Here is a 115,042-nt window from a genome sequence, read left to right as displayed (position 1 = left end):
CGCTCTCTCTTCCCGATCTCCGGTTCTTTCTCCCTTCTGCCGGACACCACTGCTGTCTTCTTCCAGCTCTTTTACCAGCGGGGGCCCGGTCTTCTGCGTCGCCTTCTTCCCTCTTTTCTCTTCTTCAATGTTGACTCGACGCTCCCTCCCGCTGTTATGCCGGGTGTGCGGTGCGCAATTATTTATATTGACCTCTTATGACGTCACCGTCCCAGCATGCTCCAGGTGGTGACGACATAAGGGGGCGTGGTAATTATGTCGTCACCACCCGGAGCATGCTGGGACTGTGACATCATAAGAGGCCAATATAAATCGTTCCGCTGTAATGCCGGGTGTGCGGTGCGCAACGATTTATATTGGCCTCTTATGATGTCACAGTCCCAGCATGCTCCGGGTGGTGACGACATAATTACCACGCCCCCTTATGTCGTCACCACCTGGAGCATGCTGGGACGGTGACGTCATAAGAGGTCAATATAAATAATTGCGCACTGCACACCCGGCATAACAGCGGGAGGGAGCGTCGAGTCAACATTGAAGAAGAGAAAAGAGGGAAGAAGGCGACGCAGAAGACCGGGCCCCCGCTGGTAAAAGAGCTGGAAGAAGACAGCAGTGGTGTCCGGCAGAAGGGAGAAAGAACCGGAGATCGGGAAGAGAGAGCGAAGAAGTCGGAAGACCCCCCCGAAGTCGGAAGAAGGGAGAAGACCGGGCCCCCACTGGTAAAAGAGCTGGAAGAAGACAGCGGTGGTGCTCGGCAGAAGGGAGAGGTCGGAAGAAGACCCCCGGATCTGCCTAATAAATTACTTTAAAAACCTGTGTAGTATGTTTTTATTGACATTTTTCTTCCACCAGGTGAATGGGTAGGGGTACGATGTATCCCATACTCATTCACATAGGGTGGGGGCCGGGATCTGGGGGCCCCCTTATTAAAGGGGGCTCCCACATTCCAATAAGCCCCCACAGACCCCAACAACCAACGGCCAGGGTTGTCGGGAAGAGGCTCTTGTCCCCATCAACATGGGGAAAAGGTCCTTTTTGGTGGGGGGCCGTGGTACGGTTCAGGAGGAGGGGGGGGGCGCTCGTCTGTCCCCACCCCCTTTCCTGACCGGGCCGGTCTGCGTGCTCGGATAAGGGTCTGGTATGGATTTGGGGGGGACCCCCACGCCTTTTTTTCGGCGTAGGGGGATTCCCCTTGAAATCCAGACCTAAGGGCCTGGTATGCTCTTGGAGGGGGAACCCATGCCGGTTTTTTATTTAAAATTTGGCGTGGAGTTCCCCTGTGGGAGGGAGGGGCTTGCCTTAGAACAGGTTCACACTGGGGCAACTTCCTGTAAAGTTGCCTCACTGTGAACAGGGATCCGACTTGGAGGCAACTTCCATTGAAATCAATGGGTACAAGTCGTCTACAAGTCAGATTGTAGTAGTACAGGGAACCTTTTTTCAAGTCGGAGCGTCTGCAGTAGTGTGCATTAAGACGGCTCTATTTACTTACATTGATTTCTTCATGCAGCGCGACTTGAGGCGACCTGAAGTCGGATCCCAAGTCAGACCTGTGTGAATGGGCTCTAAAGATGCTATTGACATGAAAATGTCATCACATGTCAGTAACCACCCATGCAATCCAAACATACAAAGAAACCAAATCAAATAACTTAATTTCTGAACTTATGTTTAATAAACTGGACTGACACAAGGAAAATGTATTGAACACATGAAAAAATGGAGGTGCAAAAAATGCATGGAAAGCCAAGAAACCAGCTGAAATTTATCGGTAATTAGATAGCAATCCTGCCACCTGTCAGTGCAAATTAATATCGGCTGGTTCTGTCTCAACTGATGGTCTATAAAAAGTCTTGTTACCAATGTGTTTTGTATGACGTATAAAATTTCAGTTATCGTGTTCAATTTTTTTTTCCCTGTGTTTATTACACATAACTTTTTTGGTTTCTTTGTATGTATGGATTGCATTACCGTCATGTGGTAAAAAAAATGAATGTCAATAGCACCTTTAGAAATATATTTACCTCGAAAAATGTTTATATTACTTATTTTACCCGCTGTATATATACACACTGCATATTTATTTATTTATTCAAATTTTTATGCCACTTGCCAATTGTAAACTAACTAACTTGTTATGTCACTTCACTCGCAATTTAATGACATTATGGAAGCGCTGGGTTTCCATTCTCTACTATTCATGTATGCTCCTGGGATTAGCGCTAGGTTCTAGCTGTCACTACCAGTTGGCAATTCCAGCACTCTTGTCAAGTGGGGAGCTGCTAGGTGCAGGTGCTGTTTTAAAATGACACTGGGACAAATCACCACTGCCCCCCTGGATTTGGTTAGAAATTTCTGTGTCTTTCAATGGACGAGAAAAAAAATTGCATGTTTGTAATCACCATAAAAACCTTCCATTGGAGTCCAGTGAGGGACACATGTCCTCTGTGTTCATAGTCATGCTCTTAGTACTGCTTTGCTACAAAACTGAGACACGCATGTAGTAGTTATCATGGGCTAGCCTACAGTTTGGCTTTTTTTATTCTTTTTTTGTTTGGGCAGTATAACCTGAAGGTTTAAGGACTGCAAAATACATATATACTAGCAAAAATAAACAGGCTTTCTAACCTTTGCTAAAACAAACAAAAAAAATACAGCTAGAATCTGACTTATGGCTATGTGTAAATATATTTAAGATATCTAAAGGTTGTATTCCACACCATGCATAGGGCATTCCAGACAAATGGCATTTTCTTCCCTAAGCTGTTTATAATGGCACAACTTTCTGTATTTATCTCCCACCTTCCCTTCAGTATAATGATAAAATTAGTTTTTCAGCCACCCCTCTTCTTGTCATGCTTCTTAGCTGCAGGCTCCGTGTTGCTCAGTCATACATGTGACTCCCTTGTTCTTTCATCCCAATTACACTGAATTAATTGTTCACCACCCAATATTAGACCGTCAACTCATCACTCTCATGTCTTGCACTACCATGGCAGGGCAGAGAACTTTCTATCGCCTCTTCTGCTGCTGCTGTTACAATGAGGAGTTGCCAGAGAAGAGTCCTTTAATCAGGTAAGAATCAAGATCCTAGAAAGGGAATATGTAGCAGAACAGCAAATTCATAGCTTATCAACAAATCTGTGTAGTCTGACCACTCGGGGGGCATTTGGTGCTTTTAAAACTGCTGACCAAGTCAACATATATGTTTATTCAAATATTAAAGGAAACCCTAGGGGAATACAGGGGCTGCCATTACTGTCCTCTTTCTAAACATACTAATTGCCTGGCTGTCTCCAGTCACTGACCCACAACAAGAATGAATACGTAATTGTGAAGTCAAAACTCCTGATCTCAATACTTGTTTCAGGTCAGGGTCTCAAAGTACCAAAGGCACTTGGAACAGCAAGGCAACTAGCAGAGAAGAGGTCTGCAGTGACAGCCTCCATATATTCCATTATTCCTTCAGGTTGCATTGCATAATGGTGGAGGGAAAAGTTGGTGTTGCCCTTGCCAGCTAGTTCTTCCTTGTAGTTTTACAAGAGCTCTAGAAAAACAGCTGCCTAAATCTAGTTGCTGCAAGTCTTCAACCTTTTCTTTTATCCACTTAATAATAAAACACAGCTATACATGTATATGGTGCTAGGGATTTTTATTTTGTCAGACATACTTTAATGGCAAGTATTTTTGATCTTTTTCAGACAAACTTGCTTACTTGGTCTGTCATAGTAAGAACTGTTTGCCTTTTAACCTTTCCTAAAATAAATATATGGGCTTAATTTACTGATTTATCATTTTGAAAATTCTATCTCTGTCATGCTGGTCCAGTCACTTTGGATCACTGACCTGAAACAAGTGCACAGGTCTGGTCCTCTTACTAAGTGATACAAAAATGTGAGGGTCAGCATAACAGCCAGACAAGTAGCATTCTCTTTAGGCTACTTTCACACTGAGGTGCTTTGCAGGCGCTATAGCTCAAAAAATAGCGCCTGAAAATGCCGCGCTTCGGGCTTTCACACTGGAGCAGTGCACTGTCAAGAGGCTCAAAAAAAGTCCTGCTAGCTGCATCTTTGAGGCGCTGTAGAAGCAGTGAATACACCACTCTGTCCATTGAAATGAATGGGCAGCGGCGGTTTGCGGACAGTTTTTTGGCCGCTAGCTGCGCTTAAAAGCGCCCCACTAGCAGCCGAATATCGCCGCAAAAACGGCGGTAAAGCGCCACTACAGTGTAAGTAGCCTTTAAAGTGAAATTCCAGCTTATTTAACTAGCCTTAAAACTGTCACCTCCCCCCTCCTAACACCTATACTAACCACACAAATGTCCAGGCACATAAACCACTGTCCAGCTTGGTGTAAAATAGAGTCTGCTTTGGAGGTTGCTGCTTTCCCAAACTCATAAACCAATGAGATCAGGGGAAGAACACAATTGAGGGAACGCGCTTTACCTTAATTGTGTTCTTACCTATGCTAACCAACATAGGTAGAATGGGGCAGAGCCACAAAAGAATTACGCCGGCGTATCTCTTGATATGCCACGTAATTTCAAACTTTGCGTGTCGTATCTTTGTTTTGTATCTACAAAACAAGATACGACTGCATCTCGGATCGATCCGACAGGCGTATGTCTTGGTGCATGAGCCGTTCAAAAAAAACGTTGTTTACGTCGGGTCACGACGTATTTACATAAAACACGCCCCATCACATCTATTTGAATTCCACGCCCTTAGGCCGCCAAAGATACACTACGCCGCCGTAACTTACGGCGCAAATTCTTTGAGGATTAGAAAAAAAAATAAGTTCCGGCGGCGTAGTGTATCTTAGATACGCTGCGCCCGGCGGAGATATGCGCTGAGGTACGTGAATCTGCCCCAATGTATTTTCTTGCCTAATTTCATGCTGCTCCAGTCTGGTCACATGACCCACTATCTACTTTAACCGGATGTTCTCTAGTAGGTGGATGTACCGATATATCCACCCAGAACTGCGGCAGGGGGAGGGCAGTTATACAATCTGTAACCAAACACAATCTATAAAAAAATTATGGTACTGGGCCACTGTGACCAATTACAGTTATGGCAGTAAGCAAGGCTGTCATTCATGGTACCAGGGCTAATCAAAGTAGCCTTGTACCATGTGATAGCTGTGTTCAATCACAGTAGTAGAAAAGGTTGCATGAAACTTTTGAACCGTGTTACAGTTTGTTCATTACAGTGATGATCAGAGTGTAAAAAAAAAATCCTTGATCACCCCCTCAGAGTAGTACAATGACATTATGGTGACATGACACTGCTTTGGTGACGCTATATTAAAAAATATATATACACAGTGGGAAAACATTTTTTTTTGATCCCCTGCAGATTTTGTAAGTTTGCCCACTTACAAAGAAAAGAAGGGCCTAGATTTTTTTTTATCATCAGTGTATTTTTAAATGATAGAGACAGAATATCAACCAAATCCAGAAAAAACACCTACCCCTACCAACCAACAATAATTCTGGCCCCCACAGACTGGCTATAGTATGTGCTCATGTGGTCCACATTTTAGTTCCGTCAATTTTGTATTCACACCTGTCCACAGAATCTTTCTTCTATTCAAACCTAACCATCATGGGCAAGACTAAAGAGCTGTCAAAGGCAAGATGTCAGACACAAGATTGTCGACCTTCACAAGACTGGAATAGGCTACAAGACAATCAGCAAGAAGCTTGGTGAAAAGGAGACAACTGTTGGAGCGATTATTCGCAAATGGAAGAAATACAAAATAACCAATCGCCCTTGGCCTGGAGCTCCATGCAAGATTTTGCCTCATGGGGTAAGGCTGATCATGAGAAAGTGAGGGGTCATCCCAGAACTACATAGGCGGCGCTTGTAAATGATCTAAAGGCAGTTGGGACCACAGTCACCAAACAAACCATTGGTAACGATACACCGCCATGGATTGAAATCCTGCAAAGTCCCCCTTCTCAAGATGGCACATGTACAGGCTCATCTTAAGTTATACTCTTTGGCATTAACTCGACTGGTTGTGTTTGGAGGGAAAAAATGCTGACTGACTATGACCCTAAGAACACCATCCCTGAAACAAGGAAAAACGCATATGTGGAGTCCGTGTGCCGCGCACCCCGAAAATGCAAAAACAAAAATGGGAAGGTCCCCCAGTTGGGTTTTTTAGCGGCATGATGTTCTCAATAAATAAGAGTGGTTGGATGATATTGAAGTTAAAATCTTTACTTGGTTTCAACATTAAATTACAATAAAATGTACAACATGGTTGGAGCATTTGTAAAATAATGTAGATAATATACATATAGTACACTCTGATTATACATGAAAATAAAAATAACAGTGGCAAAAATCAACAACAATACAATACACGTTACATCATGATTCAATTGTTTCCATATGAGTACCCCGACACGTTTCGACCTAAACTGTCATGGTCTTCTTCAGGGGAATTGTACTCTGATAGATATAATTAGAAAAATTATTAAAGTTACATCCCTCTAACAAAAATGTTTAACATCTGCTGAGAGAATATTGTTGAACTTATATTTACCACTCAAGGGTTAATGAATTAATATGTAATCAGAGATGGTTGCTGAGAAGTAAAAATTATCCGAAGACCCCCATAGCAAGAGAAACCCCCGTTCCGCTTGACGGGAACCCACCAAACCGGGCTTACAAGGAGTCACAAGTGTGGACCATAGGGGGGAGGAGACGACCGGAAGACACCTGTATTGATTGAATATTTAGTTTAATTTAATATAAGTAATAATGTGAGTACTAATAATATTGCATAATAATAATAATATTGCATAGGTCAATAGAAATGTGTGAAAGGGGCAAAAAAGGGGGATAAAAGAAAAAGTGAGTGTGTGCCAGAAAAAATGTGATTGCAAGTGAGGGGAGGGAATATAAATGGTGAATGAAAGTCTATGTGAGGAAGTGAATGGCAGTGCCGAGTACTAATAATGTTGCATAAGCATAGATAACATCCATTGGGCTATGACCCCGACCACATGTGACGATCTAATAGGATCATAAACATGGGCATATGTAGGAGGTAAGTATTAAAGTAGACTGTGTTACTAAGTCTTGATACACCAATGCTGGTATTGCAAAGGTGTGGATGGAAATGTTACCAAAACCAAAGGTTTTGTACTGGTAAAATGAACATCATACTGGTGTCAGTGTGATGTGAATGAGGGGGGGAAAAAGGGTTAAGAGAAATGTGTGAGAGTGTGGTGAACAAATAAATGTGAGTGTGTATGTCGATGAAATGTGTGAAAGGGGCAAAAGAGGATTAAAATAAAAAGTGAGAGTGTGTGCCAGAATAAATGTGATTGCAAGTAAAGGGATGAATATAAATGGTAAATAAAAATGTGTGTGAGGAAGTGAATGACAGTGCTGAGTGCATGTCCCAGTGTTGGTAGGTAGCATTGAATAATAATATAAAAAGATTAAAAATGTACCATGGGGGGTAATAGCAAAAAGGGGGGGATAAATGGAAATATGCTAAGTAGTAGTACTTACATAGGCTCCATCCTAATGTATATGTGGAGGGAGCTGTCCCAGGATCACAATAAGATCCAAGGAAGATAAGAAGCTTAAATAGAGTCTAAATCAATGGGTATCAGGTGTCATCATTTCTCTCCCCACCTTTGTTCCAATTGCCGTTGGGCAAGCACTCAGCAGCTCCCTCGGCGCTCCAGTGAGCAACGCCCCGGCAGCTACCATCACCCCCTCAATGAAGAAGTGACCTCATGACGTTAGGACGCATGCAGGGCCGAAGCCGCACATGCGTACCGCGCCATGCACTGTCTAGCGCTGATCAAGGGACGCCACTGGCACGTAATGTTTTCCCTGGTGGTTGGCAAGGGAATAGCACAACCCTGGGAAAACAAATTAAAGGGGAGAAAGTGAAAACTTTCCACATCTCCCCACCGTGTCAGGAAACCTGAGGAAAGGCGTTGGACCCACCAGCGGAAGGGGTGGAAAAAATTGTATTAGTGGGGGTGGAACCAAGTATGTCCATAGTAGATGAAACAAATAAGTACTAAAGGGATAGTCAATATTACTACGTTAGGTTAATTAAGGAACATCAATTGTTGGAGCTAAGGGCTATATGTGGGGTTTGGAGCAGCACATAAAGTTCTAGTACGTTTGCACCAAGAAGTGAATACTCTTGGATAAAAAACTTTGGGCAGACCTAGTGAGAGAGGAACATGAAAAGTAGTACACACTGGTACTTGGGGCTGTATATTTAGGATTACGGTGTAACGTGATGTTAGGGAACACCAACCCTAGTCAAGCACAGAGGGGCAAACATTATGCTTTGGGGCTGTTTCTCTGCTAAAGGCCGTCTTTGCTGCATTGAGGGGCCAAAGGACAAGGCCATATACTGTAAAATCTTGATTTAGAATCTTCTTCCCTCAGCCAGAACACTGAAGATGGGTTGTGGATGAGTCTTCCAGCATGACAATGACCCAAAACATTCCGCCAAGGCAACAAAGGAGTGGCTCAAGAAGAAGCACATTATGGTCATGGAGTGGCCTAGCCAGTCTCCAGACCTTATTTCCCTCTGTGCTTGACTAGAGCTTCAGGCCAAGGGCCATTGATGGTTATTTTGTATTTCTTCCATTTGCGATTTATGAAATGAGCTGAAACTTCAAGTTGCCAAACGACAGTCAAGAAACCTTGAGGATTTAGAGAACATCTGTAAAGAAGAGTGGACCAAAATCCCTTCTGAGATATGTGTAAACCTGGTAACCAACTACAAGAAACGTCTTATCTCTGTACTTACCAACAAGTCATATTTTGCTTGGGATCAAATTTATTTTGGTCACTGAACTGCAACTCAATTTATAAAATTTGTATCATGTGTTTTTTCTGGATTTTCTGTCTCTATCATTTAAAGTACACCTCAGATTAAAAAATAAAATAATTATAAACCCTTCATTTATTTGTAAGTGGGCACACTTACAAAATCTGCAGGGGATCAACATTTTTTTCCCCCACTGTATATTTTTTTTATTTTTATTTTTCTATTTTTCAAATGTTTTTATTAGAAATATGCCACATACAGAGGTAGACAATAACATAGCTATTAACTTCATTTTGCATAGAGTATTGGTCGTGGAAACTGTGATACATAGCAGTCCGACATGCCTCACCGCGTGTTGAGGATAATAAAAAATAAAATAAAAAAGTTGTGTGTCGGAGACCGCGCATCCTACTGCACAATGTGGAGCCACGGTCCCCTACATAGGAACATATCGGCAATAACATGTACATCATTAAGGACTGTGACGGTATTAGAATGATATCCCCGTCAAAGATTCCCTTCTTCCATAAGAACATCACCCCAATATTCCACTAGGAGGAATATTCCTGAGATCGCCCATTAAGCCACACATTAGTCCAGGCTTACTGCTAGAACAAGACAGACTTTAATGTTATATCACACAGCTTATATGTCATTTCCAAAACTGTTACAATGACAAATCTCCGCCCCCCTCACACTGGGGCTTCCAGATGATTAGGCAGACACGACGGAGCCGATGCTGAAAACACATTTTCTTTAGACAATGACATCAAGGACGCTGATTACTAGTTGTACTAAATACATTAACTAGACCGCTTGACCCCGCATATAGAGAGATAATTACCACACTGGAGCAATCAGAATAATTAACACAAGCCACTTAAACACAGATCTCCTTCACACAACACAATAGATCAATTAACCTTTAGAAATAGTGAGGGGACATTAGCACGTCAATAACCTGCTAGCCGAGGACAGAATTACACAGGGCAAGCAGGGAGAATTAGACTGAGACATATAGGCAAATGCATCACAATGGCCCCCCTTTTTCTCCCTGCTACGGCAAACCCGGTTGGACCTTCCCTGGTCCAGTAGGGTTGACGGGTTTAGAGCTTTTAGTCCGAGGTTAACTCCGTTTGGCGTGACTGACCTCCCTTGGCAACTGCTTCAGACTCAGGTATGCCACCGGGTCGTCAGATCACACGCCGGTCAGTCCCCAAGTCTTTGTGCGATCTGCAAAGTCACCAGAAGTCAGTGTGAAGACGGCGAATGGGTCTGTGCGCCGCCATCTAGGTGTCCCGCTATGGGAGGGGCAGGTAATGGCTCTGTAGTGACAGTCATAGGAGATTCATAAAAAGAAAAAGTTATATTTGTTGAAATGCTGTAGCACCGGTGCTCAGAGTTCGGGGGGGGGGGAATCAGGGCCCCATAGGGTCAGCCACCCTCTGCTCCCTCCGCAGCCGCCAGTTCTCCTCTTTGAGCTTCTCCAGCTCCATCTCCAGTTCATGGAGCCTGGGGGGGTCAGCCTGCTGTGACCTCAGGTGGTTGTTCTCCTCCTCCATGCGGCTTATGCACTCCTCCAGCTCCATGTACTCACAGATCAGCTCCTGCTTGCTCATGTCCTGCAGGCTCTCCATGTGGTCCTTCATCATCAGGAACTGGGTGGTGGTGTAAGGGGCCACCAGTGGGCCCTTGGCGAACATCTCAGCCCGCATCTGCGACGCCCGCTGCGACTCCCTCTCCTCCAGTCGCTTCTTCTCCTCCCAGGTCAGCTTGTTATACGGCTTCCAGGACCTCTTCTTCTTGGGGGGTAGCCGGCGGTGCCTCTTTCTGCCCCGCTCCCTCCAGGGCCCCTCCGGCTCAGGGCTGTCGCCCATGACCAGCTGACAATGGTGTTCCCTGTTGTCCGTAATACCAGATTGTACCGTGAGGACTTCGTAAATGGTGTCCGATGGTTCTTCCGGACCCAGCTCCTGGAGATCCCAAGCCGAGTCTACACAATGGGCTGCTGCTGGTGGGCGGTACCCAGGTTGAGACCAATTTGACCTGGTGTTGTCATTCATGGGGCAATTCTGCTTGAAGTGACCCAGCTGTTTGCACCGGAAGCAGCGTTGTTCGTTGTCCTCCTGGCGTGGATAGCGAGGGCTAGATGTCATCGGTCTGTTAGGTGGTTGGTATCTAGCGGCTGGTGGGTGTGAGGGCGCCGTTGGTCGTGGAGGTTGTACCCGTGGTGTGACCTGGTTTGTCTTGCGAGTATCCGCATATTCATCTGCCAACTTCGCGGCCTCTGGTAGAGTCATGGGCCTGCGATCTCTCACCCAATCTTTGACATCCGTCTGGATGTGATTGTAAAATTGCTCCAGGAGCATTAGTTGCAAAATGTCCTCTGCGGTGGTGGCCTGGCTGCTGTTAACCCAGTTAGAGGCCGACAGGGACAACTGGCATGCCCATTCCGCGTAAGAGTCTTTTGTGGTTTTGCGTGAGTCCCTGAACTTCTGTCGGTGGGACTCTGGGGTTACTGCATAACGAGCCAGGAGCGCTTATTTAACCCGGGCGTAGCTATGGATATCCTGATCTGGCACGGTCCGGAAAGCATCAGAAGCTTTGCCTGACAGTTTGCCTGACAATATTGCAACCCACTCTCCTCTAGCTATTCGGTGCAGGTTGCATTGTCGCTCAAAATCTGCCAGGTAGTTATCAATCTCACAGTCCTTTTCTTTAAAAGCGCTAAACGGGATCTTCCTTGCGTCTGCTGTGCTGTACTCACTGTTTGGAGGATGTGCGGCTGCTTGTTGGACTGCTGCCAGTTTTAACTGTAGCTCTGCGTCTCTTATTTGTTTAGCCTCCTGTAGTTCTGCGTCTCTTATTTGTTTAGCCTCCTTCGCTAACAGGTCCATCACTTTCAGCACCACATCCGGCGTTGGGTTCGGGCTGAACCATGCTAGCTTCTCTCTCATTAGCTTGTTGGCTGGCGATTCCTCCTCCTGAATCACTGGTGTCTCCATCTCTTGTACTGCTGGCGTTGCTGCAATCCCGTCCTCCTGGTCTAGCTCCATTAATTCTGCTATGATGACCCGCTTGGTTTTGTTGCTAGCAATCCTTCCACGAACTTCCAGTAGTTCTTCCAGTGTCTGCTTGGAATCCGGGTGTGAAGGGGAATAGAAGGGAAAATCCCACTGCTACCAACCAATTGTGACGGTATCGGTATGATATCCCCATCAAAGATTCCCTTCTTCCATAAGAACATCACCCAATATTCCACGAGGAGGAATATTCCTGAGATCGCCCATTAAGCCACACATTAGTCCAGGCTTACTGCTAGAACAAGACAGACTTTAATGTTATATCACACAGCTTATATGTCATTTCCAAAACTGTTACAATAACAAATCTCCGCCCCCTCACACTGGGGCTTCCATACAGATGATTAGGCAGACATGACGGAGCCGATGCTGAAAACACATTTTCTTTAGACAATGACATCAAGGACGCTGATTACTAGTTGTACTGAATACATTAACTAGACCGCTCGACCCCGCATATAGAGAGATAATTACCACACTGGAGCAATCAGAATAATTAACACAAGCCACTTAAACACAGATCTCCTTCACACAACACAATAGATCAATTAACCTTTAGAAATAGTGAGGGGACATTAGCACGTCAATAACCTGCTAGCCGAGGACAGAATTACACAGGACAAGCAGGGAGAATTAGACTGAGACATATAGGCAAATGCATCACAATAAGATAAATAAATATAAGTAAAAAAGTATATTGAAACATAATAAACTCAAAGCAATTCCTATTGTATCGTGAACCCAAATTACCAGTGCAGTAAAAAATCAAAACTGCTAACGGCAAATGAATAACTAAATAAAACCTAAATTTCATTAAGCCCTGGTTCACACAAACAGCAGGAATGAAATTGTGCGAGTTCAGCTGACGATTTTATTCCTGCATGTTAATCCCAACTTCGGGGGGGCGATTTTGAGACATCTGTGCGGGTTGCTGCACAGATATCAATGGAAATCGCACCCCTAAGTTGCCAAAAGAAGTACAAAAACGACTTTTGGGAATTGGTGCAGCATCGCACCAATTCGGACGGTGCCATTGTCGGAAATTGCTGCCAATTTGGAAATGCGATTTGACATGTCAAATCGCATGTCAAATTGCTCCAATGGGAACCAGGGCTTAAAGACAGAATAATGAACCCAGATCCCCAATGCCACAAAGGATCACAGAGATCCCTTTCCTGACCTGCCTTGCCATGTGCTCAGATATGGGTCTTGTATGGATTTTTGGGAGGACCCCACGCTGTATCCCCGTTCTCTGAAGTCGGATGGATGTTGGACTTCAAGTCGCAGGGGAATGTCGGATACACAGTCGTACGACTGTTGTGTCGTACCAGTGTGAATCCAGCTTTAATAACAAGTTTCTTGTGTAATGTGATCACACTCCCTTGTACCATCCAAGATCCACCCTATGTACTTTAGCAGCTCACCTCAAAAAAAGACCAAACAGTCTAGCAGCTCATGTCAGTTTGCTCTACACTCTCTTCACCTCGGATCTCGGATATAGACTACACAGATCTAGCAGCGTTTAGGAAACAATGATTCCTCCCAACGGAGTTCAGTGGGTTATTATTTACTACTTTTTTTTATGTTTACTTTCTTAGAGCTAGCACCACATCTTAGTATTCACTAGGTAGTCATTTTGCTTTCCAAAATGGGGTGATTTTGAGGGTGTTTTCACTGTTCTGGTATACCTCTAAGTGTGTGTGTGTGTGTGTGTGTGTGTGTAACAACTTAAAATGACAACTTTGTGGGTGAAAAAATGTTTTACTTTCTTCATTTTCCCAAAAATTCTGACAAAAAATTACAACCTCAAACTCACTATGCCTCTTACCAAATACTTTGGATTGGCTACTTTCCTAAAAGAGGTAACTTGGGGGTATTTATACTTGTCTGCCATTTTAGGGCCTCAAGAAATGAGCTAGGTAGGCAGTCAGGACTGATCAAGTTTCAAATATATATTTATATACCATAGTCTGTAGACTCTATAACTTTCGCACAGACTAAATAATGTACCGTATTTTCCGGCGTATAAGACGACTTTCTGGATGCAAAAAAATGCATCCAAAGTCGGGGGTCGTCTTATACGCCGGGTACAGTCTCAGTACTCAATTTTTTCCCAGCGCTGACAGTCTAACATGCTGCGATCGCGATCGTGAAGGATTTCAAAGCCGCGCCTTCACTGCAGAGTGTTCTGTGATAGGATGAACAAAAATCTTCCCAGCAGCGCCTCTGTTCTTTGTTCCTCCTATCACAGATGCCTTCTCATCCTCGGACGAGATGAGAAGACGTCCGTGATAGGCGGGAAACATAACAGAGGCGCTGCTGGGAAGATTTTTGTTCATCCTATCACAGAACACTCTGCAGTGAAGGCGCGGCTTTGAAATCCTTCACGATCGCGATCGCAGCATGGGGGACTGTCAGCGCTGGGGAAAAAAGTGAGTGTTAATGCACTGGGGGGGGCAACAAGTTCAGGCACAGTGGGGGCAAGTGATGGCAATGTGGGGGCATGTAATGGCACAATGGCAATGTGGGGGCATGTAATGGCACAATGGCAATGTGGGGGCATGTAATGTAATGGCACAGTCTGGGCATGTAATGTAATGGCAAAGTGAGTAATGTAATGGCACAGTCTGGGCATGTAATGTAATGGCACAGTGAGTAATGTAATGTAATGGCACAGTGAGATTTGAAAAAGCCTGTTTCTGTCAGCGGTTCTGGCTACCCCTCAGCTTCCAGAAAGACAGTAAGAAGGGGGTAGTCTTATACAGTGAGTATATCCCAAAATCAAAATTTTTCCTGGAAAATTAGGGGGTCGTCTTATACGCCGGGTCGTCTTATACGCCGGAAAATACGGTACTCTGATTTGGGTTATTTTTTTATTTTTACGGAAGCAATGTAGCAGAATATATTTTGACCTAAATTCATGAAGAAAGATTATTTATTTGCACAATTTTATAGCAGAAATATGTTTTTTCAAAAAATTCAGTGTTTTTTCGTTTATATAGCAAAAAAAAAAAAACTGTGCTGATTAACCACTTCCACAACACTCACTGTAGATGTACGGCTACAAGGCAGCTCGGCTGCGCTGGATCACACCCCTGCCACCCCAGCTGTGCTGTCAGTAGCTACAGCACAAGCCAATCAGTGGGTCCCGGACAATGATTTATGGCCAGAACCCGCTGAGCAAATGACAGAAGAGAGCTCTTTGCTAGTAAACAACACAGAGATTTCTACAGACAGCAGCGATGTGTAAAAACCAGCACGCTGCTTAGTAAAAACAGGACACAGTACACAGTAAACATTGTCACACACACAGGTAACCTTTTAATTGCCCCCTAAATATTAACCCCTTCCCAGCCAGTGTCAAAAGTACAGCAACAGTGTATATTAATAGCACTGATTACTGTATTAGTGTCACTAGAGATGTCAGTTATTGTCAGATTGTCCGCCATACTATCACAGCCCCACTATAAGCCGCTGTTCACCGCTATTACTAGTGTATATATTATATATATAAAAAATGTTTACACAAAAGTGAGTACATCACATTTTTGAAAACATTTTATTATATCTTTTCATGTAACAACACTGAAGAAATTACACTTTGCTACAATGTAAAGTAGTGAGTGTACAGCTTGTATAACAGTGAAAATTTACTGTCCTATCAAAATAACTGAACACAGCCATTAATGTCTAAACTACTGGCAACAAAAGTGAGTACATCTCTAAGTAATAATGTCCAAATTGGGCCCAATTAGCCATTTTCCCTCCCAGGGTCACGTGACTCATTAGTGTTACAAGGTCTCAGGTGTAAATAGGGAGCAGGTGTGTTAAATTTGGTGTTATCACACTCAATCTTTCATACTGGTCACTGGAAGTTCAACATGGCACCTCATGGCAAAGAACTTTTTGAGGATCTGAAAAAAATGAATTGTTGCTCTACATAAGGATGGACTAGGCTATAAGAAGATTGCCAAGACCTTGAAACTGAACTGCAGCACGGTGGCCAAGATGATAGAGCGGTTAAACAGAACAGGTTCCACTCAGAATAGGCCTAGCCATGGTCGACCAAAGAATTTGAGTGCACGTGCTCAGGGTCATATCCAGAGGTTGTCTTTAGGAAATAGATGTATGAGTCCTGTCAGCATTGCTGCAAAGGTTGAAGGGTGGGGGGGTCAGCCTGTCAGTGCTCAGACCATACGCCCCACACTGCATCAAATTGGTCTGCATGGCTGTTATCCCAGAAGGAAGCCTCTTTTAAAGATGAGGCACAAGAAAGCCCACAAACAGTTTGCTGAAGACAAGCAGACTAAGGAACTGGATTACTGGAACCATGTCCTGTGGTAAAGATAAACTTATTTGGTTCATATGGTGTCAAGTGTGTGTGGTGGCAACCAGGTGAGGAGTACAAAGACAAGTGTGTCTTGCCTACAGTGAAGCATGGTGGTGGGAGAGTCATGATCTGGGGCTGAATGAGTGCTTCGGGCATTGGGGAGCTACAGTTCTTTGAGGGAACCATGAATGCCAACATGTACTGTGACATACTGAAGCAGAGCATGATCCCCTCCCTTTCGGAGACTGGGCAACAGGGCAGTATTTCAACAGGTGATGGACTGGCCAAGCATGTCTCCAGACCTATTGAGCATCTGTGGGGCATCCTCAAATGGAAGGTGGAGGAGCGCAAGGTCTCTACCATCCACCAGCTCTGTGATGTCGTCATGGAGGAGAGGAAGAGGACTCTAGGTGGCAACCTGTGAAGCTCTGGTGAACTCCATGCCCAAGAGGTTTAAGGCAGTGCTGGAAAATAATGGTGGCCACACAAAATATTATCACTTTGAGCCCAATTTGGACATTTTAACTTAGGGGTGTACTCACATTTGTTTCCAGCAATTTAGACATTAATAGATGTGTGTTGAGTCAACTTTAGCCCCATTTTACCAAAAAATGCACAGCAACCGCATGCATTGAACACGGTTGGGGGGAATTTGCGGCGCATCCCCTTGACATGAATGAGCAGTGTTCGACAGGAGACATCGCTACAAGTTGGTTCAAGTTTGCTGTGAGCGCAAAGCATTGCGGCATCAGCACCCTGTCCACTGCCTATTACAGCTTAAAGCAGAGCTCTACCCGAAAGGGGAAGCTTCGCTTGTATGCACCCTACCCCACTTAACTGGCACATTTGGCACCTTTTGGGGGGGAGGGTGAGCAGGTAACTGGTTTTGACAGGTATCCATCTCCAGTTCCAGGTAAGATCGCCACAGCAATCTACAAAGCTGTTTGGCCCCTCCTCTTTACCCCTGCAGCCTTCTAAAGAAACAAACAGAAGAATGCAGGACCGCTCACAAAGCGCAACGCGACTCACTGATGCGCAGAAGGAAACTGGCTGTGAAGCCGAAAAGGCTTCACTGCGTGGTTTCCCTTAGTCAAGATGCCAGCACCTGCACCTGAAGCTGATTTAAGAATCAGCTCTGGTACTGACATCACTGGAGCAGGGGTGCCCAACCAGTGGCCCGGAGGCCACATGTGGCCCACGGAGCCCTCTGATGTGGCCATTGACCTCCTGATTTGGGATAGCAGGTTGGCAAGCCCAGATTGTGGGTTGTCAACCCACCATCCCAGAGCATCAGTGTTGTGAATGAAGCTGGTGGTAGAGGAAGCAGCTTCCTGAATACCGCTGGCTTCCGTCACAGGCGGAGTGATATTAAATGCACTCTGCCTGGGACAGCAACAACCGGCAATACCTGAATAGAAGACTATTATTAAAAGGTAATTAGTAAAATCACAGTGTATATATGGGCATATCTGTTCTGCAGTGGTTACTGGGCTGCTTTTAAACTGATCCACAGGTTTAGTACAGTGTACCTGCGTATTACCTGCACTGACCCATAACTTCTGTTATTACCGGCAGGTTTGGTGTGCTTTCAGATAGATATAATAAAGTCTATGGCAAAGTTCAGCTAACCTGCAGGAAAGCGACAGGTGCACTGCACTGCATCCGTGGTGCGGGTAAACCGCAGTGCATCAGTGTGAAAGCAGCCTTAGGCCCCTTTCACGCGATCGGTTCAACCCAATCCTACCTTCCATTCGACTCTATGGAGCGGCAGATGTAGACGGACTTTCGTCCATTTACACCTGAATACCTCCAAAAAACTGAAGGGGATTTATCCTCTTCCATCTGGGCGGATCAGAGGGCCCATTCAGTAGAGTGGGCTGTGTTCATGTCTGCTCTGCATATGCAGAGTGGGCACGAACCAAGCACCTGCCCGCTCCGGTCAATGTGGCCCGTGACCGGTTACTAAGTCGCTTAAGTGGCCCTAGCTTAACCCCTCCCATCCCAAGCACACTTAAACCCTTCAGCGCCAACTCGTGGTTAACCCATTCACTGCCAGTGTAATTTTCACAGTAATCAGTGCATTTTTATAGTGCTGATCGCTGTAAAAATTACAATGGTCCCAAAAATTTGTCAAAAGTGTCCGATGTGTCCGTCATAATGTCACAGTCACAATAAAAATCGCTGATCGCCGCCATTACTAGTAAAAAATAAATATTAATAAAAATGCCATAAAACTATCCCCTATTTTGTATATGAGTGAGTGAGTGAGAAACTTGTAAAGCGCAACACATGCGAACTGAATTGCCTCTGGGCGCTGTATCCATTTCATGGGTAAGGAACCCTTTGACCTCAGAAGAGATGGGTTTTAATCTTTCTCCTGAAGGCCAAGTGGTCTGACTCTAGTCGGATGTTAGTTGGTAGCGCATTCCACAGCCGAGGTCCCTGGACTGCAAATCTTCGATCTCCTTTGGACTTGTATCTGGTTTTGGGTATTTGGAGTAGGTTTTGATCGGTGGATCGCAGAATGCGATTGGGGTTATGGGCTTTTATTTTTTCGCATAGATATTGGGGGGCGTTTCCTTGAATACACTTATGCGTTAGGCAGAGTGCCTTGATGATTAGGGTATATGTGGAGATGAACTCCGTCAACGACGTGAGAAGGTGCGTTTTTGGACCTGGTGGTCTATAGCAAAGTAGCATATGGACCGTGTCTTGAGGATTTATTTGCAATTGCAGAGTGAGGGTTTCCATGAATGGAAGCGAGTTTTGAAGGACTGGTTTGGTGATCGCAAGGTGAGTCTTGTGGATCACCGCCAGGCCCCCCCCCTCTTTGCCCCACTCTGTTTTGCATTTGAATGCGGTAAGTTGCTGGCACCAGTTCTCCTAGAATGGTGTTGCAGTCGGCTGTGAGCCAGCTTTCGGTGATAAAGAGGCAGTCTAAGTCGTGTTGAAGGATGAAATCATGGATTTCTTGTTGGTGTTTTACTGCCGATCTTGTGTTGACCAAAGCGCATATTATGCGCTTAGGCTGGGGTGGATGGGAGTAGTTTTTGACTATTGATCGTCGATCGATTTTTAACAGTTGCTCATTCCTTAGAGCTTTTTTGGTGGCGGCTGGTAATATTGAGGCAGATGGTTTTAGTTCCCAAATGGTTTCTGCAGAGTATCTTAGATAACCCATCGTCGCAGAAAAACACTGGGGAAGGTGAAATTGTTCGGGGAGGGCTAAAACTGCTGGGGGTGGGGGGGGGATAAAAGATTCTGGCCGTCTCTTCACTATATTGGGCAGCAGCCGTGGCATATACTGAAAAAGGATGGCCGCACACTGTCCCCGGGGGGATGCATGGGGGCTAAAAGGGGGGGGTGGCCTGTTCCGAAGCGGGGGGGCGGGCGGGGGCCCTACCTGTCTGGCACTTAGGAGCCACACGTCCTACTCCTAGGAGCGTGCGCCGGTTACTACTAGCACCAGTTCTAGCCCTAGGGATGGGGGCGGACTCGGCTGATGCGGGGTGCAGTCAGATGGGTCGCCGTTTCCAGAGGTACAGGCCGAGGGGAAGTGAAGTAGATTTGGGGGTTTTGATGATGAATTGGGACGGAAGGTTTCCAAGTGGACAACAACTCGTTAAGTCCTCTCTTCCCGTTTTTGGTCCAGAGGAAGGCGGAAAAAACCCAGGCGTGCTGGCCAATTTGCAACGGCCGGGGAAAAAAAATTCCTTCCTGACCCCTCAAAGGCGATCGGCAAAGCCCTGGATCAAGTGCAGAATGGTTGAAATAAATAATTAATGCTGATGGGGGGGGGATTACAGGTGGTATCCCATTCTAGCAATTGGGCTGTGGGGGTGAGTGGTAGTGGTCTGACAGTTATTTGGGTGTAGTAAGATGGCCGCCGATCGGGACTAGGCCCGAGGCAGGGGCTGGGGTACTGGGGCAAACGGGGAGGGGGGCGGAGGAGATCCTGGGGCACTGCGGGGCGTACTGGGGGACAGGGGGTATGGAGGAATTTTTGAGAGGGAGGAATTATGAGGTTTATCGCGGCACACAACTAGGCCTCGGCTGAAGCCGCAGACTTTCCTGGATGCGGCCGCCGCGACCTAGATGCAAAATTATCCGGGCCCCGGTGGTTAAGGATGGCGGGAACGGTGGCGGGGCGAAGGCAGGGGGCAGCTTTAGGACGCAAAGGGGGCGGTGTAGGGGAGCATCGGTCGGCCGTTCCTCCGTTAACCTGGGCCGGAGCCGCGGCTTATCCTGACAAGGACGGCCGCACACCGTCCCAGGGTCGGGGGGATGGAGCGTAGGCAAGATCTAGCAGAGCCTTACCTGTGCGAAGCTGCCTGTGATCGTGGCAGATGAGGGAGGCCAAAAGGGTTGGGAGAATCCAGGCTGTCCTGGGTGCTGCTATTGCAGTGGGCTGGGAGAAACCTGTCTGCCCGCTCCAGCCCTGAGTGAGCCCCGAGGGGGAGCCTCGGCGATCCGACGGGCGGCAAGCGGACGGGCTGCGGAAGGGTGCTGGCGGGGTGCTCCGGGCAGATGGATGCTGGGTCACGGTCGATGATCGGGAGATCGGGAGATCAGGGGGGGGGGGGAGCCGGAAAGCCGGCGAGCGAGTGGGGAAACCTAGGGAGAGGGCCCAGAAGCAGCCCTGGATGTCTTGCTGTCAGGAGCTGCTACACACACACGTCTGTTTGCTATGTGTACGAGGCTTTTAGATATGCTATAACTTTTGTGCAAACCGATCAATAAACGCTTATTGGGATTTTTTTTTTTACCAAAAATATGTAGAAGAATACGTATCGGCCTAAACTGAGGGAAAAACATTTTTTTTATATATTTTGGGGGGATATTTATTATAGCAAAAAGTAAAAAATATTGATTTTTTTTTCAATTTTTTTTCTCTATTTTTGTTTATAGCGCAAAAAATAAAAACCGCAGCGGTGATCAAATACCACCAAAAGAAAGCTCTATTTGTGGGGAAAAAAAGACATCAATTTTCTTTGGGAGCCATGTCGCACGACCGCGGAATTGTCAGTTAAAGCGACGCAGTGCCAAATCGCAAAAAGTGGCCCGGTCATTGACCAGCAAAATGGTCCGGGGCTTAAGTGGTTAATGTACTTCCTTCTGAATGTAGACCAACGAAAAACACAAGAGAGCGCACACACTCCCCTTCATGTAAAACCATTTATTAAATACTGTAGATCATTAAAACTTAAAAAAAAGTTTTAAACTATCTATTTAATAAATGGTTTTACACAAGGGCGAGTGTGTTCTCCCTCTCTTTTGTTGTTGGTCTAGATCTGTTCCTGTCACCTAAATGAATTATTGAGAGCTGCAGCGGCCAAGTGTCTATGAACTGTATGGCCCACAAGTATTTATCAGACCAGCATTGATGGGATGTGAGGACCAGCGCATGGACTAGTCTTTTTTCTGGGTGTGTTTGATGTTCCTTCTGAATGTATATTTTCTGTTACCTTTATTGTTTTCCTATGACTACACTAGTGACACACTCTTGTACTTTGATCGGGAAGTGAAGAGGAGAAGAGCAGAAGAGGCAAATCTATGGAACGAGCCACAAGATGTGTCGCACACTGAAAGAGATGATGACAGAGAACTGTACAACTTGCTGCAAAAGAGATCTCGAATACGACGAGGCTCAGAGGTCTGTTAAGGACAATTGTTTTCTGATATTAATTTTTTTTTTTAAACTGTATGAAATGTTATACAGTATGTAATGCCTCATATTTAAGTGATTAGAAAAAAAGGAAAGAAACAAAAATTAGGACATTTTTATTTTACTCCTGATCTTAATACATAAATAAAATATTCAGTAAAATGCTTTACAGTTACACTAAAAAATCAGTAAGCCTTTATGGCTAAACCTGGCATTTGTTGGTCCATATATAGGGACACCTGATGCAAGTGTAGGTAGATAGGGCATGAAACACAACTATATTTTTCCAAGGGATCTAACATATGGGAGTCAAAGTAGTTCTAAAACCTTGTCTCCTAACCCTTGCAGTCTCACTCCCTTCAGCTGTAGGAGCCCCGTAAAATGCTGGAATCAAGGGGCGGGTCTCTTTGCTGGTGCTCTGGGGGTGGAGTCACACAACTCCCCATCCACCTCTACACTCCCCCTCGCCAGGCAGCGTCGCAAGGTCAAAGTTTGCGCATGGACAATGAAAAGTGCAGGTAGATCAACCCCTTACTATGTGCACAGCACATGCAGAGCATGCTCACGGCCCCCATTCAATGTGCGCATGTTACAACTACTCGTGCCGGTGGAGGAATACTGGCCAGTCGCTTTAATCTCACACCAATCCTGAGAGAGTTCTGCTCTCATGCTGGTGCATGAGAGAAAGAAATAAGATGTCAATCACAGAAGTAGGGGATGTGGCGACACAGATTTATCTGTGTGTCGGTTTTTAGCCTAGTAAAAAAAAAAGTCAAGAGGATTACTCAGAACTGGATCAAGTCTTTGTGCCAAGACTGGTCACAGATGAATTAACATCCTCTACTTTACCAGGTAGAAGTCTTCATTAAAAAAAAAAAAAACATCGGGTTTACATTTCAATTTAATGTTTTTTACCTTAATGCATTAAGGTAAAAAAATGTCTGCGCCACAGACTCATTATGCCTTTTATTGTTTACAGCCAATTCGAAAGTATTATACCATTGTTTTTTTTACAGACAGAAGAACAATTGAATTTTTTTTGTATGTTTTTTTTTTTTAAGAAATTGTGAAAAATTTGATTTTTCTTGTACTTTTTCCCAATACAACATTTATATCATTTACGCACCACTAGATATTTACTATTAATTAAAGTCTGCTGTATATGGTGCCTCAGATCTTGCCACAAGGCTATAGGTAAGCACTAGAGGTGTGAATTGCTTCAAGATTCCCTGCATAATGCTGCTTGAACACTTTGCTCTTAATCAAATAAACACCCACTGATACTGAAAGATTCACTTGAAGATACATTATGTTTGTGTTTACTGATAGTAGGACCTGACAAGGTATGAGGCACCGCTAAAGTTGACCACATATTGAGCAAGAATAATGATCAATTCTGTCTTGCGGCAGCAAAGACTGGTTTCCATGTGTACACAGAAATATACAGTATGTTGATCTGGCCAAAAATGCAGTGTTGTTATTTCATGTATGCCGAACAGATAAGAAATCTTTCTTGTAAACTACTAAACCACTCATTCCCAATGTAATAGAGATAACAAGGGCAGACATGTTTTTGAAGTCCAGCCTGCGTGGCAACTATGGCTGTCTCCATAGATGAAGAAGAGAGGATCATATCAAATTTACAGTATGTTTGGCTTTTGAAGAGGTCTTGATTGTGGCAGTTACCTATTCATTTTTAAAGCTGTACTTAAACATTAAACACTAACTCCACTTTTGTTGAGAAAAAAACATTTCCCCTTGGGCGTGCAATGTACATTGCAAGGATTTTAACAAACGTTGTTGCAGATTCCTACCTTTTGTTATTCTGAAGAAATCCCTGTGTGTGTGTGTCTGTATCCAGGCAAGTAAATCTAATGGGAGTGGGTTTCATAATTATCTACCAGCTGCTGCACCTGCGGGGCTCTAATGGGGAAAATTGCAGGGTCTGCATACCTTTAACCACTTCCCGCCCAGCCTATAGCAAAATGACGGCCGGGTGGTGGTTTCAGTTATTGCGGCGATCGGTGGTGCGTCTGACACACCGCTACACCGATCTCGGTAAAGAGCCTCTGACGGAGGCTCTTTACCATGTGATCAGCCGTGTCCAATCACGGCTGATCACGATGTAAACAGGAAGAGCCGTTGATCGGCTTTCCTCACTCGCGCCCAACACGAGTAGAGGAGATGCGATCGGCTGCTCTCCTGACAGGGGGTCTGTGCTGATTGTTTATCAGCGCAGCCCCCCCTCAGATGCCCGCCCAGGACCACCAGCATGCCGCCAGGACCACCAGGGATGGCCATCCACACTGGACCACCAGGTATGCCCCCTTAAACCACCAGGGAATTGCCAATCTGTGCCAAGGCAGTTGCCAATCAATGCACAGGCAGCTGACAATCAGTGCCCACCCACAATGCCTGCCAGTGCCACCAGGGATGCATACCAGTGCCGCATATAAATGCCCACCAGTGCCATGTATCAGTGCTCAGCAGTACCGCCTATCAGTGCCACCCATAAGTACCCATCATTGCAGCCTTTCAGTGCTCATCAGTGTTGCGTATCAGTGCCCATCAGTGCCACCTATCAATGGCCATCAGTGCTGCATATCAGTGCCCATCGTCAGTGCCACCTCATTGGTGCCCGCCTTATCAGTGCCCATCAGTGAAGGAGAAAACATACTTATTTCAAACATTTTATAACAGAAACAAATCAATTTTTATTTTTCCAAAATTTTCGGTCTTTTTTTTTTTTTTTTTTTTTTTAAATAAAAACCGCAGAGGTGATCAAATACCACCAAAAGAAAACTCTATTTGTGGTAACAAAATAATAAAAATTCTGTTTAGGTACAGTGTAGCATAATCGCACAATTGTCATTTAAACAGCGACAGGGCAGAAAGCTGAGAATTGGCTTGGGCAGGAAGGGGGTGTACTTGCCTGGTATTGAAGTGGCCTAAACATGATTTCCTATTGGGAGTATCTCATCAAAAATTACATTCTTGTTGCAGGAGATGCCTGAAATATGACTTGTATCTTAGTGCAGACTTCTGGGAAAATCAGTGAGCCAATCAAACAAGCAGGAAATTATGTTTCTGGGAGGCATTCTGTATATATTCTGTGTACAGAACACCTCCAGGTTGCCATATTGCATTGTATTTACAGAAAATTACAGTGCTGCAGATTGAAAAGGAAAGGTAATTTCTAATACCATTTAATTACAATATGTGTCGCAATTGTATATGCTATATTATCATTTTTTATTTTCTATTTTTTTCCCCACTAGAGTACGTGGGTGCAACAATAGCTAGGAATCAGAGATATGGAGTAAAAGATTTACAAGCTTCTGATGGTTTTGTTTTGTTCCTTTAGGGTTACCGGAGACTAAGTTTTGATATCAGCGCTCATAGGCAGGTCCGCAAAGAGGTGAAGGATCGCTGGAGGGTTCTTTTGGAAAACTTAGGTAAGCAAATATATGCTTCCAAAAGTATGTTTTCTTCTGTGCTGAAACGGTTTGTTATAATGAAGTGTGTCTGTCACCTACACATAGTGGGAATTCTCTGCTAAAGTGAACATAACAAGCTTCGCCGCAATGGGTTTCATTGCCCAGGAACTAGAAAGCACCAGATGTTAGTGCACTCCTTCTCTGGCTGAGGAGTTTGTACTAGGGTTAGGTGGAGCCTGATGGAGTACTAAGGGCCAGATTCACATCTCAGATACTCCATCGTATCTCTCAGAGTATCTATGCGACTGATTCATAGAATCAGTTACGCATAGATATCCCTAAGATCCGACAGGTGTAATTGTTTTACACTGTCGGATCTTAGGATGCAATACCGCGGCCGCCGCTGGGGCCAAGGTCGGGTATGCAAATTAGGAGTTACGGCGATCCACGACGGATTTTCGCGTTCGCTACGTCGCCGCTAGTCTAGTTTCCCGTCGCAAAGTTAGTTGTCGTTTTTGGTGCCTTAACTTTACACAGCAAACATATTGCTGTATAAAGTATGGCCGTCGTTCCCGCGTCGAAATTTAAAAATTCACGTAGTTTGCGTAAGCCGCGCGGGAATACAGAATTACACTACGCGCGTCGCCGGTCGAAAAAATGACGTCACTGCGCGCAAAGCACGGCGGGAATTTCGAAACGGAGCATGCGCAGTAGGTCCGGCACGGGAGCGCGCCTAATTTAAATGACACACGCCCATTTAAATTACGCAGGCTTGTGCCGGAGGCCACCGGCGTAGTTTTCATCGCAAGTGCTTTGTGAATCAGGCACTTGCGATGAAAACTTGCGGCGGTGTAACGTATCTATGATACGTTACGCCGCCGCACTTCTACCTGAATCTGGCCCTAAGTGACTAGCTTCCCATCAGGTCCAACTGGTTGTTGATGGCAGCACTGTAGTGGCTGGATCTAAAGCCACTATTCAATCGAATAGCAGGTATCGAAGCTGCCCACTTCTGTGCATCCACACAATGACAAGTCATTTACCAGATATGGCTATTGCAATAGTTGGGTAGTGGCATCACCTATATCTCTGGCCTAGACAGCAGAATGTGGCTGGGGATACAGTATTGTGTGGGAAGTTGTCACATACACGATACACAGTTGCCATAAAAAGTATGTGAACCCTTTTGGAATGATATGGATTTCTGCACAAATTGGTCATAAAATGTGATCTGATCTTCATTTAAAGCGGATGTGCCATGGGAAAAAAATATTAAAAGCCAGCAGCTACAAATACTGCAGCTGCTGACTTTTAATATTAGGACACTTACCTGTCCTGGAGTCCAGCGCCGATCGCAGCAGAGGATGAGCGATCGCTCGTCTCTCTGCTGCTCCCTCCGTCATCCACGCTGAGGGAACCAGGAAGTGAAGAGCTGCGGCTTCACTGCCCGGTTCCCTACGGCGCATGCGCGAGTCGCGCTGCGCCCGCCGATTGGCTCACACGCTGTGTGCTGGGAGCCGAGTGTTCCCAGCACACAACGGGCGACAGACGGGAAGTCAGAAAAACCCGTCTTTTGCCCATAGCGTGTGGCCAGAAGTGGGTGCAAATACCTGTCTTTAGACAGGTATCTGCACCCCCCTCCCCCTGAAAGGTGTCAAATGTGACACCGGAGGGGGGGAGGGTTCCGATCAGCGGGACTCCACTTTAGGGTGGAGAACCGCTTTAAGTCACAACAATAGACAATCACAGTGTGCTTAAACGAATAACACACAAAGAATTAAATGTTACCATGTTTTTATTGAACACACCATGTAAACATTCACAGTGCAGGTGGAAAAAGTATGTGAACCCTTGGATTTAATAACTGGTTGAACCTCCTTTGGCAGCAATAACTTCAACCAAACATTTCCTGTAGTTGCAGATCAGACGTGCACAACGGTCAGGAGTAATTCTTGACCATTCCTCTTTGCAGAACTGTTTCAGTTCAGCAATATTCGTGGGATGTCTGGTGTGAATCGCTTTCTTGAGGTCATGCCACAGCATCTCAATCGGGTTGAGGTCAGGACTCTGACTGTGCCACTCCAAAAGACGTATTTTCTTCTGTTTAAGCCATTCTGTTGTTGTTTACTTCTATGCTTTGGGTCGTTGTCCTGTTGCAACACCCATCTTCTGTTGAGCTTCAGCTGGTGGACAGATGGTCTTTAGTTCTCCTGCAAAATGTCTTGATAAACTTGGGAATTCATTTTTCCTTCAATGATACTGTAGCAATCTGTCCAGGCCCTGACGTAGCAAAGCAGCCCCAAACCATGATGCCCCCACCACCATACTTCACAGTTGGCATGAGGTTTTGATGTTGGTGTGCTGTGCCTCTTTTTCTCCACACATAGTGTTGTGTGTTTCTTCCAAACAACTTAACTTTGGTTTCATCTGTCCACAGAATACATCTGGGTGTTGCCGAATAATGGCTGCTGCAGGCTCAATGGCAATAGTTTTTCTTTTACTACAACTCTAAAATTATTTAGCTCAGAATTTATTTGAGATTAAATTCCAATTTCAGGTTGGCATCATTCAGCCAAATAGAGGTCTCGCATTCAGTCTTGCCCTTCATTCTAGTATATGCACAGCAGACCTCCTTCATTTAGATGCAAACCATCTTTAGCATATAAGTTACACCCCCAAAAAAGTAAACTCTGTGCTCTAGAAATCCACATCCTTCTCTCATGCTCCTGCTGCCTTTCCTATGTGGTTAATGACACAGGCATACGTGCAGAGAATATCATATTCCTTTCATTTTAATTCTCTAAATTGATTCTGACGTATATTCCACCTTCCATGTATACACATAGACATTAGTATTTTAAAAGATTCTGACTCAAACATAGATGCTTGGACTCGATGCTGTATCCTGGCCTAGGCCAACAAGGCCCAGGCCTAGAGCAGCACTTTGTAGAGGGGCAGCACGGAAAGAGTCCCCGCCGGCTTGCGCTACGCTGTTAGTGTGGCGCCAGTCTTTTGGGGTGGACTTAGTCTAGTGCCTTCATAAAGCAGCCACACTGCTTCCGGTATGCAGGCAGCATTCCGCAACTGTGGGGAGGGGGGTGCTGCTTCTAATTTTGACTGTCCTATCATCCTGAACCACAAACCTTCCTCAATGTGCTTAATGTTTTCTGCTGCACAATTGGCATGGTTATATCTTCTTAGTCCTCTCCATAAAATTATCAGAAATTTGTGCTATGGAACTATAGGCAACACTTTTTTTTACATTTTGGATAGAGTAAGGGAGGGTTATGGCCCCTGTCAGTTTATTTTTTACCATCCCTGTCCCATTACAGAGATTTCCCTTCACTTCCTGCCCCATAGCCAAACAGAAAGTGAGAGGAAATCTATTCAAATTAAGGGTTAAGGTAATCCATTCCCCCAGGCCCTCAGAACTAGTGTCCCCACTCGAAAATTTCAGGGTGAGTCTTAAACATAAAGAGGTGTGGCCTTGACAGGAAGGAGTGGGTCATATTTAAATTAGGGGGTGCACAAGTTTAGTCAGGCCTAGGACAGCACAAAACCTAAATACACCACTGCTTGGACTGCCTCCCATGCTTGGTTATAAACAGGGCTGTCTTAATGAGAGGGCACACCTGGGCACTGCCCGGGGGCCCCAGCTGCATGGGGGCCCCTGCCCTTTCCCCAAAGCAGCTTGTCCTTGAGCCCGGGCTGCCCCAAAATTAAATTGGGGCAGTCTGGGTTGCCCTCTATATCCCAAATGTCCCCCCAGCACTCTGACCCCTCTTCACCCTAGATATCCCCTACCTCTTACCTACTTGATTTCGGTTTACCTGCACTGTCTCCATTGTAGGGGCCCCAGAGCATTACTTTGCCCAGGGGCCCATGATGCTATTAAGACGGCCCTGGTTATAAAACCACTACAGATATTGCCTGACACTTGTAAACAAAAGTTATTGCCTAATTTTATTTTTTATTTTTTATATATTTATCTGTTGATAATGGGTGGCTGACATAAATCATGCTTTAGCACATAAATGCACTTGGAAGGCATATTTTAGATGGGAGCAGATCTGTGGGCCTAATGCATGGAGATGTCATAAGGATCAAGAGTTTGGGTCCTTTCACACGTGTGGACCGTTTTTTAGATCAGTTTTTTATCATCAGTTGATCAGTTTTTCCATCCGTTTTACATCCGTTTTTCATCAGTTGTCATCCGTTTTTCATCTTTTTTCATCAGTTTTTTTTTTTTTTTGTTAGAACTTTATTTTTATTACATATTTTGATGAAAAACGGATGTTGGTTAAACGGATTGTCCGCTAACATCTGTTTTTCGTCCGTTCCGTTTTTTGGACGGAAGAAAAATAGGGTTTTCTTCTGTTCAAAAAAACGGAGCTTAACGGAGACGAATGTAAACGGACGTTAGCGGATGCTCATCCGCTAACGTACGCTATGCCATTGGAAAGCATTGCAGTCCGTAAACGGACATATGAAAAAACGGACGAATGGTCCGCACGTGTGAAAGGACCCTTCATTGCAAATAATTCAGTTGACTGAGAGGTTTCCCATTATTGAGAGACATACAAAGCATCTGGAAAGTATTCACAGCGCTTTACTTTTTCCACATTTTGTTATGTTACAGCCTTATTTCAAAATGGATTAAATTAATTATTTTCCTCAAAATTCTACAAACAATACCCCATAATGACAACGTGAAAGAAGTTTGTTTGAAATCTTTGCAAATTTATTAAAAATAAAAAAAATCACCTCTACATTAGTATTCACAGCCTTTGCCATGGCACTCAAAATTGAGCTCAGGTATATCCTGTTTCCACTGATCGTCCTTGAGATTCTACAACTTGTTTGGATTCCACCTGTGGTAAATTCAGTTGATTGGACATGATTTGGAAAGGCACATACCTGTCTATATAAGGTCCCACAGTTAGCAGTGCATGTCAGAGCACAAGCCATGAAGCACAATAAATTGTCTGTAGAACTCTGAGACAGGCACAGATCTAAGGAAGGGTACAGAAAAATGTCAGCAGCGTTGAAGTTCCCAGTGAGCACAGTGGTCTCCATTATCAATAAATGGAAGACGTTTGGAACCACCAGGACTCTTCCTTGAGCGAGCCGCCTGGCCAAACTGAGCGATCGTAGGAGGAGGGCCTTAGTCAGGGAGGTGACCAAGAACCCGATGGTCACTCTGACAGAGCTCCAGCATTTCACTATAGAAAGAGGAGTACCTTCCAGAAGAACAACCCTCTCTACAGAACTCCACCAATCAGGACTGTAATCTACTGACTTTGCAGGGAGGAAGCACCAGCAAAGTAATAAGTTATTATTTTAGTCACTGTGCACTCTCCTGTCAGCAAGTTCCCTGTCAGCACATGTGCAATTCTGCAGAGGCTGCTTTGCTCCTAGTGCTGTTCACCCCCATATAAGTCGTGGGATTATAGGGGGTTGAAACAAATACATTTTCAGGTGGTTACCTTAGTTGCTCTTACAATACACCCCACTTCATGGCTCCTATGGCAATAATTATTCCACTTTTAACGCTTAAGGATCGCCCACGCCATATATACGTCGGCAGAATGACACGGGCAGGCATTATCACGTACCTGTATGTGGCCCTTTAAATGCCTGCCGTGTGGTCGCAAGCGCCGCATGCTCACGACTCTGCCGCGATTCTTCCCTGTAAGTCAGACCACGGGTCCTGCGGACTCGATCGCCGCCATCATCTCACAGAGGTATAGAACGGGGAGATGCTTGTGTAAACAAGCATCTCCTTGCTCTGCCTGGTGAGAATGACACTGATCTCAGCTCCGTGTACTTGGAGCGGAGATCAGTGTCATGTGACAGAGAGTCCATCCCCCCTACAGTTAGAAACACAAGGCAGGGAACACTTGATCCCCTACAGCGCCACCTAGTGGTTAACCCCTTCACTGTCAGTGTCATTATCACAGTAACCAGTGCATTTTTATAACACTGATCGCTGTGAAAATGACAATGGTCCCAAACATTTGTCAAAAGTGTCTGATGTGTCCGCCATAATGTCGCAGTCACAAATAAAAAACACTGATCGCCGCCATTACTAGTAAAAAAAAGTAATTAATAAAAATGCCATAAAACTATCTCCTATTTTGTAAACTTTTGCACAAACCAATCAATAAACACTTATTGCGATTTTTTTTTTTTACCAAAAATATGTAGAAGAATACGTATCGGCCTAAACTGAGGAAAAAATATGTTTTTTTTTATATTTTTTGGGGGATATTTATTATATCCTCCCCAGGGCTAGAACTGAGCTCCAGTAGTAATCGGCGTGCGGATCCTAGTAGTAGGACATACGGCTCCTGGAGCCAGACAGGCAGGGTTTCCACCCCCAGCTTCAGCCTCTGTTCCCCCCCGTCACTGCTGTCTGCTCTCCAGTTCTCCTCCGCAGACTCACTACCTGGTTTCACTCCGGCCTACCCTGACGTCCCCTGGCCCCCTCCTTCGTCCCCTCTCCAGGGAAGACAACAAGTAAGCCTGTTTCTCAGGGCCATCTATTGGGATCGTTGGCGGCCGTCCTTTTCAGGACAAGCCGCCGCAGAAAACCCGACTAGAACGGCTCTCCCCTTCTCCTTACCCCCCTCTGCTAGACCCCCACATCACCATCCATCCCTGCCGCGACCTCCTGCCGTTTTCCGCGCTTTTCCGTACATCCGCGCCGGCCTGTGGAGAGCCGCGGCAGCCGCGATCTAGGAAAGACCGCGGCTTCACCCGCAGCCTAGCGGCGCGCCGCCTCCTACACCCGGCAATCTCAGCCAAGACCACCCAGAAACCCCCCCGCCCCTGCCCCAGAAAGATACCTTTGCTTCCCGGCGCTTCCTAGCCATCGATCAAGGCCTCCATAGCAGAACCAATTCACCCAACAGGCAGCCCCCAGCCTGGTTCCTGCTGCCTGATCAGTGACCATCTGCTACACCCAGCAACAAGGGTGCCCCTCATCACCCCCCCCCCTTTCTCAATACAAGCAGCACTTGATCCAGGGCTCTGTCCGATCGCCTCTCAAGGGGTCAGGAAGGAATTTTTTCCCCTGCCGCCGCAGATTGGCACAGCTCGGCCTGGGTTTTTTGCCTTCCTCTGGACCAAGCAAGGAGGGAGGATTAAGTTAATCTCCCCTCCATCACCCCTAAAAAACCTCCCCCCCCGCATGGTGTTTGGCGACCATGGTTAAGCTGCGGTATTCCGCGGAAATCATTTGGGGTCTGGGGCGTTTTGCCGCAATACTACCAGCCATCACCAAAAATGCCCTAAGAATTGATTATTGAAAATCGATCGACGATCAACTGTGAAAAATTTCAGTCATTTGCCCAAGCCTAAGCACATATTATGTGCTTTGATCAACACAAGATCGGCGGTAAAACACTGATTATAAATCCGCGATTTCATTTTACAATACGATTTAGACTGTCTATTTATTACAGAGAGCTGGCTCACAGCCGACTGTAACACCATTCTCGGAGAATTGGTGCCAGCAAACTATCGTATCATAACTGAAAACAGAATAGGGCAAAGAGGAGGAGGCCTGGCGGTGATTCACAAGAATCACCTTGCGATCACTAAACCAGTCCTTCAAAACCCCCTTCCATTCATGGAAACCCTTACTCTACAACTACAAACAAATTCCCAGGAGACCGTCCGTATGCTACTCTGCTACAGGCCGCCTGGCCCAAAATCGCAGCTTCTGCCATCATTAACGGAGTTTATCTCCACTTACACCCTTAACAGCAAACACCTTTTGCTGCTCGGGGATTTCAACCTTTGGGCCAACTCCTCACAAGACCCCGTTGCCGACGCCTGTATTGACCACCTTGAAGGATTAGGGCTACAGCAACTAGTATGTGGGCCCACACATACTTCAGGTCACACGCTCGATCTTATTTTCAGACAAGATCTGGAAATAAACATTTTGGAAAATGAACCGTTGCCATGGACAGATCACCATGCAATTAAATTCACAATTTCCAAAAACCCCCCCTTAACAAAAACATCAAAACCAGTGACAACACACTGGACTAGATGTCAGAAGAAGCTCCACTCGGAACTCTTCAAAACCACATTAAAGGGTCACTAAAGGAAAAAATTTTTTTAGCTGAAATGACTGTTTACAGGGCATAGAGACATAATAGTTAACTGATTCCTTTTAAAAATGATTAAAAATAGATAAAAAAACAATCATATAATGTGCCTGCAGTGTAGTTTCGTTTTTGCTGTTGTTTGCTGGTTCTCTGATGTACAGAGAGCCACTAGAGGGCAGTCAGCCAATAGAGAGCAGTGATACTTTGTCTAAAACTCCTCAGCACCAATCCAGTTTCGTTTTACACACAGTAATCACACCTCCTTGATTAGTGACCACCGTGAGAAATCTCCCAGCACTGTGGTTATCAGGAAACAGGCAACCAGGAAGTGTCCAAAACAGAGAGGATTTACAGCAACATGAAAGCAAAAACGAACAATGAGGACATGAAACCAGGACTGCAGCAAGGTAAAGGAAGCTATTTAGCTGAAAAAAAAAATTCCTTTAGTGACCCTTTAAGGCCTGAATCACACTAGTGCGTTGCATTTTGGAGCTCCGTTGTCTTTGCGAATTTCTCTATAAGGTGTTCTGCAGATCAACTGCGTTTTAACTGCAGATCAGGTGCAAATTTGGAGACCTGGGAGAGGGGAGGGGGAGGGGGGAAGTGTATTGAACTGAATGAGACAAATACTGAAGAGAAATGAACACATCTGCAAATTCAGCTGCGTACCCATAGAAGATAATGGGACTGAATTTGCACCTGAGCCGCACCGCAAGACATAAAAACCGCACACGGTTTGGAGGCAATGCGCAGTGCGGATGCATTGCACATATGTGAACCAGCCTCATTGAAAACAATGTATTTTGAAATGTCCTGCGGATTAGATGCGGTTTAAGCCGCACTTAATTCGCATAGGTGTGAACCTGGCCTAAGGGAAAAAATAAAGACAATCCAACCACACCAAACGACCTCAGAAACACTGAATGCCATAAACACAGCCCTATTACAGTCAGCTGACTTAATAGCGCCAAAACGAAAAACCTGCATCAGGAAAAACACCTCTAGATGGTTCAACAACCAGCTATCGTTACTGAAGCAAGAGCGCAGAAGGGCAGAAGCCGCCTGGAAAAGAAGCGCTTCAGAAGAAAACCTCATCATCTACAAAGCAATAACAAGAAAATACCACAAAGAAATTTTCATAGCCAAGAAAAATTATTTTTCCAAGGCTATCAACAGCGCCCTAAACCGCCCCCGCGGCACTCTTCAAGATGGTCACTCAGACCATGAATCCCGTCTGTCTTGAAGCCCCCAATTCAGACACCCAAGAGTTCTGCAATGAATTGTCGGATTACTTCATAAATAAAATTGAGGGAACCCGGGAAAGCATTCAACAAAACAATACCCCCCTCAACCCCCCCCCCCCGCAATCATTCACACAATACCCATAGAAATTCACCACAATTAGGAAAGTTCACTCTAGAACCGATCTCCATCGATGCCACTAAAAATATCATCGGTACTTTGCGAAACAGCACAGCGCCAAATGATATCATTCCCACCAAACTGCTGAAGGAATGCGCCGACATCCTGGCACCTCCTATCACGCAGCTTATAAACCAGTCTTTCAAGGAATGTATAGTGCCCTCCCAGTTGAAGGAGGGAATAATTAAGCCCATCTTGAAGAAACCCACCCTAGACCCCAAGGACCCGTCCCATAACAGGCCTAAACGTCCTCTCCAAGGTAATGGAGAAAGTAGTGGTACAACAGCTGCAACAGCATCTAGATACCCATAACCTACTTGATCCATTTCAATCGGGTTTCCGCCCCAGACACGGTACGGAGACAGCATTGCTCAAAATATGGGACGACGCTCTCGAGGCCGCAGACGAAGGAGAATCTTGTCTCCTGGTTCTGCTGGACCTAAGCGCTGCCTTCGACACTGTAGACCACAAACTGTTACTGACTCGGCTAGCTGACGTAGCCAAAGTCGCAGAAGGTGATTTACATTGGTTCTCCTCTTTTTTGGAAAACCGATCACAAATAGTGAAATTAGGACCTTTCACTTCGGAGAAACACACGGTATTGTACAGAGTCCCTCAAGGATCGCCCCTATCGCCAGTGCTGTTCAACATCTATCTTCGTCCTCTTTTTGAAATCATCAGCAGCCAAAAACTGCTTTATCACTCATATGCAGACGACACGCAACTGTATTTCCGCATTTGCAACAAAAAGGATCACCACCTCAATATAGAGACATGCCTCTCTTTGATAGAGAATTGGATGACAAAGAGTTATCTTAAACTCAACGGAGCGAAAACAGAACTTCTCCTGTTTCACGCCAAGCGTATGAATCAACCTGCAACAACTTGGATACCCCCACCCATTCTGGGCAAAATCATCACCCCTAGCGCCAAAGTCAAAAGTCTCGGGGTCATCTTCGACTCCTACATGACAATGGACGCACAAATAGGGTCAGTATATAGCAGATCTCACCATCTGCTGCGCCTACTACGCAAACTCACTCCTTTTATTCCAAAAGAAGATATAGCGGCCGTGGTGGGAGCAATTGTAAACTCCAGATTGGATTATGCAAACGCCCTTTACCTCGGACTCCCAAAGTACCAAATCGCTCGTCTGCAAGTCGTTCAAAATACGGCCGCCAGACTAGTGACTGGGAAAAAACCCTGGGAATCAATCTCACCCTCACTGAGAGCCCTTCATTGGTTGCCAATTAAAGACAGAATTGTTTTTAAAGCACTCTGTCTAACGCATAGATGTATCCATGGGAAGGCTCCCCATTATCTATGCGAAAAAATAAAAGCTCACAACTCCAATCGCGTTCTGCGATCCACCAACCAAAATCTGCTCCAAATACCAAAAGCCAATTACAAGTCCAAAGGAGAAAGAAGATTCGCGGTCCAGGGTCCCAGACTATGGAACGCTTTACCAACCAGCATTCGGTTGGAGGAAAATCACTTAGCGTTCAGGAGAAAGATCAAAACTCATCTCTTTTGATATCAAATGAGACAGGTTCAACAACCGCCCAGAGGCGATTTGGTTCGCATGTGCCGCGCTATATAAGTTTTTCATTCATTCATAGCAAAAAGTAAAAAATACTGCATTTTTTTTAAATTGTCGCTCTATTTTTGTTTATAGCGCAAAAAAAAACGCAGAGGTGATCAAATATCACCAAAAGAAAGTCCTATTTATGGGGAAAAAGGATGTCAGTTTTGTTTGGGAGCCAAGTCACACAACCGCGCAATTGTCAGTTAAAGCGACGCAATGCCGAATCGTATAGGATTTCATGTCATCTGTGCCCAGTCTTGCCACAAAGAGTTAACCCCTTCAGATCCACGCTATAGCCGAATGACGGCCTTTACCACATGATCAGATGTCAGCCAATGACAGCTGATCATGTTTTTGTCTCCTTACGCTGATAGCGTAAGGAGTAAGCAATAGTGCCCAGTAAGCAAGTGGTTAATCCAGCTCTGAGCAATCCTCTTATCTTTTTTCAGTGAGAAAAAACTGACACACAGAGAAATAGGAGTCAGTTCTTTCCCCTTGCTGTGAGTCACAGATGATTTACATATCTCATGCCAGCGAGAGACATTCTGTGTACTTCAGATCCCCTTCTCCTTAAATTGAAAAATCAAAAGAGTCAGGTAGAAAATTGTTGGCTGAACAGTGACTGTATCCAATCAGATGTATTTTGTGCTGTCAGAATAAAACATGTCTGGGAAGATTCCTTGAGGTACTCGATCAATTTCTCTATCTAGCTGTATATATCTAGCCTTAGGCCCCATACACACGAGAGAATTTATCCGCGGATACGGTCCAGCGGACCGTTTCCACGGATAAATCCTCTCAAAGATTTCCGCAGATTTCTATGCGATGGAGTGTACTCACCATCGCATTGAAATCCGCGCGGAAATCCTCTGGCGATGACGTGTCGCGCCGTCGCCGCGATTATGACGCGGCGACGGGCGCGACGCTGTCATATAAGGAATTCCACGCATGCGTCAAATCATTACGACGCGTGCGGGGAATCCCTTTGGACGGATGGATCCGGTGAGTCTGTACAGACGAGCGGATCCATCCGTTGGGATGGATTCCAGCAGATGGATTTGTTCAGCATGTCAGCGAATATCCGATCTGCTGGAATCCATCCCAGGGGAGATATATCCGCGGATAAAGATCCGCTGGCGTGTACACACCATAGGATCTATCCGCTCAAACCCATTTGATGGGATTTATCTGCGGATAGATTCTATGGTGTGTATGGGGCCTTACACTTTCTCATCCTAACATTTCTTTTCTCATTCCCAGGTTTCCACAATGAAGCAGACTCGTTGCTCACTGTCACTTCAAATACATCTTATAACAGCCTGCGTGATCCCACAGAGGCCCGTCGCCTGCTCAATCTGCTAGCTCAGGAGACCAGTATGTTTGAACAGCACACTATTCCCCCCGAGAGGTACCTCTTTGTGCTGGTATGTACCACTGACATCTTCCCTACACCTCTATACTTACAGAGCTTCTGAATGTATCCATCCTTCATAAACATTTTGAAAGCTGTACAGTCCTTCTGCATTTCAGATTGCTAGGACCCGTTGACACCATTGTGGTATTAGGTCTCTATGTTATAGTTACATGATCTGCTGAAATATGGTTTACCCCACACAATGGCTTTTCTGTAGTATGATTTGTAAAGAGATTTATTACCCCTTGAGTCAGTAAACGACAACATACGGTATATACTGTACACGTGAGTTGGTGTCACTGTGTAAAGTAATAATATAAATGACAGATTTGTTTGTATAAATAAGCAATAAACAAGGTCAATCCAAAACTGATCTTTCCATTTTTTTGGAAGATGCTAGAGCAGTGGTAGTCAGCTTAGGTACCATATAATGCTCAGATAAATGCATATCAATTAAACTATGTTTATGGTCGTGGCTCTCTTACCGAGAGAGATGTGCATGAGGCCCCATACACACGAGAGGATTTATCCGCAGATACGGTCCAGCGGACCGTATCCGCGGATAAATCCTCTCGAGGATTTCAGAGGATTTCTATGCGATGGCGTGTACACACCATCGCATTGAAATCCGCGCTGAAATCCTCTGCCGATGACGTGTCGCGCCGTCGCCGCTATTATGACGCGGCGACGGGCGCGACGCTGTCATATAAGGAATTCCACGCATGCGTCAAATCATTACGACGCGTGCGGGGAATCCCTTTAGACGGATGGATCCGGTGAGTCTGTACAGACGAGCGGATCCATCCGTTGGAATGGATTCCAGCAGATGGATTTGTTGTGCATGTCAGCAAATATCCATCTGCTGGAAATCCATCCCAGGGGAGATTTATCTGCGGATAAATATCCGTTGGCGTGTACACACCATAGGATCTATCCGCAGAAACCCATTTGATGGGATTTATCTGCGGATAGATTCTATGGTGTGTATGGGGCCTAAGACTTACAACATAAATAGACCTGAAGTGTGCCTTGGTGGTCTGGTCAGTATGCCAAGAAAGGGGGGCATACCCAAGGTAAGTAATGGGTAGTTAATTGGAGAAGGATATGCTGAGAAGTGCCCTGAAAAAGGGAAGGGCGGGAGGGTGTCGAATGCGATTGAATGCGGACTCACGAACATGAGGTGAGCTGGGAAGAGTCGGCCCAGTGACGTGTAGTACCGCACACTGAACCGACAAAGAGCATGTGTGAGTGGGCTGCTTAAATACCCTCCGGGCTCCTCCCAAAAAACTCAGGCCACCATATTGGCCTTCTTATTTATGGTCGTGGCCCTCTGACCGAGAGAGATGTGGATAAGACTTACAACCTAAATAGACCTGAAGTGTGCCTTGGTAGTCAGTATGCCAAGAAAAGGGGGCAAAAGACTCAGATAGGGAAATAGCTTTTATTGATTTCTTTCTATTTATTGAGCCAGCTTGGTAAAGGATTGTGCCATTTCTTCCTAAAGATTCCTGAGGATTTGGGATGTATGTGGCAAAACAAGCAGACTTCCATCAGCCTAGTATCTTGATTACGTGGTCTGGTACTCCCTGTTGGGAGGCAGCTGAGGCTGCTCTAATTCGGAAGGAATGTCCAGAGAACTTACTGGGGTTTGAAGCCCAAGGTGCTTAGGAGGATTCTGACATGCTTGACAAACTGGCTTCCACTCAGGGAGCTGGTTTAGAAAGGGTAGCAACGAGCTACTATCAGATTGGCTAGGTAGATGGAGCAGTAGTCAGTCGAGCACCGTCACTGGGCATCAGGCGTTGTTAGTCTGAAACAAACCCCGGGGCTGGTTTGTTGCGTTTGCTGTGAGAGTGAAGTGGTTTGAAAGCGAGTCGGGTGGCGTCGGAGCAGTGTCTGACTGCCGGAGCCGCTGACTGTAAATTCACTAGGTCGTAGGGAACCGTAGAAGGCCTGGTAGATGGCTGTTTGGATGACTAGGCTGGGCAAAGCCCCAAACGGAGAACGAGTAAGGATTTCAGACATGTCCCTAAAGAGGGCACTCTTGAAAGGTAGGGGCTTGCCACTGACTACAGGTTGGTGCTTCTGTATGCCCTGTAGGAGGGACTTGACTGCATGGGCTGGAGAATACTGACGGTTTACTGGGGTCCTGCAGGGACAGGAAATTCTGGACGCCATCTAGGTATAGCGTGATAGTATTGTGAGAAAGGGTCAGCTGCGTGTGGCAATACGATATGAAGGCTAGGACGTGTCTAACGTCGCCTATTACTGCTCTGGGGCAAGGGGCCAAAAATTTGCGGTTAGCGTTCCAAGCAGTGCGATAGGCCTTCAGTGTGTTGCGCGCCAAGGAGTGGTTAATAAGCTGGGTTGCGTTGGCGAGATGCAACTTCAGTCCATCGTCAGCAACAACCAGGGTGGGACAGGGATAGTTGTTGGAAAAAACAAAGTAAGGTTGGAACGGGACAGCGCATCAGCTGCGATTTTGCATCTGTCTGGAATATATCTACAGAAGATATTAAACTGGTGACGGAGTGACAGCTGCGCGAGCCTGTGCAGGAAGAACGTGATGGGGAATGACTTAGATCTACCTTAATTGATGATGTCGGCTGTGGCCTGATTGTCCGTGGTGAAGAACACTGTCTGTCCTGTTCAAGTGTGGCCCCAGATCTGGGCATCTGCCACGATGGGGTACAGCACGAGGTGTGATGAAGACTGGGTGAAGCAGAGATTTAAGAGAATTTCTGGGGGCCAAGGTTTGGCGAACCAGTGGCAGCCGAAAAATGGCCGCAAAAGCCTGTGGTGGCTCGGCTGACACTGCCGAGATGAACATTAAAATGCTGTTCTATAAGGTGGGGAAGTTGTCCCACATAGCTAAGTCTGCTACTGATGCTTGATCTAGTTTGAGAACTTGGACTGGATCATGCATTGGTGTGAGAAAATCAAGACAATACACAGGTGCTCAACAAGACGATATACATGCACTCGCTGACCAACGTGCACTCGCTGACCAACATGCACTCACTGGTGCTGGATGGAAACCTGAACTAACCTCAGGAAAAAAGACAGAGAAAAGATGAGTGGCCCGCGTGCCACTGAAGATGAATGGCCAACTGGGTGCTGCTGCTTGTTTGTGTGGCTGATTGTTTGTCACTGAGGTGTGTTTGCAAGTTTAGTTTGTATTCAGGTTTGCACGTAGGTGCATGCCGCAAAGTGTTGTATACTACTGTCGACAATTTGGTGGGTTGCAAGGGTGTCAGTGAGTGTCAGGTTGCTGGGACTGTATTGTGTGGTTGCAGGGGCCTCGATGAGTATTAAGGTTTGTTTTAAGATGGCATTGCGTGGTTGCAAGGGTCTCAGTCTGGTTTGCTGAGACAATATTGTGTGGTTGCCAAGGGTCTCGATGAGTATGAATTTTATTTTTTTTGTTTGTTTTTTTGTGTGTTTTTTTTATGCTGAAATTGCGTGGTTGCAAGGGTCTCAACAAGTGAAGGGTTACTGAGACGATATTGCATTTTGTAATGGTCTCAAATGAGTGTCGGGCTGCTAAGACGACTTTGTATGGCTGCAAAGGTCAGAATGGGTGTCAGGTTGCTGAGACGAGATTGTGTGGTTGCAAAGGTCTAGAGGAGTGTGAGGTAGCCGAGATGATATTATATTTTGCAAGGGTCTCAAATGAGTGTCAAGCTGCAGAGACAATATTCCCTGACTTTTTTTTTAATGAAAACGACTGTGAACGAAACGCTGGTAAACATGAGTTACCGCGTCTGGCAGCATTTACAAGCTGTTACAGGCATTCGTGTTTCATATGCCTCCGAACATCCGTCTGAACCCATTTTATTTTTGAAAAGGTTTCTAAGAGAGAGAGACTTGTAAAGCGCAACACATGCGAACTGAATCGCCTCTGGGCGCTGTATCCATTTCATGGGTAAGGAACCCCTTGACCTCAGAAGAGATGGGTTTTAATCTTTCTCCTGAAGGCCAAGTGGTCTGACTCCAGTCGGATGGTGGTTGGTAGTGCATTCCACAGGCGAGGTCCCTGGACTGCAAATCTTCGATCTCTTTTGGACTTGTATCTGGCCTTGGGTATCTGGAGGAGGTTTTGATTGGTGGATCGCAGAATGCGATTGGGGTTATGGGCTTTTATTTTTTCGCATAGATATTGGGGGGCGTTGCCTTGAATACACTTATGGATTAGGCAGAGTGCCTTGAAAGTGATTCTGTCTTTTACTGGCAACCAATGAAGGGATCTCAGTGAAGGTGAGATTGATTCCCATGGTTTTTTCCCAGTCACTAGTCGAGCGGCCGTATTTTGAACGACTTGCAAACGAGTGATTTGGTATTTGGGGAGTCCTAGATAGAGGGCATTTGCGTAGTCGAGTCTGGAATTGATGATTGTTCCCACCACGACTACAATGTCCTCTTTCGGGATAAAGGGCATGAGTCTGCGTAGTAGGCGCAGCAGATGGTGGGATCCGCTGACTACTGACCCTATTTGTGCATCCATTGTCATGTAGGTATCGAAAATGACTCCGAGACTTTTGACTTTGGTGCTAGGGGTGATAGTTTTACCCAGAATGGGTGGGGGAGTCCATGTTGACGCGGGGTGATTTTTCCGGTTAGCGTGAAATGGGAGAAGTTCTGTTTTCGAACCATTGAGTTTAAGATAACTGTTTGTCATCCAGTTATCTATTAGAGTGAGGCATTTCTCTAGTCTAAGAGAATGATCCTTTTTGTTGCAGATGCGGAAATACAGTTGTGTGTCGTCTGCATAGGAGTGGTAAAGTAACTTCTGGTTACTGATGATTTCAAAGAGAGGGCGAAGATAGATATTAAACAATACGGGCGATAAGGGAGATCCCTGAGGGACTCCGCATGACACCGTAGGTTTTTCAGAAGTGAAAGACCCCAGTTTCACTATTTGTGATCGGTTTTCCAAGAAGGGGGAGAACCAGGGTAAAACACATTCAGCGACTCCGGCTACTTCAGCTAGCCTAGCCAGTAGTAGTCCGTGGTCTACAGTGTCAAAAGCCGCGCTTAGGTCCAGCAGTATCAGGAGACAAGATTCTCCTTCGTCTGCGGCCTCTAGAGCATCATCCCATATTTTGAGCAGCGCCGTTTCTGTTCCGTGACCCGGATGGAAGCCTGATTGAAACGGATCGAGTAATTTATGGGTGTCTAAATGCAGTTGCAGCTGTTGTACAACTACTTTCTCCATTACCTTGGAGAAGACATTTAGAGCTGTTATGGGCCTTTGGTTGTTTGGGTCGAGGGTATTTTTTTTTAGAATTGGTTTTATTGTACCTTGTTTTAGCAAGGTGGGCACCATGCCCTCCTTGAATGATTGGTTAATGAGCTGCGTGATAGCTGGTGCCAGTATATCGGCACTTTCTTTCAGCAGTTTAGTGGGGATGATATCATTGGGTGCTGTGCTATTAAGCAGAGTCCCGATGATGTTTTTAGTGGCATTGATGGAAATTAGTTTTAGAGTGAATTTTGGTGATTGCGGCGGATTTGTGTGGGTATTAGGTTTGTGATTTGGGGGGGAGTTGGTGACGGTTCCATTTTGCTGAATACTTTCACAGATTTTTTCAATTTTATTAATGAAATAATCTGATAACTTATTGCAAAATTCTTGTAAATCAGAATTGGGGGCCTCTAAACAAGCTGGATTCATAGTCTGAGTGACCAGCTTGAAGAGTTCTCTGGGGCGGTTAAGGGCATTTGCGATGATGTTGGAGAAATTATTTTTTTTGGCCGTGAAGATTTCTTTGTGATATTTCTTTGTTATTATCTTGTAAATGGTGTGGTTTTTATCTGAAGAGCACCTTTTCCATTTAGCTTCTGCTCTTCTACGCTCTTGCTTTAGCAACGTCAGCTGGTCATTAAACCAGCTGGAGTTGTTTTTCCAGATGCAAGTTTTGCGTTTTGGTGCTACTAAGTCAGCTGACTGTAGTAGTGCCTTGTTGATGGTGTCAAGTGTTTCTGTGGCTGTTTGTTTTTGTTGGGTTGTTTTTATTTTGTTCCCTAGTGTTGTTTTGAAGAGTTCCCGAGTGGAGCTTCTTCTGAGATCTAGTCCAGTGAGTTGTCACCGGTTTTGTGGGTTTTTTTGGGCTGGCATTTTTTGTGATTGTGATGGCATGGTGATCGGTCCATGGTTGTGGCTCATTTCCCAGGACGTCAATTTCCAAATCTTGTTTGAAAATGAGATCGAGCGTATGGCCTGAGGCATGAGTGGGGCCTTGTATTAGTTGCTGCAGACCTAATCCTTCCAGATGGTCGATGCAGGTGTCGGCTACGGGGTCCAGCGAGGAGTTGGCCCAGAGGTTGAAATCCCCAAGCACCAAAAGGTGTTTGATGTTTAGGGTATATGTGGAGATGAATTCCGTCAACGTGACCATGACGTGAGAAGGTGCGTTTTTGGGCCTGGTGGTCTATAGCAAAGTAGCATATGGACCGTATCTTGGGGATTTGTTTGCAGCTGCAGAGTGAGGGTTTCCATGAATGGAAGCAAGTTTTGAAGGACTGGTTTGGTGATCGAGAGGTGAGTCTTGTGGATCACCGCCAGGCCCCCCCTCTTTGCCCCACTCTGTTTTGCATTTGAATGCGATAATTTGCTGGCACCAATTCTGTTAGAATGGTGTTGCAGTCGGCTGTCAGCCAGCTTTCTATGATGAAGAGGCAGTCTAGATCGTGTTGAAGGATGAAATCATAGATTTCTTGTCGGTGTTTTACTGCCGATCTTGTGTTGACCAAAGCGCATATTATGCGCTTGGGCTGGGGTACCTGCGCATAGTTTTTGACTGTTGATTGATTCTCAACAGTCGCTCATTCCTTAGAGCTTTTTTGGTGACAACTGGGAGTATAGAGGCAAATGGTTTTAGTTCCCGGATGGTTTCTGCAGTATTTTAGGTAACCCATGGTCTCAGAAAAAAGCGCAGGGAAGTAATGTTGATTGGGGGGTCTTATATGGTGATGGGTGGAAGACTGTCCAAGTGATCCGTCACTCGTTGAGTCTTCTCTCCCCGATTGGTCCAGAGGAAGGTGAAAAACCCCAGGCGTGCTGTGCCAATCTGCAGCGATCGGGGAAAAAATTCCTTCATGACCCCTTAACGGGCAATCGGTGCAACCCTGGATCAATTGCCTAGGGGAGTGTGGGGGGGGGGTGGGAGTCCTGTTTTTTTGTGCTGTGTCTGCAGCAGCCGAGAGCTGGGAGGACCCTGCCTGGCTGCACTATCCCTGGGGAGAGCCGACTAGTTTGAGAGCGTCCGGCTCTCACTATCCCTGGGGTGAGCAGACTAAGGTGAGAGCATCTGCTGCCCCGCCCCATCTATATATCAAGAGTTGCAACTTTATTAGCTGCAAGCTTGTTCTGGATCAGTGATTGAAAAAAATAATGAAGACTCCTGTCTTACCTCCTGTTTCAAACTCCTGGTTTTTAACTCAGGCACTTTTGGTCAAAGAATGCACTTCTGGTCAGAGAGTCCACATGTGAAGCCACCATCTAAACTGCCTAGGAACATTTTACAAGGGTCTTTACCATGGTGTCAGGCTGCTGATACAATTTGCATGATTGCAAGGGTCTCAACAGGTGTCTGGTTGCTAGGCCGAGATTGTGTGGTGGCAATGTTTTTTTTTATTTATTTTTTGCGTTTTGCAAGGGTCATGTGTTGCATTTTGTAAGGGTCTAAACAAGGGTGTCAGGCTGCTGAGATGATTTGCATGGTTGCAAGGGTCTCAACAGGTGTCCGGTTGCTAGGCCGAAGATTGCGTGGTGGCAACAGGGTTATTTAAAAAAAAAATGCGTTTTTTTTTTCTGCCGTTTTGCAAGGGTCTTAACAAGGCTGTTGAGATGATTTGCATGGTTGCAAGGTCTCAATTAATAAGAATTGGGTTACTGAGAAAGGATTACCGTGCCTTTAAGCGAGCAGTGTAAGGTATAAGGAAAACGTCCGTTTGATTCGTAGGTTCCGTAGGGGCCACTAACGAATGATATGGGGGACAATAAATGGTAACGAATTGATAGGACATAAAGAATGTAATAACAAATCTTACTTGCGACAGTGGGCCATGCGAGTAAGTTTGCGGCGGACTGTGGCTGGAGTGAAACATATCGGGATGGTGTAGCGTGATGCCGTGCATGAGGCAAAACAACAAGGTTTGGTGTAGAAAATAGAACGCGAGAAGTGCGTACAAATAATTTGTAAGCTCCACTGCGGGAAACGAACAAATGGTTCGGGTGACACCACGAGTGGCCAAGAATTTGACATGACAAACAAGGTAACGAATCCTACCTGGGACAGTGAACGTGCGACTGGGTTTGCTTTGGACTGGAGAGGGTGTGCAACACATCCGAAGAGTGTGGTGTGGTTTGGTAAATAAATGAGAGAGAAGAACCGTGTACAAACAATTCGTAAGTTCCGCTGCGGGAACTAAAACACACGGCATGGGGGAAACAACATATGGCAACGGTAGAAAGTATGCAATGTATCTGATACAAATCGGTTGTAAAGAGAAATGCCTGCTACAAGTCGGTTGTAAAGAGAAATGACTGATACAAATCCGATACGAATCGGTAGTAAGGAGTATTAAATGAATCTGATATGAATGGTTTGTAGAGTGTATGCTACCCCTTGCTTTGAAACCGAACACCTACCAACAGTGAGCCGTCCGTGAACGTATCCCAGTGCGCATGCTCAAAATTACGCCGCAAATAGTCAATGCTTTCGACGTGAACGTAACTTACGTCCAGCCCCATTCACGGACAACTTACGCAAACAACGTTAAATACGACGCTGTTCGTACGTTTCCGACGTCCATACCTAACATGACTTACCCCTGCTTTATGAGGGGTAACTTTACGCCGGCGTATGTCTTACGTAAACGACGTATCTTGATACGCCGGGCGCACGTACGTTCGTGAATCGGCGTATCTAGCTAATTTGCATATTCGACACGGAAATCTACGGAAGCGCCACCTAGAGGCCAGCGTAAATATGCAACTAAGATACGACGGCGTAAGAGACTTACGCCGCTCGTATCTGAGCCGAATTTATGCGTAACTGATTCTATGAATCAGGCGCATAGATACGACAGCTCTCATTCGGACTTACGACTGCGTACGTGGCGATACCCTGTCGTAAGTCCTTTGAGAATCTGGGCCATAGTATATACATAATCATCTAAGCATAAGCTTGACGTTCAAGTTGAAAGAAAAATTCATACACGGAATATACTATACATATCCTCAGAGGCGTTGCTATGGCGGTGCGGGCCGCACCAGGTGACACCCACCAGAGGGGTGACACCGGGGCGCCGCTACACACTGTATTACATAATTATTTTAAAAGCCGTGCGGGGAAGCGAGGCTGCCTATGACACTCCCCCGTCAGGTTAAGCTGTCAAGCAGCTCCTCTGGGATCTCCAATATCAGTCCCGAGGCCTGAGTTGGTGGGCAAAGCTGGGGGTGTGGCTGCCTCCTCCACTCCTCCCACAGACTCTTTCACCATGGCTGATCCAGTAGCTGAAAGAGATAGAGGCGTGGATTTAGCAGCCCCGCCTGGGTCTTCATCTGCAGCCAGGAATGATTCTGTAAGTTACTGCACAGCACAGTATCACAGCACAGTATCGACCTGTCATATGTCACCCCAAGCTGCCCCATGCCACCCCAAGCTGCCCTATGCCACCCCAAGCTGCCCTATGCCACCCCAACCTGCCCTATGCCACTCCAATCTGCCCTATGCCACTCCAATCTGCCCTATGCCACTCCAATCTGCCCTATGCCACCCCAAGCTGCCCCATGCCACCTCAAGCTGCCCTATGACACCCCAACCTTTCCTATGCCATCCCAACCTGCCCTATGTCACCCCAACCTGCCCCATGCCACCCCAAGCTGCCCCATGCCACCCCAAGCTGTCCTATGCCACCACAGTCTGCCCTATGCCACCCTAATCTGCCACTATACCTCTCCAACCTGCCCTATGCCACCCCAACCTGTCCTATGCCACTCCGACCTGTCCTATGCCACCCCAAGCTGCCTCATGCCACCCCAAGCTGCCCTATGACACCCCAACCTTTCCAATGCCACTCCAACCTGCCCTATGCCACCCCAACCTATCCGATGTCACTTCAACCTACCCTATACCACCCCGACCTGTCCTATGCCACCCCAACCTGCCCTATACCACAGTCTGCCCTATGCCACCCTAATCTGCCACTATACAACCTTAACCTGCCCTATAACACCCCAACCTGCCCTATACCACCCTAACCTGAACCTATGCCACCCTAATCTGCAACTATACAACCTTAACCTGCCCTATAACACCCCAACCTGCCTTATACCACCCTAATCTTCCACTATAACACCCCAACCTGCCCTATACCACTCTATACTCTGATTTACAGGGGCCGTTTGGGGGTGCACCCCATGACCATGCGTTGCCTGCAGGATAGGTGGGGGGGTGACACTATGTTTTGCCACACCAGGTGACACCAACCCTAGTGACGCCACTGCATATCCTTACTATACCACTGGATGAACTAGATTTCTGTATTGATCAAGGTTACTCTATTAAATGCCAGTCCTATTGGTAAATGTGTTTTTGTTTTTTGGTAACCTGCTGGGTACACACTGGAGAGCAGGTATTCTCCTCCTCAAGCTACCCTATATGAACTAAGTTAAGTCCTAGAGCCTCTTGGATTTATTTTACTTTGCGGTAGTGAGTCCAACTTAGTCTTTGTATATTAAATTATTTAAATCAATGCAGGATTGTTAGAATATGTGCATGATCTGTGCCATAATTCTGAGGCAAATGGTGACCAACATTATGATGCTGTGTGCAGACTGGGCTCTCTTATACTTAATGACAAAGATTGGCCTGTGACTTCATAGCTTACATTATAAAAACAAAACGTGTTCACTGTATAGCATCCAGCATTAGATATACAGTAAATAAGTCTCCAGTAGGGATGAGCCGAACACCCCCGTGTTCGGTTTGCACCAGAACCTTCGGACAGACCTAACGTTCGCGCAAACGTATCGAACCCCATTGACGTCTATGGGACTCGAAAGTTCGAATTCAAAAGTGCTAATTTTAAAGCCCAATATACAAGTTATTGTCGGAAAACTGGTTTGGGGACCCGGGTCTTGCCCCAGGGAACATGTATCAATGGAAAAAAAAGTTTCAAAAACTGTAGTTTTTCTGGAGCAGCGATTTTAATGATGCTTAAAGTGAAAAAAAAAATGAAAAATTCCTTTAAATATCGTACCTGCTGGGTGTCTATAGTAGTGGTACGTGTTTAGAACTGTCCCTGCACAAAATAAGATTACTATAAAAAAAAAATCATTTAAGACTGCTTGCGGCTTTAATGTAATGTTTGGTTCCTGCAATATGGATAAAAATCACTGAGAAAAATAGCATGGGTTTCCCCGCCCCCCTCCCCCCAGGTCATTACAAGCCCTTTTGGCCCTATATACTTTGAACAGCAGTATACAGGCGGTGCAAACAAGACAGGGGGCTGGATTCAGAAAGAGATACAATGGCGTATCTCCTGATACGCCGTTGTATCTCTGAGTCCAGCCGGTCGCATCTATGCGACTGATTCAGAGAATCAGTCACGCATAGATATCCCTAAGATATCCCTAAGATCCGCCAGGTGTAAGTGTCCTTGCGACGTCATTTAGAGCAATGCACACTGGGATATTTTACGGACGGCGCATGCGCCGTTCAATAAAAACGTAAAAAATGCGGGGTCAAGACAAATTTAAATACTACACGTCCCCAACATCCCCATTTGAATTATGCGGCCTTACGCCGCAACACATACATTACGTAATTACACGCCCCTGTTGAACAGGGGCAGAAAAATTGGGCCTTAGGCACTGGTGGCGGTGCCCAGAACCGACAATGTTCTTACTAGCTATCAGCAAGATCATTGAGGAGGAAAAGGATATTCAGTCAGCATAACAGGATAGTCACTCAGCATTAGCATAGGCAGTCTCCAAGGGATCTGACACTTCCAAAAAATTATTCAGTTACATCAGCATCAGGTGCTTGGTAGCTGGTGTTGATCCAAGCCTGATTTATTTTTATGAAGGTCAGTTGATCGACGGAGTCGGTGGAGAGGCGCACCCTGTGATCGGTCACAAAGCCTCCAGCAGCACTGAATGTGCGTTCTGAAAGAACGCTGGATGCAGGACAAGCCAGTAGCTCAATTGCGTACTGTGCAAGCTCTGGCCAGTGATCCATCCTCAAGACCCAGTAAGCCAGAGGATTTTTGGTGGGGAAGGTGTCCAAGTCTGATCTTGCCCCTAGGTATTCCCGGACCATGTAAACCAGACGCTGGCGATGGTTGCTGGAACCGGTCATACCTTGGGGCTGCGTACTAAAAAATTGTCTGAACGCATCGGTCAGATGGCCACCTTCTCCACCGCTCCTTCTGTGACTCACCAAAGCCTCAACAATACGTTGTCCAGGACCAGGATTTGGTAATCCCCCAGGTTCTGGGAATGCGTTGCACAGACCTTTCTGCAAGGCCCCCCGAAGATGTTTCATCTTCTGCTCCCTCTGCGATGGCAAGATAAGCTCCGCAACTTTACTCTTGTAACGTGGATCAAGGAGAGTTGCCAGCCAGTAATGATCCCTCTCCTTGATACCACGAATACGAGGATCCTTATGTAGGCTTTGCAGGATCAGGGAGGCCATGCAGCGTAGGTTTGCTGAGGCATTCGGGGCACAGTCCTCTGGGTCACTGAGGACGACAGGATCCGCAGTCACCTCATCACAGCCACGTAAAAGTCCATGGGTTCTTTGGGACTGTAAATGATCCCTTGAAGGCTGCTGCTGAGTGGTAGGCTCCACCTCCATGCTGATGATACAATCATCCTCCTCCTCCTCCTCGTCCTCTTCCTGTGTGCTAGGCGGGCAAGCAGGACCACTGTCTGGATAAAGGGGGCCTTGAGAGGTAAGGAAGTCCTCTTCCTCCCTCTGTTCTGCCTCAAGGGCCCTGTCCATTATTCCACGTAGCGTGTGCTCCAACATGTGAATAAGAGGGACAGTCTCACTGATGCATGCACTGTCACTGCTCACCATCCTTGTGGCCTCCTCAAATGGTGACAGGACAGTGCATGCATCCCTGATTAAGGCCCACTGGCGTGGGGAAAAAAACCCAAGCTCCCCTGACCCAGTTTTGCTGCCATATTGGCACAGGTACTCATTGATGGCCCTCTGCTGCGTGTGCAGCCGCTGCAGCATGGCCAATGTAGAGTTCCATCTGGTGGGCATGACACAGATTAGGCGGTTCTTGGGCAGGTTGTATTCCCTTTGGAGGTCTGTCAGCCGAGCAGCGGCATTATATGACCTTCGGAAATGCACACAGACTTTCCTGGCCGCTGCACCACTAAATTCAGAACATGAGCAAAACAGGGCACATGGGTCAGTTGTCCCTGTCGCAGGGCAGAGAGGAGGTTGGTGCCATTGTCGCTAACCACCATTCCTGGCTTAAGCTGGCATGGCGTCAACCACCTCTGAGCCTGCCCCTGCAGAGCCCCAGTGTGGCTCCTGTCTCCCAAGCACACCAGCTCTAGCACCGCATGGCATCTCTTTGCCTGCATTCTTGCGTAGCCCCTCGTACGCCTAGGGAGCACGGCTGGTTCCGAGGACACATCAGCACATGAAGAGGCCACAGAGGAAGAAGAAGAGGAGGGGTGGAGGAGAGAGGTGTGTCACAACCAGTAGTAGTGTTTTGGAGGCGTGGTGGCGGAACAACCTCCAACACTACTGTACCTTGCCCTGCGTCCTTCCCAGCTGCCAGTAGAGTCATCCAATGCGCCGTGAAAGAGAGGTAACGTCCCTGTCCATGCCTGCTGGACCATGAGTCAGCGGTAATATGCACCTTTCCACTAACCGCCCTGTCCAGCAAGGCATGGACATTGCCTTCCACATGGCGGTAGAGAGCCAGAATCGCCTTCCGTGAGAAAAAGTGGCGTTTGCGTACTTGCCACTGAGGTACCGCACATTCCACAAACTCACGGAAGGGGGCAGAATCTACCAACTGAAAAGGCAGCAGTTGAAGTGCTAGCAATTTCGCTAAGCTAGCATTCAACTGCTGGGCATGTGGATGGCTGGGAGAGAACTTCTTTCAGCGCTGCAGCAGCTGGGGCAGGGAAATTTGGCTGGTACAATCTGACATCGGTGTACTGATAGTAGATTGCCTGCATGTACTACTAGGTTGTGACACACCTAATTCTACACCTTCAGTCCTATCAGTGCAGGCTTCAGAGAGGACTGAGGGTATAGTGGGATTGGAGATCCCAGCTGATGAGGGGCAAGGGGAGGTCCGCTTTGTTCTTTGGTGTGGGTCTTTCAGGTATGCTTGCCAACGAACTGCATGGCAGGTCGACATATGTCTGGTCAAGCATGTGGTGCCCAAGCGGGTGATGTTTTGGCCACACGAGATACGCTTGAGACATATGTTGCAAATAGCAACGGTGCGATCTGATGCACGTGTCTCAAAAAAGGCCCACACCAAATAACTTTTGCAGTAACACTGAGACACAGCAGCGCCCTGCACAGGCATAGCTCTGCGATGTAATGCAGTTGGTGTGCTGCCCTTAAGCTGTGCCCTGGAGGGCATCCTGCCTCTTTGGAGATGTGCCTGTGCCTCCTCCTCCACCTCTTTCCTATCAGGCACCCACATAGAGTCAGTGATCTCATCATCCCCTCCCTCCTCATCACTGTCGAAAACCTGGCAGTATGCTGCAGCTGGGGGAACATGACTGCCAGATTGCTGTCACTCTTGGGCACCCCCTCTCTCTGGGCTCACATTACTGCCTTCCTCTATCTGTGTTCCATCATCGGAGCCTTCAAAACGCTGCGCATCTTCATGCAGCATGTACCCAACACTGTGTTGAAACAGTTCGGGGGACTTCTCAGGAGGACATGGTGGGACTAGGGAAGGAGTAAGTGATGCCATTGAGCAGAGGGAAGAGGACGCCTTGGCAGCTAATTTGCTAGACAAAGTACCCTGAGCCTGGGTGAACGAGGATGAGGATGGCTTGGTCATCCACTCTACCAATTTGTCTGCATGTTGAGGCTCAACACGGCCAGGTCCCGAAAAGAAGGACGAGCGTGTGCAACGGCCACGTGCTGAAGAGGATGCACCGTGTCCACCACCAGCACTGTTGCCTCTAGATGCAGAGCCTGCTTGCCCTCGTGACTCTCTGCCTCTCTTTGTTGTCCTTCCAGACATTATAATGGCCTGCAGAGGACAAAGTCAGTACACACACCTCGTAGCTTTAGGTGCAAACTGCAGAGGATACGTGCAGTACACACCAAGTGGGTTTAGGTGCAAAGTAATGAGCACACTTGCAGTATACAAGAAATGGATTTAGGTGCAAAGTAATGAACACACTTGCACTATAAACCAAATGGGTTTAGGTGCAAAGTAATTAGCACACTTGCACTATAAACCAAGTGGGTTTAGGTGGAAAGTAATTAGCACACTTGCGCTATAAACCAAGTGTGTTTAGGTGGAAAGTAATTAGCACACTTGCACTTTAAACCAAGTGGGTTAAGGTGCAAAGTAATGTGCACACTTGCACTATGCACCAAGTGGGTTTAGTTGCACTGAGCACACGGGCAATACAACACGTGAGAACACTGCAGCTAGCACAATCACAAAGTAATGAGCAGCACACTAGCACTATGCAACAAGTGGGTTTAGTTGCACTGAGCACACGGGCAATACAACACATGAGAACACTGCAGCTAGCACAATCAACTGCCTGACAGATTAGGAAGGACTAATCTAACTATACTATACACTGTATAAATATATGTACAACTCCTGGGATGTATATATATCCTCTACACCAGGGGTGCCCAACCTTTTGAAGCACGAGGGCCACTTAAGCGACTTGTTAACTGGTCGCGGGCCACAATGAGCAGAGCGGGCGGTTGGCAGATCCGTGTCCGCTTTGTAGACACAGCCGGATCGAATTGGAGGTAGGACACAAGTCTGCCACTCCTTGGAGGTGAATGGAAGGTCCAATTGGGTCGGACTGACCGTGTAAAAGGGGCCCATGGCTGCTTTCACACTGATGCACTGCGGGTTACCCGCACCACGGGTGCAATGCAGTGTACCTTTGGCTTTTCTGCACTTTGCAATAGACTTCTATTATATTCTGCAGGTTTGGTGCACTTTCAGAAAGCTCACCAAACTCGCAGGTAATAACAGAAGTCTATGGCTCTGTGCAGGTAACCTGCAGGTCCACTGCTCTGCATCTGAGGATTTGTTTGAAAGCAGCCCAGTAACCACTGCAGAACATATATACCCATATATACACTGTGATTTTAGTAATAAACTGACCTTTAATAACAGTATTCTATTCCATCCCAGAGCAGGCGGTCGTGGGCCACATCAGAGGGCTCCGCGGGCCACATGTGGCCCCCGGGCCACTGGTTGGGCACCCCTGCTCTACACACTGTAAGTGTGAACACTGCAGCTAGCACAATCAACTGCCTGACAGATTAGGAACAATTAATCTAACTAAACTATACAGTGTATAAATATACAGGGAGTGCAGAATTATTAGGCAAGTTGTATTTTTGAGGATTAATTTTATTATTGAACAACAACCATGTTCTCAATGAACCCAAAAAACTCATTAATATCAAAGCTGAATATTTTTGGAAGTAGTTTTTAGTTTGTTTTTAGTTTTAGCTATTTTAGGGGGATATATGTGTGTGCAGGTGACTATTACTGTGCATAATTATTAGGCAACTTAACAAAAAAAAAATATATACCCATTTCAATTATTTATTTTTACCAGTGAAACCAATATAACATCTCAACATTCACAAATATACATTTCTGACATTCAAAAACAAAACAAAAACAAATCAGTGACCAATATAGCCACCTTTCTTTGCAAGGACACTCAAAAGCCTGACATCCATGGATTCTGTCAGTGTTTTGATATGTTCACCATCAACATTGCGTGCAGCAGCAACCACAGCCTCCCAGACACTGTTCAGAGAGGTGTACTGTTTTCCCTCCTTGTAAATCTCACATTTGATGATGGACCACAGGTTCTCAATGGGGTTCAGATCAGGTGAACAAGGAGGCCATGTCATTAGTTTTTCTTCTTTTATACCCTTTCTTGCCAGCCACGCTGTGGAGTACTTGGACGCGTGTGCTGGAGCATTGTCCTGCATGAAAATCATGTTTTTCTTGAAGGATGCAGACTTCTTCCTGTACCACTGCTTGAAGAAGGTCTCTTCCAGAAACTGGCAGTAGGACTGGGAGTTGAGCTTGACTCCATCCTCAACCCACAAGCTCATCTTTGATGATACCAGCCCAAACCAGTACTCCACCTCCACCTTGCTGGCGTCTGAGTCGGACTGGAGCTCTCTGCCCTTTACCAATCCAGCCACGGGCCCATCCATCGGGCCCATCCATCTGGCCCATCAAGACTCACTCTCATTTCATCAGTCCATAAAACCTTAGAAAAATCAGTCTTGAGATATTTCTTGGCCCAGTCTTGACGTTTCAGCTTGTGTGTCTTGTTCAGAGGTCGTCGTCTTTCAGCCTTTCTTACCTTGGCCATGTCTCTGAGTATTGCACACCTTGTGCTTTTGGGCACTCCAGTGATGTTGCAGCTCTGAAATATGGCCAAACTGGTGGCAAGTGGCATCTTGGCAGCTGCACGCTTGACTTTTCTCAGTTCATGGGCAGTTATTTTGCGCCTTGGTTTTTCCACACGCTTCTTGCGACCCTGTTGACTATTTTGAATGAAACGCTTGATTGTTCGATGATCACGCTTCAGAAGCTTTGCAATTTTAAGAGTGCTGCATCCCTCTGCAAGATATCTCACTATTTTTGACTTTTCTGAGCCTGTCAAGTCCTTCTTTTGACCCATTTTGCCAAAGGAAAGGAAGTTGACTAATAATTATGCACACCTGCTATAGGGTGTTGATGTCATTAGACCACACCCCTTCTCATTACAGAGATGCACATCACCTAATATGCTTAATTGGTAGTAGGCTTTCGAGCCTATACAGCTTGGAGTAAGACAACATGCATAAAGAGGATGATGTGGTCAAAATACTCATTTGCCTAATAATTCTGCACTCCCTGTATGTACAACTCCTGGGATGTATATATATCCTCTACACACTGTAAATTTAACTAACTAGCCTGCCTGCTCTATCTAGCTAAAAAAAAAGACAATCTCTCTCTCTCTGTCTGATCTTTAACCAGCGCTGGAACACACTAGACAAGGCCGCCCAGCAGGCGGCCTTTTATAGTGTGGGGCGTGTGCTAAAGCCCTGAGCCATAATTGGCCAAAGCCACCCTGGCTTTGGCCAATTATGGCTCTCCGTTTTTTGCGCACTGTGATTGGCCAAGCAAGCGGGTCATAGTGCATGCTTGGCCAATCATCAGCGCGCAATGCCGCAGTGAATTATGGGCCGTGGCGCGTCACTCGAATTTGGCGCGAACGACCAGTTTTGTTCGAATTTCGACGAACAATTGAACAGGCAATGTTCGAGTCGAACATGGGTTTGAGTCGAACGCGAAGCTCATCCCTAGTCTCCAGTTCCTTTGACATAAATTGGCAAAGATACAGCTAGCACACACTGCTATACTATATGTTAGGTCTCTTATGTAGAGCAATTTAGCATTCAATATCCAATGTAATGGTATTAGTTAACTTCTGTTGACAGCCAGATTTTGCATGAAGCAGCAAAGCAAATGTAAAAAGCAAATAATATGCTTAACCTGCATAGCAAGCAGCATTAATAATGGATTAACGTTTGGCCAAATGAACAGGCATATTTACTGTATGCAAAAGATAAACTGGCATGCACTACCATGTACTGAGTCTGTAAGGCCCCGTACACATGACAGAGTTTCTCGGCAGAATTCACAGAGAAACTCGGTCAAAACCCGGATTCTGCCGAGAAACTCTGTCGTCTGTACAGTTTTGGCTCGATGGAGCCGCCGAGGAGCTCGACGAGAAAATAGAGAACATGTTCTCTATTTTCTCGTTGTTCTATGGGAGAAGGCGGCCCGCCAAGCTCGTCGGCGGCTTCATCCCAAAACTCGACGAGGAACTCGACGTGCCAAGCACGTCGAGTTCCTCGGCCGTGTGTACGGTGCCTAAAAGGGAGTGGCAACATTAAGCATCAAAAGCTTGCCAAACAGATAAATAAAGTCATGCTCACATTCAGCATGAAGCATCAATGGTTATCTATCAACCTGTATGGAAAAAGCTCATAAACCAAGTAAATATAGCTACCAAGTCCATACATACAAAGCAGTATATTTTTGTTCCTGTATAATGGGCTTGGGTTGTGACTCTGAACAACTCCTGTTAGAGAGGAGTGGCAAGTATGTAATCACCAGGCTAGACATAGGGCCACATACTCACTTAACATGCATATCTTTGATGTGTTTCCCAGCTTCCTCAGAAGGGTATGTCATACTACAATAGACGAGGAAAGATTGCAGACATGATACAGGCATGGCTGGAGACAAGTTGCAGATTGTCAGAGATAGGCAACATGTTACAAGAGACTGCTAGAAAATAACTGCCATTACAGACCCTTTACAAGTTTGTGCTCCCTAAAGACCCCTAAAAATGTCTAGCATTGCATTTGATAATTCTCTTGGCAAGATCCATTATAAAAAGGTGCAAAAACAATGAATGCACAGTAGAGAAAAAGTAAGAAAATGTAAAAAAATTGATCTAGTAGAACCCAGTTTAATAAATATTTTAGCTCTTCGGCAAAGAAAATACTTATTACTGACTGCTGGGGCTCGAAGGCACCAAGAGGCTATGCATGGCCCTCCTGCCCCAGGTGCTAGAGATTTAATACACCTCTCGGGGATAACATTTTTATACTTGTGTTACTGGATCTGCCTATCCATTGTGGCCATTATAATGGGGTCTCACTCTCCCAGCTGAATTTTTTTTTTTATATGATAGAAAATACAACAGCATTAACTGTAATGCACAAAGAAGGCAGGAATGCCAAAAAATCCCAAGTGGACAGGAACAGAGTTGGGAACTATGGCAAAAGCTGGGTATAGGCTAATAGAATTTTGTTCTAAAATTTTCATTTTAAAGCAGAGTTCCGCCTGCAAAAAAAAATAAATTAAAAGTCAGCAGCTGCAGACTTTTAAAAAAAGGACACTTACCTGTCCAGGGTGCCCGCGATGTCCTTACCCAAAGCCGACCCGTCCCTTAGGTCCTGTGTTCCCGTTCAATCCTCCTGTTTGTCCGCCTTGCCTTGCCTTGCTGTTAAATTTCCCTATGTATGACCCGGATCAGATATTGGACTATTCCCTGAACTCGGGCTGCCCTATTACCTAGACTGTCATTGGATCAGATATTGGACTATTCCCTGAACTCAGTCTGCCTTAGGCCCCTTTCAGACGAACGGCAGTTTTACCGCAGCTAAAAGCATGTTTATGTTTTGCTGGAATTCAAGACTCCAGGCACAGCGATCAGCTGCATTTGTACAGTGCTTTTAGCTGCGGTTGCGTTTAGCAGCGGCACGATATTGAACGGGGATCCGACTTGGATCCCTGCCAATACCAAGCACTGTGTCTAGTATGAATCTTGAGGGGGAACTCCACGCCAAATTTCAACTAAAAAACCGGCATGGGTTCCCCCTACAGGAGCATACCAGGCCCTTGGGTCTGCTATGGATTTTAAGGAGACACCCCCTGCGCCGAAAAACCGGCGTGGGGGGGTCCCCCAAAATCCATACCAGACCCGTATCCGAACAGCAAGGGGTGGGGACGGGCGAGCGCCCCCCCTCCTTAACCGTGCCAGACCGCATGCCCTCAACATGGGGGGGGGGGTCGGTGCTTTGGGGCAGGGGGGCGCCCTGTGGCCTCCCCACCCCAAAGCACCTGTCCCCATGTTGATGAGGACAGGGCCTCTTCCCGACAACCCTGGCCGTTGGTTGTTGGGGTCTGCGGGAGGGGAGCTTATCGGAAATCCGGGAGCCCCCTTTAATAAGGGGGCCCCCAGATGCCGACCCAACACCCTAGGTGAATGAGTATGGGGTACATCGTACCCCTACCCATTCACCTGGCGGGAAAAAAAATATGTAAAAAAAACACAACACAGGGTTATTAAAGTAATTTATTAGTCAGCTCCGGGGGCCCCCCCTCTCTTCTTTAGCTCTTTTACGAGGGGGGGCTGCTTCTTCGATGTCTTCTGGGGGGGATGTGCAGGTCTTCACCACTGTCTCTTCCACCGGGGGGGGGCGCTTTCTTCTTTAGCTCTTTTACAGCGGCCCCCTCCCGATCTTCTCATTCAACGTCTTCGGCGGGGGAAAGTGCAGGTCTTCACCGCTGTCTGGTTCTCTTCCGCCGGGGAGGGGCCGCGATCTTCTTTAGCTCTTTTACAGCGGCCCCCTCCCGGTCTTCTTATTCGACGTCTTCGGCCGGGGGTTCCCGGACTTCTGTCGCCTTCTGCCTTCTTCTTCTCCGATGTTGACACGTCGCTTCCTCCCGCTGCAAAATAGGCCTCTTATGACGTCACAGTCCCAGCATGCTCCGGGCACCCGGAGCATGCTGGGACTGTGAGGTCATAAGAGGCCTATATAAATCGTTGTGAGCCGCCGCACACGGCATTGCAGCGTGAGGAAGCGATGTGTCAACATTGGAGAAGAAGAAGGCAGAAGGCGACAGAAGCCCGGGCACCCCCGCTGGAGACATCGAATAAGAAGACCAGGAGGGGGCCACTGTAAAAGTGCTAAAGAAGAAAGCGCCCCACCCCTCAGCGGAAGAGAACCAGACGGCGGTGAAGACCTGCACTCCCCCCCCCCCCCGCCTCCGCCGAAGACATCGAATGAGAAGACCGGGAGGGGGCCGCTGTAAAAGTGCTAAAGAAGAAAGCGGCCCCCCCTGGCGGAAGAGAACCAGACGGCGGTGAAGACCAGCACATCCCCCCCAGAAGACATTGAAGAAGCTGCCCCCCTAGTAAAAGAGCTAAAGAAGAGAGGGGGGCCCCTGGAGCTGACTAATAAATTACTTTACTAACCCTGTGTCGTGTTTTTTTTTACATATTTTTTTTCCGCCAGGTGAATGGGTAGGGGTACCCCATACTCATTCACCTAGGGTGGGGGGCTGGCATCTGGGGGCCCCCTTATTAAAGGGGGCTCCCGGATTCCGATAAGCTCCCCTCCCGCAGACCCCGACAACCAACGGCCAGGGTTGTCGGGAAGAGGCCCTGTCCTCATCAACATGGGGACAGGTGCTTTGGGGTGGGGGGGCCACAGGGCGCCCCCCTGCCCCAAAGCACCGACCCCCCCATGTTGAGGGCATGGGGCCTGGCACGGTTAAGGAGGGGGGGGGCGCTCGCCCGTCCCCACCCCTTTCCTGACCGGCCGGGCTGCTGCTCGGATACGGGTCTGGTATGGATTTTGGGGGACCCCATGCTGTTTTTTCGGCGCAGGGGGTGTCTCCTTAAAATCCATAGCAGAACCAAGGGCCTGGTATGCTCCTGTAGGGGGGACCCATGCCGTTTTTTTAGTTGAAATTTGGTGTGGAGTTCCTCCTCAAGATTCATACCAAACGCAGCTGACACAGTGCACTGCGGTTACCTGCGGTTATGTGCCGATAGCTGCGGGATTTCGCAGCTGGACGCATCCAGTTCTATTTTTTCTATCCGCACAAAACCGCGGGGAAAAACATTGCAGGTAACCGTAGTGTGTGAATGATGTCATAGGAAAGCATTGTGTGCTTCTAACTGCAGTAAAATCCGCAGCTAAAAGCACCATTCTATCCGTCCGTCTGAAAGGGGCCTTATTCCCTGGACCATCTTAGAATCATGCTGTCTACTAAACTGCAAGTAGTCTGTTGTTTGCTCTGTTCGCATCTGCCCTAGTGTGGTGGCCTGGCACTATAGCATTGTGTATAAGTCCTGGGGGCAACCAAGTACCGGTAGGCCTGTTTGCCTTAAGGGAAAGGGGGCTGCTATAGGTGAAGCATACAGTAGCTAGCTATAGTGTCTGACCACCTGCATTGAGGTAGACGTGACATTCGTGACACTGGCGTTGGGATACCTCCATCCACCTCATTTGTGTATACAGGAATCTGTTAATCTGTCTGAACAAAAAACAGCTACCAGTGTAGCTTCTGTGGCACATTCCATCCTGCTGGCGTTTGGCCACTCTTGACAAAGCAATTTGAGAAACACACAGGATTATCCAGGCTCCATCGTGGTTCCACCACACAAAGCCCGTTTGACCCATTTGAACGTATGTTCTCCTGGGTTCAAACATTCTGGTAAGCTCCTTACCTATCGGTGGTGGTTTTTCCTCACTCCATTCACTTCAATATTTTTTCACCTTCAGCACTTCAATTTTGTTTGAAGCTATCACCAAATTTTGGATTTTGTCAATATTTGAGTTGGTTCACTTTAAGGATTGATATGTGTGTATTTTTGCACCTTTTGTATCTTCTACATATGGACATTTATAGGTAGATTCAGGTAGATGGGCACATCTTTGTGCCGGCGTAACGCAACGTATATGCGCTACGCCGGGATAAGTCAGAGAGGTAACTACACGATTCACAAAGCACTTGCTCTCCACGTTGCGCCGGCGTAACGTAAATTTGAAGGCGTAAGTGTAAGTGGGTGTGAACTTATGCAAATGATGGCCTGAGCGTGATGCAGTGGCTTACGCCCAGCGTATCATCAACGGAGCATGCGCAGTGATGTCGACGTATGATCGCTTCCTTGTGCGCATGCTCACAACTACGCCAGCCCAACTTCCTGGTATACGCCGGCCTACCGGCTTACGCCGAGTGCATAAATACTCCCAGACATGCGCCCGTCCGACGCAAAACTACATCCTGCTTTTTCCCCCCCTGAGCAAGGTAATTTTGCTGGGCTATTTTGCTGTGCTATGGCTGCTACAGTGAGCAAGAGGAAGAGGAATTTTTCTCCCCAGGAGAGGGCAGTCGTCATCGCTGCCATGGAGAAATATGATACGTTCCTCCATGGTGCCCAGAGTCGGGATACTAGTCACACCAGGAAGCAGGAAATCCTGGAGACCATCGCGACTGAAGTTAGTGCCCTTGAAGACACAAGAAGATTAATGACCTGAAGCTCCATGTGCGGGAGAAGCTGGCCACCATTCGGAAGCACCAGAGTGGCATGGGGGGCGGACCACCCTGCAATATCATTTTGACCCAGGAGAAGGAGGTGGTCGCTCGGTGTCTGCAGAGGGAGCAGTTGGATGGAGTTGAGGGCTTTGATTCCCGTGATGATGATGCCTCGAGGACAGGTAAGTGTTTTGTATCCCCTATCCGGTGTGTAGCATGTGAGGGGGTGGAAGGGAACATGTGACAAGTGTGTGGGTCCCCCAACATGTGACTGCTTTATGTCATCCACAGATGTGCAGGAGGGAGCGGGCCCATCTGCTGCTGGTGGCCGTCCCACGACATCGCCCCCGGATCAGCCTCAGCCAGACCCTGTAGATCCAGCGGTGGAGGGCAGTGGCCACACCTCTCCTCTCGAGGAGGTGGTGGAGGAGTCAGTGGACCTTGGGCAGATAAGCATCATTATAGAGGAGTCCAGTGTTCTGCCTGGGCCCTCTCACAACTCCCCCCCTCATCAGGGGAAGCCCCTCTGTGTCAGGCACCAGCAGGGGAACCCCCTCAAGGGGCTCACCCTACACCCGCTCGCAAGCGTCTTCTGCCCCAAGAAAGGCGACAAGGAAGACTAGGGGTGTACCTCTAAGTGTCCAGGACCAACTAGCCCTGGACCAGGGCCAGCAGACGCGGCATATGGGGGAGATAGCCGGGCACCTGCAGCGGGTGGCAGAAACCACTGCCCAGATTTATGACGCAGTGCAGGATGACAATGCCAATAGTGCAGCAGTGGTACCTGCATTGGGGAGCTGCAGGCCACCACTGTGAACCTAGTGGCAGAGGTTCAAACACTTACTGAGGCCGTCCACGCCAACACGGCTGCCATCCAGGAGGAGGGGAGGCAGAGGCAGCGCAACCAGCGGCATAACCTCACCCGCCAGCTGAGGATGCAGGCCCAGACTAACTACTTCCTGAGCCGAATTGCCATGGTCTTGGAGGGCAGGCAGCCATCACCTGCCAGGAGTGGCACACCCGGGGATGAGCCACCCCCAGATGTCAGGCTCCCCCCAGGCAGCAGCTGAGGAGCCAGAGAGCTGCCACCAGGCACAGCCCCCGTCAGCCCAAATGAGTGGCTTTATTTTTTTTGGACTCAGGAGTTGAGTTTTTTTGTTTAATGCTCAGGTCATGAGCCTTTTTTTTTTTTTTTTTTAAGCACACGGTGAGGAGTGCTGGCTACAGTGTGACTGGTGTGTGAATGTGGGGGTGACACTCCTGCCAGTAAGGGGTGTCACCCTCGGTTGTAGGGGAGAAATTATCCCCACGACCGTGTGAATGTGGTATGAATGGACAGCGACATAATTGGGGCCTTGGCGTGGCGTTGCTGCTGCCAAGTCCTGCATGGTGGACTTGGGCTAATCCAATGTGATGTGGATGTGGTGTGTGTGTGAGCTAGGGACCACAGTGGTGTGCATGCGTGCATTCTCCTTGTGCCATGATGAATGTGTGTGTTTAACGTGCAAAGATGTCTTCTGTGAGGCGTCTCCTGACTGCTGCTCCCTCAGCAGACGGGGTACCCTCGGTTAGGGGGGGGAATGTGTGGTTCGGGGGTCAGGTCATCACGTAGGTCAATCTCCACGCCCTTTCTCATGGTGTAGTTGTGCAGCACGCAACATGCACCAATGATCTGGCACACAAAGTTTGGGGAATACAACAGGGTCCCCCCGGACTTATCCAGGCATCGGAAACGGGACTTCAGGAGGCCAAATGTGCGTTCCACCACTGCACGGGTACGTATGTGTGCAGCATTGTAGTTTTGCTCTCCTGTGGTTTGGGGATTCTGGTATGGAGTCAGGAGATGGGGTCCAAGTGCATATGCAGAGTCACCTGGAAGGGAAAAGACAGGAGGATGTTAGTCGTGCATGTGCCCCTCGTGATGTTTGCATCATGGGGTAGGACAGTCATGCCTGACACCCATGTCACTCACCAGCCAGCTGTCCCCATACACGTTCTGTTCAAAATCTGTTGTGATGTTGCTTTGACGGAATATGTAGCCGTCGTGGCTGGACCCTGGGTGTTTGGCACGGACGTGCCATATGAGGCATTGGGCATCGGCTATCACCTGTACGTTGATGGAATGCCAGTGCTTCAGATTGCGGTATATGTGCTCTGTGTCACGGGGGGGGGGGGCCGTAGTGCCACATGTGTGCAATCAATGGCCGCCACAGTGCGTGGGAATCCTGCAATTCTGTAGAAATCCGCCATTGCCTTCTGCCGCAGATGCTCCTGGGTGGGTCTGATGAAGTGGTGGGACATGCGTCTGAGGATTGTGGGGACAACCAGGTGCACACATCTGCTCATGGTTGATTGTGACATCCCAGCCACGACTCCACTTGTACGCTGAAAAGATCCACTGGCGAGGAATTGCAGTGTTGCCAGTACCTTGAACAGTGGCTGCACTGTGCAATATGTGTCTTGCTGGTGATGTCATCATGCAGGGTTGTGGCTAATTCTAGGATGGCATCAGGGCTGAATCTGAAGATGCGATACACCTCGGAATCACCCATGCCAAAGACGTCCATGCGCGTGCGGTATATCCTCTCCCGTGCCTTCCTACGAGTCGGTGGACCCATTAGTAGTGCTAGGACCACGGCTGCCCCTGGCATGTTGGCACACAGATGTGTTCTCCTGCAAGTGTCCGTAACGGTGCTGCTGTAGCTGCTCTCCAGCTGACCTGCGCACGTCTGGTGCAAAGATAATCCAGCTTTTTGATGGAATAACTTTAAGCCTGACGTACGACTTGCGCGCACCACTCGTAGCCTGTGTCGGGCGCACTTACTTGCGTGAATGGGCGTATCTCCCTCATTTGCATATTTGAATAGGAAATCAGTGTGAGCGCAAGATGCGTCGAGCGTAAATATGCGCCCATGATATGATAGGAAAGTTACGTCGGTCAGAGGAAGCCTATTTTCAGGCGTATCTTGTTTTGTGGGTACGGAACATAAATACGCCGGCGCATATTTACACTTAAGTCTTTCTGAATCTGGCTATCAATCTTGAATTTATGTGGATATTTATACTCTTATTGTCACATTTGGAATTTGAGCACTATGGCCCAGATTCTCAAAGGACTTACGACGGCGCAGCGCCATGTACGCCGTCGTAAGTCCTAATCTGACCCGTCGTATCTATGCGACTAATTCTTAGAATCAGTTACGCATAGATATCCATTAGATCCGACAGGCGTAAGTCTCTTACGCTAGGTGGCGCTTCCGTCTAATTCCGCGTCGAGTATGCAAATTAGCTAGATACGCGAATTCCCGAACGTTCGCGCGGCCGACGCAGTAAAGTTACGATGTTTACGTTAGGCTTTTCCCGGCGTAAAGTTGCCCCTGCTATATGAGGCGCAGCCAATGTTAAGTATGGCCGTCATTCCGGCGTCGAAATTTGAAAAAGTTACGTTGTTTGCGTAAGTCGTCCGTGAATGGGGCTAGACGTCATTTACGTTCACGTCTAAACCAATGACGTCCTTGCGGCGTACTTTGGAGCAATGCACACTGGGAAATTCCACGGACGGCGCATGCGCCGTTCCGAAAAAACGTCCATCACGTCGGGTCACAGTAGTTTTGCATAAAACACGCCCCTCTGATCCAAATTTGAATTAGGCGGGCTTACGCCGGCCGATTTACGCTACGCCACCGCAACTTACGGAGCAAGTGCTTTGAGAATACAGCACTTGCCCGTGTAAGTTGCGGAGGCGTAACGTAAATCAGATACGTTACGCCCGCACAATTTTACGCGGCTCTACGTGAATCTGCCCCTATGTTTATTTAATGCTTTTAGGCATTTCTTAATTTCTCATTTTTTTTGATTAGCGCTACACTTTTTGTTTCCACTTTTTTGCTATTTGTCTTATTGCAGTGTCAGGAGCTTATCTAAAGGGCAGCGCAGAATTATTCTGTACACCAATAAAATAAATGTGTTGGGCCTGATCACTTATGTTTTATTTAAAAATGGGCAGGTGTATGTAAATTTATGGATGCAGCTGTATATGTGTGTGTGTGTATATATATATATATATATATATATATATATATATACCGTATATATATTCCAGAATTAAAGTGTTTGTAAAAAGAAGAAAGGATTCTATTCCTTGAAAGCATGTTACTGTATACAGCACAGTACTTGTGCTGTGCAATTTGGCCCCCTGTATTACCTGAAATACCTGACTGATCCTGCCTGTTTCTGCACTCCCCCCTGTAAACTGACTACGGTTTTTCATGGCTGCTGAGCCCTGACACCGTGGTCAGTTTACGTGCTTCTGTCATCTGCAGGTCATCTGTGTCCTCTCCTCCACTTCATAAAAGTTTAATGTTACTACAATCCACTCTGTTAGGTAACAATATGTGCCCCACTGTATGTCCTTTATAAAAAAAAAAATCTGATATCCATTTTATTTTAGAGCGCCTCCCGGTGCTCACATGACCGCTTGCCTCTCTCCTCCTCTCTTTCCGCCTGACGTAAGTGAGAATTTTCAGGCCCCTCCCACTGCAGAAAAGGGGGCTGGTCACGTGAGCGCTGGGAGGCGCTCTGATATAAGGTAGATATCGACTTTTTTTAATACAGGACATACAGTGGGGCACATACTGTTACCTAACAGAGTGGATTGTAGTAACATCACAAGTGGCTTTACAACCACTTTAACCACTTGACCACTGGGCACTTAAACCCCCTTCCTAACCAGACCAATTTTCAGATTTCGGTGCTCTCACAATTTGAATGACAATTACTCAGTCATACAACATTGTGCCCATCTGAAATTTTTGACCTTTTTTTCCCCACAAATAGAGCTTTCTTTTGGTGGTATTTGATCACCTCTGGGTTTTTTATTTTTTGCGCTATAAAAGAAAAAACACTGAAAATTCTGTAAAAAAAAGAAAAAAAAAATTCTCGTTTCTGTCATATTAGCAGGTTATTTCTCACACACAGCATATGCATGCCACAAATTACACCCCAAAACACATTCTGCTATTCCTTACGAGTATGGCGATGCCTCATGTGTGAGACTTTTACACGGCGTGGCCACATACAGAGACCCAACATGCAGAGAGCACCATCAGGCGTTCTGGAGCACCCAGACCAATTCTGACATTCCTCTCCTACATGGAAAAATCATCATTTATTTGCTAGAAAATTACATAAACCCCAAAACATTATATATGCTTTTTTAGCAAAGACCCTAAAGAATACAATGGCGGACATTACAACTTTTTATCTCGCACAGTATTTTCGCAGCAATTTTTTGAACGCTTGTTTTTTAAAAAAAACAGTTTTGTGCTTAAAAAAAAACCAGTAAAGTTAGCCTAATGTTTTTGCATAATATGAAAGATGAAGTTACAACGAGTAAATAGATACCCAACATGTCACCCTTCAAAATTGCACACGCTTGTGGAATGGCGCCGAACTTCGCTACTTAAAAATCCCCATAGGCAACGTATTGCAGGGAATTGCAGAGTATTGGGGTATTTTGGAGTATTGGGGTATTTTGGAGTATTGGGGTATTTTGGAGTATTGGGGTATTTTGGAGTATTGGGGTATTTTGGAGTATGTTAGAGTATTGGGGTATGTTAGAGTATTGGGGTATGTTAGGGTATTGGGGTATTTTAGGGTATTGGGGTATTTTAGGGTATTGGGGTATTGGTGGTATTGCAGAGTATTGGTGGTATTGCAGAGTATTGGTGGTATTGCAGAGTATTGGGGAGTATTGGGGTATTGCAAAGTATTGGGGGTATTGCGCAGGGATGGATGGCTGGATCTGTGATTGCATTTGTCACAGATCCAGCCACAGCAGCTGCTGCTGCTTCGGCTCCCCCCCCCCCCTCTCCTCTCATACTGTACCGATCGGTACAGAGAGGGGAGGGAGGAACCGGCGTCATCACATGCCGGTTTGTTTACAAGTGATCGCTCCATCATTTGACGGAGCGATCACGTGGTAAACGGTTACCGCGATCCGTGATGCGCCGGGTCTTCTAGACCCGGCGCTCACGGATGATTCCAGGAGCGCGCCCCAGGGGGAACGCGAGAGGAGGATGTCCCAGGGACGTCTTCCCAGAACAACTCGACCGCGCTGTAGACGTGTTTTGTCTATAGCACGGTGGGAAAGAGGTTAAAGGGTAAAATCTTTAAATGTTTATTTTAAAGGTTGTATTGCAACATTGCAACTGTTTTGGCACCAAAACCCTTAAATTAAAATGGAAAAAAAATTGTGCTATATATTTTAACCCCTTTACACCTAAGGGTAAAACAAATCTAAAAGCCGAAGCACAATTTTGCAATTTTGACATAGTTACATAGTTAGAAAAAAGACACAAGTCCATCAAGTTTAACCATAAGAAATAAAATAATAATAATATCGTACAATCACATATACCCAATTATATACCCAGATATGTTAGTAAAACCATACATATCACAACTACTTTTTTTTTTTGTAAATTTCTTTTTATTACATTTTTTTTTTTTTAAAAGACATACACAAGACATACATTTCTTGGCACAACACCAAGTAAAACCTTCGGTCAACATGACCGGCAAAAATGTATACTAACATAGTAACCTTGCCATCAACTGACATCAGTCATACCAAAAGTGACCCCCCCCCCCCATACTCAGTTCCCTTCCCCCCTTTTGATCAATAAGAGTACACCAAATGAACTAACAGCCTCCTCCTTACCAACTTAGCAAATACAACCCCCAGAACCCGATGCACCCGGACTAGGAGAATGACAGATAAACCTCAGGATCCCTCTTACAACTGGCATCCATCTCAAATTAACCCACCGTTAGATCAGATTCATACCAAGCCCTCCATACAGATTCATACAGCCCCGAGATATATATATGTCGCCTTGTAAAATGGAATCATTGCATTTACCAGCCCCTTCCAGAAAGCAACTTCGGGAGCCCCCGGTTTCTTCCATTTAAGCAAAATGGCCTTCCTACCATAGAACAGTAATATATTAAGTAGAGTTCTGTGAGCCCTTGACGAGACCACCTCCTCCACCAGACCGAGCAGACAGACACTAATTTCTAGCGGAATCGGGACCCCCAGAACCTCCGCCATACAAGAAGTGACCCCAGTCCAAAACAACTGGACCCGGGGGCAGCCCCAAAATATATGATGAGCGTCAGCCGGCGCAAACGAGCACCTTCAACACTCTGAGGGGACCGAGGAGTATATCGAAGCCAACCTAGCAGGGGTATAGTACACTCTATGTAGGAACTTAAACTGAATAAGCCGGTCCCTAGCAGCCACTAAATATTGAAATGGACGGTCCCACATATCATCCCACTCCTCCCCTTGTATACCCTCAACCTCCGCCTCCCAACGTTCTCTGCACTTGAGTAATGCCTTGCGGCTCGTTTTAAACAGCTCTTTATATGTCACCAACAGGGTCTTGGGCAGGTCTTCCGTCATAAGTAAATCCTCCAATCTAGAAGGAAAAAATTCAACACTTTCCGTTCTAAACTGGGTCTGGAATGCATGTCTCAATTGGAGATACCGAAAAAATTGTGAGTTTGGAAGGTCATGTTTGGCCTTAAGTTGATCAAATGTCAAAAGTACCCCATCTCAAGTAATGTCATTAAGCAATTTAACCCCCTTAGATGCCCACCCCATAGGATCATCAAACTCATAGAACTGCCGTAACTTCGGGTTCATCCACAGGGGGGTTGAAGGGGAAAACCCCTTGTAACTTTGACCGGCCAACTTCACCACCTCCTCCCAAGCCTTAATAGTAGCCTTCATAGAATCCGTAAGAGGGAGATCTCGTCCAGTGCCCCTATGAATAGCCAGACGAAGGGACTCGAAGAAACCCAAATGGGCCGCTTCCAGGACAGTAGCCGAGTCCCCCGCATCCGTGACCAACCATCTATGCACAAAAACCAACTGACCGGCCAAATAATACTTACGCCAGTCCCATTTTAGTGGTAAATTCAAATTCGCCTTCACCCTGGCCCCTTCATCCAAAGGCAATATGGACGATTTACTCCAGTTAACTTTCAACCTGGAATAAGTGGTAAATGTGTTCATTATATCCAAGGGGGCCTCCAACGACTCTCACCACAACTACTTTGTGCATCCAGGTGGATTATACCTTGTTTTTTTTCCAGGACAAATTGGGCTTTCTTTTGGTAGTAAATAGCTATGGATATCTGATGATTTTTTTAATATCAAAGGAAAATTAACCCAAAATAGTAAAAAAAAATATATATATATATATTTTTAATATAGCTTTATATATTTCTTGCTACTACCACATACCCTACCACCAAAGGACACCCCAAAATATATTCTCCTGCTCCTGATGATTGCAACTATACCACATATGTGTGTGCTATTTGGTGTTTGTACTTGTAGTACAGTCCAAAAGCAATAGTTTTGTCCTACCTAAAACACACTGACACTAACTGACGCTGATGCTAATTAAAAAACAATATATACTGACCTTTGACCCTTACTTGGCCCAAACACTAACCCTGGCACTGACCTAGATCATGTGTTTTTAGGTGTCACCGGCGCAAAGAAATTATATTTAAATATACAAGTGATCTGATGCAATACTGTGTAAACCCTCAATAGAGGGTTAAAAGTGCATGTAGGAAAAATGTTACTGCGCTGATCTAATTATCCAAAAAGTGCAATTTCATAAAGTGCTATTAAGCTGTGAACTGAATTAGTGCACAAACAACCATAAATAAGGTGCTATATCAAGTACAACATAATTGATAGACTCACGTATGTTTATCCATATAGTATATCACGCTATACCAAAAAAATATATAGATGAATAAATAAATGGATGTTCTAAAACTACATAGAATGTGCAATAAACAAAATATTAAAAATGTGAACAGCGGTTAATTATCAACACAGAACATCAAAGGAAAAAATCAATGCACATTGTGCTCCTGTGATGAAAATATTACCGCTATGGGTGCTCCTTATGTGAAATAAATACCGAAAAAAATATATAAAATTTCAAAGTCCCATAAATAGCTGGTAAATGTGCAAATAGCACTTCAAAAGTTCAATAATGGAACAGCAAACAATTTTACAATTGAACAATGGATTCCAATGAGATAAGGGAAAGGGGTTCAATGCTGGTAGTAATTATTACACGAAGTGAATGATTAAAGTACAGCTGTCTCTTCCACCCGACAAACATGTGCTACCATCACCAACGGCTAGACTGAACACTCACCAGACCCCAAATAGTAAAAGGCCACAAAATGGTTTCTTTTCTGACCGCCACTGGGTATATCCTCCTTCTCCCTCTTTCAAGATTTCCTTATTGCCTCAAAAACAAGGGGCTCATTATAGTGTAGTATGTAAAAATACTTATTTATTAAAATGATAAAAACAGTGCACTTACAAGAAAGGTGCCTCTGACCGGCACTGAGTATCTCTGGCAGTGTCGAGCATTATAGCCGCTGACCAGCGTTTGTGTTGGTCCTCGAGGGGTGTGCGTAGCTCGCTCCTGTTCCCCTGTTCCCAGGAAAGCTGATGACGCAAGTATTGCGAAACACGTAGAAGTTGTCTGGATACACACGAAGGGGGAGTGCACCAGCGCGTCGGAACCATCTGTTGAAATACAGGGGAACAGGAGCGAGGTACGCACACCCCTCAAACAACAACAGAAACGCTGGTCAGCGGCTATAACACTCGACACTGCCAGAGATACTCCTTGCCGGTCAGAGGCACCTTTCTTGTAAGTGCACTGTTTTTATCATTTTAATAAATAGGCACGCCTATGGGTTTGAAAAAAGTGGAATAGACTCCCTCAAGAGCCAGTTCTGGCCAGCTCAGTAGATTCTTTTCTAAATGCACATAATATACAGTAACTGGGTACTAACATTTTATAGGTAAAGAGGTCATAGGCATATAATGATTAGTCCTTGTAACGAGCCCCTGCTCGCTCAGTTCCACTCTCCAGATACTCCTCTGCTGCTATTGAATCAGATTCAAGATCACAACGTCTGATGGTTCGGTCATCCGATGCTCCGGGATTCGAACTACAGCCGCTCGATGTGCTGTTCGAATCCAGTTGTGATAGCTAAGAACAAACACCAGGCAGGCTGTATGCAAGTTCAAACAGGAATCTCCTTTATTGGATGACACTTTTATACATTGCCGTTTGAACACGCCACCCAAACAACCACTTTCCTATTGGTCAATTGTAATGTACACTCTAGTCCTCACTTAGGTCCTCTTGGCCATGCAAATGAGGACTTGAAACAGGGTCAGCAGAGATTGGTCTGATAGCTTGAATATGAGGACTGATATGTGTAATGACACAGAGAAGCCCCAGGGAGTAATTAAAGTACATAAACAAACGGCCAAACACAGAAAAATGCATGGGATTATAAACAGGATGCCTGGACATAACAATAACTGCAGACCACACACCTTTATATAATTAAATTCAAATAAATAATTTATTAAATAATTAAATACACACACCAATTTTTATTAAGTTAAAATAGTCAAACACTTATATATATATTATTATATAATTGTTTATTTTTTTGGGGGATAAATTAAGGCCGCGGCATAACTACTGGTTTCTTCTTTCAATACTCAATAAATATTACCATTAAAATATTATAACTTCGAAACAACTGTACCAACTAAAATTCACAGCTCAGCCACTACGACTCAAGCTGCATGAATTGGCTTAAATCATTCAACCACTATCCCCAAACGACAGGCAAGGGTGACTTAACCTTGCCTGTCCCCAGACCCCAAAACCGCGGCCCTTTCAATACAGGACTGAAGCGCAACATTGAATATGTCCAGGCCTATCTCCGAAAGGTGGACTCCGTCGTCCCTATACAGCCCAGGGAAACCACCCTCCAGATCAATGTGTCGATAGGAGAAACCCAAAACAAGTGGCATGAATTTCTCCACCGCCTTATTGATCCTCTTTCTGACCTTCTCAAATGGCCTGAGAACCGCCGAATCCAACCATCGCAACCTGGGCACAATTTCTGAAAAAACTATGACCATCTGCGGGTAGGATTGATGAAGAATTTGGATCGTATCTCTGATCCCAAAGACAAGATCCAATGTCCTCATTTTTCCTATATCATTTCCCCCGAGTGTAAAATTAGGATACTAGGTTTGGGCCAAACAGAAACTAAAGCATCAAATTCGAACAACAGTTCATCCCAAACCATTCCCCTCCTACCGCACCAAAAAACTTGAAATAATTTCGGATCCAGACCCAAAGTGGAAGCAAAACACCTGGCGTCCGCATGCTGATGTGCCCAGTACACGAATGAGTGTCCGATTATCCAGACCACCCCTGGCACACCTAAAACAGTTAAGAAGTAAAATTAGGACGCACATATAGCTGAAAAGCATTAGATCTCCATCTACCTAAAGATTTAATTTTACTTGAATCAAAACCCAGTTTAGCAGCTTCTGTAGCCGCATCAATACGAAAAGAATGCGATGTAATCTTTAAATCAGAGAGATTCAGAGCCTTGCAACACTTGGACAAAACTGCCCGAAATTGAAAAGTAGTGAGTGGAGAGGAATCTTCATGTAGGAAAAGCACCCCGTCCCTATGGGGGCGGACCTGTAAATAAGCAGATAAACATGCTACTGGGCATACCGATGCACCTGGACATGCCGCCAGGTGAATCCAATGACCTTTACCCATGCGATCCGTTTTACTGTGAGGAATAAAAATATGTAAACCAGCCCCATCAATAATAATGTGATGAAAAAACAAACCTGCCGGATCCTTTTTGGTGCTGGACACAATTTCAGCAATACGCAAGGCTGCAAAGAAGGCCATTGTAAACACTGCTTTGAAAAGGACAGCTTCGAAAATGGAAAAACAAACAGAACTTGTAATTGTACATAAAGAGGCCAGCATCTGAGGAGTGACCGGGTATCTATTATCTCTATGAAAATGACCCTTCTTATAGCCTTTTAAAGCCTGTTGTACTGAAAAATAAGACAAACAGGGCGGTATATTATTTAATTTCTGAAAAAATGCTATACCAGATAATACCTTATACACATGAGACCATGAATAATCCCTTGCCATTAAGGTTTCCAAAAAGGATAACACCAACTCCTCAGATGCTAAACCAACAGGGGTTCTGCAATAATTAAAAAATTGTAACCAAAGTAACCAAGAGGACCTGTAACTAGTCAAAGAAGAGGAAGCCAGAGAATTCTCAATATGCTTGGATATTAAACGATTCCCCATATATTGGCTGGGAAAGATGTCCCGACTCTGTCTGCCGTGGGTAGCAGGGAGAAAAAACGCTCCATCTGTGAACGAGATAGGGCGTCCGCCACCTCATTAGTCTTACCTGGTATGTGTTGAGCTTTGATCCAAATGTTAAAAAACAAGCATTTGTATACCAAATAACGCAATAGCGTAATAACCGGTGTGGATTTGGAGGATAGACAGTTAATGGCAAACATGACGCCCTTATTATCTGTGCTAATCAATAATCTCTTATTAGCAAAATGACTTCCCCAAACCTCCAGAGCTACCACGACAGGAACAAGTTCCAGTAGGACGATGTTCTTACATAACCCTCGACTTACCCAATCCAATGGCCACGAAGAAAAACACCAGTGATTACCCCAGATAGCTGCACAACCCACAGCACCAGCTGAGTCTGTAGACAGGCAGAAATCCTTATCTGAAACAAAATCATCCTGCCAGAAAGCTCTCCCGTTGAAATGAGACAAGAAATTCTGCCATACTAGAAGATCTTCCTTCAAATCAAGGGTCAATCTTACGTGCGCATAGGGGTTCTTGATCCCAGCTATAGCCAAATAGAGTCTCCGGGAGAAAACCCTTCCTACCGGCATAACCCTAGTTGCAAATGCTAATAGGCCTAAAAGTGACTGCAATTCTTTAAGCAATACCTTCTTCCTCTTAATGAAAGACCGAATGAGGTATTGCAATTTCAGGACTTTTTCTGATGGTAACCTAAATTCCCTTCTAACCGTATCAATGGTGATACCGAGAAATTCGATACAGGTAGAAGGGTAGACCGTTTTTTCATGGGCTAATGGGATGCCAAAAGCATTGCATATTTCCATAAAATGATGTAAAAGGTCCAGACATTGCGAGGAATCAGCTGCTCCCATAAAAAGGTAGTCATCAAGATAGTGGATTAGGAAAGGGGATCCTGAAGTACAGAAAACCACCGGCTCCAAAAAAGTAGCAAATTCCTCGAAATAGAAGCAGGACAATGAACATCCCATCGGAAGACAACGATCAAAATAAAATTGTCCCTGAAATTGAAACCCCAGAGAACTAAAACATCTAGGGTGAATGGGTAAAAGCCTAAAAGCGGCTTTGATATCCGCTTTGGCCAGCAACGCCGAGACTCCCAATGTTCTGATTTTATGGACCGCCTGATCAAATGATGCATAAGATACTGAAGAGAAATCCGCATGAATTTGATCATTCAGTGATGTACCCGACGGAAACGATAAATGGTGTATTAATCGGTAAGTGTTAGGCTCCTTTTTAGGCACAAGCCCCAAAGGAGATAACCTAAAATTTGAAAAAGGAGGTGTTAAAAACGGGCCCGCAATCCTGCCCAGCTTGATTTCCGCCGTCAACTTTTCTTCGACTACCAAAGGAAAAGCCGATACAGACTTTAAATTGTCCACCATAGTTACGCCCGTACCAGAAAAAAGCGGAATCAAAAACCCCTCATCAAAACCATTAATGAGGAGCTCCGCCGTCCGCTGCTTTGGGTACCGACACAACCAGGGGAGCATTTTTTCCAGCCTCACCGGCGTGGTTGCTTTTGAGAAAATATTCCCTTTGGGGTTGGTTGCCAACGGACATTTTCCGAAAGCACTTAACCACTGGGTGCGAACCTCCGCAGAGAGCACACTCATGCTTATACATACACGATGCGGGCCATCGACATTGGCTATCATTGAAAGAAAAACACAGACCTTTCTTGTAAGCTATATTATTAACCGACGGGCCATTACCTGGGACTGTCCTGGGCGTTAATTGTTTCTGCGGAAGGAAAAGATTAAGCCAAAGACCTTCGTCCTTGGACCCCCATTGTAAAGAAGGATAAACAGATAGCTTGTGGCGGAATGCTTCATCATATACAAACCATGCATATCCTGGAAAACCCTTGTAAGCCTCCTGTATGATGTCTATATGCTGGAACAATCCCGGACTCTTGACCGGAAACCGTTCACACATTATGCTGGCATAAATACAAAACCCTTGTAACCAATTTGAAAAGGATTTGTATGGACCAGACTTACGTTTGTCCTCCTCTAACGGATCAGGTTTTTCAGCTTTCAACACCTCCTTACTATTAGGCAGCAAAGAGAATTTCAATAAATTCTCCCTTCTAAATTTTTTCCTTAATAGCAGCAGAGAGATGAAATCCTAACGGGGACAACAAACATGGCATTGCCTCCCTCACTTGGCTATCCGGAGCTGAGACTAGGTTGCCAGCTGCCTGTGCAGAAACAGCCAAAGGCACTGGGTCAGGTACCACTGCTGATCCGGCTGTCAGATCATGCCTGTCATTCGACCATATCACTGCCGCCGCCTCCACAGGATTAGCCCTGTGAGGACCTGAAGAGAGTACCGGAATACCTGGGGAAAATGCATTCTGCTTCTTAAAGTCAGATAAAAAATTGTGTCAGAGCAGAAGAAAATCTATCAAACATCCCTGTCTCACCTTGCGATAGCTCCGCCTCCGGGCGTGCTGGCATCTGTGGTGCAAAGAGCACTGGTATGTGCCCAGCTGCCCCTGCAATGGTCTCCCTCCTCTTCTCCGCTGCGCGAGTCGCCGGAGAGCCACCTCGCCGACCCCTCTCTGTATCAGCAGCCGACGCTGCCCGTTGCCGTGGTGACGCCACCGGAATCCGTGACACTGCTGTCGGGTCTTCGCCGCTCCCGCCTCTCGCTGACGCTGACTGGGCGGGCTGCCTCTTCGACCGCAGCACCGACTCCTCCCTCTTCCTTGATCGACAGGGACTGGAGGATGGGCTGAACCGCTTCTTCAGCGTGCGCCGCCTCTTCACCGGAAGGTCCTCCTCTTCCTCCCGGGCCGACGCTGAGATCGAGGCCCGACCTGGAAGCGGAAATTCGATGCTTGGACCCGCCTCCTCTTCTTCCTCCACGATGGCGTCCACCGACTCCTCCGGCAGCTCCCCGTCGTCGATGCCGAACTCCGCGTCTTGACCCGACGGTAAGCGAAGGCACTGTCGAATCCAGTCCTCTCCTTCCGCGTCCCCCCGCTCCAGCAGCTGCCTGATCAATGTCTTCATGCCGTTAGGAGAACCACAGGGAAAGTGTTAAGAGCTCTGAAAAGAGCAATAGCTCAGAGATCCGCTGTTGGTTACTCCTGGAAACGGCTGGCCCTGACTCACAGCAGACAGCTCCTTAAATAGGGCTTCTCCCAGAGCTGGAATGTTCTGGAAGGTCAGATGACCTTAACTGACCTATCCAGAACCCTTAAATTTTCAAATCTACCCCAGCAACTGGATTTCTTACACCAATCACTAACATTCCCGCTCAAACTTACCCTAAACCTATCACAACCTCATCCTTAACCCCTAGCAACAGCCTGCACTAACCAATCCCCAGGATTCCCACCTAAAACCCAAGGGAGTGCTTGAAACTGCCCCCTGTCATGAATCCCATGATGAAAAGGGGGGCCCTGAAACAGCCTAATCCCCCTTTTCCCCTTATTCCTTCCAGACCACAGAGCCATCTGGAGGGGGTTAGCCTTAAGACAGGGCGGAGGACCCACCACTGTGTAACAGTAGGAGAAATATTTCCAAGGTTTATGACAGTCCTCATGTGGATCGCTGTAATCCTCGTCTGTCTGGGGGAGAGAGAGAGCAAAAAAAAGTTTTAAAAACGGTCGTTTTTTCTGGCGCAGTGATTTTAATAATGCTTAAAGTGAAAAAATATTCCTTTAAATATCGTACCTGGGGGGTGTCTATAGTATGCCTGTAAAGTGGCGCATGTTTCCGGTGTTTAAAACTGTCCCTGCACAAAATGACATTTCTAAAGGAATAAAGGTCATTCAAAACTGCTTGCGGTTGTAACGTAATGTCAGGTCCCGGCAATATGGATGAAAATTATTGAGAAAAACGGCATGGGTACCCCCCCCCCCCCCATTACCAGGCCCTTTGGGTCTTGTATGGATATTAAGGGGAACCCTACACCCAAATAAAAAAAAGAAAAGGTGTGGGGCCCCCAGGTGGTTCAAACAAGACAGGGGGCCAGATTCTCGTATTTTTTCCGCGGCCATAGTGTAAGCCATTTACACTACGCCGCCCCAACTTACTGGAGCAAGTGCCATATTCCTCAAGCACTTGCTCCGTAGTTTGCGGAGGCGTAGTGTAAAAGGCCCGGCGTATCCCCGCGTATTTCAAAGGGGGCGGCTTATATTTAAATTAAGCGCGCCCCCGTTCCGATCGAACTGCGCATGCGTCGGGCTATAATTAGCCCAGTGCGCATGCTCCAGTTCTCGACGGAAAACGTCGACGTGTGCGTCATTGACGTAAAGTCGTATTCAAGAACGACTTACGAAAACGACGTACCCGACGGGAAAAGATGACGCGGACCCGACGCCATACTTAACATGGCATACGTGGGACTGGCGTAAGGTTACCCCTCATATAGCAGGGGTAACCTTACGCAAACGACGTAAGCGACGGTTTCGCGGCGCAAATTCGTTCGGGAATCGTCGTATCAGGCTCATTTGTATAAATAAATGACACCTGAACGTAAACGCCACCTAGCGGCCGGTGGCAAATTACATTTAAGATCCGACAGTGTAAGTGACTTACACCTGTCGGATCTACAGCGTATCTATGCGAAAATGATTCTAGGAATCACTCGCATAGATACGCAGGTCAAAAAAGAGAGATACGACGGAGTTTCCTGAGATACTCCGTCGTAACTCTCCTGAGAATATGGCCCAGGGACTGTAGGTTTGTTCGTAAGTGGAATCTGTTTGTAATTTGGAACAGGTACATTTTGTAAGTGTAGCTCCAGCCAAAAAATCTATTTGTAAGCTTTTTGGATAACATAGGGAAGGGTTATCACCCCTGTAACATTTGTTTTGGTGTCTGTGCCCCTGTTCAGAAGATTTCAGCTCACTTTATGTCCCAATGACAATTGGATTTTGAAAATTTGGGGTTATAATGGAAACAAGGATTGGTGATAAAGCATCAGTGGAGACACCTTTTTCCCATATTAACTCTTAGGCCAGGTTCACACCTATGCAAATTGAGTGCGGCTTAAACCGCATCCAATTCGCAGGACATTTCAAAATACATTGTTTTCAATGAGGCTGGTTCACATATGTGCGATGCATTCGCACTGCGCATTGCCTCCAAATCGGGTGCGGTTTTTATGTCTTGCGGTGCAGCTCAGGTGCGAATTCAGTCCCATTATCTTCTATGGGTACGCATCTAATTCGCAGATGTGTTCAGTTCTCTTCAGGAATTTCTCTCATTCAGCTCAATACACTTCTCCCCCACTCTCCTCTCACCTGGAACTTCTCCCAGGTCTCCAAATTCGCATCTAAAACATTGCTAATTCAGAGATAAGAGAGCTGAAATTCGCACTGCGCTAGTGTTATTCCGGCCTTAGAGGAGAGAATTTACCTTCCTAGGGGTAGTTTTCCTCTCACCGCCTGTATATACTATACGGCTTGCCCTATATACTCTGCAGAAAATTGGGCCTTAGGTGTTGGTGGTACCAGAACACTGTAAGCCCTCACAGGTACTCTTGTTGGGCGCTGGAACGGGCCTGCTGTGAAATATTATATCAAGAATTGTAATTACATGTCCCTGTTGAACAGGGGCAGAAAAATTGGGCCTTTGGTGGTGGTGCCACAACACTGTAAGCCCTCACACATACTCTAGTTGAGTGCAGGAATGAGCCCTGCTTGAAATATTAGATCAAAATTGTAATTACGTGCCCCTGTTAAATAGGGGCAGAAGATTTGGGCATTAGGCACTGGTGGTGGTGCCACAACACTGCAACCCCTCACAGATACTCTAGTTGAGCGCAGAAACAAGCCCTGCTGTGAAATATTACCGCAAAACTTGTAATTGCACACCCCTGTTAAACAGGGGTAGAAAAATTGGACCTTAGGCACTGGTGGTAGTGGTGCCCTGAAACAAAAATGTTCTTTGAAGCTAACAATATGAACATTGAGGAGGAATAGGATAGTCACTCAGCATCAGCATAGGCAGTCTTCAAGGGATCTTCCATTCATAGAAAAATTAATCGGTTACATCAGCATCAGGTGCTTGGTGAGCCGATCAACTGAGTCTGTGGACAGGCGCACTCTGTGATCGGTTACAAAGCCTCCAGCAGCACTGAATGTGCGTTCAGAAAGAACGTTGGATGCAGGACAGGCTAGTAGCTCAATTGCATAGTATGCAAGCTCTGACCAGTGATTCATCCTCAAGAACCAGTAACCCAGTGGATTTTAGGTTGGAAAGGTCTCAAAGTCTGATCTTGCCCCTATGTATTCCTGCACCATGTAAATCAGATGCTGGCGATGGTTGCTGGAACCGATCAGACCTTGGGGTTGCGGACTAAAAAATTGTCTGAATGCATCGGTCAGAAGGCCGCCTTCTCCACCGCTCCTTCTGTGATTGACTGAAGCCTCAGCAACACGTTGTCCAGGAGGGCCAGGAAATTGTAACCTCCCAGGCTCTGGAAACGCATTGCACAAACCTTTCTGCAAGGCCTCCCGAAGATGTTTCATCCTCTGCTCCCTCTGCGAAGGCTGGATAAGTTCCGCAACCTTACCCTTGTTAACGTGGATCAAGAAGGGTTGACAGCCAGTAATTGTAGTGATCATGTATAGTGTCCAACACAGAACCATAAGATCCAATGTACTGAAGTCAGAGAGTAAATTAGGTTGTTCCGCAACAACTCACACCAGGTTCTCCAGAGAACGCATTTAATGGATCTTCCAATAACATACAAAGTCCACAGATGATACAAGAATCCAACAGAGTAATGTAGTGTCAAAGTCTCATCTTAGAGAATACATGTTCTGATCCCTTCTAGATCTGTGCCTTCACATGTTCATGCAGAGAATACATGGGGGTTTCTTCTCTAACTGTTAGCCAGAAATTCCCAACATTATATATTGTTTCTTTTGAATAGCTGAGCAATTTGATTGGTTGTCTCTTAATTGAAAGACAGCAGGACATATTTACCTGCCACTCTTAAAAGACAGGATGTGACTTCAGCCGAAGTCACTAATTAGTATGCATCCTTGCATACTAATAAGCCCCCCTCTAATAAGTAATTAGATTGCATGTGATCTGAATAATGGTTCGATATGTAAAAACGGCTCCATCCTGTCTGTCTTTTTTGACAATAGACAAACCTCTTTTGACTTGCAACATGTAATCACAGGCCTGATGTGTAAACTAGACTTATCATTTAATCGAATTCAACTGATTGAGTAGTGGTTTGAGACTCTTCCTGTCTCTTTGAATCACAGGTTTGAAATCCGGCCTGTATATAATATGACACCAACCCATACAACATATACTACTACTACCCGATTCAAATCCGGGTCACGGCACCAATGTAGTGATCATGTATAGTGTCCAACACAGAACCATAAGATCCAATGTACTGAAGTCAGAGAGTAAATTAGGTTGTTCCGCAACAACTCACACCAGGTTCTCCAGAGAACGCATTTAATGGATCTTCCAATAACATACAAAGTCCACAGACGATACAATAATCCAACAGAGTATAATTCAGAATCCCATCTTCTCCTAGACCTGTGCAATGTTCATCATAGAGTGACAAGACAAGACTAGATTAGAATGCCAGCTTGAGTCCTTCAAATATTGGACTCACACTGGAAGGGGGGGTCAACCAAATGTTCCCATTAAATGAATATCCCACCGAGTCTAATTAACATCAATAAACACTTCCTTATGTAAGAAAGTACCAGGCCACACACCTAGGTCGTCTTAGATAAGATTAACACATCAAAGAGTCCTTTTGATACGTGTCGTTTGACCACTAACCCCTTTGATGTGTAACCTTGAATGCCTGTATGTAAACCTATATATACTGTGCCTTTCATATACCACAATATTTTACAATACCTACATATCTATATTAATATTACTACAGTAATGATCCCTCTCCTTGATACCACAAATCCGTGGGTCCTTTCGCAGGATCAGGGAGGCCATGCAGCATAGATTTGCTGAGGCATTCGATCCGGAGTTCTCTGGGTCACTAAGGATGACATGATCCACAGCCACCTCCTCCCAGCCACGTACAAGTCTGTGGGTTTCTGGGGACTGAAAATTATCCCTTAAAGACTGCTGCTGATGCTGAGTGCTATGCTCCACCCCCATGCTGACACAATCCTCCTCCTCTTCCTGTGTGATCGGGGGGCCAGCAGGAATACTGTCTAGATAAAGGGGGCCTTGAGAGGTAAACAAGTCCTCCTCTTCCTCCCTCTGTTCTGCCACAAGTGCCCTGTCCATTATTCAATGCAGCGTGTGCTCCAACAGGAAGACAAAAGGGACAGTATCACTGATACAGGACCGGCGCTAGCGCAAGGTAAGGTGGGCACTTGCCTTACTTGCCAGGGGAACAGGGCGGAAAACTGAGCGGGTCACCGCCGGGACAGTCGCCCGCCCGATCGTAGTGTGTGTGTCTGTGGTGGGCTGGGCTCAGGGCTGCCGCTGCTTGCAGCATCTGAAGGAAGGAGGAGTCAGGACGAGACGACACTGGCGTAGCGTGGGGGGTGCAGGGGAGGCCGTGGCACCGGGCGCAAAATTTGGGGGGGCGCAGCAGCCGCTGCCAGTGACAATCTGTCCAAATGCTAACTGCTGTGTAAGGACGGTGTCACTGGCTGTGCTACGGGCTCCGGCCACCAGGTTCCATTCAGTGCGCCCGGTGATTGGACGAACGGAGGTCACATGTGGTGGCAGGGTTGGATTTGCTCCGGGAGTCCCGCCTCCGCCTTGCTGTGTGAACCGCCGCCGTCTTCTCTTCCTCCTCTCTGGACTGGATAATTTTCCCTTTCTACATTGTGGCAGCCACTCTGGCACTGGCGCTGCGGTGCCAGCTCTACCCCGGTCCACACATTCAAAGAAATTACATCTCTAGGGAATCGGATATGCGGCTGCCTGACCAAGTGAACTGTGGTATGTGAAACGGATGTACATACACATACACAGAGCATCATTGTCTCCCCCACTAAATATCCTCAATGTTCCTCCTGTCACCCCAATGTCCCTCCAATGTCCCCCCACTTATCCCTAATGCCTCTCCTCTCCTTCCACTTATCCCTAATGCCTCTCCTCCCACTTATCCCAAATGCCCCTCCTCTCCTCCCACTTATCCCAAATGCCTCTCCTCTCACTTATCCCAAATGCATCTCCTCTCCTCCCACTTATCCCAAATGCCTCTCCTCTCCTCCCACTTATCCCTAATGCCTCTCCTCTCCTCTCCTCCCACTTATCCCTAATGCTTCTCCTCTCCTTCCACTTATCCCTTATGCCTCTCCTCCCACTTATCCCAAATGCCCCTCCTCTTCTCCCACTTATCCCAAATGCCTCTCCTCCCACCTATCCCAAATGCCTCTCCTCCCACTTATCCCTAATGCCTCTCCTCCCACTTATCCCTAATGCCCCTCCTCTATTCCCACTAATCCCTAATGCCCCTCCTCTCCTTCCACTTATCCCTAATTCCCCTCCTCTCCTCCCACTTATCCCTAATGCCTCTCCTCTTCTCCCACTTATCCCTAATGCCTCTCCTCTCCTCCCACTTATCCCTAATGCCCCTCCTCTCCTCCCACTTATACCTAATGCCCACTGAATGGAACCTGGTGGCCAGAGCCCGTAGCACAGCCAGTGACACCGTCTGTACACAGCAGTTAGCATTTGGACAGATTGTCACTGGCAGCGGCTGTTGCGCCCCCCAAATTTTGCGCCTGGTGCCACAGCCCCCCCCCCGCACCCCCCACGCTACGCAAGTGTCATCTTGTCCTGACTCCTCCTTCCTTCAGATGCTGCAAGCAGTGGCAGTCCTAAGCCCAGCTCACCACAGACACACACACTACGATCGGGCGGGCGACTGTTCGCCGCCCTGTTCCCCTGGCGGCGCTGGCGCGTAAGGCAAGTGCCCAACTTGCCTTGCGCTAGCGCCGGCCCTGTGGATATCTATACTGATATGGACTGGGTAATGTGTTAGGAATGAAAGGATGGCACATAATTTGATGGAAATACAAATTATCCACCTACAGAGGGTTGAATTCAAAGACACCCCGAAAATCAAAGTGAAAAAAATATGCAGCAAGCTAGTCCATTTTGCTGAAATTTCATTGCAACAACTCAAAATGGTCCTCAGTAGTTTGTATGGCCCCCAAGTGCTTGTATGCTTGCCTGACAACATCAGGGAATGCTCATAATGAGACGAAGGATGGTGTCCTGGGGTATTTCCTCCCAGATCTGGACCAGAGCATCACTGAGCTCCTGAACAGACTAAGGTGCAAGCTGGTGGCACCGGATGGACCGAAACATAATGTCCCAAAGGTGTTCTTTTGGATTTAGGTCAGGTGAGCGTGGGGGCCATTCAATGGTATAAATTTCTTCATCCTCCAGGAACTGGCTGCATGCTCTCGCCTCATAAGGCCGGGCATTGTCGTGCACCAGGAGGAACCCAGAACCCACTTTACCAGCGTAGGGTCTGACAATGGGTCCAAGGATTTCATCCCAATACCTAATGGCAGGGTGCCATTGTGTAGCCTTTAGAGGTCTGTGCGTCCCTCCATGGATATGCCTCCCCAGACCATCACTGACCCACCACCAAACCGGTCATGCTGAACATTGTAACAGGCAGCATAAAGTTCTCCACGGCTTCTCCAGACCCTTTCACATCTGTCATATATGCTCAGTGTGAACCTGCTCTCATGTGCGAAAAGCATGGGGCACCAGTGGCGGACCTGCCAATTCTGGTGTTCAATGGAAAATGCCAATCGAGCTCCACAGTGTCTGGCAGTGAGCACAGAGCACACTAGAGGACGTCGGGCCCTCAGGCCACCCCCATGAAGTCTGTTTCTGATTGTTTGGTCAGAGACATTCACACCAGTGGCCTGCTGAAAGGTCATTTTGTAGGGCTCTGGCAGTGCTCATCCTGTTCCTCCTTGCACAAAGGAGCAGATACCGGTCCTGCTGATGGGTTAAGGACCTTCTACGGCTCTGTCCAGCTCTCCTAGAGTAACTGCCTGTCTCCTGGAATCTGCTCTTGAGACTGTGCCGACAGACACGGCAAACCTTCTGGCAATAACACGTATTGATGTGCCATCCTGGAGGAGTTGGACTGCCTATGCAACCTTTATACGGTCCAAGTATCATCCTCGTGGTACCAGTAGTGACACTGACCCTAGCCAAATGCAAAACTAGTGAAAAACAGTCAGAAAAGATGAGTAGGGGAAAAAAATGTCAGACAACTGCACCTGAAAAACATTCCTGCTTTGGAGGTCGTCTCATTGTTGTCCATCTAGTGCACCTGTTGTTAATTTCAATTAACAGAAAAGCAGCTGAAACTGATTAACAACACCCTTTGTATACACCCCTCCCCCTCTGCTACTTAACTGACCAGATCAATATCCCAGGAGTTCTGATTCAAAAGTGTTCCTTTAATTTTTTTGAGCAGTGTGTATATATATGTAGCGCTCACCCCCGAAGGGCCCGCTGGTTGATTTGGGATCAGCGTATTAAGTTACCAAATTCTTCTGTCTAGGGGTAATACTTGTGAAGTGTGGCTAAAAGAGCGTGGGCCGGACTAAAAAATTGTCTGAATGCATCGGTCAGAAGGCCGCCTTCTCCACCGCTCCTTCTGTGATTGACCGAAACCTCAGCAACACGTTGTCCAGGAGGGCCAGGAAATTGTAACCTCCCAGGCTCTGGAAATGCATTGCACAAACCTTTCTGCAAGGCCTCCCGAAGATGTTTCATCCTCTGCTCCCTCTGCGAAGGCTGGATAAGTTCCGCAACCTTACCCTTGTTAACGTGGATCAAGAAGGGTTGACAGCCAGTAATGATCCCTCTCCTTGATACCACAAATCCGTGGGTCCTTTCGCAGGATCAGGGAGGCCATGCAGCATAGATTTGCTGAGGCATTCGATCCGGAGTTCTCTGGGTCACTAAGGATGACATGATCCACAGCCACCTCCTCCCAGCCACGTACAAGTCTGTGGGTTTCTGGGGACTGAAAATGATCCCTTAAAGACTGCTGCTGATGCTGAGTGCTATGCTCCACCCCCATGCTGACACAATCCTCCTCCTCTTCCTGTGTGATCGGGGGGCCCGCAGGAATACTGTCTAGATAAAGGGGGCCTTGAGAGGTAAACAAGTCCTCCTCTTCCTCCCTCTGTTCTGCCACAAGTGCCCTGTCCATTATTCAATGCAGCGTGTGCTCCAACAGGAAGACAAAAAGGGACAGTATCACTGATACAGGACCGGCGCTAGCGCAAGGTAAGGTGGGCACTTGCCTTACTTGCCAGGGGAACAGGGCGGAAAACTGAGCGGGTCACCGCCGGGACATTTGCCCGCCCGATCGTAGTGTGTGTGTCTGTGGTGGGCTGGGCTCAGGGCTGCCGCTGCTTGCAGCATCTGAAGGAAGGAGGAGTCAGGACGAGACGACACTGGCGTAGCATGGGGGGTGCAGGGGAGGCCGTGGCACCGGGCGCAAAATTTGGGGGGGCGCAGCAGCCGCTGCCAGTGACAATCTGTCCAAATGCTAACTGCTGTGTAAGGACGGTGTCACTGGCTGTGCTACGGGCTCCGGCCACCAGGTTCCATTCAGTGCGCCCGGTGATTGGACGAACGGAGGTCACATGTGGTGGCAGGGTTGGATTTGCTCCGGGAGTCCCGCCTCCGCCTTGCTGTGTGAACCGCCGCCGTCTTCTCTTCCTCCTCTCTGGACTGGATAATTTCCCCTTTTTACATTGTGGCAGCCACTCTGGCACTGGCGCTGCGGTGCCAGCTCTACCCCGGTCCACACATTCAAAGAAATTACATCTCTAGGGAATCGGATATGCGGCTGCCTGACCAAGTGAACTGTGGTATGTGAAACGGATGTACATACACATACACAGAGCATCATTGTCTCCCCCACTAAATATCCTCAATGTTCCTCCTGTCACCCCAATGTCCCTCCAATGTCCCCCCACTTATCCCTAATGCCTCTCCTCTCCTTCCACTTATCCCTAATGCCTCTCCTCCCACTTATCCCAAATGCCCCTCCTCTCCTCCCACTTATCCCAAATGCCTCTCCTCTCCTCTCAGTTATCCCAAATGCATCTCCTCTCCTCCCACTTATCCCAAATGCCTCTCCTCTCCTCCCACTTATCCCTAATGCCTCTCCTCTCCTCTCCTCCCACTTATCCCTAATGCTTCTCCTCTCCTTCCACTTATCCCTTATGCCTCTCCTCCCACTTATCCCAAATGCCCCTCCTCTTCTCCCACTTATCCCAAATGCCTCTCCTCCCACCTATCCCAAATGCCTCTCCTCCCACTTATCCCTAATGCCTCTCCTCCCACTTATCCCTAATGCCCCTCCTCTATTCCCACTAATCCCTAATGCCCCTCCTTTCCTTCCACTTATCCCTAATTCCCCTCCTCTCCTCCCACTTATCCCTAATGCCTCTCCTCTCCTCCCACTTATCCCTAATGCCTCTCCTCTCCTCCCACTTATCCCTAATGCCCCTCCTCTCCTCCCACTTATACCTAATGCCCACTGAATGGAACCTGGTGGCCAGAGCCCGTAGCACAGCCAGTGACACCGTCTGTACACAGCAGTTAGCATTTGGACAGATTGTCACTGGCAGCGGCTGTTGCGCCCCCCAAATTTTGCGCCTGGTGCCACAGCCACCCCCCACGCTACGCAAGTGTCGTCTTGTCCTGACTCCTCCTTCCTTCAGATGCTGCAAGCAGTGGCAGTCCTAAGCCCAGCTCACCACAGACACACACACTACGATCGGGCGGGCGACTGTTCGCCGCCCTGTTCCCCTGGCGGCGCTGGCGCGTAAGGCAAGTGCCCAACTTGCCTTGCGCTAGCGCCGGCCCTGTGGATATCTATACTAATATGGACTGGGTAATGTGTTAGGAATGAAAGGATGGCACATAATTTGATGGAAATACAAATTATCCACCTACAGAGGGTTGAATTCAAAGACACCCCGGAAATCAAAGTGAAAAAAATATGCAGCAAGCTAGTCCATTTTGCTGAAATTTCATTGCAACAACTCAAAATGGTCCTCAGTAGTTTGTATGGCCCCCAAGTGCTTGTATGCTTGCCTGACAAAATAAGGGAATGCTCATAATGAGACGAAGGATGGTGTCCTGGGGTATTTCCTCCCAGATCTGGACCAGAGCATCACTGAGCTCCTGAACAGACTAAGGTGCAAGCTGGTGGCACCGGATGGACCAAAACATAATGTCCCAAAGGTGTTCTTTTGGATTTAGGTCAGGTGAGCGTGGGGGCCATTCAATGGTATAAATTCCTTCATCCTCCAGGAACTGGCTGCATGCTCTCGCCTCATAAGGCCGGGCATTGTCGTGCACCAGGAGGAACCCAGGACCCACTTTACCAGCGTAGGGTCTGACAATGGGTCCAAGGATTTCATCCCAATACCTAATGGCAGGGTGCCATTGTGTAGCCTTTAGAGGTCTGTGCGTCCCTCCATGGATATGCCTCCCCAGACCATCACTGACCCACCACCAAACCGGTCATGCTGAACATTGTAACAGGCAGCATAAAGTTCTCCACGGCTTCTCCAGACCCTTTCACATCTGTCATATATGCTCAGTGTGAACCTGCTCTCATGTGCGAAAAGCATGGGGCACCAGTGGCGGACCTGCCAATTCTGGTGTTCAATGGAAAATGCCAATCGAGCTCCACAGTGTCCGGCAGTGAGCACAGAGCACACTAGAGGACGTCGGGCCCTCAGGCCACCCCCATGAAGTCTGTTTCTGATTGTTTGGTCAGAGACATTCACACCAGTGGCCTGCTGGAGGTCATTTTGTAGGGCTCTGGCAGTGCTCATCCTGTTCCTCCTTGCACAAAGGAGCAGATACCGGTCCTGCTGATGGGTTAAGGACCTTCTACGGCTCTGTCCAGCTCTCCTAGAGTAACTGCCTGTCTCCTGGAATCTGCTCTTGAGACTGTGCCGACAGACACGGCAAACCTTCTGGCAATAACACGTATTGATGTGCCATCCTGGAGGAGTTGGACTGCCTATGCAACCTTTATACGGTCCAAGTATCATCCTCGTGGTACCAGTAGTGACACTGACCCTAGCCAAATGCAAAACTAGTGAAAAACAGTCAGAAAAGATGAGTAGGGGAAAAAAATGTCAGACAACTGCACCTGAAAAAACATTCCTGCTTTGGAGGTCGTCTCATTGTTGTCCATCTAGTGCACCTGTTGTTAATTTCAATTAACAGAAAAGCAGCTGAAACTGATTAACAACACCCTTTGTATACACCCCTCCCCCTCTGCTACTTAACTGACCAGATCAATATCCCAGGAGTTCTGATTCAAAAGTGTTCCTTTAATTTTTTTGAGCAGTGTGTATATATATGTAGCGCTCACCCCCGAAGGGCCCGCTGGTTGATTTAGGATCAGCGTATTAAGTTACCAAATTCTTCTGTCTAGGGTTAATACTTGTGAAGTATGACTAAAAGAGCGTGGGCCAGATTCACATACAATGGCGCATCTTTCGTCCGCCGTGACGCATCTTTTTTCCGCTACGCCGGACCAACGTGGAGAGGCAGGTAGCGTATTCACAAATGTTTTTCTTCCCCAAATGGCCCAGCAGGGCGGATGTTAGACGGCGTAAATCAAAGTGGGTATCACCCTATGCAAATGAAGTGCCGACCGTGGCGCAGGGAGATACGTCGGGCGCGACTTTTACCGCGCATTCGCAGTGACCTCGAAGGGGTAAATGCCCCAATCTGCACATGCTCAGAACTGCGCCCCGGCATGACCCCTAAGAGACGCCGGCCCACTGCCTCCGCCCAGACCATAAATATGCCCAGACATCCGCCCTACAAGTGCAAAAGTACCCAAGCATTTTTGGTTTGTGCTAGGTCTTTTGCTCTTGTTTGTTGGGGGAAGTATGGCTGCTGGTGAATCATCAGGTGAGCGGAGGATGACCAATTTTGCCCAGAGGAGAGGGCTGTAATCATAGAGGGCCTCTCCCAACATGGGTCCCGCCTCACACTGGCAAAACTGATAAAGCCCGCATATATGCGGAAATAACCAACCAGGTGAATGCTTTGGGTGTGGCGGAGAGGGAGCCAAAGCACATCCGCAAGAAGATAAACGACTTGCGGAGACTGGTCAAAGAGAAGTTGGTTGCCAGGAAAAAACATGCCAGTGGCACAGGTGGAGGACCAGCCACCAGGATCACCCTCACGCCTGAGGATATGGTCGTTGCCAGGTTCCTTCATAGGGAGATTGTTGAGGGCCTGGAGGGATTTGATTCTGGTGAACAGCCCTTGAGGACAGGTATGTGTGTTTTATCTTCTTTCGGGTGTGTTGCATGTGTGTGTTGGGGGGGGGGGGAGGTTACATGTGTCAAGTGTGTGGGTCCACCAACATCTGAATGTTTTGTGTCATCCACAGATGTGCAGGATGGAGCTGGGCCATCATCATCTGCAGGGCGACCCACCCCATCCATGGTGGAGACTGCCCCTACCTCTGTGCTGGAGGAAGTGGAGGAGGAGCACGTCGGGGTAGAGGAGGATACAGTGTACTTGTTGGTAGAGACCCCCATTCCTGGCCCCTCCCAAACCTCCACCCTCATGACAGTTATCCCCTCAGGGCTCTCAATCCCTATCAGGGACAGCCCCTCCAGGGCCATCCCCTCCAGGGCCAGCTCCTCCAGGGACACCAGCCCCTCCAGGGCCAGCCCCTCCAGCCGGCCTCAAGCCTCTCCTGCCCCTAGGAAGGCTTTAAAAAAAACACGGGGAGTCCCTGAGGAGTTGGAGGACAATCTGGCAAGGGACCAGACAAGACAGACCCGCCATATTGGGTCTCTGGCGGGGGATCTGCATCGGGTCGCAGATAGCCTGGCCTCCTCGGCCGAGAGCCAGGCTGCCTGCACTGTGGCAGTGCAGGAGGCCATCACGCAGCAGGCTGGGCAGAGTCGGCTCATTAATGAAAGTCTGCAGGACGTTGTGGGGAATGGGGCAGCCCTTTTGTCCTGTCTGGCGGACCTGCAGGACACAACATCTGGCCTGGTGTCAGAGGTCCGGAGCCTGGCAGCTGCTGTCAGAGAGGAGGGGAGGCTGACACGGCGCCAGCAGCGCAGTAATACCACCCGCCGGCTGCGGATGCAGGCTGCCACCAATTCGTACCTCCACCCGCTAGCCGTGGCAATGGAGGGCAGCCAGGGAGAGACTGGGGGAGGTTCCACCACCAGCCCCCCATCCCCACCAGCCCCACCTGCCCTGGCTCGCCCCAGGCAACTGCACCCCAGGAGCCTAGGGACTAGACGAAGTTCACGACAGGGCCGTTGATTGTTTTTCATATTTAGTTGATACTCAGGTTATGAGTTTTTTTTTATTTATTACTCAGGTTATGAGTTGTATTTTTTTTTAGATCCCTGCACATGGTCAGTAGTGCAGGCTTCAGTGTGAATGGTGTGTGAATGTGGGGGGGTGACACTCCTGCCATTAAGGTTTGTCACCCTCAGTCGTTGGGGAGAAGTGATCCCCACGACCCGTGTGAAAGGTGTATGAATGTACATCGACATAATTGGAGCCTTGGCGTGGCGTTGCTGCTCCCTAGAACTTGGGTCTAATCCAATTTGATGTGGATGTGGGGTGTGTGCGCTAGGGACCACAGTGGTGTGCATGCGTGCATTCTCCTTGTGCCATGATGAATGTGTGTGTTTAACGTGAAAAGAAGCCTACCACGAGGCATCTGACTGCTCTTCCCTCAGCAGACGGGGGACCCTCGGGCAGGGGGGGGTTATGTGGTTCGGGGGTCAGGTCATCACATAGCTCAATCTGCAGGCCCCTTCTCATGGCGAAGTTGTGCAGAATGCAACATGCCCCGATGATCTGGCACACGAAGTTTGGGGAATACAACAGGGTACCCCCAGACTTATCCAAGCATCGGAAACGGGACTTCAGGAGGCCAAAGGTGCATTCCACCACTCCACGGGTGCGTGCGTGTGCTTCATTGCATCTTCTTTCTCCTGGGGTTTGGGGGTTCCAGAATGGAGTCATGAGATGGGGTCCAAGTGCATATGCCGCGTCACCAGGAAGGGAAAAGACAGGAGGATGTTAGTCGTGCATGTGCCCCTCGTGATGTCTGCATCATGGGGGGGGGGACAGTCATACCTGACACCCATGTCACTCACCAACCAGCCAGCTGTCCCCATACACTTTCTGTTCAAATTCTCTTGGGATGGGGCTCTGACGGCATATGAAGCCGTCATGGCTGGATCAGGGCTGTAGTGCCACATGTGTGCAATCAATGCCCCCCACGGTGCGTGGGAATCTTGCAATTGTGTAGAAATCTGTCATTGTCTTCTGCCGCTGGACCTCCTGGGTGGGTTTGATGAAGTGGTGGGACATGCGTCTGAGGATTGCGGGGATAACCTGGTGCACAAATCTGCTCACGGTGGATTGTGACATCCCAGCCACAGCTCCACTTGAAAAGATCCAGTAGCAAGAAAATGCAGTGTTGCTATGACCTTGACCAGTGGCTGCACTGCATGTGAGCGGTGTGTCTTGCTGGTGATGTTATCCTGCAGGGTTCTGGTTATTTCCAGGATGGCTTCACGGCTGAATCTGTAGGTTTCCCCCATGGCAAAGACGTCAATGCGCGCTCGGAATATCCTCTCCTGTGCCCTCCTACGTGCCCATCGACGCAGTAGTGCTATGACCACGGCTGCCCCTGGCATGTTGGCACACAGATGTGTTGTCCAGCAAGTGTGGTTGCTCAGGTCGTCTGTAACAGTACTGCTGTAGCTGCTCTCCAGCTGACCTGTGCAAGTCTGGGGCAAAGTTACCCCTGCTTTATGAGGGGTAACTTGGCACCGAAATTTTCAGTTAGGCGCACCAGGAGTAGCCTGCGCCTGTCAAACGTACTGTTGTGAATCGGCGTATCTCCCTCATTTGCATATTTAAAACCCAAAAAGCATTGCCGCGCCAGATCCGTCCAGCGTAAATATGCGCTCAGCCGCTCTGGCGTAGAAAAGTTACGCCGGTAGGCAGAAGTCTATTTTGAGGCGTATCTGGTTCTGTGGGTAGGGCGCAGAGATACGACGGCGTAAATTTACACTTACGCTGCGCATCTCGAGATACGCCGGCGTAAAGGCTACATGAATCTGGCCCCAAGTGTTCAGCCAGAAGCGTGAGTTTTCAATGCTTTATTCCAAGGCCAACATGGCCAACATCAACTTGTAGCATCAGGCCTTGGATATCAGAAGCATAGAGAGCAAGCCTGCTCTCAGCACAGACGATTCAAAACGTCGCCACCCTCGCCAGGGTGGGTAAGTGCCCCCTGGACAGGCGATTAACTTGAACTTGGCAGCCAAAGGGTCACTTGCAATAATCAAATCACTGGGAGGAAACAATGCCTCTGCCACAGGCTTAGTAAATTTTCTCAGTATAGTCAAAGCGTAAGGATAACGAATCCTCCCAATAAGTCCTATTCTGTAGGGTCACCTACTGACAGCAAAAAAAGTGGTACCTGTCATGTGGCGTGGTGACTGGATCCCGGTGGTTCCTCCAGGCCTCGTGAACAACCTCTGTACTTAGGTTCTCCCGAGCCAATCCCCCACCGTTCAGCTCCCAGCTTAGGATCTGGAACCTAGCAAGCCGCTGGGGTCCCTCTCTTCATCAAAAGAAGGCTCCGTGAGGTGCATAGCTTCAGCCAGGCAGGCCATGAGGACGTGGCCCGTGGATGCGCGCACCCTGAAGGTGGATGCCGCACCTGGATCTCGGGCCCCGCAAAGAACAACCGAAAAATGGCGGGTGCCACAGATATACCCCCCGCCAGCACGCCCAAAGAGGGAAAAAAAAACATCTGATTGGCTGCTGGGGAGAACGGTTCTGTCAGAACCCCTATAGCGCCAACTGTCGCCCAGGGGTGGCAATGCACCCCTGGACACACAGTCTGACCCACGAGGCAGTTCCGAACTGGCAACAGCACAGATTACCAATTAGTGAATGGGAGCAACTGAAATCTCCCATTCCCCACTAACTTTAGCGTAACGCCCCACTAACTTTAAAGGGGGGGCGCTATATATATATATATATATATATATATATATATATATATATATATATATATATATATATATATATATATATATAGTTGTACCTTATCTGGTTTCGCTCAGAACCTGGAATTTAGATTGTTTTGTTCAGTTGTGTCTGAGACTGCAAAATTGGCTCTTAGGAATATTGAGCCAGCGAGGATGGTGGCAGTTGTTATAATGTTAAAAATTATCAAATAAACGTGAACGGTTGTTCAAAGTGATAAAAAACAGCGCTATGAACAGGCAAGCCCTGCTCAAAAAATACATTTCCTGAATGAGTGATGGTGAGGTAGGTGATCGCTAAATGGTATATATGCACCTAATACCAAACAAAAAATTATAAATGCACCATGAAATGTGGATAAGTCACCCAAATAGGAGGGTATAAGCTTACCACTGCAAATATATAAGTGATTTGCTTACAAACCATCAAATGATCCAGGTACTGCACGGGTTAAACCAACTCAGGAGGGGGTACATGAAAAGCAAAGAAACACAAAATTCATAGTGCAGTATGCCCAGGGCTGGACTGGGACAAAAATTTGGCCCTGGACTTCATCCAGACCGGCCCACTTTAATTCAATAAAATGCTGCCCCCACCCGCGCCCCCCCCCCCCGAAAAATCACGCCCACCAAAAGGCCCCTACATCCATTATTGTATATCATGAGAGGGTGAGAGAGAGGGGAATGAGAGAGGGAGGGAGGGTTGAGGGAAAGGGGGTGAGAGGGGGTGGGTGAGAGAGGGGGGTGAGTGTAAGAAAAAGAGAGTGAGTGTAAAAGAGAGAGGGTGAGTGTAGGACCCCTTTTTACACTGAGGTGTTTTTTAGGCACTTTTGGGCTACAAATAGTGCCTGTAAAGTGACTAAAAAACGCTTCCGCTGCAGTCCCAGTGTGAAAGCCTGAGTGCTTGCACACTGGGGTGCTGCCAAGGCGTTAGAAAAAGTCCTCCAAGCAGCATCTCTGTTTTAAAAAACGGCCCACTGAGCCATCGGCCCACCGGGAAACTCCCTGTAGTCCCTATGGCCAGTCCATCCCTGAGTATGCCTAAACAGTATCCCCAGCAAGGTGTGCAACAATCCCACTAGTTAATGCCCGTACAGTGTTAGAAGAGTAGATGCACATAAATAAAGTGGTTTCACCGGTATCCTCCTGCCCACAGGGGCCGCGCGTGCGGCGGATGAGCTGGTCTCGTTCCCTCGCTGTGGTTGGTGGATGGTGGAGCGCGGTGGAATGCACTGTAGACTTCCGTGTAGCGTCTGTCTGTAGCCACGCTCTGACGCGTTTCGTCAATTCCGACTTCGACTGAGGGCGTCTAGTTGTTATAATGTAATGAGGAATGTCCTGTGGTTGGTTTATTTGCTGTAATTCTTGGCATAGATGTGGCCATTTTTGTGTTATTGGTCTATTCTAGACAGACTTACTTTTGATGTGCCACATTACCAAGCCAGACACATCCTCCCCAACCCTGAAAGACTCTAAACTCTATCCAAACACATGAAAATATCATCATCAAAACAGCTGATAAGAGGTGGTAGCATTGTGCTTCAAGATAAGAGTACATCCAGGAGGCCATGAGACTTCTGGGAGACTCACACACATATAGGAAAATGGTGAACAAATCATTACCTGATTTCACTTTGGAAGCCACAGTCCAAGTGAACCAAGCACTCACAGACCATGTCATTACCAAAAGTGAAGCATCATTCCTAGTCAAAAAATACCATCACACACCTTAGTTTTATCATTTACCCAAAATACATAAACATACTACCAACCCCCCCAGGTAGACTCATAGTAGCCCACATAGGTGAGGCTCCTGCCACCTATGGTTCCAGAGAGGTGGGGCTCCCTGCGCAGCCTGTCAGAAGCTACATACAGAGCTTAACCACTTCCATACCAGGCACTTACGCACTGTCGCAATTTGAATGACAATTGCGTGGTCATGCTACACTGTACCCAAATTACATTTTTATAATTTTGTTCCCACAAATAGAGCTTCCTTTTGGTGGTATTTGATCACCTCTGCGATTTTTATTTTTTGCGCAACAACTAAAAAAAGACAGAAATTTTGGAAATTTTTTTTTGTAAATAAGTATGTTTTCTTCTTCAATTATGGGCACTGATATGGTGGCACTGATGGGCACCGATGAGGTGGCACTGATGGGCACTGATGAGGTGGTACTGATGGGCACCGATGAGTTGGCACTGATAGGCGGCGCTGGTATGCTGCACTGATGGGCACTCATGGGTGGCACTGATGGGCACTAATAGGTGGGCACTGGGCATAGATGGGTACTAAGAGGTGGCACTGATGGACACTGAGGGGTGGCACTGAGGGGTGGCCCATTTCTGTCAGACGCAAGTGAGGAAGACCCGATCAACGGCTCTTCCTGTTTACATCGTGATCAGCCGTGGTTGGACACGGCTGATCACGTGGTAAAGAGCCTCCGCAGGAGGCTCTTTACCGAGATCGGAGATGCAGGGTGTCAGACTGACACCCCGTATCACCGATCGATGCGAGCCCCCATGGGCGCGCGCCGGCATGTAATCCTGCAGGATGTCAATAGACGTCCAGTCAGGATTTCACAACCACTTCCCGGAAGTCAATTGACTATTGACCGGGCGGGAAGTGGTTAAATACAAGCCGTTTGCCTCTCCTCACTTCTTGTCATAGGCATAGCTTGGTGTCAGAAACCATGAAATAAGACCGAGACCGAAGTTCAGTTAAATCACACTTGTTTAATAATAAATAAAAAGATAAACGGAGTAAGCGTAGTCAAAACATAGCCAGAGTTCAGAAACCGGATCGGATAGTCAGCCAAGCCACATGTCAGAGAGAGCCAGAGATAAATGTAGAACAGCAAGCAGGATCAGGAGCCAGAAGGGATGTCAGCCAAGCAAGTCTTTAACAGGAACGCAGTCTCTGTGATGTTGACCAAGGTGTAGGTATAGAGCAACTGAGCTGGAAGGCTTAAATAGGCAGGACTGACAAGCAGGATCATCAACAGGTGAGAAACTGTGGAGAGATAGGAGCTGGTAATTAGCCAACATCTGAGCGGCCAGCTCAGAGAAGGAAGGGCTGAGCCCAGCCCTGACATTTGAAGCCTTGGACCAATGGTAAAGCACTATTAGTCCAAGCTGTCCAATAAAATTGCTGCAGTGGAGGCTGTCCTCTCACTGCAGTGTCATAAAAGGGGGCACATGCTCCCTTCCAGCCCAGCCCTCTTAACTAAAATGAAAAAACATGGGTTTTATGGGTATAAGATTTACCCACAATCCCATGTTTTTCTCACATAGTTAAGAGGGAGAATGATGCCGCGTACACACGGTCGTTTTTTGTGATGAAAAAAAAACGACATTTTTAAAAACGTCATTTAAAATGACCATGTGTGGGGAAAACGTTGTTTTGTCTTCTGAAAAACGACCAAAAAAAATTCGAGCATGCTTCAATTTTTTATGTCGTTTTTCAAAACGTCGTTTTTTGCGCATGCTCAGAAGCAAGTTATGACGCAAGCTTGAATGGAACAGAGTGCCGCCGTACGTGCTGAACGTAACCGCGCTTTGCTAGAGCTCTTTGAAAAAACTATGGTGTGTATGCTACGTCGTTTTTTAAAATGAAGTTTGAAAAACGTCGGTTTTTTTTTCGTGCTAAAAAATTACGTTTTTTTCAATCACAAAAAACGACCGTGTGTACGCGGCATCAGAATCTGCTGCTGCTAAAAAGGTACTGTCTTAATCAAGCTAAATCATATATTATTATGCTATAACATAATTTTTTGTTTTATCCATTTACTGTGAAATTACTGGTTTGAAGTTCTAACTTCAAACTTCAGTAATTTGTCTGTTAACCACTTAACCCCCGGACCATATTGCTGATCAAAGACCAGAGCACTTTTTGCAATTCGGCACTGCGTCGCTTTAACTGACAATTGCGCGGTCGTGCGATGTGGCTCCCAAACAAAATTGGCATCCTTTTTTTCCCACAAATAGAGCTTTCTTTTGGTGGTATTTGATCACCTCTGCGGTTTTTAGTTTTTGCGCTATAAACAAAAATAGAGCGACAACTTTGAAAAAAAATAATATTTTTTACTTTTTGCTCAAATAAATAACCCCCAAAAATATATAAAAAAAGCTATTTTTTTCCTCAGTTTAGGCTGATACGTATTCTTCTACATATTTTTCGTAAAAAAAAAAAAATCACAATAAACGTTTGATTGGTTTGCGCAAAAGTTATAGGGCTAGATTCAGAAAGATGAGCGCATCTTTCTGCGGGCGTAACGTATCTCCGATCAGCGTTTTTTTTTTCCGGTACTGCGACATTATGGAGGACACTTCGGACACCTTTGACAAATTTTTGGGACCATTGGCATTTTTATAGCGATCAGTGCTATAAAAATGCATTGGATTACTATAAAAATGCCACTGGCAGGGAAGGGGTTAACACTAGGGGGGTTAAGGGGTACCTGAAATTCTTGACAGGCTGCGGGCGTCCATTGTTTAAAAGTCGCGGTCTCCTCCTGGTCCCTTTCGTGATAGGCGTTTCTCAGCAGACACAGTTTCGCCTATCACAGACGTTCTCTCATCCTCGGACTCAGTTTCCCAGCAGACACTGGCCCAGATTCAGGTAGATTTGCCCATTACTTACACCTGAGCCGCTCAGCTGAATTTCTCTGCGCTGGAGCAATTTTGCCAAATTGCCACCTGATTCAGGAATCGTTTGTTCATTTAATTTGCTCCTGTTTAAGGCAAAGCTGAGGGCGCAAGGCCGTGCAAGTCAAAGTGGGTGTGCCCCTATGTAAATGAGGAATTTTCGGCTCAGCAGAGGTTTGCTAGCATAATTTCAGGGCAAATCCTGCTCAGCTGCTTGCACTGAGCAAATAAATAGGAGCAAACTTGCGCAGGTTCTTTGCTGAATTTCATCCTGCTTTTTCCTACCCCCCCTGAGCAAGGAAATTCAGCCCATTTGCAAGACATGGCACCTCCCAAAGGGACCAAAAAAAGGAAGGCCAACTTTGTGGCTGCAGAGATGGACATCCTGATTGCTGCACTCCAGCAGCATAAGGAAGTCCTATATGGTGCCCAGCGGGCAAACACCACCATTGCCCAAAGGAGGGCTATATATGAAGCCATTGCCCTGGACATCAATGCCCTGGGTAATGAAGTGCGTACCTGGGATGACATCCAGAAGAAATGAAATGATATGAGGCGCAGGGTCCATGAAAAACTGGCTCTTATCAGGAAGCATACCGGTGGCACGGGAGGTGGTCCGCGATGTATGATCCGGCTCAATCAGGAGGAGCAGCTTATTGCACAAACGTTCGTGCAGGAGCAGGTGGAGGGACTTGAAGGGTACGACTCCACTGTTGGGAACTTGGGGACTGGTAAGTTATTTTTCTTTCATATCTGCTGTGCATCATGGGAGGGGGTACAAGTGAACATATTTGTGGGTAGAAGTGAAGATGTAAGTATTATTTTTCTTTCATATCTGCTGTGCATCATGGGAGGGGGTACAAGTGAACATATGAGAAGTGTGTAGCACCAGCAAAATATGTCGTTTTGGTGTCATCCACAGGTGGTGATGAGGAAGAAGAAGCTGGGCCGTCTTCGGCTGCGGCTCGACCCAGCCCATCCAGACCAGAGCCAGGGGTCCAGTCAGGCCCCATGGACATTCTGGCTATGCTGGTCCAGGAGGAGATCCTACCGGGGCCAAGTATGGTGGAGGAAGTTGTGTTGGAGGAGGATACCTTTCTCCTCATCCAGGACTCTGGCTCCCTCCAGGAGGATACCACCATCCCTGTGCAACCCACCACCTGGCTAATAAATAAAAATCACTGATTGCCTTCTGCCGCACGTCAGCCGTGGTTGGTTTGATAAATTGTGTGCCCATTCGTCTGAGTATTGCAGGGATCACTTGGTGCACACACCTGCTCATGCTGGATTGGGACATCCCCGCCACCACTCCACCTGTGCGCTGAAATGAGCCAGTTGCCAAAAAATGAAGGGTTGCCACTACCTTCACCAGTGGCTGCACTGCCTGTCCCCGATGGGTCGGGCTGCTGATGTCATCCTGCAGGATTGTTACCAACTCAAGGATGACTTCAGGGCTGAAGCGAAACATGCGATACACCTCAGTATCACTCATCTGAAAAAGGTTGTAGCGCCCTCTGTAAATCCTCTCCCGTGCCCTCCTACGAGTCGGCTCAGTCAATATAATATCAAGAACCATAGCTGCCCCTGGCATGTTGGTGCACAGATGTGAGGTCCCGAAAATGTGGGTGCTCTGCTTGTTCAGCTCGTCTGTCTAGGTGCTGCTGAAGTTGCGCGCTCCTTCAGATGACATTTGGCCATCTTTTGCTAACTTGCCCCTGCTTTTAACAGGAGCAAGTTTGCCCGGGGAAAAAAGCTTGCACGCTTCCAGTGCAAGATGCGCATCACACGCGCATGTTTCTGAATCATCGGCAGTACCTAATTTGCATATTCGCTGAGGGAATTCCATGAAGGCGCAACTTACACCCCGCGCAAAATTGCGCGAAAATTGAGCTGGAACAGCTAGGCTGCGTGCGCGGGAAAATGGCCGCATTTCAGGCTTAACTGGTTTACAGAATCAGCCGCAAATTTGCATAGGAGCAAATCAGTACTTGCGCTGCGCAAATCACACTTGTTCCCACGCAAGTGCTTCTTGAATCTGGGCCACTGTGTTCAGTGTTTCGCCAATCACGGACATCCTCTTGTCCGAGGATGAAAGGATGTCCATGATTGTCGGAACACTGAACACAGTGTCTGCTGGGAAACTGAATCCAAGGATGAGAGAACGTCCGTGATAGGCGGAACTGTGTCTGCTGGGAAAACGCCTATCACGAAAGGGACCAGGAGGAGACCGTGACTTTTAAGCAATGAATGGACGCCCACAGCCTGTCAAGAATTTCAGGTACACTGCAATGGGCTCAGTTAGGCTGCAATGGGCACAGTGAGGTTGCGTTGGGCACAGTGAGGTTGCAATGGGCACAGTAAGGCTGTAAAAGGGCATTGTAGACCATCTTTTTTATTTACAGTAGCTGCTGCATTCTCACCCTAGGCTTATACTTGAGTCAATAAGTTTTCCCATTTTTTTGTGGTAAAATTAGGTGTGACGGTATCGGTATGATATCCCCGTCAACGTTCCCTTCTTCCCATAACGACAATCACCCCAATATTCCACGAGGAGGGATATCCCTGGAATCGCCCAGAAAGCCACACATGAGACCAGCTTACTGCTTGAACAACACAGAGTTTTAATGGTAAGAAACCAGAGCTTATATGTGGTTACAACTGTTACAATGACAAATCTCCGCCCCCCCTCACACAGTGGGGGGTCTTCAATACAGCTCCTTTGAAATAAAGATATTTCTTTGAACTACTCAGTAGCTAGCCGGTTCGGCTCCGCATATAGAGAGATAATTATCACAAGGAAGCAATCAGCATAATTAACATGAGCCACTTATCTAATCACAGTAACCAGTAAACACAGGGCTAGAACAATTAACATTTGAAACAGGGCTAGCTGCAGAAGAGTAATTACAATTAACAGCCTTAAACAAGCAGGGAGGATTAAACTGAAGCATATAGGTAAAAAGTCCATCACATTAGGTACCTCGGCTCATACTCGGGTCGGCTTATACTCGAGTATATACGGTAAGGTAGACAAAATGCAGGGTAGTTGCTGGGGGTGAGGTAATCCCATGACAAGTTCTAGGTTAGGTATGAAGTAAATAAAGGTAAATACAAAGAAAATAATAATAAAGTAAACATATAGAACAATTACCCAAGACTTGCCACATTAAGGCCCCGTACACACGACCAAACATGTATGCTGAAACTGGTCCGCGGGCCAGTTTCAGCATACATGTTCGGTCGTGTGTGGGCGCGAGCGGGCCGAATTCCAGAAAACATTTGCCCGCCGGGCCTTTTCCCAGCAGACAAATATTCCTGGACGTGTTTTAAAACCGTCCGCTGGAATCCTGCCCGCTCGGACATGTACGGTCGTCAGTACAGACCTACCGTACATGTCCAGGCGCCCGCCGTCCCTCGCATGCGTCGAATGACTTCGACGCATGCGTGGAAGCATTTTAAAGGCGGGCCGCCCACGTCGCTGCGTCATTGTCGCGGCGACACCGCGTCATCGACGCGGCGACACCGCGGACACGCCCCGCGTATTGTTTACGCGCGGACTTCTGTACGATGGTGTGTACAACCATCGTACAGAAGCCCTCTGGCAGACATGTATGGTGAAAACGGTCCGACGGACCGCTTTCACCATACATGTTTGTTCGTGTGTACCCGGCCTAAGAGACAGAAGTTTCCAGAACTTCTATATAGCAAAACTCACCAGTTCAGTAAATAAATGGGCAAGATAAACGGGCAAGGAAGACATTTTTCTTGTAGAAATATTTATGTCAAAATATCACAGGCATACCGAAGCATATTCCAGGTAGGGACCACCACCAGCCAGGGGCGGATCCAGAGTCTAGTCTCAGGAGGGGCACTGCCAGAAAATATGTTTTTTTTTTGCGGACAATTTATCGGGGAAACGGCTGTTGTTGGAGCTTCAATCATCCTGGCACCATGGTTGTTATAAAAAAACAGAAAGTACAGCGCTCAGTAAACAATAACAGCCAATATACAGTTAAGCAATATTGGTATAAATAACCGTGACATATGTGAAAGATAATATAAATAAACAAGAAAAGTCCATAAACATAATCCTCATCCGGCTGAATGAATGAAAAAAGTTCATAAAGTGCTGATAAGTGAATAAGGGTGAAACAAAGATCCTCCACCGGAAAGGACACCCAATTGGTGAAAAGTAGTCTCCTTACCAGATGGATTGACCGTTATTGCAGCGGTCTAATAGGGCTCAGGGATGTTTAGAGTCTTCCCAATAGGACTATCTCTGGATATGGAAGATGCAAGGGATAATTCCAAACCATGTACACTCCAGTGAATCAGTGCCCATTCAGGCTCCTCAGGGAGTTGGTAATTAAAAAAACAAGCGGAGAACAATTGCAGGGACACTGGACTAACAGTGGTTAGTATGTGTAGTATGTGTAGGCTGCTGGCAGGGACACTGATACCTGGATCCGTATCTTGTGCGGAATACTTCCCCATTTCTATATATTGGGCTGTTCTGGTGCTATTGCTACCCACTGCATAACTACAACTTTGACCCTGCCCTGTAACCAGGTCATCTGGACTTGACTTACACATACTAACCACTGTTAGTCCAGTGTCCCTGCAATTGTTCTCCGCTTGTTTTTTTAATTACTAACTCCCTGAGGAGCCTGAATGGGCACTGATTCACTGGAGTGTACATGGTTTGGAATTATCCCCTGCATCTTGCATATCCAGAGATAGTCCTATTGGGAAGACTCTAAACATCGTGAGGGCTCTATTAGACCGCTGCAATAGCGGTCGATCCATCTGGTAAGGAGACTACTTTTCACCAATTGGGTGTCCTTTCCATGGGAGGATCTTTGTTTTACCCTTATTCACTTATCAGCACTTTATGAACTTTTTTCATTCATTCAGCCGGATGAGGATTATGTTTATGGTGTTTTCTTGTTTATTTATATTATCCTCTATTTGGTAGATGCAATAACTTTTGCGCAAACGAATCAATATGATCAAATACCACCAAAAGAAAGCTCTATTTGTTTAGGTACAACATCACACGACTGCGCAATATTCAGTTAAATCGATGCATTCCCAAATCACAAAAAAAAAAAAAGATTGAAGTGCATTATTTCTATTATTACATTGTTATATAAAATAGTTCAACTCACCATAATGCCGAATCATTGGGAGCCCGGAGTGCGTCACTTGCTGCGTCACCTGCCACCAGATGCAGATTGTCACTTGTTGCGGAATGTCACTTGCCACACATTGCGGATTGTCACTTTTCACAACGTCACCTGCCACACGTAGCGGAATGTCATTTGCCATGACGTCACCTGCCACACGTTGCAGATTGTCACTTCACCTGCCACACGCAGCGGATTGCCACTTGCTGTGTCCCAGAGTCAAGGCAGGCAGCAGAGAGATGATGTAATCTCTCTGCTGCTGGCGGCTGCACAGTGAGGGCCGAACTGCAGTGATGCAGGGCGGGCGGTGAGAGATGTCATCTCTCTGCTCCCCCGCCCGCCGGCCCACTAATTGACCAGCAAGCCCGCTCACGCCATCTGTCTCACCCGTTCATTCTGCCGCCGACCCAGGGTCTGACAGAGAGGAAGAGGGGGAGCGGATGACAGAGGAAGAGGGGGAGCGGATGACAGAGGAAGAGGGGGAGCAGATGACAGAGGAAGAGGGGGAGCGGATGACAGAGAGGAAGAGGGGGGAGCGGATGACAGAGAGGAAGAGGAGGGAGCAGATGACGGAGAGGAAGGGGAGGGAGCAGATGACGGAGAGGAAGGGGGCAGGGCCGGACTGGCCTACCGGGAAATTTCCCGGCAGGTTGCCTGCCTGGGCTAAGCTGTGGCTGCAGCGCAGAGATACGCTCCCTCCTCCTCTTTTTCACTCCACTACATGATGTCACACACAATCAGCGGGCAGCGAGTGTTAAACTTTTCCCGCGCTGCTGTGAGAAAAGTCCCGCCCTCCTCGACCAGCTCGATTTAAATCCAGGGCGCACCTACAGCAGTGTGTACCAGAGGTGGAGAGGGAAGGAAATGTCTGCTGTGGATTGTGCGGGGCGCGGGGAGGGAACCATCTCATGCAGCTCACTGACAGTTCCCTCCCCCGGCTCCTCCAGCTCCATTCGGCGGCTCAGGGCTCTGATGCTTAGGAGCTGGCCCGCCTCCCTCACTTACAATGGTCGGGACTCGTGAGGGGTTGTGGCCCCGCCTGTTATGGGGGGCGGAGCGGCTGGCCGGGCTCAGGGATGATCGCACGGGCCCAAGTTCTGGGCAGAACAACATGGAGGTACAAAAAAATGTTGTTTTACTTTTTATGTAGTCCCCTGTGTCATCCAGCCCTGTGTCACCCAGTCCCCTGTGTCATCCAGCCCTGTGTCACCCAGTCCCCTGTGTCACCCAGTCCCCTGCGTCACCCAGTCCCCTGCGTCACCCAGCCCTGTGTCACCCAGCCCCCTATCTGACCCAGTCCCCAGTGTCACACAGTCCCCTGCTGTCACCCAGTCCCCTGCTGTCACCCAGTCCCCTGCTGTCACCCAGTCTCCTGCGTCACCCAGCCCCCTGTGTCACCCAGCCCTCTATCTGACCCAGTCCCCAGTGTCACCCAGCCCCCTGCCGTCACCCAGCCCCCTCTGTCACCCAATCCCCTGCTGTCGCCAAGTCCTCTGTCACCCAGTCGCCAAGTCCTCTGTCACCCAGTCCCCTGCTGTCGCCAATTCCTCTGTCACCAAGTCCCCTGCTGTCGCCAAGTCCTCTGTCACCCAGTCCCCTGCTGTCGCCCAGTCCTCTGTCAACCAGTCCTCTGTCACCCAGTCCCCTGCTGTCGTGACATGCTGAATCTGGTGACAAGTGGCAAGTGACATTTCTGAGTGTCTCTGATGCTCTCCGGTGCCCCCCACCTCTGGCCACATGCGGTACTGCATGCAATTGAAGTCAATGCAGAACAAATTAACTTCAATGGGGAAACTCACTTTGATATGTGAGTACTTTGGATTACGAGTATTCTCCTGGAACGCATTATGCTCGTAATCCAGGGTTCCACTGTAATATATATATATATATCTCCCTAGCCCTATGCGCTTTCATATCTGTCTTATCTTTATATAATACGCTCTTTAAATGTTTCTTTAAAATGTATGGTTTTCTCTTTTATAAACAAGAAAATAATGACGTTATGATGTTGGGCTGGTATAATAATGCTATGGGGCTGGTATGAAATGTTTTCCAGGGCTGGTTTTTACTCCCAGTCCGGCCCTGGAAGGGGGGAGCGGATGACAGAGAGGAAGAGGGGGGAGCGGATGACAGAGAGGAAGAGGGGGGAGCGGATGACAGAGAGGAAGAGGGGGCAGCTGATAGAGAGGAGGAGGGGGGGCCGCGGGTGGCTGATAGAGAGGAGGGGGGTCGGCTGACAGAGAGGAGTGGGGTTGGCTGATAGAGGAGGGGGGGAGCGCGGGTGGCTGATAGAGAGGAGGCGGGGGCCGTGGGTGGCTGATAGAGGAGGGGCCGTGGGTGGCTGATAGAGAGGAGGGGGCCGTGGGTGGCTGATAGAGAGGAGGGGGGCCGTGGGTGGCTGATAAAGAGGAGGGGGGCCGTGGGTGGCTGATAGAGAGGAGGGGGCCGTAGGTGGCTGATAGTAAGGAGGAGGGGGGCCGCGGGTGACCGATAGAGAGGAGGGGGGGCCCGCGGGTGGCCGATAGAGAGGAGGGGGGGCCCGCGGGTGGCCGATAGAGAGGAGGGGGGCCGCGGGTGGCCGATAGAGAGGGGGGCTGCGGGTGGCTGACAGAGCAGATGAGAGAGACGGTCACGGACCTCAGGAGACAGTGTCGGTGACACACAGACAGCGGAAGTATGCAGGGCTGGCGCGATTACCCACAGACAGTCCAGCTCCAGGCGAATCACAAGCCTCATGTATGCCCCGCACATGACCTGCTTGGCCAATCACATGACACCCGCCGCTGCCCATTGCTGAGCTCGGCTCAAACACAGAGTTAGGCAGCAGTTTGAACTTTGATTTGCCGTGCCCCTGAAAGTGCCGCCTGACACCGCGGTACCATCGGGTCCCATGATAGGGCCGGCTCTGCTGCTAGGCCCAGAGGCTTCCCAGGCATACGGCCTAGCTCCCAGGGGGAGACCTCCAGCCCCAGGCCTTAGGTCTATAAGAAAAATAACAAACAATTTTGCTGTGGGGAAACGCAATCAAAAACTGAGGAGCACAGGGAGGGGGTGGGGGTTTTAACTACTTTGATTGATTGTGTTTCAGGTTGAGCCAGTCATCTCTCATTGTGCCATCCTGGAAGATGACTTGAGAAAGAGACAATACAGATTGCCAATTTTGGGGGCTTGAGAATGGACCAGGGACATGCTATTTGTCCACATGGATATGCTATTTGTCCACATGGTGGTTAGAATGAAGGAACCTTAATACCTACAATTATAGAAAATAATGGGGTATGAAAATTTCATAAAAAAGGTTTGGATGTTTGGGCCTCATTAAACCCAGGGGCATGGATAGCATTAAGGTGCTTAATCCAGATCGTTTCCCTACGAAGAATATGTTTGTCGCATTCACCGCCTCAAGGATCTTTGGGGATCACAGCCAGTGCAATAAACGAAACCAGAGAAACGTTGTATTTGTAATATAAATCCAAGTGTCTACTCACAGCGGTCACCATTTTGCCATTAGCTGAGTAGTATACATGGTCCTTAATTCTGTAATGGAAGTGCCTGGCCGTTTTTCCCACATAAAAGGCACCACATTTACATGACAAGAGATAAACAATACCTTGTGTGTCACAGTCCGCATGAAAATTTGGGACTAACATTTCTCAGTTTGGGAGTATTAATCCTGCTTACAGCAGGAGAGTGGTACAGGCAGCTTCCCCCACAATGCTGAGCCGCCTGCTGACTTGATTGACTGGACAAAGCTGCAAGGGGACAGGGATAGCGTCGGGGCCACCCATGCTCCCCAGTGCCCAGGGGAGTCTGCTCATTAAGACGGCCCTGGCACAGCCTGTTAAACTCATGCATTGAGATAAATGGGGCTGCTGCAACCTTGAGCTGAACGATTGTCTCATAGTTGCAATGCGGTTCCACAGTGGATTGCTATTTAAATGGCTTTATCACCTGTCTGAAAGACCTCTTAGGCCCCGTACACACGACCGGTTTTCTCGGTTTTCTCAGCAAGAAACTCGATGGGAGACGTATTCTGCCGAGAAAAATGGCCGTGTGTACCCTTTTCGCCGGGAAACTCGTCGAGCCAAAAAGAGAACATGTTCTCTATTTCCTCGTTGGACAATGGGAACATTTGGCTCGACAAGTTTTTTGACAGCCGAACAAGGAACTCGACGAGCAAAACGTGTTTTGCCCGTCGAGTTTCTCGGCCTTGTGTACGCGGCCTTACTGTCTGGATGAACAGGTGAAAATAATGGGGAAAAAGTCGAAAAAAATGAAATCTAATGCATTGCAGCCACCACATCTAATAATTAGCAAGCTGAAATACAATACATTTTTGTTTTTGGGGTAAATGCTGTGTCTATGTACAGTAATCCATTGTAACCAGAGAGTTTATATTCCTCAAGTCAGACCAGTCCAAGGTCTTGTGTAAATGGATAAATGCAGTATCCCTTCAGTTTGAGAAGCTTTTCGGAACCTTCTGACTTACTTCACTGGTTCCGCTGGTCTTCTAATTTGTCGTAATTATACCGGGATGATGCCTGCACCTACAGGCATCATCCCGGTATTGAATTTTTCAGCCGGTGATTCAGTTTCTAGCAGAAGTAATTCTAATAGCTAAATAGCCATTCGATCACTTATGTGGGTGGCGGTTGCCTTTCCCAGGCTCTACTGTTCGATCGCGTAGCCCAGGAGCGATGCAAGCGGCGGCGATGAATTTTGTTTGGGAGCCACGTCGCACGACCGTGCAATTGTCAGTTAAAGCGTCGCAGTGCCGAATCGCAAAAAGTGCTCTAGTCTTTGGCCAGCGAAATGGTCCGGGGCTTAAGTGGTTAAGGGGGTGTGTCCTAAGCCTATATACATTTGCTAATAGGTGTCCTTCATTCCCATCTCAAATGTTGGGAGGTATGCAATGAATGTCATCATTTCCGGTTCTGCTTTTTTGTTTACCTAGCCATCAGCGGCCAGGAAATCGGCCGATCAGACTGATCTGTGTCTGATCGGCTGCATTGGAGGCCAGAGGAGAGATCTGGGGATCGCTCCATAAAGAGGACCTGTCACAGCCCATGCTGTCACAAGGGAGGTTGTTCATCCCTTGTGATAGTTAGTTTAAAAAAAATAGTTTTGAATAAAATAAAAATAATAATAATAATAATAAATGGGTGTATGCAGCACTAGTAGCATAAAATTAAAGATAAGAGTCCATAGTGTTTAAAGTAAAGTCCTTGTTCAGGAAATGAAGCTAGAATGACCCACAGTGTAAACAAAGACACAATCAGGTGAGCATGAAATTATCCTCCACCGAACAACACACCGGGCCTCTTACCAAAGAAAACGGACCACTGGATTACAGGTGGTCAAACAAGCATATGTCCACAGCACCACAAAACCAATTTAATTGGATCATAGATGGCTGGGTCTTGTAGTCTCACCAAATGGAAGATTATAGGTGCATACATAAAATACAAGAAAGGCAACTCCTCATGGTGTAGTATTAAATAAAACCAGGCAAATTTGTTTTCTAAAAAAACAGCCAGGGTACTCACATTTTGTCAGATAAAAACAGGCATATCAAAGGCTGCAGTCTGTCATGAATAGCATTTGTTTCCAACCACAAAGATGGCTGCAGTCGACACATGACAGTGTCGTGATGTCAGAGCTCCACCCTTCGCTACGTTTTGTCCAATGGAACGTCGTTGGGGGCACCCTAGTTTGCCGCCATTGCACGGGCAGACACAATTTTAAAGCGTGACACGTTCAATATCTATTTACTTGGCGTAACATCATCTTTCACATTATACAAAAAAAATTGGGGTAAATATATATATTTTTTTAATAATAATAAAAAAAAAATCAAATAATTCTTTTTGAAAAACTGCTGCGCAAATACTGTGTGATATAAAAAATTGCAAGACCCATCATTTTATTTTTCTGGTTGAATTGAATGGAAAGAAAATTCTTATGTAAACTAAATGTCATGTACCCTGGCTCTAAAATGGGTTTTGATCAGCTAATATGGGTTACTGCCCCCACTAGCATATTTTCTACATGTACATGCTTTTGTGCCAGGATAAAGTAACTTCTGTACATATGCGCAAGTTACAACATCCCAGCCAATTAAGAAAACTCCAAAGCTAACCTTCTTTCTTCCATGTGCAGCTATACAATTTGGACATTTTGGGACAGAAAAAATAATTAGCCAGATTCAGTAAGACTTACGACGGCGTATCAGTAGATACGCCGTCGTAAGTCCGAATCTGCACCGTCGTATCTTTAAGCGTATTCTCAAACTGAGATATGCTTAAATGTTGCTAAGATACGACCGGCGTAAGTCTCCTACGCCGTCGTATCTTAGCTGCATATTTACGCTGGCCGCTAGGGGCGTGTACGTGGATTTACGCCTAGAATATGCAAATGAGCAAGATACGCCTATTCACAAACGTACTTGCGCCCGATACGCTGTTTACGTTAGGCGTTTTTCCGGTGTAAAGATAAACCACCAAAAAGATGGCGCAGCCCATGCAAGGTATAGACGACGGAACAGCCGTCGTATTTTACGTTGTTTGCATAAGCGTACGTGAATGGGGCTGGGCGTAGGTTACGTTCACGTCGAAAGCAAGGAGTATTTGCGACGTGATTCCGAGCATGCGCCGTACCAACGGCCCTCATTTACATGGGGTCACGGGTAATTTACATGGAGCACGCCCCCCACCTGCCTAATTTGAATTAGGTGGGGTTACACCAGGCTATTTGCGCTACGCCGACGTAACTTAGGAGGCAAGTGCTTTGTGAATACAGTACCTGCCTCACTATGTTACGTCGGCGTAGTGCAAATGGGATGCGCTACGCCAAACTAAAGATGCGCCCGTCTTACTGAATCTGGCTAAATTTGTCTATCCAAGCCTTCCCTACACCATTCCATATTTCCTCTTTTTGCTTCCTACTAATTTGATTTTCACATGATTATGTTTTCTCTGTGTGTGTATAATATATATATCATACATGCATACATACATACATACATACACACATACACACACACACACACACACACACACACACACACAGAGTATCTCACAAAAGTGAGTACACCCCTCACATTTTTGTAAATATTTTATTATATCTTTTCATGTGACAACACTGAAGAAATTACACTTTGCTACAATGTAAAGTAGCAAGTGTAAAGCTTGTATAACAGTATACATTTGCTGTCCCCTCAAAATAAATTACACAGTCTAAAGTGCTGGCAACAAAAGTGAGTACACCTCTAAGTAAAAATGTCCAAATTGGGCCCAATTAGCCATTTTCCCTCTCCAGTGTCATGTGACTAGTTAGTGTTACAAGGTCTAATGTGTGAATGGGGAGCATGTGCGGTAAATTTGGTATTATCGCTCTCACTCTCTCATACTGATCACTGGAAGTTCAACATGGCACCTCATGGCAAAGAACTCTCTGAGGATCTGAAAAAAAGGCCTAGGCTATGAGAAGGTTGCCAAGACATTGAAACTGAGCTGCAGCATGGTGGCCAAGACCATACAGCGGTTTAACAGGACAGGTTCCACTCAGAACAGGCCTCACCATGGTCGACCAGAGAAGTTGAGCTCATCGTCATATGCAGAAGTTGTCTTTGGGAAATAGATGTATGAGTGCTGCCAGCATTGCTGCAGAGGTTGAAGAATTCAGCCTGTCAGTGCTCAGACCATATGCCGCACACTGCATCAAATTGGTCTGCATGGCTGTTGTCCAAGAAGGAAGCCTCTTTTAAAGATGATGCACAAGTAAGCCCACAAACAGTTTGCTGAAAACAAGCAGACTAAGGACATGCATTACTGGAACCATGTCCTGTGGTCCGATGAGACCAAGATAAACATATGTGGTTTAGATGGTGTCAAGCGTGTGTGGTGGTCACTTATGTTGCCAGCGGTTTAGACATTAATGTGTGTTCAGTTTTTTGAGGGGACAGCAAATTTACACGGTTATACAAGCTGTACACTCCCTACCTTACATTGTAGCAAAGTGTAATTCCTTCAGTGTTGTCAAACGAAAAGATATAATCAAATATATACAAAAATGTGAGGGGTGTACTCACTTTTGTGAGATACTATATATATATATATATATATATATATATATATAATAAAAATAAAGAGTATGCAGGAATACAAATATCTGTGGAACTTTCAATCGGTTGCTCTTCATGTGGATTTACATTTCTAGACAGCACAAAAAAGATCCATTCATGTTCCTTGCCCCAAACTCCATGCTACAGTGTTTGGAGTTGTGCGATTGCCTGCAGATAATCACACAGAAGAGACAACTAGTAGGGCCCCCGTTTACACACCTGAGCATAGTGATTTTTAGGCGATTTTATTTGAGAGTTTTGCAAGCCTATGAACATTTTAGAAACTTGTTAGAAGCATTTTACATGTGTATTGAAGCTTCAGGTGTTTTTATTTTAGCCAATAAAAAGCACTAGGGGGAGAAGATTAAGGGTGGAGAGCTGCTGTTTTGCTATAAAAAAATATGCAACAAAATGCTTGTAAAATGAGCATGTTGAAGTCTATGGGGCCAGTCAGATGTGATAGGGCTATTGAAATGATTGGGGTTTTGTTTGTTGAGTGTATTAGACAGTGGCGGCTGGTGCTCAAATTTTTTTTTGGGGGGGGGGGCGCAAACAAACGAAAAAAAAAAACAACATTGCAGCCTCACTGTGCCCATCAAATGCAGCCTCACTGTGCCCATCAAATGCAGCCTCATTGTGCCCATCAAATGCAGCCTCACTGTGCCCATCAAATGCAGCCACTGTGCCATGCCATCAAACGCAGCCACTGTGCCATGCCATCAAACGCAGCCACTGTGCCATCAATTGTCACCACTGTGCCATGCCATAAAACGTAGCCACTGTGCCATGCCATCAAACGCAGCCACTGTGCCATCAATTGTCACCACTGTGCCATGCCATCAAACGCAGCCACTGGGCCATGCCAAATGCAGCCACTTTGCGCATCAATTGTCGCCACTATGCCCTTTAATTGTCGCCACTGTGCCCTTTAATTGTCACCACTGTGCCAATTGTCACCACTGTGCCCCAGTAATTATCGCCAATGTGCCTATCAGAGCCGCTGGCTCTGATAGACACTTCCACAGCCAACCAGCTGCCATTATTCAGATGGCCGGCACTCACCAGGTGGCCGGCCATCTGAATAGTCGGCGGCAGCGGCAATACATAGATTCATGCAATGCATGAATCTATGTATTGTATCAGTGGCGGTGCGGAAGCCAGAGGGGGTGGCGCTCTGGCGCCCCCTCTATGGACGCACTGCCACTGGTATTAGAGCCATAAGCTTCAAGTAGAAAATTGCTCAGGTGTGAACAGGGCCAAATGGCAATGCTGTAGTTTTTTATTACATTACTGTCCATTAAAAGGTGCTTATAACATTTTCACATTGTGTGTTTCAGGACCGCCTCATCGTTCTTGATATGGGAACAGAGTTTGTGTCCATTGCCAGGAGGTTTTATCCAGCAGAGGTCTTGACAAGCAGTGAGAAAGAAATTGTGGAACCTGGTACGGCAGTCTTAGTGAGCCCTGGCTGGCAGGAGATCGAAGATGGTGGAGAGAAGGATGAAGAGTGTGCTGAAGTGGATGAAGATAGCTTCCTAGTCAAACTGCTTGAGTGATATGAAAGAGACACTATACCTATTGCATAAACCTTTCAAAATTATGCATTTTAAATAAGTAGCATATTCTATTTTGCATGCAACATGTTTTGGTTCATCAACAATTTTCTTTTTGTATCAGTGGCCCAGAACAGAAATGTTCCCCTACTTAGCCAAGGACAGTAATTAGTCACAGGCAACACCATCAAAATGAAAGTGGAGACTCTTACATTCTCTACTGTCACCTCTGCCCAGCCTTCACTTACCATTTACCTTAGAGACGATGAACAGTTTGTATTTTATTGAGGGATTTTGAACTTGGATAGGTTAAGACAAATTATAGGATGCCCAGAATCAATAATAGAATCAATCAGATCAGGGGTCAAGTCCTGGGGAAAAAAGTGTGGGAACTCCCACCAAAGATCCACTCCCCCACCAAAAAGAAAAAAAATGATACGCTCATATGCATAATTACTAAACCGCATGTTTTTTTTTTTTTTTCAATCCACTGTACCTTAGTAATCCTTTATGTTACTAAACGCTTACTGTATATGGATTCATCGGGTAGCAAGTTCTTTCTAAAACCTGCGATAACTCGCGGCAGACCTCCGCAATGTCTCCTGGGAACAATGACAAACGCTCCCAGGAGACATTGCGGCATCGAAGAAGTGACGGAATACCCGCACACTACAGTACCTGATGAATCCATGTACAGGAAGTGTCCAGTAACATAAAGGATTACTAAGGTTCGCCTGCCCCTGACAGTGACTCGAGCTGGGCATCGCCGCTTAGTGAAGGATTGGCTCGGCTGCTCTAGTCCTGCAAAGGGAACTGCGTTCTTGCTGTGAAAAAAGTGCAGGAACTCCGTTCCCACGCGTTCCCGCAGGACTTGAGCCCTGAATCATATGATCAGTTGGAACCTCTTTTTACGCATCTACATCTCCAGCCTCCTCCAGCACAAGGCTTATTTGTAGATTGTTTCTCTCTCTCTCCTGTACAATACTTGGTTCCAAGCACAGCTAGCACATGGTAGCCCCAACTCTGACTCTGTCAGGCCTTAGCAACTGCTATTAGTGTAGAAACAAATAGTGAGAAGAAAGTCTTTTAATGCTAGCTGTCCTTAGGTACACTACTGCTCCCAGTCAGTCGTCTTCAGGCCCTA

General features: G+C 47.0%; 1 protein-coding gene and 1 long non-coding RNA gene across 2 annotated transcripts; one reads left to right on the top strand and one right to left on the bottom strand.

Annotated features, from left to right (window-relative positions):
* The first annotated feature begins 2,244 nt into the window (after positions 1-2,244).
* LOC120919303 (melanoregulin-like) lies at positions 2,245-114,329 on the top strand. Its single transcript, XM_040331397.1, has 5 exons — positions 2,245-3,075; positions 21,730-21,889; positions 25,266-25,356; positions 37,726-37,889; positions 113,683-114,329. The coding sequence occupies exons 1-5, from the start codon at positions 2,978-2,980 to the stop codon at positions 113,899-113,901; spliced, it is 732 nt and encodes a 243-aa protein (XP_040187331.1). The 5' UTR covers positions 2,245-2,977; the 3' UTR covers positions 113,902-114,329.
* LOC120919304 lies at positions 6,207-7,610 on the bottom strand. Its single transcript, XR_005744550.1, has 2 exons — positions 7,533-7,610; positions 6,207-6,731 (listed from the first exon to the last, which is right to left on the bottom strand). It is a non-coding gene; the product is annotated as an uncharacterized LOC120919304 (long non-coding RNA).
* Positions 114,330-115,042: the final 713 nt, after the last annotated feature.

This window comes from Rana temporaria, chromosome 12 (assembly GCF_905171775.1).
Source record: "Rana temporaria chromosome 12, aRanTem1.1, whole genome shotgun sequence".
In the NCBI taxonomy this organism is placed as follows: Eukaryota; Metazoa; Chordata; class Amphibia; order Anura; family Ranidae; genus Rana; species Rana temporaria.
The sequence above is the reverse complement of the archived record's forward strand: the minus strand, read 5'-3'. Positions and strand labels throughout refer to the sequence as shown.

Coding starts and splice junctions, on each gene's coding strand:
- LOC120919303 (XM_040331397.1), top strand. CDS start 2,978: ATGTCTTGCACTACCATGGCAGGGCAGAGAACTTTCTATCGCCTCTTC. Junction 25,357..37,725: donor GGTTCTTTTGGAAAACTTAG/GTAAGCAAATAT, acceptor TCTCATTCCCAG/GTTTCCACAATGAAGCAGAC. Junction 37,890..113,682: donor AGAGGTACCTCTTTGTGCTG/GTATGTACCACT, acceptor TGTGTGTTTCAG/GACCGCCTCATCGTTCTTGA.